General features: G+C 38.1%; 4 protein-coding genes across 4 annotated transcripts; 3 read left to right on the top strand and 1 right to left on the bottom strand.

Annotated features, from left to right (window-relative positions):
* Positions 1-17,865: 17,865 nt before the first annotated feature.
* On the top strand, positions 17,866-28,700 carry LOC128237774 (transient receptor potential cation channel subfamily V member 3-like). Its single transcript, XM_052953363.1, has 4 exons — positions 17,866-18,239; positions 22,662-22,746; positions 26,599-26,788; positions 26,923-28,700. The coding sequence occupies exons 1-4, from the start codon at positions 17,933-17,935 to the stop codon at positions 28,414-28,416; spliced, it is 2,076 nt and encodes a 691-aa protein (XP_052809323.1). The 5' UTR covers positions 17,866-17,932; the 3' UTR covers positions 28,417-28,700.
* A 10,937-nt stretch (positions 28,701-39,637) lies between these two features.
* On the bottom strand, positions 39,638-87,092 carry LOC128236358 (uncharacterized). The gene is made up of 31 exons (XM_052951225.1): positions 87,078-87,092; positions 86,342-86,428; positions 85,894-86,007; positions 85,265-85,316; positions 83,824-83,846; positions 82,577-82,821; positions 81,273-81,348; positions 72,723-72,828; positions 72,288-72,394; positions 68,021-68,141; positions 66,718-66,855; positions 64,706-64,844; positions 60,322-60,437; positions 59,405-59,608; positions 57,797-57,940; positions 57,119-57,234; positions 55,344-55,465; positions 54,562-54,683; positions 54,176-54,308; positions 53,153-53,274; positions 52,630-52,767; positions 52,154-52,330; positions 51,846-52,026; positions 50,455-50,561; positions 49,852-49,959; positions 48,704-48,838; positions 48,399-48,493; positions 48,181-48,286; positions 47,774-47,969; positions 41,879-42,077; positions 39,638-40,829 (listed from the first exon to the last, which is right to left on the bottom strand). The coding sequence occupies exons 2-31, from the start codon at positions 86,423-86,425 to the stop codon at positions 40,722-40,724; spliced, it is 3,834 nt and encodes a 1,277-aa protein (XP_052807185.1). The 5' UTR covers positions 86,426-86,428; positions 87,078-87,092; the 3' UTR covers positions 39,638-40,721.
* Positions 87,093-87,787: 695 nt separating this feature from the next.
* Positions 87,788-91,502, top strand: LOC128228846 (fibropellin-1-like). Its single transcript, XM_052940374.1, has 5 exons — positions 87,788-87,925; positions 88,497-88,619; positions 89,045-89,149; positions 89,591-89,716; positions 91,460-91,502. The coding sequence occupies exons 1-4, from the start codon at positions 87,865-87,867 to the stop codon at positions 89,704-89,706; spliced, it is 405 nt and encodes a 134-aa protein (XP_052796334.1). The 5' UTR covers positions 87,788-87,864; the 3' UTR covers positions 89,707-89,716; positions 91,460-91,502.
* Positions 91,503-100,678: 9,176 nt separating this feature from the next.
* On the top strand, positions 100,679-106,876 carry LOC128203079 (protein serrate-like). The gene is made up of 7 exons (XM_052904381.1): positions 100,679-100,744; positions 100,870-100,933; positions 101,141-101,245; positions 103,068-103,151; positions 104,479-104,592; positions 104,823-105,020; positions 106,614-106,876. The coding sequence occupies exons 1-7, from the start codon at positions 100,724-100,726 to the stop codon at positions 106,790-106,792; spliced, it is 765 nt and encodes a 254-aa protein (XP_052760341.1). The 5' UTR covers positions 100,679-100,723; the 3' UTR covers positions 106,793-106,876.
* The last annotated feature ends 7,586 nt before the right edge of the window (positions 106,877-114,462 follow it).

Here is a 114,462-nt window from a genome sequence, read left to right as displayed (position 1 = left end):
TTACGATTTAGCAGACCTCGTAAAATGTTTCTTCAAATCTGAGATGATCACCTCAAAACTTACAGAATTTCGACAAGTATTGTTTTTTTTAGGAAATATATCGAATAAATAAAACATCTGAATCGAGGGATTTCACAAGCATAAGCTCAACTATTTGTATTGTAAGAAATGGCGATGTAACTTTTAAACTGTTAAAGATATGACCTTAGAAATATTCACAGTACTGTCCTGGGGATAGCCGTATTATATACTAGGGATAGTTTCAAAGTTGAGAAATGTGTGTCCTGGTGATAACATGTAAAATGGGACAAAAATTGATAGTAACACTGTTAATATACAATATACATGTAAATGTCTATTTCGAACTTTCAAATAATCTGCAAAAAGTGAGAGTACAATTTGATAAGAAATTTTTGAGCAAACTTTAGTTAACAATGAGATTGATCCATGCTCTCCTAAATGAACGTATATATGCAAGCTGCGTAAATATCAGGGTTGGTCACAATGCATTCTTTCTCACTGAAGTGAACGAGCAGAGACCATTATTCTGTTCTAAGTAATACCAACATCGACGTGTTCCAAATTTGATCACAATATCTCATTCCCTACTGGTGACTTTCTGTGTGCAAAAACGTACCTACTTAATTTACAAAGCAATACTATATATATGAATAGCAAACACCACATAAATTCTACGGCCATATGTTTTGTGTTACTCAATAAATCAGATAACCGGCGTATTTAAAATATTTAGATATTGATGCTTGTGAAAAACACCTCATGGTTAACTAATATGTATGAATGAAACAGTTTTAAGTGCATACAGATACAAAAAACAACAACATGTTTTTGCTCTCATCCTTCGATATGGACAACATCGAACAATTTCCCTCGAGCTCGTGTATAGGTAAAAAGCCGTAATTATTATCACAGTCTTGTTATTCTAAATACATCGTTACTATCCTCAGTCCACTTCATAACTATCCCCTGTGCAGTTATTTATTTGCTTCATCTATCCCCAGTACACTACCAGGGCATCAAAAGGTATGAATATCTCCGTAACAACAAAAGATATCAAATTGATATTTTACACATAACTAGATTATGTAATTACAATGAAATCGCTCGAATCAGTTTTTATTCTTATTTTCAATTTGTTGATTTATGTTTGAAATCGTACCACATAAATGAACACTTGTGAGCGATCATGCAACTTCGGCGAGAATTGGGTTATTATACAAAAGAGGAGACACATTTCCATCATAGTCGTATATTGCACAGGATCAAGTAATTCAAAATTCTTCGATTTTGTTAAATATATCACAATAAAATACAAAAAATGATAGAAAACTGTCCATGTGTCAAAATCAAACGCCTATCGATTTATCACGTTTTGAGCTATATCCGGTGTCTGTTCCCACACAATGATCATGTGACCAAAGAAATATAAGCTATGTTTTATTTCTCGATAAGTAATCTTGCTACTTTTTTCAGTCACAAGTTACCATTGAATTGGCTTCAGTTTTTGCCCCAGTGAATATCACGCATTCATATGATAAATAAAATCACAATTCTAACAGATTGTGATTTAGCAATGCTTTCTATTGCAATACGTGTTGTCAACTTTTATATATCTACGAATTTTTTGTAAAATAGTTAGTAAAATTGATTTTGCTTATCTAAATGGTGCTTACGGGGATAACGTCATAAACATGGAAGTACGCGTAAGTCTCGTTGGAAAGTATAAACTCTATGCCGTAACGCGACGTTACAGACATGACTTATCACGGAAGCGTTAACTGATTATAAGTATCTTCCATGGCCGAGAGTGCGAGATAGGTTCATTCCGACGCGAGCGTAAGGTGTTTTGCGGAAACGAGGTTTACCGAGTTTCCGCAAAACACCATGCGCGAGGGTCGGGATGAACCTTACACGAGCGGCTATGATAGATGCTTTTTCTCCCACCTCAGTTTAACAAAATTAAGTAAAAATGTATTTTTTGTTGGAACTCTTTTATGCTTAGTGATCATAATTGCGTATGGATATGTGATAATTCGTGGTTGTCATGGATATGCGCGCAGTGATTTAGATTATGTTAATAGTCAAATCGGCCTTTAAATAGTTCCAAGGAGGGTGAATAATTAGTTTTTGAAAGGTGCGTGAAAACTGTTTTATAGTGACATTTGAAGCGAGAAATAATTAATTAGCGTTCTAAATATTGCCACGAGACAAGGTTTTCATGATGCTACAGACGACAGTCTTCAACAAGGGAGGTAATTATAATGTGGTGACCATTGAAAAGGAATTCCATACGGGCATTTTATCTTCGCCCATGGGCAAGATAAGAATATCTAGCATGGTTAAATTATTGGATCTATTTATCTGAGGTGGGAGAAAATGTGGTCTACCACGGTCGATTTAATTTATGTCGATTAGATGAGTTATAAAACCACATACATACTCGAACTTCCAGGGACCGGTGATACTACTTCGAGACTCGCAAAATTCGAGCCAAGGGGAATTGTTTAAAAATACTTTCAACATAAAGAAATCGGTCCTTTACATCCAGTTCGAGCCAAGCGAGTTCGAGCCAGCGGGGTTCAAATGTTTTGTCGAAATTATGTCCACTAGCTCTCTAATTTACTAGAAATGCTTTCCTGTGTTTTGTCGACAAATCGGGCGTTATGTCAATTTCACGATAACGAAGTCAGCATAGTTTGTTAAACAAGTTTTGTCAATTAAAAATAAGTCGACGTATCCACTTAATAAGAGGACATTTCAAAAATACAACATGGGCACATTATCAGTATATACAGTAAACGCTTTCATAAATAGTCAATGCTTTTGTGAAAACATATGAAACCTATCGTTATGGCCGGGCTTTTTCACGACACCTGCGAGCACGCCATCTCCGAGCACGACACTTTCGAGCAAGACCCCCGTCCGAGCACGACACCTCCGAGCACGACCCCTCCGAGCACGACACCTCCGAGCACGACCCCTCCGAGCACGCCATCTCCGAGCACGACACTTTCGAGCAAGACCCCCGTCCGAGCACGACACCTCCGAGCACGACCCCTCCGAGCACGATACCTCCGAGCACGCCACCTCCGTGGCACGACACCTCCGACGACAAAAACGAGACGTGTACGTAATTTTGTATAACTAAAAAAGTTATATAACACACTTAAAGCGATATAACACATGACGTTGACAAAATACGTCTTGTGTTAAATACTATGCTTTGGTATGTGCTCTCAAACCAAGTATAACCAACTTAAAAACAATATCAAAGATAATGAGTTTGAATTCTTTGGATCTTATGCTTATAGTATGGATATGTTTTCCGACAAACTTAAAACAACATTGATAAGTGGACATTTGCGCTTCCTTAATTGCTTTGCACGAGGATTTTTCTTTTTTTTATTCACTCACTCTGTCATGTGTATCCATCAGTTTTTATTTACATGTTTGAAATATTACAATTTTGCGCATATGAACTTCTTTTGTGCAAATCAGAATTGTCAACTCTTCACACGAGGACCAATATACTCGTCCCGTCCAGTTCTCGGACTGAATCAGCAGCATCTCGCGGGTTTTTCTATTATAAATTGTCTAAGGGAAATAACTTAATAAAATATTACAATATGGCTGAAAGAGTTATAGTTAGCATTCTAAAAATAGCATCGTTACTCATTTGTGGGTATTGCACAATGTTTCGATTTCGTTTCTAATATGAAATGAAAAATAACCTAGGCCGGTGTGAGCCCCCCCCCCCCCCCCCCCTCCTTATTATGATGGTTTAATAAAAAGAGAAATGGAAATTAGACTGACTTTTATCCAAGTCCAGAATCAACAATCTACATTGTTATTTACTTAAAACTGTCTGTAACTTAACTGTCATTTCAGAAGTATATTAAGGCTAAAACATTAACAAATATTTGGTATTAACGATATTGTTTGATCTCAATGTACAAATACCATCCCATTATGAACATATTATATTTTGGATCGCATCAATTTACATTAAAGTGCAATAACATGCAATCGTGTGGTGCTGAATTGAGATTTCATAACAACCTGAATACCAAAACATTAAATGAATTTGCACTTAAATAAATATCAAGTTGAATGTAATCAATTTGCTCTTGAATAAAGAGGGGTTTGGGGATTGGGTCTTACAACAGGGGTTGGGAATGGGGGTGGGTGGGGTGTTGATACCCTAACCCTGAGTGTGTAGAATGCACTTCAAAATGAAACGTGCTAGTTGCTACCATCTCATTCATATAAACACATCGATTCACTTCATTAATATGTAAATCAATTATTCACTAATCCCAAAATTCAACACAATCAATTGAAAGTTTTGAATTTAACATTTCACGTGTCTAAACATAAAATATAATACTTTTATAACTAAATTATGTAAATTAAAGACATATTTAGCTATAGACAGATAAAAAACAATTATAATTTTGTTGACACAGGCAATGCGGTCACTCCAATTAACTGTAACAGGAAGTGAAATAACTAATATCGAATCAGATAAAGTAATTACATATCGATACCCAATAAAACGTTTGATGTAGGTTTTTGGAAGTTGAAAATAACGATAGTAATAACAATAATGTATATTAAGTGATTGATGTTCAGCTTACCACAATCATTATACATAAACGAAAACATCCGTGACGTCTTAAAACACGAACGTATCTTTCTGTTAATGCGCTTAATAGGTGAACAAAAACCCTCAGTTGAACAAATTACATTATTACATGAAAAAAGTATCGTTCAAAAACAAAATGATTTTGGTGGTCATCATAATATCTTGTCCAAGAAGAGCAACAAAAACAACAACTACTTATACAACTACACCTACCACTATCACTTCTTCTTCTACTACTACTACTGCTACTACTACTGCTACTGCTACTGCTACCGTTACCGCTACTACTACTATTACCACCACCACCACCATCTTAAAAAAAGGTGCGCCCGGTTTGGACCCATGACCCCCGGAACACTAGCACGGCTCTCTAACCAACTAAGCTAACCGGGCGGCAAAAATTACCTCAATATGTAATCAAGTAGTTAGATGACAATAATTAAATTCTTAGTTATTAGTAATGGGCGGAGTGAACGCAGCGAGCGAGACCTACTTAATTATTAAGATATTGCTTCAGGTCATCGAACTGAATACATCCTCATTGGCCGACACATTGTCAACGGAAAATCTGGCGCATGGAGTGTGTATCGGATGAGTGGCAGTAGGCGGACTTTTAAACACACGCGGGAGTTGAAACTCTTAATGGTTAAGCGTAGAACTTAATGATTGACTATCAGCAAATTCATTGACCGAAAATGTACGTTGTATTTATTATACATGTTGTAGTTGTAAACTTGGATGTAAAGGTGAAGCGGGTGTGGTGCTCGAACCCACAATAGGATCACTTCACGGTGATCTTACAAACTGAGCTTACTCAGTGGTTGATTCATAACCACACAAACTATTATCCTTCCCCATGACCCTTTAAGGCCTGACGTTTACAACTGTCATCAATAAAGTAAACTGGAAGGAAAGGTGCGTCCTGAGTGGGGATCGAACCCACGACTGCCGGAACACTTATATGGCGCTCTAACCAACTCAGCTAACCAGGCAGCTGGTGTTTACCCGCATACACTACAGTTCTATATACATGCGTAAAAGAAGTTATTTCCATATTATATTTTGAGAAAAAACTTGGAATATCATCATTTATTTAAAGTGAAATTCTTATTCAAAATGAATACATACACATGAATAACAAACATAAATTTTGACTGATAAACCTTTGACTACTTACTGAATGATTCATTAATGGAAAATATATATTACTGATAACAAGATTGTAACCGCGTATTTAATAGCAGAATGCGCAAAAATATTAAATGATTGGTGAATGCTAAATGATTTACTGTGGTCAACTATAGTTTTATAATGTAGAAATAGAGTGTTTTAAGCTCATTTCTTTAAAATCAAACTTGGTATTCTACATAATAACCATTGTTATCGACATTTTTTCATCCTTTGCGAAAATTAAAACAATTAATAATTGTGGTAAATCTTTTTAGGGTGAGAGTGCATCTTTAAGCTCTTCTCAGTGCGGCTAACGGATAAGATGCCTGATCCTGTTCGTGGTGTTCCTGCCACCCCGGACACAATTGGGACCTGTCAACCCCCATGGAAACGCTGCCCTGTCCACATCAAACTCATATTGAACAACCCACAAAATGAAGACGGATATTGGCAGAAATGATCACAGTGTCAGTTTAAAACTAAACCATTGACTGTTATGGGTACAGAAGTATTAGCAATTAGTGTTATTCACTGCGAATGTTAAGAAGCATACATTAGATTACTTCCGGTTGAAATAAATATTTCCTTTCTTAATTCGGACTGGTTGTTTTATTTGGAGGCATAGTTGTAGAAAATATCAGACATGGATGAATTGGCACCAGCAGCGGAAAAGCGAAAAACAGAAGTCTGCAGAAACAGCGAGTCACTAAAGTAAAGTACTGGCTGAAAGTCATGAATAACCCAGACACGCTTTTGTACCTAGTCCTTAGTTGAAGAAAGAGGATCATATGTTAACAAGACAAGATTTCCATGATGCTACAGATGACGGTCTACAACAAGGCAGGTAGTTGTATGATGACAATTCCAGTTCGATACAGGTCTTTGTTTTATATTATTATTTATGCAAAAAGCTGCAGAAACAAGCTCAGTAGCAAAAAGTTTCAAGATAAATATAGCCACCTCGTTTATAGAAACGTTGCAGAACATTGCCAATAAGCTATATTAGGAACTACCCAAAATCTACGTAACAAACTTGGGTGTAGGATCCTGGCATATTAAATGCGGTCTATAAACTCATGAGTGATTAATAATTCAGTAATATAAATTGTATGAATGAAATCAACACTGAGTGATTAGAAAAATGTACTACAACAATCTTTGCCCGTGGGAGTAGGAGTGCATTTTTAAGATATTTTTCATTACAATGGTATTGACAGAAATAATACTTGTAGTTACACAAACTAGGGGTCAATGTGATACGATTGTTTATTACTAATATTTGTGACGTCCTAAAGCTGGCTTCAAATTGGGGCACTAAAGTGGGCAATCAATTGGACTTAATTCAAGCTTAAAGATAAGCAGTATACTGCATTTTCTACGTAAAAACCAAAATAATGTTTTGTGTCAATCTGAATTGAATGCTATCCTGATATGAGCTCAAATACACTTATTCATAGTAAAAAAAGATGCTGTGATGGTGTTTTGATGAAAATCATACGTTTTGATAGGACAGAATTAGAACACATAAAGGTGGATTTCAATCAAAGTTCTGTTGGAATATCAGAAAAGCACTATTTTTACATTTGAAACATTTCTGTCTTTTTTGGCACTAAGATTTCGCTTAGGGAACCATGCCAAACCATTCAAACTAGACGACAATATGTTTGCACTAGTTGTCTCGCTTGATAAACAAAATGATCGATAATTCAACGATAATTTTGTATTCAAGATGTGGACATTGGTGTTGTATTTATACCTTTTCCAATCAAGCGATTTAATGATAACCATACCTGGAGTTTGTCACACAAGAATGATACAATTCTGACAATCCACGTTTTACGGAAAACTGATTGGTATTGCTAAGTATAAATATGCAAATTGTACATAACGCACCAATCAATTGTAACAAAGTCAGCCCCCCCCCCCCTCCCCGTTCTGGGTAGTAGCGGGGACTTTGTCTTCTGGTCAAGCCAATCCCAGGTCAAATCCCCGCCCTGCGAGAACAAACAGCAACTAAAATCCCCGCCAAATGTCGCCACGAAAACAAAACCACCATATACACTGTCCATACTGCAGGGCCACCTGGAAGGTAAAAACATGTCCCATTTCCCCATTTTGGGGCCATTGCATGGTTACAATTGACTGGTGCATTACGCATGTTACGCAATTTTACTTGACCATGTCCTATGTGAAAGTTGCAAATTTTGTCAGTTTTTTGTATATTTTAAACACCCATCACAAATTCGGAATGATACTTTTAGTATTCTGTTTAACATTTGATGCAAAATAACACAATAACAATTGTATGAAAAACAAAATTGAAAAGAGAAAATGGCAATTGCAGGCTATACTGCTTCCCACCAGATTCTGATCTCCGAACAGTGCACTACTGTTGATAATAAAGTGGATTGTAAGAGGTCATGGCAGATATCAACGAGCAACTGATAATGCACAAGTCAATTGTAACCACGCCCCCAGGTCCGGGGAATAGCGGGGACTGTACTTTTCGGTTCAGCCAAACCCGGGTAAAATCCACGCACTGCGGAATCGATCTGCTGGAAAATTCCCCGCCAAAAGGCCGCACACCCAAGGGACCCTAGGTAAGGCCCATCCCCTGCTATTGTTTTGGCGCGAAGACAAAACCACCACATTAACCAGGCACTGCGGGGCCTTCTGGAAGGTAAAAACACAGCCCGTTTCCCCGGCATACCCCAGGACCTGGGGGGGGGGGGGCGTGTTTACAATTCACTGGCGCAAAAGCCCCATATTTTATTGGCGCTGATCATTCAGTCGGGTATCGATTGGCTGGTTTCACTGGCAAGCTGCTTCATTTGAACACCTTGTTTGACTCTCATAATTTCATTTGATTTGTATGGCCAAAATGCCATTACGGCTCAACTAGGGTTTAGCAGGGTGAGCAATAATATGAACGGGCGAATAAGAGGTCCCTTAACAAGTACAAACAAACATTATGAACTTCAAATATTATAAAAGTTTACATCAACGCCCATTACAGTTCTAACTGAGGATAAAATGTTGACAAAAAATCATAAACGTTGTCGCGAAAATGGGTAATAATAAGGAACAATTTAGAAAAATAATAGCTGTGTGAAGTTAGCTAAACATACGACATTGGACATTGGACATTCAAAATCGAATGTTGTGCTGGCACGACATTGGACATTGGACATTCAAAAGTGAAAGTCGTGCTAGCACGACATTGGACATTGGACATTCAAAATCGAATGTTGTGCTGGCACGACATTGGACATTGGATATTCAAAAGTGAAAGTCGTGCTAGCACGACATTGGACATTGGACATTCAAAATCGAATGTTGTGCTGGCACGACATTGGACATTGGACATTCAAAATCGAATGTTGTGCTGGCACGACATTGGACATTGGACATTCAAAAGTGAAAGTCGTGCTAGCACGACATTGGACATTGGACATTCAAAATCGAATGTTGTGCTGGCACGACATTGGACATTGGACATTCAAAAGTGAAAGTCGTGCTAGCACGACATTGGACATTGGACATTCAAAATCGAATGTTGTGCTGGCACGACATTGGACATTCAAAATCGAATGTTGTGCTGGCACGACATTGGACATTGGACATTCAAAATAGAATGTCGTGCTAGCACGACATTGGACATTGGACATTCAAAATCGAATGTCGTGCTGGCACGACATTGGACATTGGACATTCAAAATCGAATGTCGTGCTGGCACGACATTGGACATTCAAAATCGAATGTCGTGCTGGCACGACATTGGACATTGGACATTCAAAATCGAATGTTGTGCTAGCACGACATTGGACATTGGACATTCAAAATCGAATGTTGTGCTGGCACGACATTGGACATTGGACATTCAAAATCGAATGTCGCGCTAGCACGACATTGGACATTGGACATTCAAAATCGAATGTTGCGCTAGCACGACATTGGACATTGGACATTCAAAATCGAATGTTGCGCTGGCACGACATTGGACATTGGACATTCAAAATCGAATGTCGCGCTAGCACGACATTGGACATTGGACATTCAAAAGTGAAAGTCGTGCTAGCACGACATTGGACATTGGACATTCAAAATCGAATGTTGTGCTGGCACGACATTGGACATTGGACATTCAAACGTGAAAGTCGTGCTAGCACGACATTGGACATTGGACATTCAAAATCGAATGTTGTGCTGGCACGACATTGGACATTGGACATTCAAAATCGAATGTTGTGCTGGCACGACATTGGACATTCAAAATCGAATGTTGTGCTGGCACGACATTGGACATTGGACATTCAAAATCGAATGTCGTGCTGGCACGACATTGGACATTGGACATTCAAAATCGAATGTCGTGCTGGCACGACATTGGACATTGGACATTCAAAATCGAATCTTGTGCTAGCACGACATTGGACATTGGACATTCAAAATCGAATGTTGTGCTGGCACGACATTGGACATTGGACATTCAAAATCGAATGTCGCGCTAGCACGACATTGGACATTGGACATTCAAAATCGAATGTCGTGCTGGCACGATATTGGACATTGGACATTCAAAATCGAATGTTGTGCTGGCACGACATTGGACATTGGACATTCAAAATCAAATGTTGTGCTGGCACGACGTTGGACATTGGACATTCAAAAACGATTGTCGTGCCGGCACGACATTGGACATTCATAACCGAATGTTGTGCTGGCACGACATTGGACATTGGACATTCAAAAGTGAAAGTCGTGCTAGCACGACATTGGACATTCAAAATCGAATGTTGTGCTGGCACGACATTGGACATTGGACATTCAAAATCGAATGTTGTGCTGGCACGACATTGGACATTGGACATTCAAAATCGAATGTTGTGCCAACACGACATTGGACATTCAAAATCGAATGTTGTGCTGGCACGACATTGGACATTCAAAAGTGAAAGTCGTGCTAGCACGAAATTGGACATTGGACATTCAAAATCGAATGTTGTGCCAGCACGACATTGGACATTGGATATTCAAAAGTGAAAGTCGTGCTGGCACGACATTGGACATTGGACATTCAAAAGTGAAAGTCGTGCTAGCACGACATTGGACATTGGACATTCAAAATCGAATGTTGTGCCAGCACGACATTGTACATTGGACATTCAAAAGTGAAAGTCGTGCTAGCACGACATTGGAGATTGGACATTCAAAATCGAATGTTGTGCTGGCACAACATTGGACATTGGACATTCAAAATCGAATGTTGTGCCAGCACGACATTGGACATTGGACATTCAAAAGTGAAAGTCGTACTAGCAGTTAGCACATTTAAATCAATGTATGACATGTTTTATGAATGAATGTTTTTACCGACTTTAAAATAATTTTGATTGCATGCATTATTCGGATTTTTTGTTTGTTTGAGATATTGTCTCGAAATTATTTGAAAAGGGTTAGAGATCACAAAGCAATGAACCATTATAAAATTTATTAACACCAAAAGAGCATTGTCATGACGATTCCATCGCAATATTTGAAACTTAAGCATGATTCAGATATATATGATGTCACATATGCAGAGAAAGATTCAAATGAATATACTTATGAATGGTCGTGGATTATATGTAGACAAACAGTGATAATGCTTTCAAAATGGCATATTTTTAATAAGCTTAATTGTTTACACACCACTGCTACACATCTAGTACCATTTATAAAGGAAGTGAAGATAATTATATCCACAGTATATAATGACATATGGAAAATATAGACATGCATTGATGATTCCTACAAGTATAAATGTAATCGTCCGTACATCTTTTTTATCTGGTTTTACGTAAACACAAAAAAATATTGTCAATGAGTCGATAAAGTAACCTATTCCTGCCTGTCGACTTGTTTTTTTATCGACTCAGTTAGTCGAACATGCTACGTCGTCTTCATTTGGTAAAGTTTATATGAAATAATTGTGTTCGATAAACCTTTTTGATAAGTCGACAGAATTACACAAAGCGTTTTATAATCAATCGCATCGACATTAAAGAATTCAAAATGACGTCTTCATCACATACGACATAAGTTCTTATAGGTTTTACAGAATATACAATTTATATATGTAAAATGTGACACCAGCGCCATTGGAAATGGCATCTTGGGCAGCTGACAATGGTTGAAAGGAAACAAAGCGCAAATAATTATATAAACCCAACAAATGTGCACTTCAGTATGTGTTTATCTACAGAGCTTTAGAATAATTATATTACATTAATGAATGTGTCTGCATTTACATGGAAATATGTATGTATATCAATCGAAAGGATTGTTTTAATACAACTCTCAATAACAATGTTGCGGACTTTCAAATACAAGTTTCTTTGTTAAATATGTGTTAGGTACCTCAAATGTATAATATTGTCGGACATGGATGTGACTTAAGGCAACATGCACACACAGCTAAACTTGTCAATGCATAAACCATTGGCGATAATGCTACATTTTGATGCATGGGGATCCCATATAATTTTGGTATTATTTTAAAGGGTACTCCTGACAGATAATTAATGAGTAAAAATGACCTTTGTCCAACAATTATTATTTGTATACTGGTTGTCGTTTCATTATATTTTTTTCTCTTAATATTTACCACTTCCATTGGATGCCTAAATAATATTTGGTCACTATGAATAGACAGATATACGTTATTATAAACCATATTTAAAAAAAATAAAAGCCAAGTTGAATGTCGTTATTTAACACAATAATTTGAATGGACAAATTAGAATTGCAGCCTTATCACCAGTCCAAGATTTCGGATATATATATTTCTGCCACCTCAGAAAAGTAGATTCAAACATTTGTCCATGCGTGAAATTCTTATCTTCCCAACGGGCAAAGATAAACAAGTACCCGTATGGAACTCTTTTTTATTGCCTTCACTTTGCTGCATCCAGAACTATTTAAAGAACGATTTGACTATTAACATAATCTGAATCACTGCGCGAATATCTATGACAACCAGGAACTTTTGAATGTCCAATGTCCAATGTCGTGCCAGCACAACATTCGATTTTGAATGTCCAATGTCCAATGTCGTGCTAGCACGACTTTCACTTTTGAATGTCCAATGTCCAATGTCGTGCCAGCACAACATTCGATTTTGAATGTCCAATGTCCAATGTCGTGCTAGCACGACTTTCACTTTTGAATGTTTGAATGTCCAATGTCCAATGTCGTGCTAGCACGACTTTCACTTTTGAATGTCCAATGTCCAATGTCGTGCTAGCACGACTTTCACTTTTGAATGTCCAATGTCGTGCCAGCACAACATTCGATTTTGAATGTCCAATGTCGTGCCAGCACAACATTCGATTTTGAATGTCCAATGTCCAATTTCGTGCTAGCACGACTTTCACTTTTGAATGTCTAATGTCCAATGTCGTGCCAGCACAACATTCGGTTATGAATGTCCAATGTCCAATGTCGTGCCGGCACGACAATCGTTTTTGAATGTCCAATGTCCAATGTCGTGCCAGCACAACATTCGATTTTGAATGTCCAATGTCCAATGTCGTGCTAGCACGACTTTCACTTTTGAATGTCCAATGTCCAATGTCGTGCCAGCACAACATTCGATTTTGAATGTCCAATGTCCAATGTCGTGCTAGCACGACTTTCACTTTTGAATGTCCAATGTCGTGCCAGCACAACATTCGATTTTGAATGTCCAATGTCCAATGTCGTGCTAGCACGACTTTCACTTTTGAATGTCCAATGTCCAATGTCGTGCCAGCACAACATTCGATTTTGAATGTCCAATGTCCAATGTCGTGCCAGCACAACATTCGATTTTGAATGTCCAATCTCCAATGTCGTGCTAGCACGACTTTCACTTTTGAATGTCCAATGTCCAATGTCGTGCCAGCACAACATTCGATTTTGAATGTCCAATGTCCAATGTCGTGCCAGCACAACATTCGATTTTGAATGTCCAATGTCCAATGTCGTGCTAGCACGACATTCGATTTTGAATGTCCAATGTCCAATGTCGTGCCAGTACAACATTCGATTTTGAATGTCCAATGTCCAATGTCGTGCTAGCACGACTTTCACTTTTGAATGTCCAATGTCCAATGTCGTGCCAGCACAACAATCGGTTATGAATGTCCAATGTCGTGCCGGCACGACAATCGTTTTTGAATGTCCAATGTCCAATGTCGTGCCAGCACAACATTCGATTTTGAATGTCCAATGTCCAATGTTGTGTTAGCACGACTTTCACTTTTGAATGTCCAATGTCCAATTTCGTGCCAGCACAACATTCGATTTTGAATGTCCAATGTCCAATGTCGTGCTAGCACGACTTTCACTTTTGAATGTCCAATGTCCAATGTCGTGCCAGCACAACATTCGATTTTGAATGTCCAATGTCCAATGTCGTGCTAGCACAACATTCGATTTTGAATGTCCAATGTCCAATGTCGTGCTAGCACGACTTTCACTTTTGAATGTCCAATGTCCAATGTCGTGCCAGCACAACATTCGATTTTGAATGTCCAATGTCCAATGTCGTGCTAGCACGACTTTCACTTTTGAATGTCCAATCTCCAATGTCGTGCCAGCACAACATTCGATTTTGAATGTCCAATGTCCAATGTCGTGCTAGCACGACTTTCACTTTTGAATGTCCAATGTCCAATGTCGTGCCAGCACAACATTCGATTTTGAATGTCCAATGTCCAATGTCGTGCTAGCACGACTTTCACTTTTGAATGTCCAATGTCCAATGTCGTGTCAGCGCAACATTCGATTTTGAATGTCCAATGTCCAATGTCGTGCTAGCACGACTTTCACTTTTGAATGTCCAATGTCCAATGTCGTGCCAGCACAACATTTGATTTTGAATGTCCAATGTCCAATGTCGTGCCAGCACAACATTCGATTTTGAATGTCCAATGTCCAATATCGTGCCAGCACAACATTCGATTTTGAATGTCCAATGTCCAATGTCGTATGTTTAGCTAACTTCACACAGCTAAAAATAATCGCGTTTAACCGATGCGATGTCGATTCATTTAATTTGTTACATTTGTTAATAATTACAACTTAAACGTGAAAAGAGAGGAGAGCAGATTTTTCAATTCGCTCCCTAAATAGAGAAAACAGTACCAGATTTCAGGCACATTCTTCAGCAGCAGCGTTCATTTCACTCACATCGCTTGATGTGCAAGTTGAAGGTTGACCGCCGTACCACGTGATGATAGAAAATAGCCTAAAAATAGCATTACGAATGCGAACAATCTCCATATGATATGTAAACGCGAGGTTTTACTGGGAATAGTAAGTACCTGTACAAACACGCGTACAAAAATGAGTGACTTCCAGAATGCTATCAATGCAATTCTATATTTACTCAGCTAAGTGAAACAATAGAATATTGTCGTTTGTTGGATATATTTGGATTGCTCAAGATGTAGGAATTATAGATCTATTTATATATACTTTTAGACAACGGTTGATTGACTGTTTCGTCCAAAACTGGCATAACGACATTAGTGAGTCCTCAAGGTGTCATCCTTATAAACATTACAAAACATTATTAAATACAGAAAGGTACCTACATCTGGAAATTCCATTAAAATATAAGATTGCGTTTGCTTGGTTTCGCTGCTCCAACCATAAGCTGAATATTGAACTTGGAAGATATATAAATACTCCGCAAGATGAGAGACTTTGTATATATTGTCTGAATCAACATTTGACAGTTATTGATTGTGAATATCATGCATTCTTTCAATGTCCTAAATTCGTTATTATTCGTAGACACTATCTTTTTAACTGGTATTCATCTGGTAATAGTTTAAATGATTTCTACTCTTTAATGTCTACTGAAAATGATAATACAATATTGAAGTTAACAATCTATGTATACCATCTGTTAGACATGATAAATGTTTAAATAGTATGTTGCAACTACTATGCTATGTTTGTTTTTTGTACATTTTGTGTATTTTGGGCCGGTGGCCTTTATTTACTTGAATAAAATGAATTGAATTGAATTAAATTAAATTGTTGCATACTTGATGTACCTAAAGATAAGAACCTATGCAAATAAGGAATGCTTATCTGTAATTTGGCTATTGAGTAGAAGGTCTTATCGTGTTATTTGTTAAGTACATAGCCCTTGACAATAAATTGATCAATAATATTTGATAACGTTTAGCGAATCATTTTTACAGGTTGTTGCGTGATTTTTAAAGGCAGTGTATACAACATTTCACCATTTTAAGGCCAATTTTCACTTATACGGTTCTCTTTATATATAGGAATTATTCGACTATGGGGTTGAACATATACATCTTACAGAGGGATAATATTAAGCGAATGTTCTCTTTGGAAGCATGCATTGACGAAAGATCTGTGGTTCTCTTTGGGAGCATATATTGACGAAAGATCTGTGGTTCTCTTTGGGAGCATGTATTGACCAAAGATCTGTGGTTCTCTACGGAAGCATGTATTGACAAAAGATCGGTGGATCTCTACGGGAGAATGTATTGACGAAAGATCTGTGGTTCTCTATGGGAGCATGAATTGACGAAAGATCTGTGGTTCTCTGAGGAAGCATATATTGACGAAAGATGTGTAGTTCTCTACGGGAGCATGTATTGACGAAAGATATGAGGTTCTCTTTGGGAGCATTTATTGACGAACGATCTGTGGTTCTCTGTGGGAGCATATTGACGAAAGATCTGTGGTTCTCTTTGGGAGCATGTATTGACCAAAGATCTGTAGTTCTCTACGGGAGCATTAATTGACGAAAGATCTGTGGTTCTCTTTGGCAGCATATATTGACGAAAGATCTGTAGTTCTCTACGGGAGCATGAATTGACGAAAGATCTGTGGTCCTCTTTTGGAGCATGTATTGACGAACGATCTGTACTTCTCTACAGGAGCATGAATTGACAAAAGATCTGTGGTTCTCACTGGAGCTTATATTGACGAAAGACCTGAGGTTCTCTTTGGGAGCATGTATTGACGAAAGATATGAGGTTCTCTTTGGGAACAGGGAGCATATATTGACGAAATATCTGTGGTTCTCTTTCGGAGCATGTATTGACGAAAGATATGAGGTTCTCTTTGGGAACAGGGAGCATATATTGACGAAATATCTGTGGTTCTCTTTCGGAGCATGTATTGACGAAAGATATGAGGTTCTCTTTGGGAACAGGGAGCATATATTGACGAAATATCTGTGGTTCTCTTTCGGAGCATGTATTGACGAAAGATATGAGGTTCTCTTTGGGAGCATGTATTGACGAAAGATATGTGGTTCTCTTTGGAAACATATATTGACGAAAGATCTGTGGTTCTCTTTGGGAGCATATATTGACGAAAGATCTGTGGTTCTCTTTGGGAGCATATATTGACGAAATATATGAGGTTCTCTTTGGAAGCATATATTGACCAAAGATCTGTGGTTCTGTTTGGGAGTATGTATTGACGAAAGATCTGTGGTTCTCTGTGGGAGCATATATTGACGAAAGATCTGTGGTTCTCATTGGGAGCATTTATTGACGAACGATCTGTGGTTCTCTGTGGGAGCATATTGACGAAAGATCTGTGGTTCTCTTTGGGAGCATGTATTGACCAAAGATTTGTGGTTCTCTTTGGGAGCATGTATTGACGAAAGATATGAGGTTCTCTTTGGGAGCATGTATTGACGAAAGATCTGTGGTTCTCTTTGGGAGCATATATTGACGAACGATCTGTGGTTCTCTATGGGAGAATGTATTGACAAAAGATCTGTGGCAAATAAATAAATGGAAATGTTGAAAAATAAATTTTATTACAAATATAATGTTTTTTTTTTTTAAAGTTTTAGAGTTAAAATTGTTGCATTTTGATCATTTAAAAGGAATAACTTATATTTTGTTATGGAAAGCATGATGCCCCTTTAATTTAAGTCGTCTGCTTTGACATGCTATCGACTGTAATGAATCGTCTTGCAATTTTGTCAATATTCAGAAACGGCGCGTCGCAGTCCAAGCATTAATAAATACGACTTTGAGACGTGGAGACAAACAGATACCTTGGTTATGGAGATGGAGAAAAACGAACATAAATCAGAAAGTGGGGAAGGTAACACCATGTTCCATTGGCCAGTTTGTAGAGGTGATATGGAGGAAGTGAACGAACCTAAATCAGATAGTAGGGAAGGTAACACAGAGTTCCATTGGGCAGTTTGTAAAGGTGATAAGAAGCTAGTGATGGAAATGCTTAACCGATACAATAAAGAGGAAATAACAAAAGATTTAACTACCTACGCTACTGGACGTAAATTTGCACAGACTGTTATGCTCGGTGAACTACCGCTCTTCACATCGGCCTTGTCCTTCAACAGAGGTTTACTGTTTTTCTCATTTGCTTCTCGATGAAATATTATGTTTTACTGCTGCTATTTGAACCCTCATATATTTAATTTCCATGTTTGTTTTATATAATGTACGCATATAGCTCGCACTAAAAGCTTATAAAACAAGTAGCTCGCATGTAGCTCAAAAAGTTTGTACAATACGCAAATAGCTCTCCCATATTGCTTATAGCTCGTATGTTACGCAAATAGCTCACACGAAACGAAAAAAACGAGCACGTTACGTAAATAGCTCGCTAAGAACGCATATTAGGCAAATCGCTGGCATTTTACTCATGAAGTACGCTATAAGCGCATAAAGAGCACACATTACGCAAAAAAGCACACACGTAGTGCCAACAGCTCGCACCTAATGCATATATCTGACAGGTAGTGCCAACAGCTCGCACCTAATGCATACATCTGACAGGTAGTGCCAACAGGTCGCACATAATGCATATAGCTCACACGTAATATATAAGGCTATCATATTGCGCATATAGGCCATACGTCGCGCATATAGCTCTCACGTCGTGTATATAGGCCACGCGTCGCGCATAAAGCTCTCACGTCGTGCATATAGGCCACACGTCGCGCATATAGCTCTCACGTCGTGCATATAGGCCACACGTCGCGCATATAGCTCTCACGTCGTGCATATAGGCCACACGTCGCGCATATAGCTCTCACGTCGTGCATATAGGCCACACGTAGCGCATATAGCTCTCATGTAGCGCAAAAAGCTCTCACGTCGTGCATATAGGCCACCCATCGCGCATATAGCTCTCACGTCGTGCATATAGGCCACACGTCGCGCATATAGCTCTCACGTCGTGCATATAGGCCACACGTAGCGCATATAGCTCTCATGTAGCGCAAAAAGCTCTCACGTCGTGCATATAGGCCACACATCGCGCATATAGCTCTCACGTCGTGCATATAGGCCACACGTCGCGCATATAGCTCTCATGTAGTGCATATAGGCCACAAGTCGCGCATATATCTCTCACGTCGTGCAGATAGGCCACACGTAGCGCATATAGCTCTCATGTAGCGCAAAAAGCTCTCACGTCGTGCATATAGGCCACAAGTCGCGCATATATCTCTCACGTCGTGCAGATAGGCCACACGTAGTGCATATAGCTCTCATGTAGCGCAAAAAGCTCTCACGTCGTGCATATAGGCCACACATCGTGCATATAGCTCTCACGTCGTGCATATAGGCCACACGTAGCGCATATAGCTCTCATGTAGCGCAAAAAGCTCTCACGTCGTGCATATAGGCCACACATCGCGCATATAGCTCTCACGTCGTGCATATAGGCCACACGTCGCGCATATAGCTCTCACGTCGTGCATATAGGCCACACGTAGCGCATATAGCTCTCATGTAGCGCAAAAAGCTCTCACGTCGTGCATATAGGCCACACATCGCGCATATAGCTCTCACGTCGTGCATATAGGCCACACGTCGCGCATATAGCTCTCATGTAGTGCATATAGGCCACAAGTCGCGCATATATCTCTCACGTCGTGCAGATAGGCCACACGTAGCGCATATAGCTCTCATGTAGCGCAAAAAGCTCTCACGTCGTGCATATAGGCCACACGTCGCGCATATATCTCTCACGTCGTGCAGATAGGCCACACGTAGTGCATATAGCTCTCATGTAGCGCAAAAAGCTCTCACGTCGTGCATATAGGCCACACATCGTGCATATAGCTCTCACGTCGTGCATATAGGCCACACGTAGCGCATATAGCTCTCATGTAGCGCAAAAAGCTCTCACGTCGTGCATATAGGCCACACATCGCGCATATAGCTCTCACGTCGTGCATATAGGCCACACGTCGCGCATATAGCTCTCACGTCGTGCATATAGGCCACACGTAGCGCATATAGCTCTCATGTAGCGCAAAAAGCTCTCACGTCGTGCATATAGGCCACACATCGCGCATATAGCTCTCACGTCGTGCATATAGGCCACACGTCGCGCATATAGCTCTCATGTAGTGCATATAGGCCACAAGTCGCGCATATATCTCTCACGTCGTGCAGATAGGCCACACGTAGCGCATATAGCTCTCATGTAGCGCAAAAAGCTCTCACGTCGTGCATATAGGCCACACGTCGCGCATATAGCTCTCACGTCGTGCATATAGGCCACACGTAGCGCATAAAGCTCTCATGTAGCGCAAAAAGCTCTCACGTCGTGCATATAGGCCACACATCGCGCATATAGCTCTCACGTCGTGCATATAGGCCACACGTCGCGCATATAGCTCTCACGTCGTGCATATAGGCCACACGTAGCGCATATAGCTCTCATGTAGCGCAAAAAGCTCTCACGTCGTGCATATAGGCCACACATCGCGCATATAGCTCTCACGTCGTGCATATAGGCCACACGTCGCGCATATAGCTCTCATGTAGTGCATATAGGCCACAAGTCGCGCATATATCTCTCACGTCGTGCAGATAGGCCACACGTAGCGCATATAGCTCTCATGTAGCGCAAAAAGCTCTCACGTCGTGCATATAGGCCACACGTCGCGCATATATCTCTCACGTCGTGCAGATAGGCCACACGTAGTGCATATAGCTCTCATGTAGCGCAAAAAGCTCTCACGTCGTGCATATAGGCCACACATCGTGCATATAGCTCTCACGTCGTGCATATAGGCCACACGTAGCGCATATAGCTCTCATGTCGTGCAAATAGGCCACACGTCGCGCATAAAGCTCTCACGTCGTGCATATAGGCCACACGTAGCGCATATAGCTTTCTCGTCGCGCATATAGGCCACACGTAGCGCATATAGCTCTCATGTCGTGCAAATAGGCCACACGTCGCGCATAAAGCTCTCACGTCGTGCATATAGGCCACACGTAGCGCATATAGCTTTCTCGTCGCGCATATAGGCCACACGTCGCGCATATAGCTCTCATGTCGTGCATATAGGCCACACGTCGCGCATAAAGCTCTCACGTCGTGCATATAGGCCACACGTAGCGCATAAAGCTCTCTTGTCGCGCATATAGGCCACACGTAGCGCATATAGCTCTCATGTCGTGCATATAGGCCACACGTCGCGCATATAGCTCTCACGTCGCGCATATAGGCCACACATCGCGCATATAGCTCTCATGTCGCGCATATAGGCCACACATCGCGCATATAGCTCTCACGTCGTGCATGTAGGCCACACGTCGCGCATATTGCTCTCACGTCGTGCATATAGGCCACACGTCGCGCATATAGCTCTAACGTCGTGCATATGGCCACGAGTCGCGCATATAGCTCTCACGTCGTGCATACGGGCCACACGTCGCGCATATAGCTCACACGTAACGTTACTAGCTTATACGTAGTGCATATATTCACGCGCAAATTTCTCTCACGTAGCGCATATGGCTCACACGTAGCGCATATAGCTCACACGTAAGGTTACTAGGTAACACGTAGCGCATATGGCTCACACATAGCGCATATAGCTCACATGTAACGCATATAGCTCACACGTAACGCATATAGCTCACACGTTACTCATTTAGATTACACGTAACGTATATAGCTCACGCATAGCGCATATAGCTCACATGAAACGCATACAGCTCACACGTAACGCACATAGCTCACACGTTACTCATTTAGCTTACACGTAACGCATATAGCTCACACATAGCGCATATAGCTCACATGTAACGCGTATAGCTCACACGTAACGCATATAGCTCACACGTTACTCATTTACTTTACACGTAACGTATATAGCTCACACATAGCGCATATAGCTCACATGAAACGCATATAGCTCACACGTAACTCGTATAGCTTACACCGAACGCATATAGCTCATACCTAACGCAGATAGTTCTTAAGTCATGTATATAACTCACACGTGACACAAATCCCTCCTATGTAACGCATATAGCTCACACGTGCACAAAGGTCTTGCAATGCATATCTCTAGCTGAGTGATTGTTAAAGCTTTAAACTTCATGCAAGCTTTATTTTGTGCCTTTGTAAAGAAGTATAGTTGGAATTATAAGGACATTCATACAATGTTAATTACTTGTTAGTCATAATCAGATAAGAATTTATTTGAGCGATTACTAAGTATTAAATATTTCTGATGTACCGCCAATGATGAATGGTTGGAGAAATGTGAGGTTAGGTACCTAATATTTGGTTTAAACCCCTAGAAATGAACTCTCAATATTCGTTATTAAATATGTTGTTATGCATATGGTAACTGTCATTATTGTATTGTTGTGCGTTCGTGATTGGTGTCTCAACATTGTGCCTGTTTACAAGGTGTTTGATATGTTTTGGTTGCTTGGTCTGCCCATGTACTTTAAAATATATTATCTTATAGTTTGATTAAAATGTCTTTTTGTGTGCATTTTACAGATATGTTGGATATACTGCTGAACGCAGGAGCTAATTTATACGCAACAAATACAAAAGGCGACAATATATGTCATGCACTTATACAGTAGGTATTATTGCAAGTACATGTATACGGTTTGTAGAACTGCCTGTATACGGTTTGTAGAACTGCTTGTATACGGTTTGTAGAACTGCTTGTATACGGTTTGTAGAACTGCTTGTATACGGTTTGTAGAACTGCCTGTATACGGTTTGTAGAACTGCCTGTATACGGTTTGTAGAACTGCTTGTATACGGTTTGTAGAACTGCTTGTATACGGATGTAGCTCTGCAGATAAACAGTAGGTGGTACTGCAAGAATACGGTAGGTAGCACTACATGTGTACGGTATGTGACACTGCATGAATACGTTAGGTGACACTGCATGTATACTTTAGGTGACACTGCAGGTATACGGTATGTGACACTTCATTGTAGGTATACAGTAGGTGGTCTTACACGTATAAAGAATGTGACACTTTGGATATACGTGAGTTAAAGGAATAAAATATGGTACGTGAGGCATTGTATGTTACACTGGATGTGTACGGCATGTACACGTACGTTATATGGCACTGGAGGTTTATGGTGGCTGACAATGCAGGTACATGTATTCGGTAGATATACTGTTGCTGGAATGACAGCTTTATGGTAGGTGGTACTGCACACATACAGTTAATGGCACTGGAAGTTTAAAGAGGTTGGCAGTGTAGGTATACGGTAGATTAACCAGAAGGTGACACTGGAGCACACTACAGGTATACAGTAGGTTGTACTTCATGAATACCGTAGAAGGCACTGCGTATATACGATAGGTGTCACTGCAGGTATACAGTAGGTAACACTGCAGGATTACGGTAGTTAAAACAGAAAGTATACAGTGTGTGACATCGCAGATATACAGTAGGCGGTACTGCAAGAAGAGAGTAGGTGACACTACAGGTATACGGTAGGTGGTACTGCAGGTATACGGTAGGTGGTACTGCAGGTATACGGTAGGTGGTGCTGCAGGTATACGGTAGGTGGTACTGCAGGTATACGGTAGGTCGTACTGCAGGTATACGGTAGGTCGTACTGCAGGTATACGGTAGGTGGTACTGCAGGTATACGGTAGGTGGTACTGCAGGTATACGGTTTGTCGTACTGCAGGTATACGGTAGGTGGTACTGCAGGTATACGGTAGGTCGTACTGCAGGTATACGGTAGGTGGTACTGCAGGTATACGGTAGGTCGTACTGCAGGTATACGGTAGGTGGTACTGCAGGTATACGGTAGGTGGTACTGCAGGTATACGGTAGGTCGTACTGCAGGTATACGGTAGGTGGTACTGCAGGTATACGGTAGGTGGTACTGCAGGTATACGGTAGGTCGTACTGCAGGTATACGGTAGGTCGTACTGCAGGTATACGGTAGGTGGTACTGCAGGTATACGGTTTGTCGTACTGCAGGTATACGGTAGGTGGTACTACATGTATACGGTAGGTGGTACTGCAGGTATACGGTAGGTCGTACTGCATGTATACGGTAGGTGGTACTGCAGGTATACGGTAGGTGGTACTGCAGGGATACGGTAGGTGGTAATGCAGGTATACGGTAGGTGGTACTGCAGGTATACGGTAGGTCGTACTGGTAGGTGGTACTGCAGGTATGCGGTAGTTGGTACTACAGGTATACGGTAGGTCGTACTGCAGGTATACGGTAGGTCGTACTGCAGGTATACGGTAAGTGGTACTGCAGGTATACGGTAGGTGGCACTGCAGGTATACGGTAGGTCGTACTGGTAGGTGGTACTGCAGGTATGCGGTAGTTGGTACTACAGGTATACTTTAGGTGACACTGCAGGTATACGGTATGTGACACTTCATTGTAGGTATACAGTAGGTGGTCTTACACGTATAAAGAATGTGACACTTTGGATATACGTGAGTTAAAGGAATAAAATATGGTACGTGAGGCATTGTATGTTACACTGGATGTGTACGGCATGTACACGTACGTTATATGGCACTGGAGGTTTATGGTGGCTGACAATGCAGGTACATGTATTCGGTAGATATACTGTTGCTGGAATGACAGCTTTATGGTAGGTGGTACTGCACACATACAGTTAATGGCACTGGAAGTTTAAAGAGGTTGGCAGTGTAGGTATACGGTAGATTAACCAGAAGGTGACACTGGAGCACACTACAGGTATACAGTAGGTTGTACTTCATGAATACCGTAGAAGGCACTGCGTATATACGATAGGTGTCACTGCAGGTATACAGTAGGTAACACTGCAGGATTACGGTAGTTAAAACAGAAAGTATACAGTGTGTGACATCGCAGATATACAGTAGGCGGTACTGCAAGAAGAGAGTAGGTGACACTACAGGTATACGGTAGGTGGTACTGCAGGTATACGGTAGGTGGTACTGCAGGTATACGGTAGGTGGTGCTGCAGGTATACGGTAGGTGGTACTGCAGGTATACGGTAGGTCGTACTGCAGGTATACGGTAGGTCGTACTGCAGGTATACGGTAGGTGGTACTGCAGGTATACGGTAGGTGGTACTGCAGGTATACGGTTTGTCGTACTGCAGGTATACGGTAGGTGGTACTGCAGGTATACGGTAGGTCGTACTGCAGGTATACGGTAGGTGGTACTGCAGGTATACGGTAGGTCGTACTGCAGGTATACGGTAGGTGGTACTGCAGGTATACGGTAGGTGGTACTGCAGGTATACGGTAGGTCGTACTGCAGGTATACGGTAGGTGGTACTGCAGGTATACGGTAGGTGGTACTGCAGGTATACGGTAGGTCGTACTGCAGGTATACGGTAGGTCGTACTGCAGGTATACGGTAGGTGGTACTGCAGGTATACGGTAGGTCGTACTGCAGGTATACGGTAGGTGGTACTACATGTATACGGTAGGTGGTACTGCAGGTATACGGTAGGTCGTACTGCATGTATACGGTAGGTGGTACTGCAGGTATACGGTAGGTGGTACTGCAGGGATACGGTAGGTGGTAATGCAGGTATACGGTAGGTGGTACTGCAGGTATACGGTAGGTCGTACTGGTAGGTGGTACTGCAGGTATGCGGTAGTTGGTACTACAGGTATACGGTAGGTCGTACTGCAGGTATACGGTAGGTCGTACTGCAGGTATACGGTAAGTGGTACTGCAGGTATACGGTAGGTGGCACTGCAGGTATACGGTAGGTCGTACTGGTAGGTGGTACTGCAGGTATGCGGTAGTTGGTACTACAGGTATACGGTAGGTGGTACTGCAGGTATACGGTAAGTGGTACTGCAGGTATACGGTAAGTGGTACTGCAGGTATACGGTAGGTGGCACTGCAGGTATACGGTAGGTGGTACTGCAGGTATACGGTAGGTGGTACTGCAGGTATACGGTAGGTGGTACTGCAGGTATACGGTAGGTCGTACTGCAGGTATACGGTAGGTCGTACTGCAGGTAGACGGTATGTGTTACTGCAGGTATACGGTAGGTGGTACCGCAGGTATACGGTAGGTGGTACTGCAGGTATACGGTAGGTGGTGCTGCAGGTATACGGTAGGTGGTGCTGCAGGTATACGGTAGGTGGTACTGCAGGTATACGGTAGGTGGTGCTGCAGGTATACGGTAGGTGGTACTACAGGTGTACGATAATTGACACTGCAGAAATACGGGTATCGAGCAGGGAAATCATCAACACGCAAGATTTGGAAACCACCAGGTCATCAGAAAGGCAATCTAGTATTCGACGTTGTCAATATATCGATGGTTATTAAAATGCAGCAGTGACTGAACAAAATCATGTGAACTAATGAAAAGTAAAAGGATCATGAAATTAAAATGATGCAACAAACCTTTCAAATAATATATTTACTAGAATGACAACGTTTGGTGCTGATAGCAAAATCCTTTTATTTCAGGTACGCTGGTATGTACCCAGATAAGGAATCTGATGTGATTGATATGCTTGATTATATCAGCAATGAAAAAGAAGATGAAACTTGCGATATCCCGCTGTGCAAAATGAAAAATGAAAAACAGTTCACTCCCCTTGAGCTTTCCATTCAATATGGACTTAGCAAATCATTCCTAGCGATATACAACACAAAGGTGAGTGATATATAAAACAATACATTGATATGAAACCATTTTTAAACAATGTCTGCTCCACCGTTGAAATGTGCAGTTTGTTAGCGTGTTGCGCACGAAAACTAACACACTGCTATTTCTTTTTTCCATTTTAGCATTACAAAAAACAGATCGATGCTTGTCTTATTGACATTAAAAGGTACGACATAACTGTCCTAGAACCCATTGTTCAGGACGATCCTTTTTGCAAATCCCGGGTCTGTTTTCATGATGGAAGAACGATTGACACTGAAAAGGCTGAGCAAAACAATGCACAGAGGAAAAGCAAAGATAATACCACCAATGAACAAAATACCACAGCAGACAGGGAAAAAGACCAAGTGGCTTCTCAGTCTATCCTGTACCTACTGTTCGACATCCCTCCTTCCGATGCGCTGTCGTTTTTGTTGGCACCGATGGTTAAGCGCCTAATAAAGCTAAAGTGGGAATATTACAAATGGTTTATCTGGCTGTGGTGCTTTCTTCATTTCATATTTGTTTGTTTCTTAACATGGTATGCAACCTCAAGGGCGGTCCAACAAAGCAACACTTTTACTGGTACGTTTGATGTATCAGTTTCTCCTACGTACATGAGGCGGGTATTTGAGGACAAGATGTTGACAGGTTTTGCAGTTTTTAGCCTTATATGGGGAATGGTGTTTTTGATTCCAGAAGTAGCTAAATGGATAAAACTTGGTTGTCCTTGTTGCCGACAGACGTTCGAATGGAACAAAATTATCAAGTTAAATCCGTACAGTAACGTATCACTTAGATTGTTGCTCTCCCTGTTTTCTCTCAGCCTGATTCTTGATTTCTGGTTAACCCTAATAAACCACTACGGGTCGAGTTTTCAGTATGATAACTTCTGCTTGTATGTATCTGTGATAATTGGTTGGCTGTTTCTCATCTTCCTTATGAGAGCATTCAAGTACTTCAGCTTTTTTGGAGTTATTCTGCATAAAGTCATGTTGGGCGATGTTATCCGATTTGTAGTCATTTTCACATTGAATGTGTTTGGTTTCGGCACTGCGATGTTTATGGCCCTTCAAGGCTCCGGTGCTATTGACGACGAAAACTACAGCACCTATAGACGCACGTTATTATCGATGGTTAAACTCATTGGTGGTTTAGGAGACGTTCCAAACTTTTATGAAACTAGGTATCCAGAAATATGCATTGTTATCTTTTTCGTCTATGAAATCATGACAGTTGTTGTCATATTGAACGCCCTTATAGCATTGATGAGTGCAACTTGCACAGAACTAGTAGGAAATGTTAGAAACGACCATCCACATGATCGTTATTGGCAGCTTGATCTTTTGGCACTCATCCTCTATCTTGAGGGCTTCTTTCCCGAATGTCTCACCAGAAGGGTAGGAGAGGAAATAGATGGTAAAAGAATTCTCACTATTAGATCGTTGGTAAGCCGTTTTGAACATGAACTGGACAGAGATAACAAAAATAAAAAGGAAGACAGGAAACCGGAAGATAAAAAACTTGGTACAGAGAAAGTCCATCCTGTCAAAGCAAACAGCAGACCCAATACAGATAATCGTAGAATAGATGTTTATCATATAAAACGTTGTGATCGTTGCCTTTATGAGTCATGAGGGCAGTAGTGATGCCCTATTCAGAACGAACGCTCCATAACTCCGCTTCATTGGTTGTATTTAGAATTTGAATACACTTTTGAAGTATGCCATGTCATAGATTTGTATCTTGAGTGATCATTTTGTATGCTCGTGCATGTATTGTATCTTGCGTTATCATTTTGTATGCTCGTGCAAGTATGGTATCTTGCGTTATCATTGTGTATGCTCGTGCATGTATTGAATCTTGCGTTATCATTTTGTATGCTCGTGCAAGTATGGTATCTTGCGTTATCATTGTGTATGCTCGTGCATGTATTGAATCTTGCGTTATCATTTTGTATGCTCGTGCAAGTATGGTATCTTGCGTTATCATGTTGTATGCTTGTGCAAGTATGGTATCTTTAGTTATCATTGTGTATGCTCGTGCATGTATTGTATCTTGAGTTATCATTGTGTATGCTCGTGCATGTATTGAATCTTGCGTTATCATTGTGTATGCTCGTCCATGTATTGTATCTTGAGTTATCATTGTGTATTGTTGCTCTCCCTGTTTTCTCTCAGCCTGATTGTTGATTTCTGGTTAACCCCAATAAACAACTACGGGTCGAGTTTTCAGTATGATAACTTCTGCTTGTATGTTTCTGTGATAATTGGTTGGCTGTTTCTCATCTTCCTTATGAGAGCATTCAAGTACTTCAGCTTTTTTGGTGTTATTCTGCATAAAGTCATGTTGGGCGATGTTATCCGATTTGTAGTCATTTTCACATTGAATGTGTTTGGATTCGGCACTGCGATGTTTATGGCCCTTCAAGGCTCCGGTGTATCTTGAGTTATCATTGTGTATTCTCGTGAATGTATTGTATCTTAAGTTATAATTGTGTATGCTCGTGCATGTATTGTATCTTGAGTTATCATTGTGTATACTCGTGTATGTATTGTATCTTGAGTTATAAGTGTATGTTTTCGTTCATACATTGTATCTTGAGTTATCATTGTGTATTCTCGTGCATTTGTTGTATCTTTAGTAATTTATGCCGTACATGTATTGAATCTTGAGTTATCAGTGTGTGTTCTCGTGAATGTATTGAATCTTGAGTTATCAGTGTGTGTTCTCATGAATGTATTGAATCTTGAGTTATCAGTGTGTGTTCTCGTGAATGTATTGAATCTTGAGTTATCAGTGTATGTTCTCGTGAATGTATTGAATCTTGAGTTATCAGTGTGTGTTCTCGTGAATGTATTGAATCTTGAGTTATCAGTGTATGTTCTCGTGAATGTATTGAATCTTGAGTTATCAGTGTGTGTTCTCGTGAATGTATTGAATCTTGAGTTATCAGTGTGTGTTCTCATGAATGTATTGAATCTTGAGTTATCAGTGTATGTTCTCGTGAATGTATTGAATCTTGAGTTATCAGTGTGTGTTCTCGTGAATGTATTGAATCTTGAGTTATCAGTGTATGTTCTCGTGAATGTATTGAATCTTGAGTTATCAGTGTATGTTCTCGTGAATGTATTGAATCTTGAGTTATCAGTGTGTGTTCTCGTGAATGTATTGAATCTTGAGTTATCAGTGTGTGTTTTCGTGAATGTATTGAATCTTGAGTTATCAGTGTGTGTTCTCGTGAATGTATTGAATCTTGAGTTATCAGTGTGTATTCTCGTTCATATATTGTATCTTGAGTTATCAGTGTGTATACTCGTGCATGTATTGTATCTTGAGTTATCAGTGTGTATTCTCGTTCATATATTGTATCTTGAGTTATCAGTGTGTATACTCGTGCATGTATTGTATCTTAAGTTATCAGTGTGTGTTCTCGTTCATATATTGTATCTTGAGTTATCATTGTGTATTATCGTGCATCTATTGTATCTTAAGTAACCATTCTGATTCTCATGCATCTGTTGTATCTTGAATTATCATTGTGTATTATCGTGCATATATTGTATTTTTAGTTATCATTGTGTATTCCAGTGTATGTATTTTATCTTGAGTAATCATTGTGTATCCTCATGCATATATTGTATTTTGAGTTATCATTTTGTATTCCAGTGCATGTATTGTATCTTGAGTAATCATTATGCCTTCTCATGAATGTATTGTATCTTGAGTAATCATTGTGTATTTTCGTGCATTTATCGTATCTTGAGTAATCATTTTGTATTCTCTTGAATATTTTGTTTTTTTGAGTTATCATTGTGTAGTCTCGTAATGATCTCGGTGTGTGGTCTGTGGTTATATCCACTGCACTACTGGGTACATGTCAGGGTACGTGGTCAGTTATCATATCAACTGTACTACTGGGCACATATCTGGGTACGTGGTCAGTGGTTATATCCACTGCACTACTGGGTACATGTCAGGGTACGTGGTCAGTTATCATATCAACTGTACTACTGGGCACATATCTGGGTACGTGGTCAGTGGTTATATCCACTGCACTACTGGGTACATGTCAGGGTACGTGGTCAGTTATCATATCAACTGTACTACTGGGCACATATCTGGGTACGTGGTCTGTGGTTATATCCACTGCACTACTGGGCACATGTCAGGGTACGTGGTCAGTGATCATATCAACTGTACTACTGGGCACATATCTGGGTACGTGGTCTGTGGTTATATCCACTGAACTACTGGGCGCATATCTGGGTACGTGGTCAGTTGTCATATCGACTGTACTGCTGGGCACATATCTGGGTATATGGTCAGTGATCATATCCACTGCAAAACATTTGGTTTTTAAAGCATGTCAATAAATTTCCAAACTCGTGGAATTTGTCAACATATCTGGGTATATGGTCAGTGATCATATCCACTGCAAAACATTTGGTTTTTAAAGCATGTCAATAAATTTCCAAACTCGTGGAATTTGTCAACATTTCTTTTTTTGTTCTCGGCAAACGGCGTACTTTTGTAGAAAGCCATCATTTTTGCAAATAGTTTTCGTTATCAGATAGATAAGTATTTTTAAAAAGGCCTTGATAGTTGAATCTGCTTGCTGTTAGTGTCAATCTTTCAAGATTATATTAAAGTGCCTTACTGATAACCAGGCCTTCGTTCATAAGTATAAATTTGCTGATATGCAATACTGATAACCAGTTTTTCTCCTGGCCATGATATTGCAAAATGATTTGCAATTCTAATGCACCTGATATGTAATAATACAATATTAGTAAAAAACATCTAAATGGTTGCCCAATCTCCTAGCGCAGCGACAGATCAAACTCTATGGGATTTCCTGTATCATTTACTAGTTTTTAAAACGTTAGTTTATTAACCGAAAACACATTATTGAATAACCTTTTTCAAAAGTTCGTTTTAAGAATTTACTTCTTTCCAAATCCCTCTAAAACCAACGGACAGGTGACAGCAAATCAGTCCAATTGGTTAATGTTTATTAAGGGCTGTTACACCGAAACACACACGCGCGCGCGCACACACACATACTCGCACGCACGCACGCAGTCATCAATACGATTATTTTAGAGGAACTGGCTCCAAAGGGCAATCGCAAAGTTACAACTGATTGCAATCAACTGCTAGTTCGGGACCTTTGGTGAAAATACGCATGTTACAACCCCTCCGCGAATCTGTTTCAATAATGTAGAAATGATAAGTCAGCTGAAATAATTCATATTAATGGCTTGTATTAAACTTAGGACACGTTTAATCCCTCATGTTATATGTTTTATGTGTTTATATACATGTACTGTATATTTCTACATGGGTAAGAATACAAATCTAAATACAAATACCTCACAATCGATCAAAACAAAATCTGCACATACTGATCTCGAATAATGATTGGATGGCGTTCCGAGTTCACCGCTCATTTTATCTGGTCATCAATTATGAAACAAATGACAAACATTTGACAATATCAATAGTGCAGATATTATAACGTTATCAGACAGTAGATACGTACGGAAGCCCGGGCTGTTCATGGATAAGCTTTAATATCATCATCCTACCATAAATACTTTAACCGCAAATATTGTAATTTGTTAAAGCTTTTAGTGTGTGTTATCGTTATCTTATTAAACATTCAATCATGTTTGAAGTCTTTGGGATAGACAAACGTTGGATAAATTGAAACATTCCAAAGTGATAGATCTTAAAATCTACGTGCAAGAATTGATTTTATCAGATATTAAACGTATCAAAAAAATTCAAAATGATGGCAGAAAAAAAATCATACAAAAACAGAAAAGACAATACATAGTACAGTTGAGGCAATCAAAGAGGTATTTATACTGGATAAACTAGCCGTGAACGGTCAAGACGAAAAGGAAAATATAAACAAGCTATTACAAGAGATAGACCTGTCTATTGATACATTAAATGAAAAGAAAACTAAATTAAAAGGAAAAAACAATATTCTTTATATTACCGTTGAGAATTACGTTCCGAAGAAGATGATTAAAAAATACCCGAAATTGATTTCCCTTCCGCGTGAGGAAGAAGATTGCGAAGGCCACACCGCCTTTCATCTGGCAGTCTGCAAAAATAACCAAGATCTTGCCAAATCGTTGCTTGACGGGTTTGGGGAGGATGAGAAGAAGAAATTATTCAAAGAACGCGCAACAGGGAGAAACTTTAGGGAAACTGTGATGCTCGGAGAATTGCCTATGTTCACTGCTGCCTTGTCGTTTAACAAAGGTAACAAGAAAAAAAGTTGATGCATAGCATCAAGTCGGCGCAATGAAATTAGAAGAAAAACGTACATGCAGATAACCAAAAATGGTTATTATTTTAATGATAATATTTTGTTTTATGTTGGGTGTTTATATGCTCGAAGGACATTATGGTAAATTATATTGTTACAATAGTTTAAGCCCGGAATTATAGATATTCTGTTTTTTTCCCAAAGCTAATCCTCCGGTTTAAACTAAATTATAACAAAAATATACATTCGTTTCTTCGGATGAAATAGAGTCAATGGTCTAATACATAGATATCAATAGCATGAAATTCACCTTTTATTTGTACCGGCATGTTATGTGAATTCCTTGCTTTATATTATGTATAAGTTTTTGTAACACATTTCACTCATATGAGTATATAGAACGGGGATAAAAATACTATACATCAAAGGGGAATTATCTGGAGTTCATTCTTTTGAATGACTTTTTCAAAACAAACAATTAAGCGCAAGGTTAATTTTTCAAAATTCGGCATTTTGCTGTCACCAAGGGAGATGACTGCGTAGGAGGTTTACAAACATAAACGATATTTTAATAGTACCGTGTAACCTTCATCTATTTGATATCAATCGGAATACCTTGGCCTATATCTATCTCGGAGATGGCCGAGTTGTTATGATTGAGTTGGTATTTAAAATCAAAATTTTCATAATGATAAGCAGGGCTATTATAATTTAAGGTTTCATTATCAATTAAAGTGTAAAGTTTTATAAAACAAACTAAACTTCATATTTTATCATGCAACGTGGAAACTATTGAAAGCATTGTTCTGCAATTTTTGAACTAGTCCCTAAGTTGAAATATTTCTAAAGTAATATCAATAATAATAATAGTAATACCACTAAAAATAACACTCGAAAGAATAATGCATGTATTGATAAATTAAAAGAAACTATTTTAAAAAGGACCAAGATGGATTTCTTTATCAGTAGCATGTGGTCACAACACCAAATCAATAGACACAAATGTTTGCTTTGTAAAAGTCATATTTCATTCTACTCAATCATGATCTGTACAGCCCTACTGCGTTCCTTAGATGAACGTATATCCTTTCAATTGCATTCATAATCCGATTAACGCAACATCTTCGGAATACCTCTGTAATGAAACGACGTCTGTGATTGGTCAAATGACGTGTCTATGTAAATAACGTCATTCGAACTAACGCGTGTACAGTACGTCCACATGGCTTATTATCAGCGTCGAGGTTGAATTGTCCCATAGAACATTTGCCATTTAAGATGCACTCTTACTCCCAGATAAGATTTACCACAATCAATAAAATTGTTTTAATATTCCAAAAAGGATGAATAAATGTCAAAAACCAAATATGGACACAAAAACAATGGTTCTTATGAATGATAAAGAGTTGAATTTGAAAGAATATGAGAATAAAACACGGTATTTGTACCTTATGAGACTTTAGTAGACCACAGTAAATATTTTAGCATTCACCAATTATTTAATATTGTTGCGCTTTCTGCTATTAAATACACTGTTACAATCTTGTTATCAGTAATTAATATTTTCAATTAATGCATTTTTCAGTAAGTGAGTAAAGGTTAATCAGTCAAATTGATGTTTGTATACATGTGTATGAATTGATTTTGAATACAAATGAAACTTTAAAGCTGCACTCTCACAGATTGAGCGTTTTGACAACTTTTTTATTTTTTGTGTTGGAACGAGCCAATTTGTGCGAAAATCCATGGAAACCGACTGCTGACAAAAAATAAGATCGCAGATTTTTATATTTAAGTTCGAAAATTGATGTTTTATGCATTTTTCTTAAACCGTTAGTAACTGTTTAAGCCATAAAACATTAATTTTCGAACGGAAATATGAACATCTGCGATCTGATATTTTGTCAGCAGTCTAATATCATTGGTTTGTAGATATTTACGCAAAAAATGCTCTTTCCAAGACAAAAAATAAAATAGTTGTAAAAATGGTAAATCTGTGTGAGTGCAGCTTTAAGGAGCAGAAATATAAACATTGAATATGTTAGAATTGCTGTTCATCGGTACATGGGACTGAACAGTTCACTGCCAATATGTATCCACACACCGAGGAACCAAGCTGCTGAAACACAACACATTTGTTTTAAATGTTGGATCTCGATACCTGGTCATCCGGGGCAAAAACGTGGTCACTTCGTCAATTCATAGACAAACTTTGATTCTACTATAGAGGCCAAATGTTTGATCTGATCTTGTTGAAACTGATCAATATATAAAGCGTTTAATATTGGATCTCATAGAGGTATCTGTGATAAAATACATGTTTCTCTGTGTGTGAAAACATATTGTTGAATATAACGCTTTACACATTCGAATGTTGATGAAACTGAGAAGAAGGATGATTTGTCTCGACCAAACCTATATGTATCTCAGTGTCTGTTTAGGATTAGTGGTGTTGTGTAAACTCACTAAAACATAGATCGTATAACTTGCCTTTAACAATATGATGATGTAATTTAGAAAGCCGAATCATGCATATGTAAAACTGCAATCCTACAGTCGACACTCGCAATCGTAAAATGAACATTTGCAGTCCAACAAGTTCAGAATTACAAGGATAGACGATTTCGCCTATACCTTATATGGTAAATGTCACCGAAAGAAACGAAGGTGAATGGGCGGAGCTAACGAATTGGATTTTCTTTCGTTTATTTCCGTCGAATCAAGCAAGGGAGATAACATCTTCGCCTACTTACTGTAAATTCCCGGTTGTAAGTCCGAGTACTCTCTCTTTATTTCACAATAAAAACTAAAATTAACTTCATTTTTTATTTTATTTTGACGATCAATGTTCCTAAATGGGTTATAAATCACCATATTATTTAGTCAATTGCAGTTGGGGGTATCTGAGCTGGGCTCACGGACCCAGATTTATACTGCCCCTGTCAGTTTTTTTTACTTATATACCCAAGCAAGCAAAAATTGTTCATTTATTTTATTTACAAGTGGACCATGGGCGGGTCGTTCAGTGTGTGTGTGTGGCGGTAGGGCCTGTGTCCCCCCTCCCCAGTTGGCCCGCAAGTAAACTTAAAGGTTAATTTTTTGTCAATATTTCTCAGAAAAAAGTACTTAATTACGCCATAATGCACCAATTCTGACTAAAAATGTTTAAAATATTCTAGGGGGAGTACCCCTAAACCCCACTTCCCACATTTTAAACATATTAATGTCATGATCACTCGAGGGATCATGTCCAAAAAGTTGTGCCCCTAAGTAACGCCCCTCTAACGCAAGTCCCTGTTCAAAACCTGCTCCAGCAAACCCACGAAACTTTTGATGGACATCATAATGATATCCACCTTGTTTTGTCTGATGTTATACATTTACTATCTTAATAAGCATGTATGGTGTAAACGTGTAATTTCTATACATCATTGAAACAAAATATCCATGTGGATGGAAGAACAGCCCTCCAACCCACTTGTGTCCCCCAGTTATGAATTACGGGATCTGCCACTGTGAACCATAACAATCAAGTGGGGGATTTCAAGAACATGAAAAAATAGATATCGTGAGTCTTAGATTAGAAAAACAAACGCGCGATTTTTCCCCTCCAAAAGGGCTAGGGCCGCTTCACCTAAATGTGTGAAGCCCTGCCTGTTGAGTGTGGGTGGGGTATAAAAGGTAGCAGCAAGTAATAATTGTTTATTAGCAATAAATTGACTTCATCATTAAGATACTTTATTAATTACTTATAAATTAATATTCGTTACAGTATAATGTACGAGTTATATGAAGTTGTAATCTAAGTGTATTTTATCCATACAGTACCAGCTACCAGGTAATAAACCTCTGGGGCTATCTTAGTGAATAATTTCAACTTAATGAAAAATTAGATTTTTTTCTTCGTAAATTTTAAATTATCTAATATTACTTGCAATCTTAAACATTGCAAAAAGGCAAGAAAGTGTCCTCTAATGGTAGAATTTAAAATAGTGTTTATAGTAATTTAAAGTTGCACTCTCACAGATTGACAGTTTTGACAACCTTTTTTTTTTGTCCCAGACTCGGCTAATTTTGGCAGCAATGCTTTCTATACAAATAATAAGATTACTCACAATAAAACAGATCTAAATTGTTTGGAAAACTGCCGACATTTTTCATTTTTCTTAAAACGTTACTGTAGTTTCACTTTTAGCCATAAAACATCAATTTGCGAACGTAAAACTGAAAAACTGTATATGATCTTTTGTCAGCAGTCTTATTCAGACATTTACGCAAAAATTGGCTCATTCCAAAACATTAAATAAAAATAGTTGTCAACACGGTCAATCTGTGAGAGTGCAGCTTTAAAAGAAAAATAAGACAATGGGACTTTTCATTCTTGAAGTATAATTTAATGCTAATGACTTACATTTTGTTGTGTTTGAGTCAAGTATCATTTTGCATACATCTCATTTCATGTCATATGTGCGTATTTATTACTATTATATAGACAAAAACATGTTGTAATATCATATATTATTTTATTCGACATGAAATAATTTATAATCCATCCTGTTTCCAAATCATAGCCCATAGTGCAGATATTATAGATGATTCGTGATGTCCATAATAAGGTTCGCAATGTCCATGGTCAAAAGTATCCATAATTGGTTTAAATAGAGCCGAGTGATAGCGGAAATTTCCGAAAGACGTAAGGAGGAGTTAAGACATGGTTAAGGCGGAGCTATCTATAAATAAAATTAATTTCATCTCGTAAACATGTTCAACTGCGAATAAAAAGTCACCACCATACAGTGTACTTTGTAGAACTACGAACTGAAATCTGTCTTCTACAAACCGCATCGTGAAAATCGGCATGTGACTTTCACAGAATTACAAGTGTTTACCATAAACGACTCTATAAACACGATTGAACCTTCTGTTGAATAGATACAACGAGAATAAAACTGCAATCGGCACAATTAAAAATGAAAATGTGTAAATGTAAACATACAACCGATGAGTTGGTGTTTGTATAATGTACATTGGTAAATCATCAATGTTACAAACATAAAATACACACACACACGTCTGGACGAATAGCCTCCATACCGTTTTGCTAGGCTTTGGTCAGTGGGCCGTCAAACAAACTCATATAGAAATAGATGGCCCGTCCTTTTAGTATTCAGGTTAACCATTTGTTAGAGTTTCGTCATCACTACGCTGTGTTCCATTTTCTTTAGAACTCCAAAATCAGGGTGTTCCCACTTCCCACATTTTTTGATCGTCTGGCTCCACCCCTTTCGACTCACGCCCCCTGTGTGTAGTCACTTGCTCCTGTGTGTAGTCACGTGCTCGTGTGTTTAGTCACGTGCTCCTGTCTATAGTCACGCGCTTCTGTGTTTAGTCACGTGCTTCTGTGTGTAGTCACGTGCTTCTGTGTGTAGTCACGTGCTCCTGTGTGTAGCCACGTGCAATTCCGGCTCATAAGTTCATCGGCAAAGATGTTCGCTTTTATATTCATTCAGTGACGGGTTAACCAAGGAATTGTGAGAAATTCTGAATCGATATTGTTACAATTGGAATGGATTTACTTTTACAAATGAAAAAGAAACTTAATATGAAAAGGCTTTGGTACTATTTATTAAAAAGAACGAACTGTTTGGATTATCGAAAATACTGAGATAAGTGTCATCCTTATTAACTCTGAATTATTACTTGTGCATTAGAGCAATTGCAATAGAGGTATGTCATGCAAGTACAGTTGATTTATTATCTGCATTCTCGCAGATATACCGTTTTACAACTTTTTTATTTTTTATTCTTGGAAAGAGCAAATTTTTGCGTAAATATCTGCAGACTAATGATATAAGATTGTTGACAAACAATTAGATCGTAGATTTTCATATTTTCGTTCGAAAAAAAGAAGTTTTATGGCTTAACGCGTTACAAAGTTTAAGAAAAATGCATAAAACATCATTTTTTTAACTTACATATAAAAATCTGCGTTCTTATATTTTGTCAGCAGTCTTATATGTCTAGTTTCCATGGATTTTCGCAAAACATGGCTTGTTCCAAGACAAAAAAGTTGTCAATACGTTCAATCTGTGAGAGTGCAGCTTTAAATACGATAATTAAATATTGTCAGATCAAACTTTGTATGCTTTGTCAATACCATTCGATCTCTCTCCCTGATTACACACATATACATTTCAGACCACTTTCATGCCGTAAACTTTACAGACTTAGGTCAACTGCTATCTCAAGTGTCAATCAAAGGTTTCATGAGCATGCGATCAGAAATCGCCCTTTCAAAACTGATGTTTTAGCATATTCATCAGGTAAGCGATCAGGACAGCCAACATCCCATTGTTTATCTTTTGGTTTAACAAAAGATACATAATCGAACATTTTTGTACATTTTCCTTTAAAAAGTGTACTAATTCAGGATTAAATATGCCTTGTCTGATGGTAAATGCAATTAGAAATTGATTGTCGAAATTGATACTCGTTTAAAAAATCCAAAACTGCCATGTTTGTTTACGGTACAATGTTTACACATTTATAAAGCTGTCAAAAACAAGATAATGCAATGCAACATAGTTTATTCTGTTCATGTACATTCGTGTCTGGAAATAAATCGTATTTATAAAACAACATATAAATCAACGTCCCTTTGTAAGGGCGTTGTTGTGTCTCATAGTCCATGTTGGGAGAAAACTGCTTCATTAATCATCGTAGTTGCATCATTGCAAATATAGCAGGCATAAGGTTGGAAAAATGTTGTTTTGTAATATTGTCTTTTTTATTAGAACCATGCTATGTCCGTCATTCATTTGCAAGTATTAGCAGCACAACCACAGCAAGCCGAAATTGGTCGTAAACAGTTTGGGGCATCACATCAAATATGTTGGGTTTTTTTGTCACAGGAAACTATGACGTCATATTTCCATATTACGTCACATTTATTGCAAGACCTATTTCTGTTTGCTGGCTTAAAAATGCATACAAAGGTGGTATTAGAGTGATATTCGATGATGTTTTAGCAGTATTCCTTGTATGCATTAAGACTTTTTAAAGATTTGTAAATCACGCTGAAAATATACCTTATATGTATTATTTTTTGCAAGTGTTTAAACCACAGGGACCAGCTCAGTAGTTGAATCTACTGCAGCAAATTGTAAAAAAAACTTGTTAAATTTTTGGTTTGATAAAAGTCAGCCAAAATGTTTATTGATAGATCAATATCCATCCACTTATGATTACTTATCAGTCCTAATATTGACATATGCAAACTAGACTAAAAACAACTAATAGACAACTTATCAAAATTTGATACATTTTACAGCTTATGTCTCAAGTCTTTGTTTTGTATATCTGCAATACTATGTTTGCAACGACACGTTTCGATCCCAATTTCTCGAAAGTGTTTAAGCTTACAAACATAAGAAGCATATTTCATTAAGTAGAACTTTTTATTTTATTTTAATTCATCTAAACCAAAAAGGTTTTCGTGATTAAAAAAATCATTATTTCCTTCTAAAGTACTCAAACTCTTAAGAATGTTAACATTACAGAAATAATAGAAAACACAAATAGTGAGGTTTCCTTGATCCTGTCAAGTTGGGCTTAAATTGTTTCGAGAAATGGGGGCAGTTCTATCTTTTTGTAGGCTTAGGCCGGGTCCATCTCGTAGCGGAGAGAATAAATCTGACAGCTGTCGTAGGCATTGCTAAAGGATAGGCTGGCACCAACCGTCACATCGGCATTGACGTCATTGAACTAAAATATATAAAAGGTACTCACTGCTACCGTACGATTTTTCATTTTGCGCTAATAGAGTACAGTGTGTGTATACCACGTGATAAATAACGTCATATATGCTACGTCGGAAGGCAATATTTTGCTTAAAATAAAGACCGAAAACAAAGCTAGATTTTGTTTTACAACACCATTTTGAATAAAACAAAGGGCAGTCTATGCCGCTTAAAGAGCCACGCCTTCGTTTTAATACCGAAGTTTGATAAGGTGATTAGTTTCATCAAACACTTTGACAAACCTGTTTTCATAATATTGTTTTGATAGTGCTCCGTCAGACGGCCGTGTTGTGAAAAGGTTTGTCGAAGTGATTTAAGAAACTAAATCCTCAATCAAACTCTGGTAAAAGGCCGAAGGCGGGGCTCTGTAAGAGGCCTAGACTGCGCTAATTGTTTCATTTAAAATGGTGTAGAAAAAGTGAAGTTATATTTGTTTTAAGTCTTCATTCGAAGCAAAATGCTGCCTTCCGACGTAGCATTTATGACGTAAATTATCACGTGGTATACACACACTGATTTATGACGCAATTTATCACGTGGTATACACACACTGTTTTATGACGTAATTAATCACGTGGTATACACACACGCGCACGCGCACGCACACGCACACACACACACACACACACACACAACACACACACACACACACACGCACACACAACACACACACACACACACACACACACACACTGTAGTAGAACGATTGCAATTGAGCCGTGCAGAAGTTTTGAAGGCAGTTTTGTTATAAAACTTAGGTTCATTTTATCAAAAGTATTCACGATAGCCTGAGCAACATATGCCGTCTGTCAAGGAATATAGATAAAAAACAGGTCAGTCCATAAACATATATACATGTACATGCTTAGAATTGCTTGGGTACTAGTATGTTGAATAGATACATTTAAACAGTTGGTAGATCAAATTTAATAAATTCAGTGTTAAACGATTATTAGAAAAGAATAAGTTCGTAGAACATTTATATATGTTGAGAAGTGTAAGAAAAACACGTACATAACCATCCGATGCTTTCCAGTTAGAATGCTCCGGCTGATCGCTGCAATGAGAGGATAGGATCTGGTTGTCAGAGCGGTAGATGCCAATATAATCGTTCTGTTGAACGGTCACCTGGTCAGCCACAGGAACATTGTACCGGGTGATCCTCTCTTCTTCCGCCTGGGTTTCTATCTTGCCGACTACTTCGAATGTGGATCTTTGAAATATAATATTGGTTAAGAAAATTAAAACATTGAATCAAATTCGAACGATCGAAATCAACTGACATCGATATCATATGCTTGCCGATGCTTATAGAGTAATCGGTTGAATAGAAATGATATTTCATTGTTTTAACGACGTCAGCTTCGACATGACTTTCTACAATTTGGCACTGTTTTCTGAGACTACGACGAACTGTGATTTTATACAAAAAGCAAAGTAAGACCGTTACAAATAGGTGGCCTAAGACAGACGGACCAATGAATGGGATTGCTATATAGGAGGACCAGTGAATGGGATTACTACATAGGAGGACCAGTGAATGGGATTACTCCATAGGAGGACCAGTGAATGGGATTACTATATAGGAGGACCAGTGAATGGGATTACTACATAGGAGGACCAGTGAATGGGATTACTATATAGGAGGACCAGTGAATGGGATTACTATATAGGAGGACAAGTGAATGGGATTACTATATAGGAGGACCAGTCATTGGGATTACTATAAAGGAGGACCAGTCATTGGGATTACCATATAGGAGGACCAGTGAATGGGATTACTATATAGGAGGACCAGTGAATGGGATTACTATATAGGAGGACCAGTGAATGGGATTACTATATAGGAGGACCAGTGAATGGGATTACTATATAGGAGGACCAGTGAATGGGATTACTATATAGGAGGACCAGTCATTGTGATTACTATATAGGAGGACCAGTGAATGGGATTACTATATAGGAGGACCAGTCATTGTGATTACTATATAGGAGGACCAGTGAATGGGATTACTATATAGGAGGACCAGTCATTGTGATTACTATATAGGAGGACCAGTGAATGGGATTACTATATAGGAGGACTAGTCATTGTGATTACTAGATAGGAGGACCAGTGAATGGGATTACTATATAGGAGGACCAGTCATTGGGATTACTATATAGGAAGACCAAAGAATGGGATTGCCTTATAGGAGGACCAGTACAAGATATTAATATATAGAAAGACCAGTACAAGATATTAATATATAGAAAGACCAGTACAAGATGTTAATATATAGAAGGACCAGTACAAGATATTAATATATAGAAGGACCAGTACACGAGATTAATATATAGAAGGACCAGTACAAGAGATTAATATATAGGAGGACCAGTACAAGATATTAATATATAGAAAGACCAGTACAAGATATTAATATATAGAAAGACCAGTACAAGATGTTAATATATAGAAGGACCAGTACAAGATATTAATATATAGAAGGACAAATACAAGAGATTAATATATAGAAGGACCAGTACAAGAGATTATTATATAGAAGGACCAATACAAGATATTAATATATAGAAGGACCAGTACAAGATATTAATATATAGAAGGACCAATACAAGAGATTAATATATAGAAGGACCAGTACAAGAGATTAATATATAGAAGGACCAATACAATATATTAATATATAAAAAGACCAATACAAGAGATTAATATATAGAAGGACCAGTACAAGAGATTAATATATAGAAGGACCAATACAAGATATTAATATATAGAAAGACCAATACAAGAGATTAATATATAGAAGGACAAGTATAAGATATTAATATATAGAAGGACCAGTACACGAGATTAATATATAGGAGGACCAGTACAAGATATTAATATATAGAAGGACCAATACAAGAGATTAATATATAGAAGGACCAGTACAAGAGATTAATATATAGAAGGACCAGTACAAGAGATTAATATATAGAAAGACCAATACAAGAGATTAATATATAGAAGGACAAGTACAAGATATTAATATATAGAAGGACCAGTACAAGAGATTAATATATAGGAGGACCAGTACAAGATATTAATATATAGAAGGACCAATACAAGAGATTAATATATAGAAGGACCAGTACAAGAGATTAATATATAGAAGGACCAATACAAGAGATTAATTTATAGAAGGACCAGTACAAGAGATTAATATATAGAAGGACAAGTACAAGATATTAATATATAGAAGGACCAGTACACGAGATTAATATATAGAAGGACCAATACAAATATTAATATATAGAAGGACCAATACAAGAGATTAATATATAGAAGGACCAGTACAAGATATTAATATATAGAAAGACCAATACAAGATATTAATATATAGAAAGACCAATACAAGAGATTAATATATAGAAGGACAAGTATAAGATATTAATATATAGAAGGACCAGTACACGAGATTAATATATAGGAGAACCAGTACAAGATATTAATATATAGAAGGACCAATACAAGAGATTAATATATAGAAGGACCAGTACAAGAGATTAATATATAGAAGGACCAGTACAAGAGATTAATATATAGAAAGACCAATACAAGAGATTAATATATAGAAGGACAAGTACAAGATATTAATATATAGAAGGACCAGTACAAGAGATTAATATATAGGAGGACCAGTACAAGATATTAATATATAGAAGGACCAATACAAGAGATTAATATATAGAAGGACCAGTACAAGAGATTAATATATAGAAGGACCAATACAAGAGATTAATTTATAGAAGGACCAGTACAAGAGATTAATATATAGAAGGACAAGTACAAGATATTAATATATAGAAGGACCAGTACACGAGATTAATATATAGAAGGACCAATACAAATATTAATATATAGAAGGACCAATACAAGAGATTAATATATAGAAGGACCAGTACAAGAGATTAATATATAGAAGGACCAATACAATATATTAATATATAGAAAGACCAATACAAGAGATTAATATATAGAAGGACCAGTACAAGAGATTAATATATAGAAGGACCAATACAAGATATTAATATATAGAAAGACCAATACAAGAGATTAATATATAGAAGGACAAGTATAAGATATTAATATATAGAAGGACCAGTACACGAGATTAATATATAGGAGGACCAGTACAAGATATTAATATATAGAAGGACCAATACAAGAGATTAATATATAGAAGGACCAGTACAAGAGATTAATATATAGAAGGACCAGTACAAGAGATTAATATATAGAAGGACCAATACAAGAGATTAATATATAGAAGGACAAGTACAAGATATTAATATATAGAAGGACCAGTACAAGAGATTAATATATAGGAGGACCAGTACAAGATATTAATATATAGAAGGACCAATACAAGAGATTAATATATAGAAGGACCAGTACAAGAGATTAATATATAGAAGGACCAATACAAGAGATTAATATATAGAAGGACCAGTACAAGAGATTAATATATAGAAGGACAAGTACAAGATATTAATATATAGAAGGACCAGTACACGAGATTAATATATAGAAGGACCAATACAAATATTAATATATAGAAGGACCAATACAAGAGATTAATATATAGAAGGACCAGTACAAGATATTAATATATAGAAAGACCAATACAAGATATTAATATATAGAAAGACCAATACAAGAGATTAATATATAGAAGGACAAGTATAAGATATTAATATATAGAAGGACCAGTACACGAGATTAATATATAGGAGGACCAGTACAAGATATTAATATATAGAAGGACCAATACAAGAGATTAATATATAGAAGGACCAGTACAAGAGATTAATATATAGAAGGACCAGTACAAGAGATTAATATATAGAAAGACCAATACAAGAGATTAATATATAGAAGGACAAGTACAAGATATTAATATATAGAAGGACCAGTACAAGAGATTAATATATAGGAGGACCAGTACAAGATATTAATATATAGAAGGACCAATACAAGAGATTAATATATAGAAGGACCAGTACAAGAGATTAATATATAGAAGGACCAATACAAGAGATTAATATATAGAAGGACCAGTACAAGAGATTAATATATAGAAGGACAAGTACAAGATATTAATATATAGAAGGACCAGTACACGAGATTAATATATAGAAGGACCAATACAAATATTAATATATAGAAGGACCAATACAAGAGATTAATATATAGAAGGACCAGTACAAGAGATTATTATATAGAAGGACCAATACAAGATATTAATATATAGAAGGACCAGTACAAGATATTAATATATAGAAGGACCAATACAATATATTAATATATAGAAAGACCAATACAAGAGATTAATATACAGAAGGACCAATACAAGAGATTAATATATAGGATGACCAGTACAAGATATTAATATATAGAAGGACCAATACAAGAGATTAATATATAGAAGGACCAATACAAGAGATTAATATATAGAAGGAGCAGTACAAGATATTAATATATAGAAGGATAGTACAAGAGATTAATATATAGAAGGACCAGTACAAGATATTAATATATAGAAGGACCAGTACAAGAGATTAATATATAGAAGGACCAGTACAAGATATTAATATATAGAAGGACCAATACAAGAGATTAATATATGGGAGGACCAGTACAAGATATTAATATATAGAAGGACCAGTACAAGAGATGAATATATAGAAGGACCAGTACAAGATATTAATATATAGAAGGACCAGTACAAGAGATTAATATATAGAAGGATAGTACAAGAGATTAATATATAGAAGGACCAGTACAAGATATTAATATATAGAAGGACCAGTACAAGAAATTAATATATAGAAAGACCAATACAAGAGTTTAATATATAGAAGGACCAGTACAAGAGATTAATATATAGGAGGACCAGTACAAGAGATTAATATATAGAAGGATAGTACCAGAGATTAATATATAGAAGGACCAGTACAAGATATTAATATATAGAAGGACCAGTACAAGAAATTAATATATAGAAGGACCAGTACAAGAGATTAATATATAGGAGGACCAATACAATATATTAATATATAGGAGGACCAATACAAGATATTAATATATAGAAGGACCAGTACAAGATATTAATATAAAGAAGGACCAGTACAAGAGATTAATATATAGGAGGACCAGTACAAGATATTAATATAAAGAAGGACCAGTACAAGAGATTAATATATAGAAGGACCAGTACAAGATATTAATATATAGAAGGACCAGTACAAGAGATTAATATATAGAAGGACCAGTACAAGAGATTAATATATAAGAGGGCCAGTACAAGATATTAATATATAGAAGGACCAGTACAAGATATTAATATATAGAAGGACCAGTACAAGAGATTGATATATAGGAGGACCAGTACAAGATATTAATATATAGGAGGACCAATACAAGATATTAATATGCAGGAGGACCAGTACAAGAGATTGATATATAGGAGGACCAATGAATAAGATTATATTTAGGAGAAATATATACAAGATATTGATATATAGGAGGACCGATACAGGAGAAATATAAATTACAGGGGCAATACGTGGGATTATATTTAGGAGCACCAATACAAGATATTTATATATATGAGGACCAATAAAACATATTATTATTATTATTGATAAAATATATTACAAGTCGTATTTAAGATCTTTATATATAGGAAGAACGATGAAACATGTATAGGAGGACCAATCCGAGAACTTAGTATATAAAAGAACCAATGCAGGAAAAGGAAATCGAAACCAACAACAACTACAACAACAACGACAAAAACAGGGATATAGTTATTCTATTGTCCCATGCTTTTAGGTCAGGAAACATATTTAAGCATTTTAACTTACCCACTGTTTCTCAGTATCACGAACGCTACCTGGCCAGGGCTAGTGCTATAAAAGGTGACAGACGTAATTTTCCCTGCAGTGGGAGTCTTCATGTAGTCGTTGTCGGCAATCACAATACGATTATTATAGCCTCCAGATTCCCTGTCTCTCATTACAATGTCCGTGTTTACTGCGTAGCTGCTCAGAGTGTTGATTGCTGGAAATGGTATGTAATGTTCAAGATAATTTACATACAAACCTAAGACATATTTATGTATCATCATTTTACAAATAATCGTCGGAGACACAATAATTATTTTTTTTGAATTTCGAAAAAAATTACAATGCTCTTCATGGATCAATAACGTATTGAGCCTTCACTTGGAATGATTATGATTAAAAGTACATTCATGACTCTATCATCTGACCTAAACACGTAGGAGCTGTGCCTGTCAGCGTCCCGTCTCTCAGACACGCCCTCTTGAGGCTGCCAGACGTCAACGTATAGCCAGAGCTACACTGATACCCAAGGTACTGAAAATGTGATAAAAACAGCTTCAATCGACAACCACACAATTTAAGAATTGTAAAACAGTTATGTTTCGAAATCGGGGTTACAATTAGTTAACGCTGAAGAGCGACATACCTCCCCATGAGCAATTGTTGCCCCGCCAACTACTCTACTACCGGTTGACCCGAGGCTGGCATCGTCCGTGCATACGTTTGCCGTATCTTTACATACTGTAAAAACAATAAAAGCATATTTTGTTTACGTTTTTCATGGTTCGAGAATGGTACGACCATTAAAATCCTAAATGATGAAGGAATCGGTCCTTGCTAACAAGATGGGTAAAACGCACATTTAAAACACAGGTATTAGTTCTCCATCTCTTGGAACGACATTAAGTTTATGTGATGTTTTATTCATACTTAGATACAACCTGTTCGTACCTTCAACTCCACATGCAAGTCGACAGTTCTGCCAGGCGTAGCTTCCCTTCTGTGTGGTACACATGTCAGGGTGTTTCTCAATGGTCTGTATACAATCGTCCCTCGTGTCAACACATGAACAGGCCGAGTCTACGTCTAGTAAAGCGTTCACAAAACTCAATACAAGTCATATTAAAGATGCACTCTTACTCCAAAATAAGATTTACCACAATTAATAATATTGTTTTAATATTCCAAAAAAAATAAAATGGTTCTTATGAAGGATACTGAATTAAATTTGAAAGAAACGAGCATAAAACACGGTATTTCTACCTTATAAAATTATAGTAGACCACAGTAAATTTTTTAGCATTCACCAATCATTTAATCTTTTTGCGCTTTCTGCTATTAAATACACGGTTACAATTTTGTTATCAGTAAATAATATTTTTCTACAAATGCATTATTTGGTAAGTAGTTGAAGGTTTACCAGTCAAAATTTATGTTTGTTATACAAGTGTATGTATTAATTTTGAATAAAAGCGTGACTTTAATTATCAAAAGCTACAAATAAAGTTAACGCGTATGAAACACACGCCATATAGTTTATACAGTACCCATGTTAACCGTTATTTCATTTTGAAATCATAAAAAATGCGTTAGATACAGACGATAAGTCATAAGTCGCGTTGCATGATAACATTTTGGCCCAATGTCGGAAGCATCGACATAGAAAAATCCCTTTAGATCTGACAAGGTCATTTCTGCTTAAAGCTGCATTCTCACAGATTTACCGTTTTTACAACTTTTTTTTATTTTTTGTCTTGAAAAGAGCAATTTTTTACGTAAATATCGGCAAACCAATGATAAACGATTGCTGACAAAAGCTCAGATCGCAGATTTGCATATTTCCGTTCAAAAATCAATGTTAAAGGCTTAAACTGTTACTAACGGTTTACGAAAAATAAAACATCTTTTTTAACTTAAATATAAAAATCTGCGATCTCATGTTTTGTCAGCAGTCTTATATCCCTGGTTTCCATGGATTTTTGCAAAACTGGCTCGTTCCAAGACAAAAAAAAAGTTGTCAAAACGTTCAATCTGTGAGAGTGCAGCTTTACGGTGACATATTTAGTGATGCGACCCAATTATTGTTAGCTATCACCTACCAGGAATATTGAGCTGACAGATGACGGCTCTCTCCGCAGAGTCGCAGTATTCCGTCACCCACGTTCCATCCCAATAGTAATAGGCGCAGTCATGACCGGACCATGGAACTTAAAACCAAAACAGACACAGGTTTCGGAACTCTTTTTATCATTTTTTCGTCCTTATGTCCGCTGTCAAAACACTAAACAAAAACAGCTTTAAATTGTCATTATGGGGTGGGGGTGGGGGTGGGGGTGGGGGACAAAATGGGCCGATTGTTCAGAACTTTGTTAAAGTCAACAACGTTGTTCACGTGATCAATGTTATCTTTCTATCATTACTGCTTTAAGTTTAATGAATACACTAGTGATATACAGTATTTTAAACAAGATTTGATACAACTGTTGTAACTGTACTTGTTATGTTGAAATATATGACCACATCATAAAATACTTCACGTATAAAAGTTTAAGAAATAATTCCCCGGAAATAGAAGACAGACGTAACCTTGTTAACAAAATGACCTAGTTTAACAAGCTTAAATTACAACCCCCTTACCCTCACACGCTCTAAAATGGGCCATTTCATGTAAAATACGATTTTAGAAATACTTCTCAACATACATCCGGAGCACCAGTTGGTGTAGGAAGCAGCCAGACCATCATCCCAAACCCAATTATTGTCCCCGCTAGGATTGCTCATTCCAAGGAAAAACTCTGCTTCATCTCCCCTGTAAAAGGTAAAAATAAAATATTTAACTAATTCGAAATAAAAAATTATGTTTATTGAAAAGAGATTCTTCGGAAGCTGAGACCATATCCTACAATGCTGTCTGGTCGCAGCCACTGCCGACACACAGGACGGGCTTATGCAGTATTCTATATTCAAGAGAAATAAGGACATAGTTAATGACCCCGACGAATCGAACAATGAATTACTTCACTTTGGATGAACCACGGGCAAACAGCAGTAACGACAGCCGTAGAGAAAACGTATTTAGTCCCTTCGAATTATACCTACTAGTATTTGTTAAGTTGTTGCCCAATTCATTGCAAGTTTTAATTTTATTTGCTAATTTAATAAGGAGTTTTTGATAACACGGGATGCACATGGACATCGCAACAACCAAATGTATAAAACATGGATAAAATGACCATGATACTATTTAGGCTAATTTGCAAATTAGTTGACTTGTTTGTTTGTGGAGTTTTGTGCTGTTCTTCTATGTTTCTTGTTTGTGATTTTATGTTCTATGTCTTTGGCGTTTACCCAGTGCCATTAAACCGGGTTTATGTTTAAACGTTTTGCTTCTGAGCTTGTTTCTGCAGCTTTTTGCATAAATAGTGTTTATGGTAGTAATTGTATATACATTGAACACTCAATAAACAGTTTGTGGCGAATCCGTGGTCTAGTGGTAACACACTTAACTATCAATCCAGGGGTCGCAAGTTCGATTCCCCGTCGCATCACTAAAAAGTAAAAAATACTAATCGTCTTCCGGGAGGGACGTTAAATGGGGGTCCCGTGTGACAATGCTATACACTGATGCACGTAAAAGAACCAGCCGGGGTAGCTCTAACCAGGGTTACATTCTGTCTGTGCACCATGCTCCAAAAACCTAAAATGACTAACAATCTTACCGGAGCACTCGCCGAATGGGCAAGGCGCGAGTACGAGTATAGATAAGCTTACACACACACACACACAGTTTGCATGACTTTAACCAAAGGGAATGTTTAACAGTTTTATACCATGGAATGCAGCAGGATATACGTGTCAGTGTTAAAACTATGCTTGGGATTATATTATGTTTTTAATTTAAATAAAACGGTTACTTGACGTGTGTTCTCGGCTAACAACATTTTGGTCATTCATGCATGTCTAATACCTTAATATATATTTTTACCAAATATTATAAGAAGGCGTCAAACACTTTTAAGTTATTGAGAAAGTCTGCCTGTTTCTGAATAGCCTTCGTGTGTGTTATAATCAAATAAGGGATTAATATTCTTACTCCTGATAGTTGATCAATCTGTTAAAGAACGTTTCATCGGCTGATGAGTCTATTCGGACAAGGTTGACATTTGCCCCAGGAAGTAAATTCGAACACTGGTTCCGCGCATGCGTGATGTTCATGAGCCCTGGGATATACATGTAGCACTGCCGGTTGTAAACTGTCCATCCTGCCGGACATGCTGCAATAAACAGATTATTAGTGTTCCCGTATAATGAAAGTTCATTGTACAAATGCACCTTTAACTGTATTCATAGTTGACCAGATTTATTGATGTGAGCGTTTTTTCAGAAATTGCGCTGTCTTACCGTCACACACTTCAGTCAACGAAGTCCACGTTCCCTCAGACGTACACGTTCGCGTCTGCACAATGCCGTTCAGGTAACATGTATACGTCACTTTTTCCCCGACGTTGTACGTTGACTTGATCACAGACGGTGCAATCCCTTGAACGTCTGAAGGGGTGGTACAGGTCACCGTTGATGCTAAAAGAATACTATAATTATCTTTCGGTCATATTTATTATAAGGATTATTACTACTGACTGATCTGACTAATTGATATAATACAGTTGACAGTCATTCGCGCTCTCCACTTATATGTTCAAAGTACAGAAACAGTTTACCTATGTATAACAGCATTGATATATTACAAACAATTCAACTCAGCTAGCTACTGCATACACGAAATTTAACCGAGAGGCTCAAGTGGCCATCTTGCGGCCTTTTCACTAAGATAGGTTGAACATCAAGTGATATGAAATGTGATTAGAATAAAGTCTTACCCGAGAGTCTGGTGGATTGACATAAACCACATGACAGCCGGCACCCTCTTGCCGCTTCTCCATTCAGGTTGGTAGAACAGTACGAACTGTCGGCGGCGATAAGGGTGGCGCAGTCGTCAAACAAGTCCCAGCAGTTGCCTACGGTGAGGATTCATATTATTTCATTAAATCAGTATTAAGAATGTAAGGCTCTGAATATTAAAATAATACTATTCCAGAAAAACGTATCATTGTAAAATAATATCTGAACTTTCTAAATACGTCTGGTTGTAAATAAATCAAGACGACGTTTCATGTGACGTCTTATGCAATTACCATTTTTTTAACGAAATTAATCAGTCCATGTAACTAATTTTAATAATGGATATTTTAATCTGTAACCTTTATTTACATTTCACATTTACATCGATTATATCTTTGCATGGTAAGTGGATATATAATTTGTGTGCTAAACTGTGTCGTCTCTAACAACTTGAACGAAAGTGCGCAGTTATACCCATACAGTGTTCAAACGGTGGCTTACCCAGCTGACAGACGTCACATACTTGCTTCCGGCACACTTCTTTATCCTTGTAACACCAATGTGTTCGTGCAGGACCAACTTGACGACAGTTGTTATGTCCGGTGAGATCCTCGGTGGCAGTCCTGTGACACACAATACGTTATATTGCATGCCGGTTGTTCAAAACTCTCGTTAAATTACTTACACTTACGCTGACGTGTTAACGTTAATTTTAACGTTGACAGCGTAACATTTAACGATGATAGTTAACGTTAAATCCTTAACGAGAGTTTTGAACAACCGGGCCATAAACTGATGACGCCGTTGCTAAACAACATACAAACAATGTATACATGTATACAGGTTATACATTCCAAAGACTGTCAGTTCTGGTTAAGTTTTGTTTTTACATCTTACTATGTACCTAGAACGGAAATGGTATTGTTTCTATTGCAAATAATGATGCGGTGCTCAACAATCTGGATAGGACACACGCAAATAACTTATTTAAGTACAATGGAAATAACCGGGACAACCCAGGCAGCCATCGATATCAATGTTAAAGCTGCATTCTCGCAGATTTACCGTTTTGACAAATGTTTTACATTTTTTGTCTTGGAATGAGCCAATGTTTGCGTAAATATCTGCAAACCAGTAATAGAAGACTGCTGACAAAAGATCAGATCGCAATATTCATATTTTCTTTCAAAAATTAATGTTTTATGGCTAAAAGCGTTACTAACGGTTTAAGAAAAATACATAAAACAACAATTTTTGAACTATAATATGAAAATCTGCGATCTATTTTTTTTTATCAGCCGTCTTATATCACTGGTTTCCATGAACTTTCGAATAAATTGGCTCGTTCGAAGACAAAAAGTAAAAGTTGTCAAAACGTTAAATCTGTAAAAGTGCAACAGCTTTAAGAAGTAAAATGAACGTCAACAAACACTAGTGGAGAAACACACACTTACAATACAACAAAAACAGGCAACTTATGCATTGAAATACAATTTGTGTATGTTTTTTAAATGTTGGATCTACCTTTCGTCAAACACGTTAAAGGGACAGTTGACCACTTCGTCCCACGGAAGACAAGGGTCCATGGTTGTCCCGTAATTAACGGTTCCCGCGTATTGCTGCTTTGGACCGCTGGGCGTGAAGCACATATCAGAATCTGTAAAAGGAACCGGATTATAGTCGATAGTTATCACCGTGTGTAGATGTGTATTTTACTCTCGTTTTCAACATAGTGTTTGTACAGAAAAGCATAACTACGCATACATTCTTAATAGATAAAACTAGAAGCCAATATCAAACACCAAAACCACATGTGGGAAAAAAGACATAAACAAGAACTAGAGGTCCGGATTAGTCATTTAGACGCATTTGGCTATAAACGGTTACATTCTACCTTATTTTTTCGGTACCTTCAATAACTCGCACAGTAGCATTAAAACCCTTTGAAGTAGCATCGTATGCTCCGACGAATTTAACCATCATAAAGTTCTTCTGAGAGGTCCAAGTCTTTTCCATTTTTGAGCCACACATTCTAAAAGTTAAATAAAAATCAAAATCATTTTACTAGCCGTCAATGAGGTGAGCGTCTGTATTTTACTTGCATTCCTGGCATGAACGGGGACTTGGTTAATTTGACAATGTAGTAGTTATATTAATCCGTGGGTTTTCGAACGCAAACATTTTTGTTGTTGTTATAGAAATATATTTCAGTCTACTTTAGCTTAAGAATTATACCACGCCCCCATCACAAATGACGCAATGCCATTGGTCCAAGACTGGTCACGCGCTGACCCAATATCTTTTCATGTAGGGTCACTAATCTTTATATTGCACCAAAATGGCGTCTTTTTTCCGGTTTCGATGAATTAAGGAAACATTCCCAGATAGTCGTGGCGTTTTGATCAATTTAAACAGGTTGTTTTGTGATATATACACTACGGTTATTTCAGTATGGACAGGTTGACGGATGACCCGATATGGGATATACGGAGCAAAGGAAACCATAGTCGGGTCAGCGCGAATATTTGACCAAGTGTTATTTTTGTCCCTAAATTTACGAACTATTTTACTCCTTTTACAGATAGGATAAAAAAAATAATGTTGACAAGAATTACGCTTTTAAATTACCACTTTGTGACGAAAAAAGTACAGCGCGGAAAATGAACAAACAATATTCAAATATGATTCTTACCGGTAGCCAGGGTACTGTTCATACCAGTTGTTCACCTCCACATAGCTGGAACACTCGCTCTCAGATTGGGGAATAATGTCAAACTCTGTGAAGTCAAGCTGAATGGTGGTGCCTGAAGGGCTCTGAGGAAAACATTAAGGCAGATTTCAGTACTCGCACGCACGCAAGCACGCACACATGTTTTTATAATATAAGCGATGGTTTCACTGTGCTGTTTGTGGAGTTTTGTGTTGTTGTTCCATGTTTCTTGTTTGTGATTGTTTGTTTTTGTGTTCTATGTCTTTGGCGTTTACCCAGTGCCATTATACGGGGTTTATGTTTAAACGTTTGGCTATTGAGCTTGTTACTGTAGTTTTTCACATAAGTATTCTTTTTTAGCTCACCTGTCACGTAGTGACAAGGTGAGCTTTTGTGATCACTCTTCGTCCGTCGTCCGTCCGTCCGTCCGTTCACAATTGCTTGTGAACACAATAGAGGTCACAATTTTGACCTAATCTTTATGAAACTTGGTCAGACTGATCATCTCTATAAAATCTAGGTCAAGTTCGATATTGGGTCATCTGGGGTCAAAAACTAGGTCACTAGGTCAATTAGTAGAAAAATCTTGTGAACACAATAGAGGTCACAATTTTAGCCTAATCTCAATGCAACTTTGTCAGAATGGTCATCTCTATGAAATCTAGGTCAAGTTCGATATTGGGTCATCCGCGGTCAATAACTAGGTCACTAGGTCAATTAGTAGAAAAACCTTGTGAACACAATATCGGTCACAATTTTAGCCTAATCTCAATGCAACTTGGTCAGAATGATCATCTCTATAAAATGTAGGTCAAGTTCGATATTGGGTCATCCGCGGTCAACAACTAGGTCACTAGGTCAATTAGTACAAAAACCTTGTGAACACAATAGAGGTCACAATTTTAGCCTAGTCTCAATGCAAGTTGGTCAGAATAATCATCTCTATAAAATCTAGGTCAAGTTCGATATTGGGTCATCCGCAGTCAATAACTAGGTCACTAGGTCAATTATTAGAAAAACCTTGTGAACACAACAGAGGTCACAATTTTGACCTAATCTTTATGAAACTTGGTCAGACTGATCATCTCTATGAAATCTAGGTCAAGTTCGATATTGGGTCATCTGGGGTCAAAAACTAGGTCAGTAGGTCAATTAGTAGAAATACCTTGTGAACACATTAGAGGTCACAATTTTAGCCTAATCTCAATGCAACTTGGTCAGAATGATCATCTCTATAAAATCTAGGTCAAGTTCGATATTGGGTCATCCGCGGTCAATAACTAGGTCACTAGGTCAATTAGTAGAAAAACCTTGTGAACACAATAGAGGTCACAACTGATAGGGTCATGTGGGGTAAAAAACTAGGTCAGTGGGACAAATAAAAGAGTGGCCTCTAGGGGCCATACTTTTCATTGGATCTTTATGATAATAGGTCAGAATGTTCACTTTATTTAGCAAAGCTACAGGTGAGCGATACAGGGCCATCATGGCCCTCTTGTTTATACTTTTTAGTGAAATTTCAATACACGCACGCACGCACGCACGCACGCAAGCAACGCACACACGCACACACGGACGCACGCACACATGTTTTTTTTAATATAAGCGATGATTTTTTTTGTACTTTTCTTAAACTGGCAGACTTTCACCATTTGGTGTATAGTATTCAACCAACAGCGATATAACCTTTTTTTAATGATGAAAACAGTATTTTCCATAAGAATAAAATTAATGAAGTTGGACTGATTTCCTTTTACCGTGAAACGCCAGTAGCAGATGGTGGCGGTGGGAAAATCAGCAGGGAAGTTGGGGCTAGTGAACGTGACAACGTCAGACGCCGCAAGGGCGCGCTGTTCCCCGCACACGGCACTGTCTGAAATTGTGGAATAAATGAGGTGATACAACAGTTTATTAGCTAGTCTTAAATACTTATAAGGTGTAAGAGGTTGCCCAGAGGTACATGTATGTCGGTTGAAAGAGAGCAGAACCTCGAAATAAAATCTTTTAATATGTGAAGCCATTTTTGACTACTAAAAATACTTTTTTAAAGGAAAATAAATGTATGCTAATTTATATTTCAAATATATATAAATTGTGCATTAAAACTGTGTCGTTTACATTTTGTTAGAAGATGATTTGAACATCGTAGCGAATACATCAAAGCAGGAAAACGCCATTTCGATATTTTCTAGATATCGATTATCTACTTTGATGTCAGAAATATAAAGAGCCTTCAGGGGATATGAAAACATTAACAATCGGTCCACTTATTATTTGTTATTCAAAATAAAATAATAATCTTCGCTGGGAATATCTGTTAGAAATGGTTACTTTTACAATAGAAGGGCTAAATTGCCAGTAACAGGTGCGTGTGACGTCATCGGTCATATTGCCCTTACTGAAATTACCGTTAGCAAAACGTTATTGTCGCTCACCTTTATTCAATGGCAAATAGACACAATAGTACATGCTGAGAGAGCTTGCGGAGTAATGGTAAATTTTTGGTGTAAATCCGCTCTTTGGGATGGCGACCGACGGGTCATTCTGCCAGACCCACGCATACAGTTCCGCGTGCATGTCTGGAATAACGAAAATGATTTTAAAATAAACTGATAAATAGTCAACAGAGATAAACTACTACACAAGATTACACTTGGAGGCATGCATCCGGAAATGACGTCACTGACAGGAATGGCAGGCTAAGTCAACACCTGATTGATTGATTGACCAAGCAACGGCTTTATGGGTATCCTATGCTGAAATGAGTCAGAAGATATATAACTATCACCACAACTATACAGTGTGTATACCACGTGATAAGTTACGTACGGTTTAAGGAAAATGCATAAAACATCAATTTTTGAACTTGAATATGAAACTCTGCGTTCTGAATTTTTGTCAGCAATCTTATATTACTTGTTTCCATTTTCGAATAAATTGGCTCGTTCAAAGACACCCCCCCCCCCAAAAAAAAAAACCAACAAAACAAAACAAACTTGTCAAAACGTTCAATCTGTGAGAGTGCAGCTTTCATAGGTACACAACTGATATTGCTATAGATTTTCCAGAGATTTTAAAAAACAACAATAGAAAATCTAAATCAAGTATCCATCAAGCAACATTTCGATACACCGTAGCGAACACTATAAGGCCGTGCACTAATTTTAGTTTTTTATCATTGACGGTAAGTTAAATCGTTTCGTGTAAAATTAAGTTAAATTCTGCAATAAGCTACACCCAGTTGTTAAAGTGACTCTCTTATTCAAAATCAATACATAAACATGTTTAACAAACATAAATTTTGACTGAAAACCCTTAAAGTACTTACTGAATAATGCATTTATGGAAAATACTAACTACTGATAACAAGATTGTAACCATGTATTTAATAGCAGAAAATGCAAAAATATTAAATGATTGGTGAATGCTAAAAGATTTACTGTGGTCTTCTATAGACGAATAAGGAAGAAATACTGTGTTTAATGCTCATTTTTTTCAAATTTAACTCGATATTCTTAATAAGAACCATTTTTGTGACATGTATTCATCCTATTTGGAATATTAAAACAATATTATTAATTGTGATAAATCTTGTTTGGGAGTAAGAATGCATCTTTAATGTCATTTCATTATCCTGAAATATCAAAAAAGGAGTCAACCTTGTGGATAATCTAAACTCCACCACCGGAGTGCAGGTTGTATATGAACGTATCGCCGTACCTCCGAGAGACACAGCGACCCGTACAAGTACGATAGCGGTCAAAAAGCTATGGCTTACAATTTGGGTCAAAAGTCGCCTTTCAAATACAGAAATACAACTCTAAATTAAACAATATTAATAAATTAGTTACATAAGATGCATTCGACTTACTAGTCGGTTTTAAGTGACCTTTGACCCAAATGAATCGTAGGCGGGCAGGTGGAGGTCAGAGAAATGTTTTTAATTTCGAATGTTCAGTACTATGCTGATGCTATTTTCTTTGATAGCAGAGAAAACATATTGCACAGAAACGACAACCTTTGGTTATAACAATGTGACTCACTTGCTATAGCTTGGCACGACCAACCGATCGGGTAGAGAATAAACGCTTCCTGAGATGAGAACCCCGTTATCTCGCGATGTTCAACGCCATCTCGTCGGCAACAGAATATGTAATCGGTGATTAAACCATGGCGGCCATCCGGCACAGTTCCCGTACTAGCTTCAGTGCTTTTACCGGTAAGAGTAACATTACCTTCCACAAAACCTGGAACATGTTGGTAATCAGACTGTGATTAGGTTATTTATAATTTCAATTATAATACATATCATAAATAAGGAAGTTGTGTTATATGCCCAGGTAAGGACTTAAGTCGACAGCCGATCTATCGAATTGATCATTATACACCTAAAGTTAAGAGCCATCATTGAAATAACTAAGCTTGACGAATGTTTCTGATTATGTTTAAAATTGTATCTTAATCTAGGCGAATAACTGTTATAATTATGTTCGTCATATTTATATGTTGACAATTTGTTATAATAACTAATCGACAGAACAACTTGAAGATTATGTTATCATGTAATGAAGGTATTAGTTTGCTCAGCTCAGTGCAGACGAGAACGCCACTGTAACAGACGACACGTTGAGAATGAGGCAAATCTAATGGAAATGTTTTCATTTCATTTTTGTAAGTAGTTATTCCCAAAATACTCTTTCATGACCACGGTAAATGTTCAAATAGTTTATATATGACGTGACTTGTTTTAACAAGGAGTAATTACTGAGGGAAGAAACTTCAATTGTCAAAAGAACAAGTTATTCACTTCTTGTAGCAATGGAAAAAGTCACCCATTGCCTGTTTGATGTGACCTAAACCGGACTAAATAAGATTCATGGAGTTTTTAAAAAACAAAACAATTTTTCATATTTTGATAAGAGAGTCGATGTCAACAAACACACATGACCACTGAGCTTACCATTTGGACAAACACCGCCATATCGCCTGATACAGTAGCTCCCTGGAGGCCAATTGCCGGAACCGGAAGTCTGAGTATTTGTACATGTGTCTATCTTTAGGTCGTTCCATTCGTAACTGTTCGAAAGAAGTTTTTTTGTTGTTAAATATAGTAATCAAAAGTAATACAATCAACAGGGGAGATTCTGCTAAAGGTCGTTAATATGGCTTTCTTTCGAACAGTTCGTGGGGGTTATTACGGAGGTGTCTATACAACATCCGGTAGGAGGTCAAAATGGCACGCCTACTTGTATAAATATTCAAATATTAAAGGCATCGGCTATGAGTCTCTTTTACACTTCAACTTATTGTGGGAATTATTCTGAAAGTGTTGTTGGTAATTAATAGTGCTCATATACGGCATTCAATATTTCATGTGGGCTTAATTATGTGGACTTAAAAATGCTAGAATCAATGAAGATATTTTGGACTTTGGACATGTTCGTGAAGTTGGCAGACTGGCAGCCCATCAGCCCAGCAGTGTGAAGTCAGCAGCCCAGCAGATTGGCAGCCTAGCAGCGTGAAGTCAGCAGCCCAGCAGACTGACAGCCTAGCAGCGTGAAGTCAGCAGTCCAGCAGCCCAGCAGCATGAAGTCAGCAGCCCGGCAGACTGGAAGTCCAGCAGCGTGAAGTCAGCAGCCCAGCAGACTGGCAGCTTAGCAGCGGGAAGTCAGCAGCCCAGAAGACTGACAGCCTAGCAGTGTGAAGTCAGCAGCCCAGTATACCAGCAGCGTGAAGTCAGCAGCCCAACAGACTGGCAGCCTACCAGCGTTAAGTCAGCAGCCCAACAGACTGACAGCCTAGCAGCGTGAAGTCAGCAGCCTAGCAGACTAGCAGCATAGCAGCGTGAGTTAGCAGTCTAGAAGCCTGACGGCGTGAAGTCAAAAGCTGAGCAGCTGGGCAGATTAGCAGCTATGCTAAGACGAACTCGTGTGAAGTTTTCCGTCGGTTTTCCAAGCAGCCCCGGGCAGACCCAGGCAGCCCTGGGCGTTTTATGGTATTTTTACTCGGGCTTGATACATGGTTTCTAGTATATGAAACGTTCGAATGATTACAAGTTTAATGACTTAACAACACGGAAAATTCAGAAATTCATGTTTTCAAAGCCGAAAAAAATGAAAATTGTGAATGATTTTTTTCGGCTTTGAAAACATGAATTTCTGAATTTTCCGTGTTGTTATAAAAGACAATATTCAGCATATAACGCTCTGATGCGTAGTGTGGTAAGGGGAAACTAAATTACAGCTTAAATGGCAAAATGAAGTGTTTTGAATTTGAAGACGCGCTTTTTTTTACAAAAACGACGGGAAACTTCGCACAATTTCGTCTTAGCAGAGCGATAAAAATCGAGTGAAATTCTAGCAAGATTACGTTAAATAATTAGTGTTCGGTAACATTTTACATCTTATCTTTGCTTTAAAGTCATTAAACTTGGAATCATCCGAAAGTTTCACATAGTTAAAGCCTTGTATCCAGCCCGTGCAAAAATATCGTTGTACGCCTGAGGCTGCCCGGGGCTGTCCCGGGCTGCCAGAAAACTAAAGTCGAAAAGTGGAGTAAAGTGATGTTTTTAGTTCACACAAAAAATAGTGTAAATGTTGAAAAAGTATTCATTTTAGTATTTTGCGCCATTTAAAGAGTGCTTTGCAAACGAACTATTGTGAATGATTTTTTTCACTTTTTTCGGCTTTGAAAACATGAATTTCTGAATTTTCCGTGTTGTTATAAAAGACAATATTCAGCATATAACGCTCTGATGCGTAGTGTGGTAAGGGGAAACTAAATTACAGCTTAAATGGCAAAATGAAGTGTTTTGAATTTGAAGACGCGCTTTTTTTTTTACAAAAACGACGGGAAACTTCGCACAATTTCGTCTTAGCAGAGCGATAAAAATCGAGTGAAATTCTAGCAAGATTACGTTAAATAATTAGTGTTCGGTAACATTTTACATCTTATCTTTGCTTTAAAGTCATTAAACTTGGAATCATCCGAAAGTTTCACATAGTTAAAGCCTTGTATCCAGCCCGTGCAAAAATATCGTTGTACGCCTGAGGCTGCCCGGGGCTGTCCCGGGCTGCCAGAAAACTAAAGTCGGAAAGTGGAGTAAAGTGATGTTTTTAGTTCACACAAAAAATAGTGTAAATGTTGAAAAAGTATTCATTTTAGTATTTTGCGCCATTTAAAGAGTGCTTTGCAAACGAACTATTGTGAATGATTTTTTTCACTTTTTTCGGCTTTGAAAACATGAATTTCTGAATTTTCCGTGTTGTTATAAAAGACAATATTCAGCATATAACGCTCTGATGCGTAGTGTGGTAGGGGAAACTAAATTACAGCTTAAATGGCAAAATGAAGTGTTTTGAATTTGAAGACGCGCTTTTTTTTACAAAAACGACGGGAAACTTCGCACAATTTCGTCTTAGCAGAGCGATAAAAATCGAGTGAAATTCTAGCAAGATTACGTTAAATAATTAGTGTTCGGTAACATTTTACATCTTATCTTTGCTTTAAAGTCATTAAACTTGGAATCATCCGAAAGTTTCACATAGTTAAAGCCTTGTATCCAGCCCGTGTAAAAATATCGTTATACGCCTGAGGCTGCCCGGGGCTGTCCCGGGCTGCCAGAAAACTAAAGTCGAAAAGTGGAGTAAAGTGATGTTTTTAGTTCACACAAAAAATAGTGTAAATGTTGAAAAAGTATTCATTTTAGTATTTTGCGCCATTTAAAGAGTGCTTTGCAAACGAACTATTGTGAATGATTTTTTTTTCTTCATTTTTTTCGGCTTTGAAAACATGAATTTCTGAATTTTCCGTGTTGTTAAGTCATTAAACTTGTTATCATTCGAACGTTTTATATACTAGAAGCCATGTATCCAGCCCGAGTAAAAATACCATAAAACGCCCGGGGCTGCCTGGGGCTGCCCGGGGCTGCTCGGGGCTGCCAGAAAATTAAAATAGAAAAGTGGAGTAAAGTGATGTTTTAAGTTCACACTCAAAGAATAGTGTAAATGTTGAAAAAGTATTCATTTTAGTATTTTGCGTCATTTAAAGAGTATTTTGCAAACGAATTATTGTGAATGATTTTTTTTCCTTTTTCATATACTAGAAGCCATGTATCCAGCCCGAGTAAAAGTCTTATAAAACGCCTGGGGCTTCCCGGGGCTGTCAGACTCGTGAAATAAAAAAGTGGAGTAAAGTGATTTCTTTAGTTCACAAAAAAGGAATAGTGTACATGTTTTTAAATGATTTATTTTAGTATTTTTGCTTCAGTTTAAGGTGTGTTTTGCAAACCAGTGAATGATTTTTTTTTCATTTTTTAAAATGTTTTTTGTTTGCGTTGAAAACTGAAAACCGACGGAAAACTTCACACGAGTTCGTCTTAGCATAGCTGCTAATCTGCCCAGCTGCTCAGCTTTTGACTTCACGCCGTCAGGCTTCTAGACTGCTAACTCACGCTGCTATACTGCTAGTCTGCTAGGCTGCTGACTTCACGCTGCTAGGCTGTCAGTCTGCTGGGCTGCTGACTTCACGCTGCTAGGCTGCCAGTCAGCTGGGCTGCTGACTTCACGATGCCAGGCTGCTCGTCTGCTGACTTCACGCTGCTAGGCTGTCAGTCTGCTGGGCTGCTGACTTCACGCTGCTAGGCTGCCAGTCTGCTGGGCTACTGACCTCACGCTGCTGGGCTGCTGGGCTGCCAACATCACGAACATACGTTGGACAGTATTTTGATAATAGATTATCAAATTGCAGCATTGCTTATTTGATTCTTTTATGAACACTGATAGTTAATAAGTTTTGATTTTTTTAATTATTCGCTGGTTTCCCTTTCTCCGTTACATTTGGTGGTCGTAAAGGAATTGCAGTAATTTCGGCGAAATAACAAACACATCTGTCTGTCTATTGAATTAAATAAATGAAGTTCAAATTATTATAACTCTCTTCTTTTGTTGTGTTTTTGTTAACTATATACTGTCAAAGCTGTCAGAATCGAAATACCACCCGGAACGTTTATAAGACATGTACTACACTCAGGGGGGAGTGCGTGTGTGCGCGTGTGTGTGTGTGTGTGTGTGGGGGGGGGGGGGTAATTTGCCCCACCTCTACACTTGGAGCAAGTTTGTGTTTCTACTCAAACATTTGCACCCGAGGGTAAATTAACCCTCGTTGGTATTTGCGTTTAAATGTACCATGGGGAAGTTCCCGTCATATAAACCCAACATTAGTAGAATGTCTTCAATCAAATACCAATGTATACAGCCATAGTGGACATACTAGTATAATAAGTCATTTTTAACTGACTTCTGTTGCCACTTACTAAAAAAGAATGTTTAATAATAACAGTTTACCCAGGCGAATCCCTCCAATTTAAACGCCCTACAGCCGTGTATTGCGTCTGAACGGTCTGACCAGTAGATGGCGCTGACGTAGGGCAGTCCGTTTCACTGGACTTGGGTAGACTGTATGGCCCCGACGGCATGCTTGTGCCTGGTTAGAAGGAATTGCAGATATGGAACATATCCACTTGTATCCAGGTAAACGCAAATTAAATATAAATCACAAAAAACACTTATATCATTGCTAATAAGCACTATTACGTTTAAACAGTTATTAGCCAAAATAACATTCTATTTGAAAAATATTAAATAATCAACTGCATTACATTTCTTTTCTAGTAAACAAGATACATGCTAATTATCTCGGTATTTCTACAAAAGATGGATTAAGATTACGCTCATTATACATGGAAAACGTTTTAATGATGATGACTTTGTGTATACATGAAGATATTTGAGTGATGCCACGTTTATATTATTCACCGGTTAATTGTAACCACAATTGGTTTTGTCTTCGCGCCAAATATAGCGCGGAATGGGCCTTACCTAGGACCCCTGGGGTGCGGGGGCATTTTACCATCAGTTCGTTCCCGCAGGAGGGGGATTTAACCCGGGGTTGACTGGACCCCGGACCTTGGTGCCGTGTTTACAAGTCAATTGTACTCACGCCCCCGGTCCGGGGAAAAGCGGGAACTTTGACTTTCGGTCTAGCCAAGCCCGGGTAAAAACCTGGCCCATTTCCCGCTATTTTCGGTGTGAACAAATAGAACCACCGCATTCACAGGGCACTACAGGCCAACTGGAAGGTAGAAACACGGCCCATTTTCCCCGCTGTCTCCCCGGTATACCCACGGATCTGTGGGGTGGGGGTGGTTATAATTGACTGGTGCATAAATTTGGAGTGTCTAATTGATACTAATTAATTGAAATTAATTTTGCCTAAACTTACTTACCAAGCTCTTAGTTTCGAAACAATCATATGACTACTCAAATGTTGATTTGAATAACTATGGTACGTCACGTGCGTTGCCCAGATGTCACTTGTAAGTATAACAGTTTCTGGTCCATGTCAATGGATGCCACCATACAATTGAATACGTAAATTTGAAAATTTAGCCTTCGGATTGTATAGTTTTCGAGAATGTTTTTAAAATATGATCACAAAATGTACATGAAGTTAGCGGCCTAGCGGCCTAGCGGCCTAGCGGCCTAGCGGCGTGAAGTAAGCGGCCTAGCGGCGTGAAGGTAGCGGCCTGGCGGCCTAGCGGCCAAGCGGCGTGAAGTTGGCAGCCTAGCGGCCTAGCGGCCTAGCGGCCTAATTATATTTTTCTATTTCCAAGCAATTGTTAATGCGTTTTTTTTAAAACAATAATAAATCAAAGTTTTTAAATTGTTATCTATTTAGAATATTTATTCTTCTTTACCTTTTATTCTATAACAATTTTTAATTAACTGTTTTATGCACAAATTATCAATCTGAAGCGTTTTTCAATTCTTTTCCAAAAAAGTCGATCGAGCACTTATTATTCTGAATAGATAACAATTTAAGGCCGCTATGTAATTATATGAATAAAAAACTTATTTCAGTGTTTCAGATTTATCAGTGTTTAAAAAAAAAACGCATTAACAATTGCTTGAAAATAGAAAAAAAATCAAGCCGCCAGGCCGCTAGGCCGCTAGGCCGCCAACATCACGTCGCTAGGCCGCTAGGCCGCCAGGCCGCTGACTTCACGCCGCTAGGCCGCTAACTTCACGCCGCTAGGCCGCAAGGCCGCTAACTTCACGCCGCTAGGCCTCTAGGCCGCTAGGCCGCTAACTTCAAGTACATGATCACAATACGTATATCTGTCGGTTCAATACATTCATTTGGTATTGTTCACAAATTTATGCTCAACTTATCATACCTAGTAATGATTGAGTTGTATTGATTTTGATTGGTGCAGAACTAAAATTTGATAATGTAATCAGAATACGACAGCAAAACACTGGCAACTAAATAATGTGTTAATGTGATCTACACTTACTAGTGACTGTGAACTCGCTGTTACAATTATCGGCGGGGTCAAGGCCTTCTGGACACAGACATGCGCATGCGCCTTCAATAACTGATACCACACCGCCATTGTGACACGTGGGGAGGCTGGAGCAGCTGGCGAATTCCGCTGAAGAATGAGATATGGATCCATTTAATTTATTTTGACACGAAATTGAAACCCATGTACTAGAGTAAGTAAGTTAGTATGCCTAAACACCACGACTCCTTTTCCTGTGTTTAGGCATATTTGATTTCGTGCATTTTGTGCATCATTATATGGATTATGTACAGCTACAGCTGTTTCCGGTAATATTGTATTTGTATTATGTCGACTTCAACCCATAACATCCACGAATATCCCGTTTAGAGGCACTCTCAGAGATGACAGACACTTCATGACAGACACATCATAAAATACACTTTATGACAGAAATTCATGACAGGCACTTCATGACAGACACTACATGACAGACACTACATGACAGACACTTCATGACAGGCACTTCATGACAGACACTTCATGACAGACACTACATGACATGTACATGTCACTTCATGACAGACACTTCATGACAGACACTACATGACATGTACATGTCACTTCATGACAGACACTTCATGACAGACACTTCATGACAGACACTACATGACATGTACATGTCACTTCATGACAGACACTTCATGACAGACACTACATGACAGACACTTCATGACAGACACTACATGACAGACACTACATGACAGGCACTTCATGACAAACATAGTGCTCATCGGTGTACCGAACATATGACGTAAACTACTCTTATGAGTGTAGTGACATTTTCTAGAAAAGTCCTGAATAATGACCCGTGCTCTTGTTCCTTTTTGCAACTTCGAAGCACCCAAAATGTCGTATACAATATATTTAATGATATAGAGCATCGTTACATAATCAAATACATCAAATATGCACTAAATTGTTCCTAATGCTGATCCTTCAAAATTTGGCGGCCATCTTGACCGATATCTTGGATTTCTCGGTTATGACCATGTTGCGACACGATCACCTTCACTTTTCTCACACCTCCGCCCTTCCTCTAACAAAATCAGCTATAATAATGAGGGGACCTTTCATGCACACAGAAACCCCATCAGGAACAGTATTAAAAGTGGTTTTGGTTGATCCATGCCAACTTTATCTTGGCCTCTCAATGCTAGTTCTTACCCAGGAAACGGACTCGGACGTTGTTAAAGACGCCATGAGCGTTCGTCACCATCAAACTAAAAGAGATTAGTATACATCCAACACTTACCGAAACATCCATGACGGACTTGCAGGTCATGGAGAGGGTAGACAACGCCCGACTGTCTCATCAAATATTCAGAAAACTCGTCGTTCATTTGGATTGTCTGTCGATAATCCTTGTTGAATATCTACAATGAAAGAATAAGGTAAAACATTGCTGGCTTTCAAACGTGATTTCGTGTACCGATTATCAATAAAAGACTTTATTTTGCAAATATATCCAAAATTTTTGAAACACAAAAGGCGTCATATAGAAATAGAATTATTTAAATTTAAATTAAACTCCCATCAAAATTAAAGTTGGACCCTTATAATAATACTATTGTCATTATATATCCACGTGAATTTATCAAAGCTCATGACACAAATAAATGATAAGATGGGAATGAAAACAAATATCATATACATATAAAAGCATTGAAAACATGATAAATACTGAATGTACAGCATAGGTATACGGTTTCCTACATTATCATATTATCAAAATATAAGTATGTGTTACATTTAGACTTTTACAAACGACAACTTACGGAGCATAATACTGTATAAAGTAATACACATTCACTTAGCTAAAACTATTACAACCAGTAAAAATGTATTTTTGTATATATTTGAAGAGATTGGCATTCTTATCTGCACCATGCTTTAGATATATTGTATTAAAAAATATAAAATGCTTTGTTATTTTTTTATTCAGATTCTATCATGTCACATTCGTGCGACTTACTGTTTTGGGGTTTTTCATTTTAAAGGTATTAATTATCGGATATATTTACCACTAACTTGGAAATGAAACGTCAGCATTTCGACTCACAGGCATACCTGATACAGGACTGATTCCCTGCCCGGGGCCATAGTCCCTCGGGCATACCTGAAACAGGGCTGATTCCCTGGCCCAAGTCCCTCGGGCATACCTGATACAGGACTGATTCACTGGCCCAAGTCCCTCGGGCAAACCTGATACAGGGCTGATTTCCTGGCCAAAGAGCCTCGGGCATACCTGATATAGGACTGATTTCCTGGCCCAAGTCCCTCTGGCATTCCTGATACAGGTCTGATTCACTGGCCGAAGTCCCTCTGGTTACCTGATACAGGACTGATTCCCTGGCCCAAGTCCCTCGGGTAACCTGATACAGGACTGAATCACTGGCCCAAGTCCCTGTTGTAACCTGATACAGGACTGATTCACTGGCCCCAAGTCCCTCGGGTAACCTGATACAGCACTGAATCCCTGGCCCAAGTCCCCCGGGTAACCTGATACAGGACTGATTCACTGGCCCAAGTCCCTCGCGTAACTGGATACAGGACTGATCACCTGGCCCAAGTCCCTCGGGTATACCTAATACAGGACTGAATTCACTGGCCCAAGTCCCTCGGGTTACCTGATACAGGACTGATTCAATGGCCCAAGTCCCTCGGTAAACCTGATACAGGACTGATTCACTGGCCCAAGTCCCTCGGGCAACCTGATACAGGACCGATTCACTGGCCCAAGTCCCTCGGGTAACCGGATACAGGACCGATTCACTGGCCCAAGTCCCTCGGGTAACCTGATACAGGACCGATTCACTGGCCCAAGTCCCTCGGGTAACCGGATACAGGACTGATTCACTGGCCCAAGTCCCTCGGGTAACCTGATACAGGACTGATTCACTGGCCGAAGTCCCTCGGGTAACCGGATACAGGACTGATTCACTGGCCCAAGTCCCCCGGGTAACCGGATACAGGACTGATTCACTGGCCCAAGTCCATCGGGTAACCTGATACAGGACTGATTCACTGGCCCAAGTCCCTCGGGTAACCTGATACAGGACTGATTCACTGGCCCAAGTCCCTCGGGTAACCTGAGACAGGACTGATTCACTGGCCCAAGTCCCTCGGGTAACCGGATACAGGACTGATTCACTGGCCCAAGTCCCTCGGGTGGCCGGATACAGGACTGATTCACTGGCCCAAGTCCCTCGAAAGGTCTTACTCAACTGAGTCCACGTTTAAAATACTTATTATATCGTACAATAGAGTAGCGATTAATTCTTGTTCTCAAAATTTAAGTATGTTAATATTTTTAGTATTTTAACCAAATTCTGTGCTTAAACTTTCATTACTGGTCATTTAATATGAAAAAACCTAGTTGACTACACTAAATATTAATAATGAGTACATTAATGCTCTATTTTTTCAACTTTTTGACCAAAAAACTTAATCAATATAACCTATGAAAAAAAAAGAAGAAATCCTATGTTAGTGCCACCAAGGTATGTCTCCGACATGTATATGCCACCAAGGGATGTCCCCGACTTGTATGTGTCACCAAGGGATGTCCCCGACTTGTAAATGTCACCAAGGGATGTCCCCGACTTGATTGTGTCACCAAGGGATGTCCCCGACTTGTATGTGTCACCAAGGGATGTCCTCGACTTGTATAGGTCACCAAGGGATGTCCCCGACTTGTATGTGTCACCAAGGGATGTCCCCGACTTGATTGTGTCACCAAGGGATGTCCCCGACTTGTATGTGTCACCAAGGGATGTCCCCGACTTGTATGGGTCACCAAGGGATGTCTCCGACTTGATTGTGTCACCAAGGGATGTCCTCGACTTGTATGGGTCACGAAGGGATGTCTCCGACTTGATTGTGTCACCAAGGGATGTCCCCGACTTGTATGTGTCACCAAGGGATGTCCCCGACTTGTATGTGTCACCAAGGGATGTCCCCGACTTGTATGTGTCACCAAGGGATGTCCCCCCGACTTGTATGTGTCACCAAGGGATGTCCCCGACTTGATTGTGTCACCAAGGGATGTCCCCGACTTGTATGTGTCACCAAGGGATGTCCTCGACTTGATTTGTGTCACCAAGGGATGTCCCCGACTTGTATGTGTCACCAAGGAATGTCCCCGACTTGATTGTGTCACCAAGGGATGTCCCCGACTTGTATGTGTCACCAAGGGATGTCTCCGACTTGTATGGGTCACCAAGGGATGTCCCCGACTTGTATGGGTCACCAAGGGATGTCCCCGACTTGTATGTGTCACCAAGGGATGTCCTCGACTTGTATGTGTCACCAAGGGATGTCCCCGACTTGTATGTGTCACCAAGGGATGTCCCCGACTTGTATGTGTCACCAAGGGATGTCCCCGACTTGTATGTGTCACCAAGGGATGTCTCCGACTTGATTGTGTCACCAAGGGATGTCCCCGACTTGTATGTGTCACCAAGGGATGTCTACGACTTGATTTGTGTCACCAAGGGATGTCCCCGACTTGTATGTGTCACCAAGGAATGTCCCCGACTTGATTGTGTCACCAAGGGATGTCCCCGACTTGTATGTGTCACCAAGGGATGTCCCCGACTTGTATGTGTCACCAAGGGATGTCCCCGACTTGTATGTGTCACCAAGGGATGTCTCCGACTTGTATGTGTCACCAAGGGATGTCCCCGACTTGTATGTGTCACCAAGGGATGTCTCCGACTTGTATGTGTCACCAAGGGATGTCTACGACTTGATTGTGTCACCAAGGGATGTCCCCGACTTGTATGTGTCACCAAGGGATGTCCCCGACTTGTATGTGTCACCAAGGGATGTCCCCGACTTGTATGTGTCACCAAGGGATGTCCTCGACTTGTATGTGTCACCAAGGGATGTCCCCGACTTGTATGTGTCACCAAGGGATGTCCCCGACTTGATTGTGTCACCAAGGGATGTCCCCGACTTGTATGTGTCACCAAGGGATGTCTACGACTTGATTGTGTCACCAAGGGATGTCCCCGACTTGTATGTGTCACCAAGGAATGTCCCCGACTTGATTGTATAACCAAGGGATGTCCCCGACTTGTATGTGTCACCAAGGGATGTCTCCGACTTGTATGTGTCACCAAGGGATGTCCCCGACTTGTATGTGTCACCAAGGGATGTCTCCGACTTGTATGTATCACCAAGGAATGTCCCCGACTTGATTGTGTCACCAAGGGATGTCCCCGACATGTATGTGTCACCAAGGGATGTCCCCGACTTGTATGTGTCACCAAGGGATGTCCCCGACTTGATTGTGTCACCAAGGGATGTCCCCGACTTGTATGTGTCACCAAGGGATGTCCCCGACTTGTATGTATTGCCAGAGAATGTCACGCTTTAAGTGTCACAAGGGAATATCACGTTACCTGTGCGCGATATCATGAGATAATGTCAATGCAATGATCAACATGAGTTTGGGGAAAAAAGAACTTAAATGGTGTTTAAAGTACACGGGGACTCTTAAGCGTTTGAAAACTTACACTAGGATAATAATGCATGAGAGAAAACGGATCAAAGACTGAGGGGTCCGCTTCGCTCGTGTCCAGTGCTTGACTTCCGAAACGCAGGGTAAAACCATGTTTATTACCTGTCAAGTATTACAATCAATCATCATTGTGGCACATTAAAGAAAACAGTGATACTTTTAACCTTATCAAACAATAATGGTTCAAAACATTTTAAAAATAAAAAGATCATAGCGTTTTAAGGAAACGTCTTTACTTAAAACCGTTGCGAATCCAAGGAACATGTGTATATATATATATTCAAGGCAAATGTGCCAACATAAAAAAGACCTTAACAAGCTGTAATGTGAGCTGATGCTCTTATTAAAAGTGAAACTTCCAAAATACTTTATGCCTATCAATGTCTATTTTCAGTGACTGAATAAAAACACTGTGCAAGGACCAACTCACTATCAACAGCATGATCCAAGTAGTTCCATTCCCAACCGAGGTGGGACACGTATTGGTGTTCGTGCTGGAGACCTAGCGCGTGGAAGATCTCGTGCAGGCCTGCCAACTAAAACAAAAGCATAATAGAATATCACCGTGCCAAGGTTGTTATGACATGTTGGAAGTGAGTTGCCGTATATGTGTTATGTTGGTAGTGTGTTGCCGTATATGTGTTATGTTGGTAGTGAGTTGCCGTATATGTGTTATGTCGGTAATGAGTTGTAGTATATGTGTTATGTCGGTAATGAGTTGCCGTATATGTGTTATAATGGTAGTGAGTTGCCATATATGTGTTATGTCGGTAATGAGTTGCCGTATATGTGTTATGTCGGTAATGAGTTGCCGTATATATGTTATAATGGTAGTGAGTTGCCGTATATGTGTTATGTTGGTAGTGTGTGGCTGTATGTGTGTTATGTTGGTAGTGAGTTGCCGTATATGCGTTATGTTGGTAGTGTGTTGCCGTATGTGTGTTATGTTGGTAGTGAGTTGCCGTATAGGTGTTATGTCGGTAATGAGTTGCCGTATATGTGTTATAATGGTAGTGAGTTGCCGAATATGTGTTATGTTGGTAGTGTGTTACCGTATATGTGTTATGATGGTAATGAACTGCCGTATATGTGTTATGTTGGTAGTGAGTTTCCGTATATGGGTTATGTTGGTAGTGAGTTGCCGTACATGGGTTTTGTTGGTAGTGGGTTGCCGTATATGTGTTTTGTTGGTAGCGAGTTGCCGTATATGTGTTTTGTCGGTAGTGACTTGTCGTATATGTGTTATGTCGGTAGTGAATTGCCGAATATGTGTTAAGTTGGTAGTGAGTTGCCGTATATGTGTTATGTTGGTAGAGAGTTGCCGTATATGTGTTATGTTGGTAGCGAGTTGACGTATATGTGTTTTGTCGGTAGTGAGTTGCCGTATAAGTGTTATGTCGGTAATGAGTTGCCGTATATGTGTAATGTCGGTAGTGAGTTGCCGTATATGTGTTATGTCGGTAGTGAGTTGCCGTATATGTGTTATGTCGGTAGTGAGTTGCCGTATATGTGTTATGTTGGTAGTGAGTTGCCGTATATGTGTTATGTTGGTAGTGAGTTGCCGTATATGTGTTATGTCGGTAGTGAGTTGCCGTATATGTGTTATGTTGGTAGTGAGTTGCCGTATATGTGTTATGTCGGTAGTGAGTTGCCGTATATGTGTTATGTCGGTAGTGAGTTGCCGTATATGTGTTATGTCGGTAGTGAGTTGCCGTATATGTGTTATGTAGGTAGTGAGTTGCCGTATATGTGTTATGTCGGTAGTGAGTTGCCGTATATGTGTTATGTCGGTAGTGAGTTGCCGTATATGTGTTATGTCGGTAGTGAGTTGCCGTATATGTGTTATGTCGGTTGTGAGTTGCCGTATATGTGTTATATCGGTAGTGAGTTGCCGTATATGTGTTATGTTGGTAGTGAGTTGCCGTATATGTGTTTTGTTGGTAGTGAGTTGCCGTATGTGTGTTATGTTGGTAGTGAGTTGCCGTATATGTGTTGTGTTGGTAGTGAGTTGCCGTATTTGTGTTATGTTGGTAATGAGTTGCCGTAAATGTGTTACGTTGGATGTGAATTGCCGTATATGTTTTACATTGGAAGTGTATTGCGTATATGTGTTATGTAGATAGTGAGTTCCCATATATCTGTTGTGTTGGTAGTGTGTTGCCGTATATGTGTTTTGTTGGTAGTGAGTTGCCGAATATGTGTTAGGTTCGTTGTGTGTTGCCGTATATGTGTTTTGTTGGTAATGAGTTGCCGTATATGTGTTATGTCGGTAGCGAGTTGCCGTATATGTGTTTTGTTGGTAATGAGTTGCCCTATATGTGTTATGTCGGTAGCGAGTTGCCGTATATGTGTTATATCGGTTGTGAGTTGCCGTATATGTGTTATATCGGTAGTGAGTTGCCGTATGTGTTATGTTGGTAGTGAGTTGCCGTATATGTGTTTTGTTGGTAGTGAGTTGCCGTATGTGTGTTATGTTGGTAGTGAGTTGCCGTATTTGTGTTATGTTGGTAATGAGTTGCCGTAAATGTGTTACGTTGGATGTGAATTGCCGTATATGTTTTACATTGGTAGTGTATTGCGTATATGTGTTATGTAGATAGTGAGTTCCCATATATCTGTTGTGTTGGTAGTGTGTTGCCGTATATGTGTTTTGTTGGTAGTGAGTTGCCGAATATGTGTTAGGTTCGTTGTGTGTTGCCGTATATGTGTTTTGTTGGTAATGAGTTGCCGTATATGTGTTATGTCGGTAGCGAGTTGCCGTATATGTGTTATATCGGTAGCGAGTTGCCGTATATGTGTTATGTCGGTAGCGAGTTGCCGTATATGTGTTATATCGGTAATGAGTTGCCGTATATGTGTTATGTTGGTAGTGAGTTGCCGTATTTGTGTTATGTTGGTAATGAGTTGCCGTAAATGTGTTACGTTGGATGTGAATTGCCGTATATGTTTTACATTGGTAGTGTATTGCGTATATGTGTTATGTAGATAGTGAGTTCCCATATATCTGTTGTGTTGGTAGTGTGTTGCCGTATATGTGTTTTGTTGGTAGTGAGTTGCCGAATATGTGTTAGGTTCGTTGTGTGTTGTCGTATATGTGTTTTGTTGGTAATGAGTTGCCGTATATGTGTTATGTCGGTAGCGAGTTGCCGTATATGTGTTTTGTTGGTAATGAGTTGCCCTATATGTGTTATGTCGGTAGCGAGTTGCCGTATATGTGTTATGTCGGTAGTGTGTTGCCGTATGTGTGTTATGTTGGTAATGAGTTGCCGTATAGGTGTTATGTCGGTAATGAGTTGCCGTATATGTGTTATGTCGGTTGTGAGTTGCCGTATATGTGTTATATCGGTAGTGAGTTGCCGTATATGTGTTATGTTGGTAGTGAGTTGCCGTATATGTGTTTTGTTGGTAGTGAGTTGCCGTATGTGTGTTATGTTGGTAGTGAGTTGCCGTATATGTGTTGTGTTGGTAGTGAGTTGCCGTATTTGTGTTATGTTGGTAATGAGTTGCCGTAAATGTGTTACGTTGGATGTGAATTGCCGTATATGTTTTACATTGGAAGTGTATTGCGTATATGTGTTATGTAGATAGTGAGTTCCCATATATCTGTTGTGTTGGTAGTGTGTTGCCGTATATGTGTTTTGTTGGTAGTGAGTTGCCGAATATGTGTTAGGTTCGTTGTGTGTTGCCGTATATGTGTTTTGTTGGTAATGAGTTGCCGTATATGTGTTATGTCGGTAGCGAGTTGCCGTATATGTGTTTTGTTGGTAATGAGTTGCCCTATATGTGTTATGTCGGTAGCGAGTTGCCGTATATGTTTTATATCGGTTGTGAGTTGCCGTATATGTGTTATGTCGGTTGTGAGTTGCCGTATATGTGTTATATCGGTAGTGAGTTGCCGTATGTGTTATGTTGGTAGTGAGTTGCCGTATATGTGTTTTGTTGGTAGTGAGTTGCCGTATGTGTGTTATGTTGGTAGTGAGTTGCCGTATTTGTGTTATGTTGGTAATGAGTTGCCGTAAATGTGTTACGTTGGATGTGAATTGCCGTATATGTTTTACATTGGTAGTGTATTGCGTATATGTGTTATGTAGATAGTGAGTTCCCATATATCTGTTGTGTTGGTAGTGTGTTGCCGTATATGTGTTTTGTTGGTAGTGAGTTGCCGAATATGTGTTAGGTTCGTTGTGTGTTGTCGTATATGTGTTTTGTTGGTAATGAGTTGCCGTATATGTGTTATGTCGGTAGCGAGTTGCCGTATATGTGTTTTGTTGGTAATGAGTTGCCCTATATGTGTTATGTCGGTAGCGAGTTGCCGTATATGTGTTATGTCGGTAGTGTGTTGCCGTATGTGTGTTATGTTGGTAATGAGTTGCCGTATAGGTGTTATGTCGGTAATGAGTTGCCGTATATGTGTTATAATGGTAGTGAGTTGCCGAATATGTGTTATGTTGTAGTGTGTTACCGTATATGTGTTATGTTGGTAATGAGTTGCCATATATGTGTTATGTCGGTAGTGAGTTGCCGTATATGTGTTTTGTTGGTAGTGTGTTGCCGTATGTGTGTTATGTTGGTAGTGAGTTGCCGTATATGTGTTATTATGGTAGTGAGTTGCCGAATATGTGTTATGTTGGTAGTGTGTTACCGTATATGTGTTATGTTGGTAATGAGTTGCCGTATATGTGTTATGTTGGTAGTGAGTTGCCGTATATGTGTTATGTTGGTAGTGAGTTGCCGTACATGGGTTTTGTTGGTAGTGAGTTGCCGTATATGGGTTTTGTTGTAGTGGGTTGCCGTATATGTGTTTTGTTGGTAGCGAGTTGCCGTATATGTGATTTGTTGGTAATGAGTTGCCGTATATGTGTTATGTTGGTAGTGAGTTGCTGAATGTGTGTTATGTTGGTAGTGAGTTGCCGTATATGTGTTATGTTGGTAGTGAGTTGGAATATATCTGTTGTGTTGGTATTTTGTTGCCGTTTATGTGTTTTGTTGGTAGCGAGTTGCCGTATATGTGATTTGTTGGTAATGAGTTGCCGTATATGTGTTTTGTTGATAGTGCGTTGCCGTATATGTGTTATGTTGGTAATGAGTTGTCGTATATGTGTTATGTCGGTAGTGAGTTGCCGTATATTTGTTTTGTTGGTAGCGAGTTGCCGAATATGTGTTATGTCGGTAACGAGTTGCCCTATATGTGTTATGTCGGTAGCGACTTGCCGTATATGTGTTATGTTGGTAGCGACTTGCCGTATATGTGTTATGTTGGTAGCGAGTTGCTGTATATGTGTTATGTTGGTAGTGTGTTGTCGTATATGTTTTATGTTGGTAGTGAGTTGCTGAATGTGTGTTATGTTGGTAGTGAGTTGCCGTATATGTGTTATGTTGGTAGTGAGTTGAAATATATCTGTTGTGTTGGTATTTTGTTGCCGTATATGTGTTTTGTTGGTAGTGAGTTGCCGTATATGTGTTACGTTGGTAGTGTGTTGCCGAATATGTGTTATGTCGGTAACAAGTTGCGTATATGTGTTATGTCGGTAGCGACTTGCCGTATATGTGTTATGTTGGTAGCGAGTTGCTGTATATGTGTTATGTTGGTAGTGTGTTGCCGTATATGTGTTTTGTTAGTAATGAGTTGCCGTATATGAATTATGTCTGTAGTAAGTTGCCGTATATGTGTTATGTTGGTAGTGAGTTGCCTTATGTGAGTTATGTCTGTAGTGAGTTGCCGTGTATGTGTTTTGTTGGTAATGTTGCCGCATATGTGTTATGTTGGTTATGAGCTGCCGTATATGTGTTGTGTTAGTAGTAATGCCGTATATGTGTTATGTTGGTAGTGAGTTGCCGTATGTGTGTTATGTCTGTAGTGAGTTGCCGTATATGTGTTATTTCTTTAGTGAGTTGCCGTATATATGTTGCGTTAATAGTGTTGCCGTATATGTGTTATGTTGGTTTTGAGCTGCCATATATGTGTTGTGTTTGTAGTGTTGCCGTATATGTGTTATGTTGGTAATGAGTTGCCATATATGTGTTGTGTTGGTAGTGTGTTGCCGTATATCTGTTTTGTTGGTATTGTGTTGCCGTATATGTGTAGTGTCGGTAGTGAGTTGCCGTATATGTGTTGTGTCGGTAGTGAGTTGCCGTATATGTGTTGTGTCGGTAGTGAGTGTCCTTATATGTGTTGTGTCGGTACTGAGTTGCCGTATATGTGTTGTGTCGGTAGTGAGTTGCCGTAAATGTGTTGTGTCGGTAGTGAGTTACCGTATATGTGTTGTGTCGGTAGTGAGTTGCCGTATATGTGTTGTGTCGGTACTGAGTTGCCGTATATGTGTAGTGTCGGTAGTGAGTTGCCGTATATGTGTTGTGTCGGTAGTGAGTTGCCGTATATGTGTTGTGTCGGTACTGAGTTGCCGTATATGTGTTGTGTCGGTAGTGAGTTGCCTTATATGTGTTGTGTCGGTAGTGAGTTGCCGTATATGTGTTGTGTCGGTAGTGAGTTGCCGTATATGTGTTATGTTGGTAGTGTGTTGCCGTATATCTGTTTTGTTGGTATTGTGTTGCCGTATATGTGTAGTGTTGGTAGTGTGTTGCCGTATATCTGTTGTGTCGGTAGTGTGTTGCCGTATATGTGTAGTGTCGGTAGTGAGTTGCCGTATATGTGTTGTGTCGGTAGTGAGTTGCCGTATATGTGTTGTGTCGGTAGTGAGTTGCCGTATATGTGTAGTGTCGGTAGTGAGTTGCCGTATATGTGTTGTGTCGGTAGTGAGTTGCCGTATATGTGTAGTGTCGGTACTGAGTTGCCGTATATGTGTTGTGGCGGTAGTGAGTTGCCGTATATGTGTTGTGTCGGTACTGAGTTGCCGTATATGTGTTGTGTCGGTACTGAGTTGCCGTATATGTGTTGTGTCGGTACTGAGTTGCCGTATAGGTGTTGTGTCGGTAGTGAGTTGCCGTATATGTGTTGTGTCGGTAGCGAGTTGCCGTATAGGTGTTGTGTCGGTAGTGAGTTGCCGTATATGTGTTGTGTCGGTAGTGAGTTGCCTTATATGTGTTGTGTCGGTACTGAGTTGCCGTATATGTGTTGTGTCGGTAGTGAGTTGCCGTATATGTGTTGTGTCGGTAGTGAGTTGCCGTATATGTGTAGTGTCGGTAGTGAGTTGCCGTATATGTGTTGTGTCGGTAGTGAGTTGCCGTATATGTGTTGTGTCGGTAGTGAGTTGCCGTATATGTGTTATGTTGGTAGTGAGTTGCCGTATATGTGTTGTGTCGGTAGTGAGTTGCCGTATATGTGTTGTGTCGGTAGTGAGTTGCCGTATATGTGTTGTGTCGGTAGTGAGTTGCTGTATATGTGTTATGTCGGTAGCGAATTGCCATATATAGGTTTGTTGTAGCACTCTGCCTCTTGTTTGATGCTTGTCTGACATTGTTCATAGTGACTTTAAACATGATACTGGTTAAATTGAAGGTTCCTCTAATGTTAGTGCTGTTAGTGTAGTTTACATTTTTTTAAAAGACAAATATTCAGCAAAGTGGCCGTATTAATTGGCATCTGAAATACATTTTATTTTCACTTATTTTTAAAAGTTTGAAATGTTGCATTTTTAACGAATTAATGGTATAATTGAGATTGTGGATTTGGAGAGAAGACACCTTTGAACTTAGAATGATTCTGTGGTATTACCTCATTGATGTGCATTGATCTTTTGAATGAAAGACACTTCTACGAAATTTACTGGTCAGACGCCCATTACATTTTACAATTATTTTTAATATATGTGAGCATGGTAAATTCAATGCACATAGGATACAGATATGCAGATGTTTTAACCACTAAGTGGTATAAGCGCATCTTAACTGCAGTTTAAACCCCCATTTATCTCGAGTTCCATTGATGGCGATACATCATTAAGGGGAACTTTTAATGCGTGTGTGTGTGTGTGTGTTTTGTGGTGTTTGTACGACTACCGACATAACACATATACGGCAACTCACTACCGACACAACACATATACGGCAACTCAGTACCGACACAACACATATACGGCAACTCACTACCGACACAACACATATACGGCAACTCAGTACCGACACAACACATATACGGCAACTCACTACCGACACTACACATATACGGCAACTCACTACCGACACAACACATATACGGCAACTCACTACCGACACAACACATATACGGCAACTCACTACCGACACAACACATATACGGCAACTCACTACCGACACAACACACATACGGCAACTCACTACCAACATAACACATATACGGCAACTCACTACCGACACAACACATATACGGCAACTCACTACCGACATAACACATATACGGTAACTTGGCGCCTCTAAACAGGGTGTGTTATTGATTATTTGACTAATGGGCTTGTCCCTGTAGTTTTTTATTGTATTTTTACCACCTGTTAGTACACGGCGTGCTCATGTTATAAAAGACTAGTTATAGCATCAATTCAAGTATGAAACAATGTCATACGTTTTAGGACTGGGTTTGGAACGTTTGATTTTCTATTTATTTAGTGTGTATGTGCCTCTAGTTTCAAAATAGCGGCTTTATTCTTCATAATTTACTTATCTTAATTTGACTTTAATTCTTTAAACAATTAAAAGCCCAAACTGTGTTTTTGTCAATGTGAAATAATCGAAAGTATCTCAGTGAATTGAATGAAAAACATAACTCAAAACTACTTAATCCGAACGTGAAGTTTCAGTGAAGACTTGTTTGTTCAATATAGAAGAGGGTTTCCCGGTTAGCCCGACAATCACCCCCAATGAACATCAGTTCCTTGACTTCAATAGTAGGTGCAACACTGTCAACCTCTTATACGTTTTAAAGCGGCATTCCGTCTCGAAAAACCACCAATAAAATACATAATGAAAGATCCCGAAATATCAGAAAATAAACGGACACCCTTTAGACGAATAAAGGGAACACAACTGCAAACAAGTCATTTATACTTACAAAGTCGCTCCCACCGAGTGATACATAATGTTGATCATGTGACGGATTTCTACCATAGCCTGCTGAGTAACCGTCCCTGTGAATTGAAATCAGAGCGATGAAGGTACTGAAGGGTTAGAGGCAGTGTAACGAATTAAACCATTGTAAAGACTAATCTATTGCAGTTCGGGCAATCTAGAAAATGCAATATAATGACCCTGATATTTTAGTTGGAGGGTTGGCTGAGAAGTATGTTTAGAATAAATACTGTCTTAACAGTTAAAACAGAGAAAAAATGCTTGATCTTTTTACAGGAATCAAACAAAGTGCTGCGTCTTGGTGAAAGTGTCGAGTCACAGCAATGCCCTATTGACCACACCAATATATTTTTTCTTTTCACAGATATACCCCAACTGTATTTTGTGAAAATTTAATAGTTATGTTTTATTATTTTGATCCCCTATATTTTCATCTCTCATAGAGTTGTTTGTGGAACGTAACTGTTTTGACAGCTGGAATTATTTTGATTCGAATTTTCTTGACTGGCTTCTCTGTTATACACATAATATTGATTTGTAAAGGGAATTAACCGATGTGTGGAGTTTTATTAATTTAGTATTTACCAACAAAATAGGCAGCTTCCGGAAAACATCGTTTCCTATTTGTTTAAACTGAAATGTTGTTTACTGACGTAATTGATAACTTAACTTTCAAAGAACTTTTTTTCAAAGGCAGCATTTCTTTTAAAAAATGCGTGTCATATGCTCTCAATTGGAAAATGTTTGTCAAGATACAATATGCCTCTTGTACAAGCCTTTCAATGCTCTAATGGCTATTACCAGATCATAAAAATCACAACTAAATTTTGACCTGATGACATCGATAATTTAAAAGCTTGACTTAATACCACCACAATAATGTTTGATAGTTATTATCGATCAAATAGTGTCAAAAACAATGACTTCGGACATCATCTGGTCACAAAAGGTAATCAGTATAGAAAATATACTGGTCGGACTGACCGAAAAATTAGTTAGGCTACTCCTGGTTTCTTGTTCACCACAATAACTACTTAATTATGTTTATTTTAAGGAAAGCATGGCCATTGTGTCATAAAAAATGTAAAATACAATATGGCTCAAATCATGCAACAAGCACAGAAACCGGCCGTAAATGTATTTTTTTGATGAAACGCGGGTCAATAATGTTGTCAATTTGAAAATGAATTTACACATTTATCCTAAATGGAATGTTACATAGCCGATGTTAGAAAGCTCAGGGGAGTGTGTCATGTTGAGTACTAGGAAATACATCACTAAACTTACGAATAACGGAAGGTCATATAGCTGCCGTGTGGAAGGTCATAAGCACTGTTATCGCCCGTGTAGTCAACAAACCGGAAGCCACTAATTGAATGGATCATTGCAAGGATATTTTCAATTCCTTGTACGTCTGTCACGCTTGACTCGATTGTATACGGTATGATGCATTTGTTCCATATATCCATGTATTCATTTATTGCTGTTCGCTTACTGCGATGGCCTTTAGGGAGCTTGGGCGCTTTCTTAAACTAAAAAGGACAAAAACACACTGAAAAACTAAACAAACAACAGCAAACAACGAAAACGTTACATTAACCTGTTTTGAAATCAAACATTCAATATCCTTTAACATCTTGATTAATATCACATTTTGACCCTTACATATACATGTACTAGTCAATGTCATACAAATGTGGTCAATATTCAGTTACGTAACTTATTTTTTAATGCATTGAAAACAGTTTTTGAAATATTAACTACAATATTTGCACCTCAACTTCCATTCCTTAAATGAACTGCCTTTTGGCAATTGCGTTTATCAATCGATGAACGCAACATCTTCGGATATGTTCGGATCGCAATTTATCGCATAACAATATACATGGAAACAATTGATCTTGTTATTGGTTGTATTGTGTCAGCATGTCCCGTAAAATATAAATCAACATGTTAGAAAGTGTTAATTTAATATATTTAAAATGTTTTGTTGCCATAATTGTTTCAATTTTACGCTAAAAGTAATTTCAAGTGGTTGATCTTTTCCCGCGTAGTTGTGAAGTCATTTGAAAAAATGTTTCCAGTTACAGTCGGGTGGTTCTATTTACAGAATGGGTAAGAAATGATTACTGAAAGGTTTTCTTAAATGAAATGAGGTGTTTTTAAAACAATTATTGAATGCAATAATGAACCATTGGTGTAAATATAAGTAAAGAATTGTGGGGTTTATGTCAATATCGGGGATATGAACGCAATTTGGCTGGTCAAAGTACGCGTGGAGTACTTCGGACTCCACACTCTTTAACCAGACCAATTACATTCATACCCCGATTATGACACCATCCCCGCAATTCATTTCTTAAATAAACGCGTGTTCATAATTTATATTGGTTTCGACTACTGTATTGTTTATATTTGTAAAATGTGCGATAAACTTATATATATATTTTTTTAAATTCAAACATTTGATGAATTCAACTATTCCACTTTAAGAATATTTGTGCATATAGTTTTAACATTACGTTGGCACTCACTTTCGATTTTCTTTCCTTTGGCTCTGAAATGATATTTGAAATAAAAATAACAGTATAATATTTGTTTTAGAATAGTTATTATCAACATCATTAAATACAATGAAAACTACTGGTACAATCCTTGTAGCCAAACATTTAAGCATAACCCCTGCTGTGCGGTCCAAGGCTAGGCCCCAAAATACACTGACTGAGAGACAAAAAGTACTTACACGATTAACAGACTACAAACACACATCATTATATATTTATTAATATATGATGGGATGACCACCAGGACACGGCCAGTGTTATACGAGTTATCTGGGCCTATCAACTATTTTAGATTTACAAAACACTTGTCAGGTCATCCTAGGTAGGGTTACACAACCACACACTTGTCAGGCCACCCTAGGTAGGGTTACACAACCGCACACTTGTCAGGCCATCCTAGGTAGGGTTACACAACCACACACTTGTCAGGCCACCCTAGGTAGGTTTTCTGTTGCCATTCATGATTTGTTTCGTAAATTGTTGGCTCGAAAAGTAATAGAAAAACCTTCAAGATCAAGCCAACATTTACCAAAGCTCTTTTTTAAGTCCCAGATGCTGTGGGTCAGTCAGGGCCAGTGTAAACAGTTATTTTTATGTATGCCCTATTGGGAAAGGATAATGTTATTGTTAATAACATAAGTATGAGTGTGGAAAAGTGGCTAAAGTAGAAGCACAATAATGCACAGTGGCAAATAATGTGGTGTAATGTTAGGAATCATTGTTATTTGATATGATAATGTTATGGATCCTTACAGAACAACTGAAAACAAGATATGAACACAAGGGATAAAACGTTTCGTTGTTCGAGATACATTTTGTACAAGCATGCATATTTTCAGCATAAATGACAATCCAAAAATCTGTATTTTTTTCTGGATTACACTCATTTTTAATAACCATTAAGAACAATATGTTGGACACCCTTAATGTTAATGGATATATTAGTGAACACTCTTATATAATGTAACCATGTATTCGATATGTAAATAGCAGCACTCATAATGTCTCACTATAGAGCTTTCTTCTCTAGCGACACGGTGAAGTGACCGCCTTCAGAGCTATGGGTCGTGGGTTCGATCTCCGACAAGTGTACACAGTAATTCGTGCTGTCCGTTACATTTGGCACCAAACGTAAATCACTCACTTTGCGAGATAGGAGGAAGAAAGTGTAACAGAGTATTTGATATATCTAAAGCCGCACTTATATTGTACCGCTATAGAGCTAGCTTATATACCGACGCGGTGGAGTGTCCGCCTGCGAAACGAGAGGTCGTGGGTTCAATCCCCGACAGGTGCACACAGCAATTTGTGCAGTCCGCTATGAATTCATTGTATGTTCTGTTTAATGCATATAATAACGTGTTTCACAATAAATTTATGCAATAGAAGTATTGTGTTTGTTAATAGATACCTTTCTTTTTAATATCTGGTGACTTCTCGTTGTACTTTATTCTTCGTTCATCCTGAAGAAAGAAGGTCATTATTGTAAATATTTCCACCATTAACTTAGTATTTTCCGTATTCTACTACAGACAAAATTGAATAACATTAAGAGTAAGACTTAACATAAGCGAATCGATAAAGAGAGCATGTCTTTAATCGTTTAGGAATTTACAAAGAAGTGTGTTTAACGATCCAGAACACAAACTCTTCAATAAGTCAAATTGTATGCCGTTTCAAGATTCAATATTGAGCACGCATGATACATTTTATCTTCAATACGTTTGTATGTGTTTGAAGAGCTTTACAAAATTCACCCAAGAGTATTTTACCAAATTTTGGTTCCATAAGTATTCAAAGCACAAGAAATGGCTTCAGTTGCCAACCAGCAAAGTGGATTTCTTCTATTTTAAAAACTATTTTTGCATTTTCGTAACAAGGAAAGTGAATTAAATAAGATAGCATCAATAAACCACAAGGTATATTGTTGATGGTTTTGTATGAAATATTTTGCCACAAAAACTATATTAGCAGGCAACTACTTCACCAAAAATAATTTGAAATGTCAAAATCAATTTCATTAAACATTTAAAAATTTACCTTGATGTATGTCTGCGCATGCTTAGCAAAGCCTTTCACCTGACCGTTGTGAGTTGGTTCGCCGTGTTCTGTGTGAATAATCTCTGGCGTCACAATGGCGTCATTATCACTACCCTGTGAAAATTGTACACTCACATATATTCCATTCATCCAAAGTATGAGTCCAGCAATCTCGATAAGTTAAGTGTGTTTATAGACACAATTTGGTTCAAACACTACCCCAAGAACGGGATAATGCGGCATTTATTGTTCAGGGAAAGTAGTATTTCATTACAAAACTAAGATATGTATTCATTCCAAACAACTTGAAAATAAATTAATTATCTCAACTGTATGGACCAAAGTCCCTTTTATTTCCATAAACATTGCTTTCTGTCACAAAATTATATATTTTGTATAAAAATCAACATATCAATATAATACGTATTTTAATAGTTGAAAAACTCACCTTCTTCTTTCCATAGGTTAGTGTGGTCAATACAAGACAAACGCTTACACAAAGTAGAACCCTTAATCCTTCTAAAAGCACCATTATCTGTAAAATACGGAAAGAAATAAGTTCGGTTGTGAAAAAAGACAGATCAAAATTTCAATTTAGGATTGTTTTTTTTTTTCAAAATGTATTCTTCTATTTTAAAACGGATTGATGAAATTCTATCTTTTGTAAACGCCCTTTTGTACTACTTAACTGTAACAAGGTCATGTGTTGAGGTAATAAATACATGGTACTAGTCGTTTGAAAGTAAAATTGTAAGCGATACTAATAACAGTAAATTTCCTTTAAGATGCACTCTTACTCCCACATAAGTCTTACCATATTTAATACAATTGTTTTAATTTACCGGTTCTGAAATGATACTGTGTCTAATTTGAAAGAAAGTTGCAACAAACACGATATTTTTACCTTGTGAGACAATTATAGTAGATCACAGAAAATCTTTTAGCATTCACCAATCATTTAATATTTTTGCTTTTACAGCTATTAAATACACGGTAACAATCTTATTATCAGTAATAAGTATTTTCCATAAATGCATTATTTAGTAAGTAGTTAAAGGTTAATCACTCAAAATTTCTGTTTTTTATACAAGTGTATGTATTGATTTTGAATAAGAGTGTCACTTTAAAGAGTCTATTTCCCATCAAAATCAACACAACCCATCATCATATTTCATCTACCTTACCTTCTAGAGTCGAAGAACAGGCAGGGTACTAGGGATTCTGGCCATCAGCTTCGCCATATATACCCAGGGAAAAGACACCTGGCAGATGAGAATCTTAAAAATTTACATAGATCATGTTTCCTTAATTAAAATGACAACAAAATATACACATGTCATTTGGAAACATCGACATATTTTAATTAAGCGGTAACATCCAATACATTATACCACTATCTTGAAAATCCTGTCTAACGCTGACAGAACCAAAAATAATGATTAACAACTTATACTCACGAAATAAATCATTTTCACACAACACAAAACCATAAATCAGCTGCCTGTATTGTAATGACGGTACACGTGTTTTCAATCTGATATGTAATAAATACACAACACATACACATATGATGAAAACAAATAATACATGCAAAGTTAATATTAAGATTTTATTAAGATATTTTATCGCGTAGAGTTATCTTTTCTTTTTGAAATATTTGTTGTTTTTTTATACGCTACCACGTGACTTTCATCACACAATTACCTTGTTTAACAATCCATCACATGATACAGCTGCTGCGATACTAAAATTATTCCTAACTTGTTTCATCAAAATACAGACATATTAGTTAAACTACGTGAACGGAATGAGTTTTTCCAAAGTCACGTGATATCTACGTGTCAAAAAATGCTAAGTAGCACATCATTTGTGGTATAGCAGTACATGATTGACACAACCCTTGAAAGCTTCACAAGTTTCTGGTGGACACGATTTATAGTTCAACTTTCAATAATATCATACGTGAAAAAAATGCACGTAAAAATGTTGGCTTTGGTGTTCGGACTTCTTTTTTTCTCCAATGTTGTTTCAGGTATAAACATTGGATATGTCGAGTTTAAATTTGTATATGTGTATATTTGTACCGATTGATGCTCTCCAGAACAAGCGAAAATATTAGAAATAAATAAGTAAATAAATAAATAAATAAATAAATAAATAAATAAATAAATAAATAAATAAATAAATAAATAAATAAATAAATAAATTGAATGAATGATTGAATGAATGAATGAATGAATGAATGAATGAATGAATGAATGAATGAATGAATGAATGAATGAATGAATGAATAAATAAATAAATAATAATAATAATAATAATAATAATAATAATAATAATACGAATACTAATAATAACAATACTATTAACAATACTACTACTACTACTACTACTACTACTACTACTACTACTACTGCTACTACTGCTACTGCTACTGCTGCTACTGCTGCTGCTGCTGCTGCTACTGATGCTGCTGCTGTTTCTACTGCTACTGCTACTGCTACTGCTACTGCTACTACTACTACTACTTCTACTACTACTACTACTGCTACTACTACTACATTATCTTAATAATAATCGTTTTCTTTGTTTCTTATTTTCAGTCTTCAGCGATTTTTGTTCAATGAGTCCATGTAAAAACGGAGGCACGTGTACATCGTTGCCGGGCGGTTATGAGTGCACATGCGCAGCCGGATATCAAGGACCAAAGTGTTGCCAGACTGAAAGTGAGTTCTTTTCAATTTTTATTTGTATTCTTTACTTATGGACTATTGCTTTAAACGTTTAAATTGCCTCGTAAAAGATTGTAAATAGAAAAGTGAAAATGTATTTTTAACATAAAACACGAACCGTGCAGAGTTTTTAAAGAAACTGTTTGAACTATAACAGAAATTTTTAAACTTGGCTTTTGTTTTTCTGGGTAATGAAAGCAATGTTGAAATTAATTAACTACTAAGCGAGTATCGACGATTGTTAAACATCTCTTGTCTCACTATTTAAAGAAACAGACCTGTAGTTCACCAATATTTAATGAGAAGATCAAACCCTTCGTCGTGTTTTCCGCAATAAGGTAATTGTAATTTGTTTGCATAATGGCTTGTCGCTGTAGATTCTATATCATTATATTGAAAACCATGCATTTTCTTTCCAGGTCCATGTGATTCTAACCCATGCAAGTTCGGGACGTGCACGGGCAACGGAAGTGGTTACACATGCACGTGCCAAGCCGACTTCACCGGTACAACGTGTGATACGGGTATGATAACTTATATGTATTACACCAATTACAGTGTGTGTATACCACGTGATAAATTACGTCATGTCTGCTACGTCGGAAGGCAACATTTTGTTTAAAATAATGATTTAAATCGAAGATAACTTTTCTTTTACTAAACCATTTAAAATAAAACAAAGGGCAGTCTATGCCGCTTTAAGAGCCCCGCCTTCGTTTTATTACCGGAGTTATTTTATAATGAACATGCATGATAATAAATTTGTCCCGATAAAGATGCATCAATTAGTATCCACTGTTTGTCCACATACACCGAAATAATATAATTAAATTAATAATAAAATAATAAATTAATAAAAGAATACCTTTGTGTGAGTTTTCTGTAATTGTGGCACATATTATTTTATGACAGCAGACAGCTAGTGTGGCCACTGCAAAGGAACAAGTAATACATTTCTATTACAGTGATAGATGACTGTGCCGGAGTTTCGTGTAATTCTGGGACATGCGTAGATACAGTCAACAACTACTGGTGTGATTGTACCGGAACAAGTAATAGTGGTCGCTACTGTGAACTGTAGATGAGTTCAGGTAGGTCTTTACTTTGAACAAAATTTAAATTGATTTTAGGTAAAGGGGGTAGCGAAACAAAAGGTACACACATTTACGTGTAAGCTGTTGTTTTTCATTTAACGCTATGCTATGTATAGATTTCTAGTATCCATGACAACACACACAATTATCAGTGACACAGGTCACTCCCACCTCAGATAAGTAGATCCAATAATTTAACCATGCTAGATATTCTTATCTTGCCCACGGGCGAAGATAAAATGCCCGTATGGAAATCCTTTTTTATGGTCACCCGATTGTAATTACCTCCCTTGTTGAAGACTGTCGTCTGTAGGATCATGGAAACCTTGTCTTGTGGCAATATTTAGAACGCTAGTCAATTATTTCTCGCTTCGAATGTCACCATAATACAGTTTTCACGCACCATTCAAGAAATAATGTTCACTCTCCTTAGGACTATTTAAGGACCGATTTGACTATTAATATAATCGGAATCACTGCGCGCATATCCATGACAACCACGAATTATCGCATATCTATTCGCAATTATTTTCACTAAGCACAAAAGAGTTCCAGCAAAAAACACAGTTTTACTTAATTATTTTTAACTGAGATGGGAGAAAAAGCATCTACCATAGCCGCTCGTGTAAGATAGGTTCATCACGACCCTCGCGCAGGGTGTTTTGCGGAAACTCGGTAAACCTCGTTTCCGCAAAACTACCTTCGCTCGGGTCGGAATGAACCTATCTTACGCTCTCGGCCATGGAAGATACTTATAATCATTTCTACAGTACGATAGAAACAATTTGGTAGGTTGTTTTGGCGTTAAAATTTGTGAAGTAAAGGCAAGTTTTGACTCCAATTTCTGAAAATGTGAAGCCGTTATCTTCAGACATCAAAGATTAGATGTAACGATTTGTGAAATACTTAATATTTCAAACATAAATGTGAATTGCTTTGAACTTCAATTGTATCAATGTTCAATCATTTTTAAAAAATCGTCGTTGTACTAAATTTATCGGGAAATTGGTCCGGGGAAACTTAACTTTTACGAGGAAGCCGGCGTAACATCATTTTTAACCGAGAACACCGGCTTAAAATCATGAGTAAACCAAGTGAGCTGTCCTCGTTTAACTCATGCATCCATGCTATATAACCTGACTAAGCGACGACTCTTTGTATAGGTTAGAGTTTATTAAGTAATAGTTTCGTGAATAAGTAACCTGAGGGAACGGAGCGCAGCTCAGTTACCGTGGTTTCCTATTCATGAAAAAATACTATATAATTTCTAACCGACTTAGTGTTAGCCCCCCAAAATTGCATCAGCTTCAAAGTTATGCCGTGCGCCTGTCAAAGGACCCGTCAATCACTGCATGATACCACCCCCCATGATATTTTGACGTCATTTAAATCAGCATTGACACTTTAATTGCGGCTTTGCATATGCAAACAGTAGGCGTGGCTATATGCGCAGTTATAGCAATTTACTTAATCATGTTGCTTGCAGCAATAAGAAACGATTCTTTAGAAATAAGAAACTAAACATTTTAAAAATCTGGCGCCCCTGATTGGCTGAAAATGTAGGGCAAACACTTACGACTGGACAAAAGTCAAAGAGTAAAAATTCAAATTATTTTGCATCGTTCAGATCAATATGTGAATATGCAAATTGTAAATATCATTCATTTATTGATACTCGTTGCTTGTTAAAACAAAATAAAACTATTGACTAAATGTTTGTTCAATATGTCTTATTTTCAGAAGGAAGTTGAATGAAAGAATGAAAGAAGAGATTGGAGTTGTCAAGCAATGAATTGTCATGTACATTTATCTGGAAATAAATCATATTTGCTTGCTTTATACGTTTCTTGTCTGTCGCACGTACTGTGTGGAATATCAATGTATTTAAGGAGAATGTCTTCCATAGGTATGGTCGTATTTAAGTAAATAGTTTCAGATCTTAATACAAGGTTCCAACTTCGATCCAAATACTGTATCAGTTGCTTCACAAGATGATAATGTCTTTTTGGAAGGTATTTCCAAAATGTAATGAAAGAAAATGTTCATAATTCTAATACGATAACTGTATCCTTCTCATGATGCCCAGAATGCAACAGTGGAAACAGTTTAATGTTCTCTACTCTAACTACTCGTCGTTGTTTTCTACCCCAACTATCATCCCCACCATAGGCCTTTGTTTACGTCCAATAATACAAAGAAAACTACATGGACACTCCCGGTATCCATACATTTAAAGACAACCCGGTTTAGTGACACGAAGTTAAGGCCAAACAGACACTGAACGAGAGACAACCAATGTCACAATGCAACGAAGACAGATAACTATACTCAGGAAAACTAGAAACGTCCCTGTTTTATAGCCGGTGAAGCTTTGTCTGTGTAGTTGCTACATGTTCAATGTACATGTATTTTAAACCCTGGCGATGTTCAGAATACGATCGTGTACAGTTTACCCGATACGCAACGGTTTACATATCGGCCAGTAACCGCAACGGTCATTTGCACGTTTTGCACGTGCACGCTATACATGTCATCCATATGTTGATTCAGTTCATGTCGTACCATTCATGCGATAGGGGCTATTCTGAAAATTATTTTTTTTCTTTAATTTTTCACTGTTTTCGATATGCCACGGCTTTCCGAAAACGAGCGAAATCAGGCAATTGGGATGCTTGCGGGTGGGATGTCCGCCAGGGTAGTCGCGCGTCGGTTCGGGTGCTGTCGGAAGACGATTAATCGTCTTGCATCCCGGTACCAGCAGACTTGGGCTGTTCACGACCGGCAGCGACCTGGTAGGCCTCGTGTAACGACGGTTAGAGCAGATCGTTTCATTACGTTGACGCACTTACGTCAACGTCAATTGGCAGCCACAGTCACTGCTAGGCAATACGATGTCTCAGGGCAGACCATTCGCAACCGGTTGCGTCGTAACGCCCAACCAATCAGGGCACGCCGCCCGTACACTGGTCAGATAATGACCCAACGTCACCGTGCTGCCAGGCTGTTATGGGCGCAACGTCATCTGATTTGGAGAAGGGCTGACTGGAACCGAGTTTTGTTCACCGATGAATCTCGGTTCACAGTTAGTCATGCTGACGGAAGATTACGGGTATACAGGCGTAAAAATGAAAGATTCGCAGATTGTTGCATTGTTGAGAAGAACAGGTTTGGGGGAGGGAGCGTAATGGTCTGGGGTGATATCATGGGAAACCGGAAGACAGATTTGGTTGTTGTACAGGGCAACATTAATGCACAGCGTTATGTTGCAGACGTGCTAAATGCATATGCCTTACCATTTATTCGTCAGCAATGTCCTGGTGTAACATTGATGCATGACAATGCCCGCCCTCATGTAGCCAAGGTCACCACTCAATTCTTGCAGCAAAACAATGTCAACGTCATGCCATGACCCGCGGTTTCCCCGGATCTCAACCCCATTGAGCACATATGGGATCAGCTGGGCCGCAAAGCACGAGCTAACCATCAGATTGACAATATTCGCGATCTTACACGGGCGTTACAACAGGAATGGACGAATTTGCGTTACGTTACGTCGATGCGGCGTAGGATCATTGCATGCATTCATGCAAATGGTGACCACACTCGATACTAACGAGATTTACTGGATGTGCCACATTTCTTATTGAAATTCCATCTCTAAACATTCAATAACACCTTTCTGAGTTTTTGGGATTTTTGATTTTGACCCCTACCTCTCTTGACCGGTTATCTCTCGAAAAGTTAGCCAAATGTTATTGGTTTTGATACAGAAATGAATGAACTTGTTTGTCTATTTTGATTCATAAAAGTAACCCTTTTAGTTTTCGATAAATCTTTCCTGAAATATGGAGGAACGTTTCTTTTTTTGCTGAGTATATTAAAGATGCACTCTTACTCCCAAATAAGATTTACCACAATTAATAATATTGTTTTAATGTTCAAAAAGGATGAATAAATGTCGAAAACAATGATTCTTATGAAGGATACCGAGTTTAATTTAAAAGAAATGAGCATGAAACACGCTATTCTACCTTATGAGAGAGACTATAATAGAGCGCAGTAAATCTTTTAGCATTCACCAATCATTTTTTGTTTTGTTTTGCGTTTTCTTCCATTACTTACACGGTTACAATCTTGTTATCAGTAATTAATATTTTCCATAAATGCATTATTTAGTAAGTAGTTAAAGGTTTATCAGTCAATATTGATGTTTGTTAAACATGTGTATGAATTGATTTTGAATAAGAGTGCTTCTTTAATAAATGTTTGGGCTACCGCTTTGGAAAGGTCAGCGATAGATTTGGTTCGCTCGGGGTTTGAAACATGTTATAAGTACTCAACAAAACACTTGTCCCATCAATTACAAACAAAATGTTTGAGACAACTATACATGATAATATAACAATCTATGTTAAGTTGACTCTTAGTTGTTTGCTAGGTTGTCATCTGTGGGACATTTTACAAATGTATAGTATCTGTTTGACGGTGTTTCGGATAGTCTCTGGAAATTCCACAGTGCTATTGACTATACGTCCGCTGCCCTTTCCGATTCACCATTGTAACATCATTGTTAGTATATAGTAACGAAACCAATAACACAATTGTTAAAAAAACATACATAAAAGCAAGTGCCATGCAAGCTGCTTTTGGCGTGTCAACCACCATATTCTGTGTGTCTAAGCGGATTTCGGCGTGTATACCAGCATATCCTGTGTGTCCAAGCGGATTTCAGCGAGTCTACCACCATATTCTGTGTGTCCAAGCGGATTTCAGCGTGTATACCAGCATATCCCGTGTGTCTAAGCGGATTTCAGCGTGTCTACCACCATATTATGTGTGTCTAAGCGGATTTCGGCATGTATACCACCATATTCTGTGTGTCTAAGCGGATTTCAGCGTGTATACCAGCATAGTCTGTGTGTCCAAGCGGATTTCAGCGTGTATACCAGCATATCCCGTGTGTCTAAGCGGATTTCAGCGTGTCTACCACCATATTCTGTGTGTCCAAGCGGATTTCAGCGTGTATTCCAGCATATCCTGTGTGTCCAAGCGGATTTCAGCGTGTATTCCAGCATATCCTGTGTGTACAAGCGGATTTCAGCGTGTATACCGGCATATTCGGTGTGTCCAAGCGGATTTCAGCGTGTCTAACACCATATTCTGTGTGTCCAAGCGGATTTCAGCGTGTCAACCACCATATCCTGTGTGTCCAAGCGGATTTCAGCGTGTCTTTCACCATATTCTGTGTGTCCAAGCGAATTTCAGCGTGTATACCAGCATATCATGTGTGTCCAAGCGGATTTCAGCATGTCAACCACCATAGCCTGTGTGTCCAAGCGGATTTCAGCGTGTCAACCACCATATCCTGTGTGTCCAAGGGGATTTCAATGTGTCACCCACCAATCGAGGTGTTTCCAAACTATTTCAAGAATCATATAAAACGATCCGAACGGATCACAAAAAATACACCGGGGATTAATTATTGGGTAACCATTGCACGGCCGCAACCACACGTAATGCTGCAATGAACGAATTCAGGGAAGTGGTTGAACAAGATCAACAGCGGATTCAGAAAATCGTAAAATCATCCGAGTTTTCCTTTTATATTAATATAGAGGAAAAAAAAGTAATGAAATAAGCAAAAAGGCACAATTTGTATACGTGTCTTAATTACACTTATTCTGATGCTACAGTAAACAAAATATGCATAAAACTTCAACGGCAAACATAAAAGGTGTTTAAACATGAACAATTGGCCACACAGTACCCTTGTTGAATGCACAAGCCGTCGTTAAAAATAGATGCAAACACTCGACAAAGCTAAGCTAAAATAGGTCCAAGAATGGTTTATTTTGAATAAAAACATTGTTAAAGTCACGCAGTTTTATAAATTCACTTTGTAAACAAACAATCGTTCAGCTTATACATTGAATGGCGTTTTTGTTAAGACCCCTAAAACATAGGTTAAAAGTTGAGAGGATTTTAGACGTCTGATCTCCGTGTAGGCGTATATATATTGCGAAAGAAGTAATATAAACTTACTTACCAGGTCAAAATATCCTCCGAACCTGGAAAATACTCAAATAATCGGCCATTTTGTTCCGAACTGAACATGCCCCTCATTTAAAATCCCCTGATTTGCGTTGTACCTCTGATGAAGGGACTTTGTTGGAAAACAATACCTCAAATTGCGATCAAATAATTTTAAATTAATTATTTTTATAATAATGATATTATGTTATTAACAGAGACTTGGCCCCAAATTCTCGAAACGTCTTAAGTACCTTATAATAGGATAAAGCTAAGCTTGCTTTTTGTGTTTTAATAATTTGTGTAATAGTTACTTCTTTAAGAGATTTTATACTTAAGATAGGAATTATGTTTATAATAATCACAATAAACCCTTTTTCATTTAAAAAAATTCAATTGAAGTATGTTTTTGGTTAATTGAAATAAGTTACTTAAGCCTGTTAAGCTTAAGAAGATACGAGAAATTGGGGCAGGTCTAATGCATGTTTTGATACTGATATAGACGTTTTTAATTATTATGTTAAATAGATCGAAACGACCGAATGCAAATCGAGACAGTGGTGGTCTTATATAGAACTGATAAATATGAAACATTGGTAAAAACTGTAGATGACTGTTTGATTTAGATTAATATTGAGGGCAGTTAGTGTGTTTAGGGGTGGTATTTAATATGTAACTTAAATCAATCTTATGGTCATACATGGTTGACTCAATTCACTTTATTGGTCAGTTATAAATAACAAGCGATCCGATTCCCTACATCGCTCTTAGATCCAGCTAAGACCAAAATAGAATACGAGCCTAGTTTAGGACTTGTATGTTTGTCTATGTTATAATATTCATACAAACAGTAGTCGTGGAGGTAAGGCTTATAATGTCTTGTTTGATAACATTGTAAATACTTTGATTATATTAAAAATTACGTTCAAAATATTAATTATATGATAGAAAGGTATCCGAACAGCAGGGTAGGGAAATTACATGATTTGGTAGCAAATCAGTTTTTACAGAATTTAGATCTAATCACTGACGACTATTTTGCAGACAATTTTTTACCGAGGAGCACTAGCGATTTAACGATGAACGAAATTGGTAGATTACTTATAAGTTGTTGTAAGCTCACGTGTTTACGCATATTGACTGGCAGGTAAGGGAAAAAAAACAAAAATTGGTAATATTCCCTGTATTAAAAGTCAAGGTCGTAGTGTTGTGGATTCTGTATTGTTTAAATCGATTTTAAATCCTTACTTCTCGTCATTTACCGTAAATGACCCGAATATTTTAAGCGATTATTGTGAAATATCGTTTTCCCTCTCAAAATGATGGATATGACAATAGTAATGAGTCTTAACACAACTCAACACATAACATAAACACTGTTGTTGCTTTTAGCAAGGTTTGCAATAGATTTACTTTTCTTGGGCAGACTTTAAACACATAAGAAAATATACGTATGTACCAAAAACTGTAACTCAACACAAAACACAAACACTTTTGTTGCTTTTTACAAAAACTTTTACAACATCTATATACGATGTTCGAATAATACAACGTTGTACACATTATGATATTCCAAGCCAGGGTAAAAACCAGAGATCAGACTTCAACTGTTTGTAGAACAACTCCGGAAAACTGTACCTGAATACCATAATGCTTCAATATTCATTCATAATTTCTTTGACATTAAAATATATCCAGATTTCATTACTCATTCATCAAAACTTAAATCAAGTTAACCGCTCGAAGTCTAGCGTGGTGGTGGTGGTGATAGTGTATGCTTATTTATACTCGCACTCGGACGTTGCCCATTCGGCGAGTTATCCGTAAAGATTGTTAGTTGCTTTAGGTTTTTGGAGCATAGTGCACAGACAGAATCTAGCGTAGAACTGACCGATACAATAAAACCCCGTGCATATTCCTGCCTTTCCCCTCGACTGACCATACACCACGTGACATAAATCGCTTCAATAACACGCACAAACTATGGGATAATGAAAAGTTAAAAAAAAGATTTCTTTACGGCAATCTTATTGACGACCTGTTTGTTTTGAAATTAGATTCTCTAACTTATATTTACAAAATGTAAGAACTACTGAAAACCTTGAAGAAAACTTGGATATATTTGATGAGGAAATAACCCACTCTTTAAAAGAAATACACTATATGGTACTGCAAAGAACAAAAACAAAACAAATGAATGGTACAATAGAGATCGTACAAATAAACTAAACATTTCTTCTCACAATTAAATAACTACAGAAATATCGACTAAGTATGATGAACACATATCACTTTTGACAAAACAGCGAACCGAATATAAAACTCTGTAGAGGACAAAACGATACCAACATGATAGGAATGCTACAGAAAAACTAGTTCAAGAATGATACAAACAAATATTGGAATTTGATTAAAAATAGGCAAAATCGCTATAGTAATACTATTAAGTCATCACACATATCAACCTCGCAGTATGAGAAATATTTTAAATCCATCAATAATCCAGACTCGGTTTTCTACAAGGAAGATAAAGAAACATTATTCTTTAATAATAAATTCTTAGTGGGGACTACCAAGTCATGTTCTCAAAACTAGATATCGATATCTCAACTTATGTAATAAAGTCAGTATCCAAAACAATTGTCGCCTTGTTGAGCCTGTTCTTATCTAAAATGATATTCTTTAACATGGCTTTCATCATCTCTGAGGATATGTAAATGCTTTTATTAATAGTGTCACACAAATTAGTTATTTCCACGGACTGTTATATTGTGCCATTATCTAAAAAAGGAGATCCAAATCTGCCTGAAAATTACAGAGGTATAACTCTTTTAAGTATATAAGGTAAACTTTTTATCCGTATAATTAACTGAAATACATGGGCTGTTACTATGTTTTCATCGAGTAACAAGCCGGTTTCAGTAAAAAATATGCGTACGATTAATAACATATATGAGCCAAAACAGTCAGTAATAGTATTAAAAAATATTGTTAAACAATACAAGAAATTGTATGATTGTAAGTTTTGTTGATTTAACCAAAGCATTTGATTTATTACTTAAAGGTAACATATTTCACAAACTAATTACATATGGTATACGTGGCAACATGATTAATACTATACATTCTTTATATTGCAATGTAAAATAAAGAATTCAACTTCTAAATGAATCAAGAGAGACATTTATGTGCCCAATAGGGACACGTCAAGGGTACTGCTTGTCTCAATATATGTTCTATAGGTATGTAAATGACGTAGAAGCAGAATTCTTACTAAAAGGATTCCAATGAGTTCATATTAACACACTCAAACTGCTGCTATTATTGTATGCAGATTGTTTTATTTTCAAATTCCGAGGAAGGCCTACAATATGTGCTTGAATATTTTACAAAATTATAGTCAAAAATGGAAATTAGTTGTCAATATTGACTAAACAAAGATTATGGTGTTTTTAAAAGAGGCCAGATTGATAATAAATTTGAAATTCTATTATGATGATAAAGAAATAGAACAAGTAAATCAGTTTCCATACCTAACTTTTTCTCTGGAGGCTATTTAAAAATAAATAATTAAAGCCTTTGAAGGTCAAGCGCTGAAAGCTGTTTTAATAAAAAAAATGCTTATTAAAATTTGCAAATTTGAAAGTAAGCCACGTCTTATTATCATTTAATAATTTGATAACTCTTATACTTAATTATGGTTCAGAAGTATTGGGGTTCTCGAAAGCAGACGGACTTGAGAAAATTCATCTACAATTTTTAATAACAATATGAGGCGTTAAACTTTCAACGCAGAACAACTTTATACATGGAGAATTAGGTAGAATTCAATTATATGTTCATCGATAAACAATCAATCATCCGCTCGGTTGAAAATAACTAAGACGGATGAATGAAAATTGATTAAACTTACATATAACTAATTATTAATTGATATACGAAATAACGCAGCGGAAATCAAATGGACAATTAAAGTTAAAATCCATGGTATACAAAATATTTTTACACACCTTTATAAGGCTAGAGATTGTTCCATGCAAAAATTGAATGAAGAATTACGAGAATCATCAGGGGCATCGACAAATATATAATTTGCAAACTTTGATTATTAGTCATATTTAGACACTATACAAAAAATCAGAACAGCATTACCACGACAAAGATGAGTTCCATTTAGGCCTAAAATGTTTATTATACCATGATTTAAGACTTTTAAGCAAATTTATTGGCTCAATCTAAACATTCCAAAATTCGAACTTATTTCGAGCAAAAATGGAACTATCATTAAAAAACTTGTTGTTTGATTTCTAAAATGGCCCGGAAATGTTGATATAATGTACATGTTTATATTTAACTCATGGGCTGTAAGATTATAGTTGATAAAATTCTCCTTTACTTCTATGTTTGAACATCTGTAAGGACTAGAAGAATTAAGATTGTGTTGAAAGAAAACAAGTCGGATACTTATATTTAAGGCCTTTTTTGTCGAGAAACAAAACATCAAAATAATAATTAAAAGCAGGTGTCAATAATATATGAATTAAATATCAAGATGTGGATCATGTCATTTATCAACATTTACCCAGGTTTGTCTAACAAGTCACGCAAAAAGATGCTTTGAAAATAATTTCGCTGAAATAATAATATATGCTTCTTGCATGAGACAATATTCAAATAAATATAATGAAACGGTTGATTGAAATGAATCTATCTGTCTAAATAGCTCTCTAAGTAGGTAGTTTATACACTGTGTTTTTAGATAGTATCATAGTTCATTGTTTTCTAGGCAGATGTTCACATACACCGTTTCCACCAATGGCAATAGGACACTTGTAATGTTCTCTACCAATGATGAGAGGTCACGTGCTATATTCTCTACCGTTTCCACCAATGGCGAGAGGTCACGTGTTATAGTTCTACCCTCTGAGTTGGCTTATTGTTGGTTTATTCACTTACATTTTTTGCTGAAAACTGATGACCTTTCGACATCTGAAGGTAAGGACGTGTTTTCTTGACATAACTTTGTATTTTGTCAATATATTCTTGGATAATAAGTATTATGAGAGAAACAAATGATTTAATAACATATTATACATGATATGTTTTTATATTATTTCCAGAAAATGGATCTGAGTTTGTCGCTTGCTCTGCTTTTACTGGGCGCACTTGTAGCCAGTGTTAATGGTAATAATTCATAGCGTTTTTATAAAGTTCTCTTTACTATTTTCAAAATACCATTTCATAGAAAGAAAAAGTTTCCAATTCAAAACTTCAAAAGATTATTATTTCAATACCATGTCCTGCACATGTTAAATACGTGAATTGTTCTAATTTATAATACTATAATACAATGCAACGCTTACCTGTTTTTAAACAAAATGTTCACGACAGGAAACTGCTCCCCGGACCCATGCATTCATGGAACGTGCACGGACACCGGTAGTGGATTCGCGTGCACATGCGACTCGGGCTACACGGGACCTACGTGCAGCACAAGTAGGTCACAATATTTGTTTAAATTTTCATTTGGTGCTGAAGCGGTAGTATCGATGAGGGATGATCACGCCTTACTTGAAATGCGTCTACATGCGCGTGAAGAAAAGGTCTGGTAAATATATCGAGGGTATTATGATAGGAAGCTTTTTGACGTCCGTATATTGAGTTGAGTACGGGGTGCAATGTCATTGCAGATAGGCGACCATTGAGTACTAGGCTTAATAATTATGAATTTCAAGGTCCGTGGGTGTTTAAAGGTTCGCCTACTGTCACATATCCGATACAAACTTCCTGTGTCAGATTTTGACACATTTCCTGTGTCATACTCCAACCATTCTTTATCATTAAGACTTTACTTTATGTCATCTAACTATGACTGAATCCCATGTTTGATAGCACTGTTCGCTTTTTTAATCTAGCCTTTAGACGACTTTCCCCTTCCATTATTAACATCATACATTATATAACAAACATCAATTTTTACTGATAAACCTTTAATTACTTACTAGGTAATGCATTTATGGAACATATTAATATCTGCTGATAACAAGATTGTAACCGTGTACGTAATAGCAGAAAGCGCAAAAAATATTGGTGAATGCTAAATGATTTACTGTGGTCTACTTTAGTCTCATAAGGTAGAAAAAAAACCGTGTTTTATACTCATTTCTTTTAAATTAAACTCGGTATCCTTCAAAAGAACCATTGTGTTCGACATTTTTTCATCCTTTTTGGAATATTACAATAATATTATTAATTGTGGTAAATGTTATCTGGGAGTAAGAGTGCGTCTTTAATGATTCGGTGCATTTTCTTGAATTTAAACACTTAAAGCAGTTGAATTATTTCGGAATGTTTTTTAGGGAAATGTTCGCTCCTGAAAAATATGTTAATGATTCATGATAACATATCGTAAAAACCCATTCAAAAGTGTAAAAAGGCAGCAGCCGACACTCGCTACAATACACGCACTTCATGCGCGTGATGTACATTTTTCAGTTCGGTGTGTTTTCCTTTGGTTTTCATGGATTGTTTTATCTGTGAAATAAAATTGATAATTCATTGTTGCAAAATATGAACATATCATAATTAACTTCCAAATCAAACGTCTGTGTGTTCGTATCAATTTTATTTCACTGAAAATGTCTATAAACCACTGTAAAGCATTTGCTTAATAACAGTATAAGTTAAAGGGGCTAGACACCAGATGGTCCGAACATCGGCAAACACATTATGACCACAAAACAAGCCTAGAATTGTCAATACGAGCTAGTACGAGGCCGATAATACATCATTTTATCTTATTTGAATAATAACCCGTTTAAAAATAGCGTACACTGATTTCCCAGTTTATAGTTTGTATATACAATGTTTAGCATGTGGAATTCAGGTGATATACAGACACATATACCAAGGCTATTTTTATAAATAACTGGGATTTACGTGGTAGACAAACCAAGTAAATTTCGAATTAGAAAGATACACAAAAACAGCGAAAGATACACGTGTCACAAGTGATGTGATACAACAGCAAGAAAGATTAAATGCGCTTTACTCAACGATATCAATTTCATATAATTTTTTGACACTTTTATTTTTGCATCTCGTGACTGAAGAAAATGGTTTGGTTTGGCTGATTTTCTCTCTGGAACGGATGTTGTATGCATTTAAAGCATTGATTGATACATATGTATTTTTAAATATTGTTTGGTACGCATCAACTGAAAATTGATCATTCAATATGAATTACACATTTGATTAGAATTCCATAAAAATATTTTGTTTGGTTGAATAATGATTTTTTTTATATTTACTATTTCAGCTCTTGACCACTGCGCAGGCAATCCGTGTAATACAGGCGCAAAATGCTACAACGTGAAAGGGGCCGCCCTTTGTATTGGAAAAGGTCAGAAGCAACCGTTTTTAAAAGTTTTATAATGTTTTTGTAAGAACGAGTAGTATCAAAAATGATCGAATTAAGTTAACATTAAAGTGTATTATGTCATGCACACATGATAGAATGTGGTTCAGGCCCAGGGATTTCATCAGGCTGCCGATATAACCTTTATTTTTTTTTATAATCGCGTTAATTTATATTTAAAGAATGAATCGTATTTCTAACTTTGATGCTAGTAATGTATGTGGTATTTGGTGTTCGCACATATTTACTTTAACCATTATATATTTTACAACGATTGTGAAGGAAGCTATGATAGCTTATACTAAGTCACTCTCGTTGGCATGATGTTGCGCGAGACTGTGGTCTTGTGTTGTTGGGGAAACCGGAGTGCCTGGAGAAAACCCACTTAGCTTGGTAACCACTAACCAAACTCACATGCGCCCAGGCCGGAAAGCGAGCCCGGGTCGCCTTGGTGAGAAGCGAGTGCATATTTGTTGGCCAATGATAATCGAAGATTTACCCCATTAACTGTAGCTCCATATCATGTAGTAAGAGCAGATTTGACGGTTTAAGATCACTTCATGCAACCGAATTTAAAATAGATGTGTAATCAGCTATCGAATGGTGCTGACAACTATTCAGATTACATTTTAAAAAATCATTTGACAACATACAAATATGAGCATTAATGTTGGATCTCCTACTTATTTTATTAATTTCTTTCTAATATACAACCAAGTAAGCACTATTCAGAACCAACATGTTTTCTTGGAAAATTCAATCTCATGCGAAAAGAGATCAAAATTGGGTAACTTAAAAGAGCAAAAATACCAGGTGACTACATACAGGGCGGAGCTTGTGAGTCGATTAAGTGCAAACACCAATAAAGATGAGTTCATTTTGCGTTCTACAAAAAATAGTGCGATATTTCCGGGCCTGCAGCATCGCTGCGCCAGCTTCAGCTTTTAGCGGATCACCAAACTAAACTCCAACATATACATGTACTTGAAAAGTTTCAAAAGTGATTATTTCAATACCGTAGATAATGTTTCAGGGTGTTTATGTAATACATGGCGATGAAATCAACGACGAGAGCGACAACTACATAGCCGTCAAGTGTATTTACATATTTCACAACTACATCAACACCTCTACTATTAACAACTATTGACAACAGGAAAAACAGAAACAACAACAACAACAACAAGGTTGACGATGAAAACAACAACAATAATTGAAGAAAACACATCAACAACAACAACAATAAACAACATTATCGAAATTATTATTGTCATTATTAATAATATTAAAATAAGGTGTATATGTTTTTCAGCGGTCGATTACTGCAGCCCCAATCCATGTGCAAATGGAGCCACGTGTGTATCTGGACAGACAACATTCTCGTGCATTTGTCCTGCCGATAAGGCGGGCACATACTGCGAGTTCCGTACGTTTTTGATTTTTAATTTCCTTTACAAACGAAACAACTCGGCCATCTGAAACAAAATGGAGTATACTTCGATCCGATTTTAAAAATCATTGTATTTATTTTAATTTTATTTTCATTGTCGTTATTTTCACTCGGGTTGGCCGTATGATTAGAGATGACTACATCATGCTTATATGCACGCTAGTGATTTGACATTCGCTACATACCACTCTTACTTTTGTCTTTAGCTGCGGGTGATGTCCTCGACCTGACAACTGTATTTGTAGAGGGCTCTATCGAATACTGGGCCGACGTTCCTTTTAGCAACGTCGTTGACAACGACGTTAACACGGAAGCTTGGGCATATTCTTCCCCAGATAGCTTCATGAATATCTTTATGGGCAAAACTTTCCCCATCCACCATGTAGAGTTCTCTACTGAATATTGTAAGAATTTAATTTGTTATTTATTAAAAATATATCCAATACACGGCGGGGAATCATTGGAGCCATAACATTTTGTTATGTGTTGAATATGCCCCAACGCGTCTTCCATTATAGTGCCAATGAGTGTATGAATGGAATATGGATGTAAACAGTGAGTTTGGTTTCTTATTTTTCATTTTTAGAGGTTTATACGAATAAGTAAAAAAAATGGAGAATGAAGTTCCACATAGGAATGACTATGAGTTGTTCTAAATGTAAAATCGAGCATAGTGCAGCAAATATAAGAAATGCAGTTCTCATTTTTTTACGATGCAACCGTTTGTCAATATAAAAGCCACACACATGCAAAAAATTGCTTAAACCTAAGGTACGATAACAATTCTCACGAAAATCCAGATTTTTACGTTGTCAACACTAACGTCTAGAGAGCAAGTTATGCAAGTTCTGGACGATCAGATTTTAAATTGTATTCAGAACTTTTACATTTAGAACAACTCATAGCCATTCTTATGTGGAACTACATTCTCCATATTTTTAAATTTACTCTTATAGACCTCTAAAAAGGAAAAATAAGAAACCATACTCACTGTTTACATCCATATTCCACCCATTGGCACTATAACGGAATGCGCGTTTGAGCATTTTCAACACATAACAAAATGTTATATATCCAATGATTGCCCGCCATGCAATATGGAAATGGGTTCCCAAAAGGTGAACCTGTATGTGGATGACCAGGCCCCAATTTCTCGAAACTTCTAAAGCTAAACAGGTTTAAGTAGCTTATTTCAAAAAGCCAAAATACATACTTAAATTGAATTTTGACAATTGAAAAGTGGTTTATGGTGATTATCATACAAATAATTCCTATCTTAAGTATAAAAAACTCTTAAAGAAGAAAATATTACGCAAATGATTGAAAAAAATAGTGAGCTTAGCTTTATCCTGTTATAAGGGATTTAAGAAGTTTCGAGAAATTGGGACCAGCCATGAACATGTAACATACTGGCCCATGACAAGCTCTTTTGTATGTCAGAAACCTTGATTTGCTTACACAGTTTTGCTAGTCAATGGGTATTTTTGGAAATTTCTAGCGATTTGTCATAGTTTTATAATTATGTGGATGATATTATGACAATGTCGTGATTCTCATTTCTATAAAAACTAATTTTTTTTAGTTTATAAAGCTCTGCCTGCGTCCTAAGATTACATTTTTACGGCTTTACTCTCGACTTGCACCTTGATTCAGGGTGATTCCATTGCTTTCGTCTATTCATTAACAAGCAGGCAGCACTTTTTGCTATTACCACACCCGAGTTATTGAACGCTGTCTTGACAACATTATACACAACAGATATACACTTACCTCGTAGTTGTTATTATACGCTCGCTCTTCACAAAGTGTATAATTTCAATATCCCGGGTTGTGGATGCGGTTGCTATTACTTGTCTAAAAGATTGTACTAGGAAAACCTCTAAAAGTTCAATAATATGTGTGAGGTATTGGTAATGCCCTTTCGTCGTTTAACTTTCCATCATTTAATCTTTAATAATGTCAATTTAATAAAAGAAAACACTTAAATAATCTTTCAGCCTGGTATTTCGGCGAGGTCGTGGTAGAAGTGGATGGGGTAGAATGCGCAAGACAAAATGAAACTTTTGACACAAACGTGATGACGTGCGGAGAGCTGTTGTTTGGGGAAAAAGTTACTTTTACCAACTACGCTAACCCCTACTTCTTGATGTCTGAAGTATATCTGTTTTCTGCTTAAAAGTACAAGTCATAATTACGTATATGTAATAAGTGACTCTGTGAGGTGAGTTTCGTGTTCTGGAAATAAATCGTATTTTCAATATTACAACATGAGTTTGTTTTGATGTTGGGTTAACACGTCAAGAAATTCCGTTCCTGTCTTCGTTGATATAACATTTCTTTTCACTGAAAAACAACAACATTGAAATGTTCATAGCAGTCTAAGCAGAGAGAACAAGAAATCAAAGAACTACTTTTTAAAATCAATTGCAGTTCCTTTTTTATCAAAATTAAGTACCTCACTTTTGAAACTTCAACTTATAGATCGAAATATATATATATTTCTTGTAAAAACGAATTGTTTATGAAGGATATGGGATCCCATGGTTTCAAGGGCTTCCTAGAAGCTGAATGCTTCAACTCACGTTTGGGAAAATTACAAAATATCTTTACAAACCAAAAAGAAATTAAAATGCTCGAACATAAATTCGTCGCTGTATCATGCATCTTATATCATTTTACATATCAGCAATAAATAAACTAAAATGCTCTATCTTCGAAAAAGTCAAATTTCATCGACAGTGCGTGGTCGTCAAAACATTTCTTCCATCTATCGGAAAGTATTGTAGTTTGAATGAACACAATAATGTAAAAATACTCACTAAGCAATGATTTATATAAAACAGGATTCCATGTTAGACCAACATTATTGTTGGAGAACTATGATTGCATTTACTTGTCAACTGAGTGAAATATTTACGACAGGTGATTCCGATTTGAGTGGAAGGCCACCAATAAAAACATACTTTAAACAAATACCTTGCGATAATCAAAGAAACATACACTTTGCTGATATCAGTGTAAGATCGTATTTTGTTTCACGTTTGAATAACAATTAAGTTTCCATGGTCACGAGTGAAATAACGTACGATCTTCATAATTATCTTCATCATTCTGAAAACGAACGTCTGAAATGCCAGTCTGCATTCTGGTCCATATGCAACGTTAGCATATTTAATTGTTTAATCAGTTTTGTTATGTTCTTGTCGGATAAGTTTTTTTTTTCAAGTATGTCGATCAATCGACGAAATCGCATCGTTAACCATAGACCACGGACTTAGTAATTTGCACAGGGTTTATAATCAGTAACGTCTGATATCTCAGACTCAGAAATGCGGGATTTACCTGAACTGCTTTAATAGTATACACATGCTACAACAAGACTTATTTGATGCAAAGCAGCAAAGACGACGCGAATGTTTTTCAAACATGACTTAAATGAAGCAGATGCAGTTCACCACCGTACCAATTTTGCGGTACCTGGATACAAGGATTTCTAAGTTATTGAACGAAATCGGATGTTCAGCTCAAGATCACAACGACCTTGACTTTTGACCAACTGACGTCAAAAAAGTAAGGATGCTGGTCATGTATGAGAGACATCTACCAAGTTTGTGGTATATGTGGCCTTAGTGTATTACAATTATTGATCGGAAACTGTGTGTTTTAAGCTTCCGATCACAACGACCTTGAACTTTGAACCACTGACCTCAAAAGCAATAGGGATAATCTGCTGTTCACGACCAACCTGCCTATGCCTGTCTCAGGCCATAACGTTCTTTAGATATTAATCGGAAACCGATTTTAAGCGTAAGGTCACCAACAACTTGACCTTTGATGCACTGACCTCAAAACTTACATAGCCCATATGTTGGTCATGTCCAAGCAAACTACCAAGTTTGAGTTTCCTGAGCTTCAGCGTTTTTCAGATATTAAATGTAAACCGAGTTTCAACTGAAGGTCATCACGACCTTGACCTTTGACCCACTAACTTCAACATCGTTAGTGTTCATATCATGGTCATGACCTACAAACCTAGAAATTTTAATATCCCGAAGCCAAAATGATTTAAGATGTATTATGAATACCAGCCCAGGAGCATATATGAGAAAAGGATTTCAAAATAATTATAAGACGTTATGATATTTTTTATAAGAAAATGGGCATTTGTGATATTCAAATTGTGAGTGTATTCTTAACAATTAGCAAGAAAACAATTATATTAATAAACTAACTGTACAGTATGGAGAGGATTGTTAAAAGTAAGACCCAGACCCAGTATCTTTTAGTTATGTAAACTTATCGAAATGTATGTAAATGATCAATGCTTTGTCCTTTGTTCTGAAGATGTATATGGTTGAGATGACCACAGAATAAGGTCAAAATTACTTGCGAGACAAGCTTGCAATGCCAATACATAAAGGTATGGCATATGATAGGATACTACATGTGGAAGTTTCTTGTTCTAACAAAAACGGCATGTTGGTTTTGTCTAGAATAATCCGAACGAAATCTCCATACATCATTAACTTTCTCCAGCAACTTTGGGATCAATGGCAATCTACTTCTCTAGACAAGCCAGTTGCGCATGCGCATCACTATTAAACAGAACAGAAATGGAACAGAACAGAACATAATGATTATCTGACTTAAGCTTATATAGCTAACCGTTATAAACACAAAACAAACACAAATATTGCATGCATAAAAGTTAAATAATAAGTGATTTTGCAATAGGTTAATTACAAACATGTCTTATATATACAACATCCTGAAAACTAAAGATACTTTAAGCTGAGCATGACAACATCTCGTATACTGCCTCAGTGTCTCTGAGCACGACAACAACTCGTATACTGTCTGAGTGCCTCTGAGCATGACAACAACTCGTATACTGTCGCAGTGCCTCTGAGCATGACAACATCTCGTATACTGCCTCAGTGCCTCTGGGCATGACAACATCTCGTATACTGTCGCAGTGCCTATGAGCAAGAAAACATTTCGATTACTGTCTCAGTGCTGTCTGAGTGTCTCTGAGCATGACAACAACTCGTATACTGCCTCAGTGTCTCTGAGCATGGCAACAACTCGTATGTTGTCTCAGTGCCTCTGAGCATGACAACATCTCGTATACTGTTTCAGTGCCTCCGAGAATGACGACATCTCGATTACTGTCTCAGTGCCTCTGAGCCTGACAACATCTCGTATACTGTCTAAGTGCCTCTGAGCATGACAACAACTCGTGTCCTGTCTGAGTGTCTCTGAGCATGACAACATATCGTATACTGTCTCAGTGCCTCTGAGCATGACAACATCTCGTATACTGTTTCAGTGCCTCTGAGCATGACGACATCTCGATTACTGTCTCAGTGCCTCTGAGCCTGACAACATCTCGTATACTGTCTAAGTGCGTCTGAGCATGACAACAACTCGTATCATGTCTGAGTGTCTCTGAGCATGACAACATCTCGTATACTGTCTCAGTGCCTCTGAGCATGACAACATCTCGTTTACTGTCCCAGTGTCTCTGAGTAGACAACATCTCGTATACTGTCTCAGTGCCTCTGAGCATGACAACATCTCGTTTACTGTCCCAGTGTCTCTGGGCATGACAACATCTCGTTTACTGTCTCAGTGTCTCTGAGCATGACAGCAACTCGTATACTGTCTCAGTGTCTCTGACACAACAACAACTCGTATACTGTCTCAGTGGCTATGAACACGACAACAACTCGTATACTGTCTCAGTGGCTATGAACACGACAACAACTCGTATACTATCTCAGTGGCTATGAACATGACAACAACTCGTATACTGTCTCAGTGGCTATGAACACGACAACAACTCGTATACTGTCTCAGTGGCTATGAACACGACAGCAACTCGTATACTGTCTCAGTGTCTCTGAGCATTACAAGAACTCGTTTACTGTCTCAGTGTCTCTGAGCATTACAACATCTCGTATACTGCCTCAGTGTCTCTGGGCATGACAACATCTCGTATACAGCCTCAGTATCTCTGAGCATGACAACATCTCGTATACTGCCTCAGTGCCTCTGAGCATTACAACAACTCGTATACTCTCCCAATGTCTCTAGCATGACAACAACTCGTAAACTGCCTCAGTGCCTCTCGTATACTGCGTCAGTGCCACTCGTATACTGCCTCAGTGTCATCAGCATAACAACAACTCGTAAACTGTCCCAATGTCTTTAACATGACAACAACTCGTATACTGTCTGAGTGCTTCTGAGCATAACAACAACTCGTATGTTGTCTCAGTGCCACTGAGCATGACAGCATCTCGTATACTATCTCAGTGCCTCTAAGCATGACAACATCTCGTAGAATGTCGCAGTGCCTCTGAGCATGACAACAACTCGTATCCTGTCTGAGTGTCTCTGAACATGACAACATATCGTATACTGTCTCAGTGCCTCTGAGCATGACAACATCTCGTATACTGTTTCAGTGCCTCTGAGCATGACGACATCTCCATTACTGTCTCAGTGCCTCTGAGCCTGACAACAACTCGTATCCTGTCTGAGTGTCTCTGAGCATGACAACATCTCGTATACTGTCTCAGTGCCTCTGAGCATGACAACATCTCGTTTACTGTCCCAGTGTCTCTGAGTAGACAACATCTCGTATACTGTCTCAGTGTCTCTGAGCATGACAAAATCTCGTTTACTGTCCCAGTGTCTCTGAGCATGACAACATCTCGTATAATGTTTGAGTGCCTCTGAGCACGACAGCAACTCGTATACTATCTCAGTGGCTATGAACACGACAACAACTCGTATACTGTCTCAGTGCCTATGAACACGACAGCAACTCGTATACTGTCTCAGAGTCTCTGAGCATTACAACATCTCGTATACTGCCTCAGTGCCTCTGGGCATGACAACATCTCGTATACTGCCTCAGTGTCTCTGAGTATGACAACATCTCGAATACTGCCTCAGTGCCTCTGAGCATGACAACAACTCGTATACTGTCCCAGTGTCTCTGAGCATGACAACAACTCGTATACTGTCTCAGTGCCTCAGAGCCTGACACCAGCTCATCTGAGCATGACAACAATTCGTATACAGTTTCAGTGCTTCTGAGCATGACAACATCTCGTTTACTGTCCCAGTGTCTCTGAGTACGACAACATCTCGTATACTGTCTCAGTGTCTCTGAACATGACAACAACTCTCATACTGTCTCAGTGGCTATGAACACGACAACAACTCGTATACTGTCTCAGTGTCTCTGAGCATTACAACAACTCGTATACTGTCTCAGTGGCTATGAACACGACAACATCTCGTATACTGTCTCAGTGTCTCTGAACATGACAACAACTCTCATACTGTCTCAATGCCTATAAACACGACAGCAACTCGTATACTGTCTCAGTGTCTCTGAGCATTACAACATCTCGTTTACTGCCTCAGTGCCTCTATGCATGACAACATCTCGTATACAGCCTCAGTGTCTCTGAGCATTACAACATCTCGTTTACTGCCTCAGTGCCTCTATGCATGACAACATCTCGTATACAGCCTCAGTGTCTCTGAGCATGACAACATCTCGTATACTGCCTCAGTGCCTCTGAGCATTACAACAACTCGTATACTCTCCCAATGTCTCTAGCATGACAACAACTCGTAAACTGCCTCAGTGCCTCTCGTATACTGCGTCAGTGCCAGTCGTATACTGCCTCAGTGCCTATCAGCATAACAACAACTCGTAAACTGTCCCAATGTCTCTAGCATGACAACAACTCGTATACTGTCTGAGTTCTTTTGAGCATAACAACAACTCGTATGTTGTCTCAGAGTCACTGAGCATGACAGCATATCGTATACTATCTCAGTGCCTCTGAGCATGACAACATCTCGTAGAATGTCTGAGTGCCTCTGAGCATGACAACAACTCGTATACTGTCTCAGTGTCTCTGACACAACAACAACTCGTATACTGTCTCAGTGGCTATGAACACGACAGCAACTCGTATACTGTCTCAGTGTCCCTGAGCATTACAACATCTCGTATACTGTCTCAGTGTCTCTGAGCATTACAACATCTCATATACAACATCTCGTATTCTGCGTCAGTGCCTCTGGGCATGACAACATCTCGTATACTGTCTCAGTGTCTCTGAGCATGACGACATCTCGTATACTGCGTCAGTGCCTCTGGGCATGACAACATCTCGTATACTGCCTCTGTGTCTCTGAGCATGACAACATCTCGTATACTGCCTCAGTGCCTCTGAGCCTGACAACAACTCGTTTACTGTCGCAGTGCCTCTGAGCCTGACAACATGTCGATTGTTGTCTGGGTGCCTCTGAGCATGACAACATCTCGTTTACTGTCCCAGTGTCTCTGAGTACGACAACATCTCGTATACTGTCTCAGTGTCTCTGAGCATGACAACATCTCGTATACTGCCTCAGTATCTCTGAGCATGACAACATCTCATTTACTGTCGCAGTGCCTCTGAGTACGACAACAACTCGTATACTGTCTCAGTGCCTCTGACACGACAACAACTCTCATACTGTCTCAGTGCCTATAAACACGACAGCAACTCGTATACTGTCTCAGTGTCTCTGAGCATTACAAGAACTCGTTTACTGTCTCAGTGTCTCTGAGCATAACAACATCTCGTATACTGCCTCAGTGCCTCTATGCATGACAACATCTCGTATACAGCCTCAGTGTCTCTGAGCATGACAACATCTCGTATACTGCCTCAGTGCCTCTGAGCATTACAACAACTCGTATACTCTCCCAATGTCTCTAGCATGACAACAACTCGTAAACTGCCTCAGTGCCTCTCGTATACTGCGTCAGTGCCACTCGTATACTGCCTCAGTGCCTATCAGCATAACAACAACTCGTAAACTGTCCCAATGTCTCTAGCATGACAACAACTCGTATACTGTCTGAGTGCTTTTGAGCATAACAACAACTCGTATGTTGTCTCAGAGCCACTGAGCATGACAGCATCTCGTATACTATCTCAGTGCCTCTGAGCATGACAACATCTCCTAGAATGTCGCAGTGCCTCTGAGCATGACAACAACTCGTATACTGTCTCAGTGCCTCTGAACCTGACAACATGTCGTATAATGTCTGAGTGCCTCTGAGCACGACAACAACTCGTATACTGCCTAGTGGCTATGAACACGACAACAACTCGTATACTGTCTCAATGCCTATGAACACGACAGCAACTCGTATACTGTCTCAGTGTCCCTGAGCATTACAACATCTCGTATACTGTCTCAGTGTCTCTGAGCATTACAACATCTCATATACAACATCTCGTATTCTGCGTCAGTGCCTCTGGGCATGACAACATCTCGTATACTGTCTCAGTGTCTCTGAGCATGACGACATCTCGTATACTGCGTCAGTGCCTCTGGGCATGACAACATCTCGTATACTGCCTCAGTGTCTCTGAGCATGACAACATCTCGTATACTGCCTCAGTGCCTCTGAGCCTGACAACAACTCGTTTACTGTCGCAGTGCCTCTGAGCCTGACAACATGTCGATTGTTGTCTGAGTGCCTCTGAGCATGACAACATCTCGTTTACTGTCCCAGTGTCTCTGAGTACGACAACATCTCGTATACTGTCTGAGTGCCTCTGAGCACGACAACAACTTGTATACTTTCTCAGTGTCTCTGACACGACAACAACTCGTATACTGTCTCAGTGGATATGAACACGAAAACAACTCGTATACTGTCTCAATGCCTATGACCACGACAGCAACTCGTATACTGTCTCAGTGTCTCTCAGCATTACAACAACTCGTATACTATCTCAGTGTCTCTGAGCATTACAA

The sequence above is a fragment of the Mya arenaria genome, chromosome 1 (genome assembly GCF_026914265.1).
Source record: "Mya arenaria isolate MELC-2E11 chromosome 1, ASM2691426v1".
In the NCBI taxonomy this organism is placed as follows: domain Eukaryota; kingdom Metazoa; phylum Mollusca; class Bivalvia; order Myida; family Myidae; genus Mya; species Mya arenaria.
Note: the sequence above shows the minus strand (reverse complement) of the source record. Positions and strands in the feature narration are given on the sequence as shown.

What these genes read in the sequence shown, in the direction of transcription:
- LOC128237774 (XM_052953363.1), top strand. Translation starts at nt 17,933, where the DNA reads ATGGAGATGGAGAAAAACGAACATAAATCAGAAAGTGGGGAAGGTAAC. An exon ending in GGCCTTGTCCTTCAACAGAG is followed by an intron (nt 18,240 to 22,661) that starts GTTTACTGTTTT and finishes TGCATTTTACAG; the next exon opens with ATATGTTGGATATACTGCTG. An exon ending in ATATGTCATGCACTTATACA is followed by an intron (nt 22,747 to 26,598) that starts GTAGGTATTATT and finishes CTTTTATTTCAG; the next exon opens with GTACGCTGGTATGTACCCAG.
- LOC128236358 (XM_052951225.1), bottom strand. Translation starts at nt 86,425, where the DNA reads ATGGTGCTTTTAGAAGGATTAAGGGTTCTACTTTGTGTAAGCGTTTGT. An exon ending in CTATTTGCCATTGAATAAAG is followed by an intron (nt 57,235 to 57,796) that starts GTGAGCGACAAT and finishes CCACAATTTCAG; the next exon opens with ACAGTGCCGTGTGCGGGGAA. An exon ending in TCAATCCACCAGACTCTCGG is followed by an intron (nt 52,331 to 52,629) that starts GTAAGACTTTAT and finishes GTATTCTTTTAG; the next exon opens with CATCAACGGTGACCTGTACC.
- LOC128228846 (XM_052940374.1), top strand. Translation starts at nt 87,865, where the DNA reads ATGCACGTAAAAATGTTGGCTTTGGTGTTCGGACTTCTTTTTTTCTCC. An exon ending in AAAGTGTTGCCAGACTGAAA is followed by an intron (nt 88,620 to 89,044) that starts GTGAGTTCTTTT and finishes TTTTCTTTCCAG; the next exon opens with GTCCATGTGATTCTAACCCA. An exon ending in CGGTACAACGTGTGATACGG is followed by an intron (nt 89,150 to 89,590) that starts GTATGATAACTT and finishes TTTCTATTACAG; the next exon opens with TGATAGATGACTGTGCCGGA.
- LOC128203079 (XM_052904381.1), top strand. Translation starts at nt 100,724, where the DNA reads ATGACCTTTCGACATCTGAAG. An exon ending in GGGACCTACGTGCAGCACAA is followed by an intron (nt 101,246 to 103,067) that starts GTAGGTCACAAT and finishes TTACTATTTCAG; the next exon opens with CTCTTGACCACTGCGCAGGC. An exon ending in AGAGTTCTCTACTGAATATT is followed by an intron (nt 105,021 to 106,613) that starts GTAAGAATTTAA and finishes ATAATCTTTCAG; the next exon opens with CCTGGTATTTCGGCGAGGTC.